At 43.1% G+C, this 140,584-nt stretch overlaps 2 protein-coding genes across 2 annotated transcripts; both read left to right on the forward strand.

Moving 5' to 3' along the window:
• Positions 1-8,876: 8,876 nt before the first annotated feature.
• On the forward strand, positions 8,877-90,970 carry POGLUT2 (protein O-glucosyltransferase 2). Its single transcript, XM_040336184.1, has 10 exons — positions 8,877-9,296; positions 17,090-17,295; positions 26,154-26,359; positions 28,919-28,996; positions 40,252-40,421; positions 44,642-44,879; positions 66,574-66,783; positions 69,982-70,071; positions 84,047-84,151; positions 90,802-90,970. The coding sequence occupies exons 1-10, from the start codon at positions 9,124-9,126 to the stop codon at positions 90,817-90,819; spliced, it is 1,494 nt and encodes a 497-aa protein (XP_040192118.1). The 5' UTR covers positions 8,877-9,123; the 3' UTR covers positions 90,820-90,970.
• A 16,323-nt stretch (positions 90,971-107,293) lies between these two features.
• Positions 107,294-122,792, forward strand: TEX30 (testis expressed 30). Its single transcript, XM_040336185.1, has 5 exons — positions 107,294-107,379; positions 111,268-111,504; positions 115,841-115,892; positions 119,287-119,489; positions 122,109-122,792. Exons 1-5 carry the CDS (start codon positions 107,350-107,352, stop codon positions 122,271-122,273), a joined length of 687 nt encoding a protein of 228 aa, XP_040192119.1. The 5' UTR covers positions 107,294-107,349; the 3' UTR covers positions 122,274-122,792.
• The last annotated feature ends 17,792 nt before the right edge of the window (positions 122,793-140,584 follow it).

Raw genomic sequence — 140,584 nt, forward strand, 5'->3', positions numbered from 1 at the left:
TGATCTAACTTACCCTGACATGCCCTTAAGATTGGCCAATTGTCTGCGCGACATTTACCACTGGATGACCATCAACAAACTGTGCCTCAATGGTAACAAAACGGAGGTCATGATAGTCGGAAAAGGCAAGACTGACTTTCTTCAAAATTGGCCCACTGAGTTGGGCTTGACACCTAATCCGAAAGATAAGGTGACGGTCCTGGGGGTTATCCTGGACGAAAAACTAAGTATGATTCCCCAGGTTAGACAATCGGTTTCGAGAGCCTCCCATTTTCTACGACTTATCCGCAAGGCAAAACATCTCCTGACCCAAGACCAGAGGAAAGACTTAGTCCAGGCACTAATTATTTCTCGCCTTGACTTTTCAAATGGAGTCCTACTAGGCATTCCAATGAAATGGTCTAAGAAACTGCAGCTGGTGCAGAATCAAGCAGCCAGGCTTATCTACAATCTCCAAAAGCAAGACCATATCAGCCCTGTGCTCAAAGAACTTCACTGGCTCCCTGTTACAAAACGGGTCAATTTTAAAATCCTCTGTCTGATCTACAGGGGCTACCACCAGCTGGGCCCACAGTTCCTATCAGATCTGACTCCACACTATATACCTAGACGCTGTCTTCGCTCAGCCGACAAAGCTCTACTCATTGGCAATACTGACAGGCTAATTTCTATAGGAGGTAAACGGATTGGCTCCGCGGGGGCGACTCTCTGGAACCAAATCCCGCTTAACATTCGCATCTCCCGAAGCCTATATGCGTTCAGGAAGAAGCTGAAGACCTGGCTATTCTGCCAAGCATTTCAATCCTAGGCCAATTTTTCTTCGCTGATTTCTTTTTTTTTTTCTTCTCCCTTCTCTTTTAATTATGCTCCCCACGCCAGAACATCCGGGCTATTTCGTCACAAAGCGCTTTGGCACCACCGACCGGTGGTATATGCACGCTTCCCAAATAAATAGTAATAAATAAATAAATACTAAGCAAGTAGGAGAAGTAATGCAGTTATATGGGTAACCAAGTACCAGTGCAAGTTACAGTGCAGCCAGTTGCTAGGCATGGTACCTAGTGCAGGTGGTGGGTGCTCCAGTATCATGGGGGTCAGAGTCCTATCTCCCTCCCCAGGGATCGGTCTCCTGTAGCAACTGGGACTGAACCCATGTTACGGAGGCCCTTGGCCTGAACATATGTTACAACATGGAAGGAGTTAAAAAAAGTGCTTGCATTAGGTCCACGCTAAGTGCCTAGTGGGACCCATGTCTGTTACTGGGAGTGAAGTAACAGAGGTACACTGGACTAGTGGAGAGGGCACAGGCTCAGAAGTGTCCCTCCTAATTGCAACATACTTCAGGCAACAGTGTGTAGTGACATGGCTCATTTCTAAGACGGGGAACCGCAATAGTTTTTGATTCTCACATGACCACCCCTGCGTTGCCTTGGGCATTAAGGAGCGTGTGCCTGGCAAAAGGTATCCCCACATGCATCGCGAATGGCCCTGCCCAAAAACTCAGCTGTCAATGTTATAGGAAAAAAAATGTAAAGTTCCTCTTTAATGTTGGTCTTAAATTCGTTTGTAAAGGCACCTTATGTCTTCAGCTCTGAAGACCGAGAACTGAGTAATCATTGGTGTTTTATCGCTCAGTTTTCAGTCTAATGCCGCGTACACACGACCGTTTTTCGGGTTGTAAAAAATTTCGTTTTTTTTTAATGTCATTAAAAACGATTGTGTGTGGGCTCCAGAGCATTTTTCTCAACGTAAAAAATGGGCATTAAAAATTTAGAACATGCTCTAATTTTTCACGTTGTTTTTAACGTTGTCGTTTTTAACATCGTAAAAAATGTTTGTGTATGGGCTTTAACGACGTGAAAAAAACGTGCATGCTCAGAAGCAAGTTATGAGACGGGAGCGCTCGTTCTGGTAAAACTAGCGTTCGTAATGGAGATAGCACATTCATCACGCTGTAATAGACTGAAAAGCGTTAATTGTCTTTTACTAACACAAAATCAGCAAAAGCAGCCCTAAGGCCCCTTTCACAATATAAAAATAGCGGCACTATACCGTCAGAATTGCCACGAGATTTGGCCGCTAGCGGTGCGGCATTAACCCCCCGATAAAGGGTTAATACCGGCCGCAAAGCGCCTCTTTCAAATAGGAAGGAGCGGTGAAGGAGCGGTATACATACCGCTCCTCTCACCACTCCAAATATGCTGCTAGCAGGAGATTTTTTTCTCTCCTGCCAGCGCTTCGCCTCAGTGTGAAAGCCCTCAGGCTTTCACATTGAGAAGGCTGGGGCAGGAGTTTTTCAGGCGGTATAGCAGCGCTATTTTTAGCACTGTAACACCTGAAAAACATTTTTTTTTCACGATTGTGTGTAGGCAAGGCCGGTTTAACAATAATCGGGTTGAAAAAAACTTTGTTTTCTTCTAGACCATTAAAAATCCCGAAAAACGTCCGTGTGTACACGGCATTAGAGTAAGTGAGTATGGATGTTTTTTTTTTTTTAATGCCACACTTCTCTTTTGTGACCTTCCGTTCCTTATCTACCAACTGGCAGTAATTCTATTGTCAATTCAATGCACCATAGCAAACACATTGTGAAAGTGGTGCAAATATGAACTACCAGAAAGTGACGCACATGCCAAAACTGATCTGTCACAAGTCTTTCCAATGTAACAATACTGCCTGAAAAGGGTCTCAAATGTTTTATTGGCTTGCCCAATGGTATGGTTGTAGGTGGGGGTTTTGTGAACTTTCATCTCTATAACTGTATGTAAAAAAAATGGAAAAGCTGACACAGCAGAGAAAGAGTTGTCTCCAAAAACATGCTGGTGGGTTACAGTATATTGCTACTGTCTAAATGTATGTAGTATGTGTATGTATGTATGTGAGATTCGAGACCTTAGCCCACAATCACATTGGGCCGATTGGGCATGCGATTTGACATTTCAAATCCAAGCCTATTGCCGGCAATGACAGCATCCGAATCAGTGCGAAGATGACTTTAGGGCGCCACACTGATTGCCAAAAGTAGTTTCTGCACTACTTTTGGCGACTTCGGGGGCGATTTTAATAGACATCTGTGCATGATAAGATGTCTGTCAAATCGTCCCCGAAGTCAAACTGAAATGCCGGTTTGAAATTGCGCAAGTTCAGCTAAACTTGCACAATTTCAAACCCGCCCCTCAGTGTGAACGTGGGCTTAGATTGTAAGCTCCTTGAAGGGAGGGACTGAGGTGAATGTACAATATGTAAAGAGCTGTGTAAATTGTCAACACTATATAAATACCTGTAATACATAAAAAAATAAGTAAAACCGACAAATTATAACATGAAGACAGTTTCTATGAGATTGGATTTACTTTGGATTCTGTTTTTACAAGCATCTTGTTTTAGTTCTCTCACTACAAGGGCTGGTTACAAACACTGCCATAAAATGTACCATAAAACATGGAATGCAGCATGTTGTAACTTTGCCCAAATGTCTAAACCCCGATTACAATAGTGCTTTTGCATAATCTGTAGCACATTTTTGATGTGCATTAATGCGTTTTTCATGCTGATTTGGCCAATGACAAGCAATATTTGTGGTGACATCAAGCATTGTTTTCCTTTAATCTGCTTCCTCAGTGTTAGGATATCAGACCAGTCATCTTCATTATGCCATTTTTTGGCAGCATCACAGTTGTAGTGAGTCTGGGTAGGCATCCCAATGGACATAAACGGTGTGGGAAATATCATTCCTCCTTTGTAATCTATGTAATCATTCTTCTTGGGATCAGCAATGTCCTTTCAGACACCAGCTGTGTGGCCTTGTTTACACGGGTGATGATGCCCCTATAATGTGAACAGGCCATTTTTTTCTGCAGCGTCCTGGCTTCCAGGTGTTGTGTGCAGACAGCCTATTGAAGGCTATTAGAACACAGCGCCTGCTGGCCTTAACATGGCAGGCAGGTGGGCATGGGTGAGAGCCCCCTGAATGTAGACAGCATGGGATGGCCTGTGTGAATGAGGCCTATCTCTCCATTTTGTCTGCAGCCTGGTTAGAGTAGTTGTTGCCGAGAAAAGGAAACTGTTAGGTAGATTCAGGTAGGGGCGCGCAAAACTAAGGCGGCGTAGCCTAGCGTGTTTACACTACGCCGCCTTAAGTAAGAGAGGCAAGTAATGTATTCTCAAAGTACTTGCCTCCTTACTTAGGGCGGCGTAGCGTAAATGCGGCGGGCGTAAGGGCGCCTAATTCAAATGTGTTGGAGGGGGGCGTGTTTGATGGTAATGAGGCTTGACCTCACGTTTTTTACGTTTTTTTGTAATGCGCATGCGCCAGGTGCCTTCATTTCCCAGTGTGCATTGCGGCTACGTACGCCGCACGGGCCTATTGATTTCGACGTGGACGTAAACAACGTAAATCCCGATTCACGGACGACTTACGCAAACAACGTAAAAAATTTGAATCTCCCGGCGGGAACGGCGGCCATACTTTAACATTGTTATTCCACCTAATAGGTGGAATAACTTTAGGCCTGCTAATGCCTTACAGAAACGGTGTAAATCGACTGCGGCGGCCGGGCGTACGTTCGTGAATCGGCGTATCAACTAATTTACATATTCTACGCCGACCGCAATGGAAGCGCCACCTAGCGGCCATCCGAAAAATTGCAATCTAAGATAGGACGGCACAAGCCGTCGTATCTTAGATATGTTTAAGCGTATCTCTGTTTGAGCATACACTTAGGCCGGAATCACACTAGTGCGTTGCTTTTTTGAGCTGCGTTGTCGTTGCAGATTTCTCTAGAGGGTGTTCTGCAGATCAACTGCGGTTTAGCTGCAGATCAGGTGCGAATTTGGAGACCTGGGAGAACTTCCGGGTGAGAGGAGAGTGGGGGAGAATTATATTGAGCTGAATGAGAGAAACTCCTGCAGAGAACTGAACACATGTGCGAATTAGATGCGTACCCATAGAAGATAATGGGACTGAATTCGCACCTGAGCCGCACCGCAAGACATAAAAACCGCATGCGGTTTGGAGGCAATACGCAGTGCGAATGCATCGCACATATGTGAACCAGCCTCATTGAAAACAATGTATTTTGAAATGTCCTGCGAATTAGATGCGGTTTAAACCGCACTCAATTCGCATAGGTGTGAACCTAGCCTTAAACATTAGGTCGACTTATCTACTGATAAGTCGGCCTAACTCTTACTGAATCTACCTATGTTTGTTTTACTTTTTTTTTTATAAGAGTCCATGCACGTTGCCTTAACCATTTGACCTCTGGAAGATTTACCCCCTTCATGACCAGGCCATTTTTTGTGATACCACTGCATTACTTTAACTGACAATTATACAGCCATGTGACGCTGTACTTTTCAGTCATTTTTTTTTTTGTTTAGCAAAAAAATAAAAAACCCAGCGCTGATTAAATACAACCAAAGGAAAGCTCTATTTGTGTGAAAAAAACAATGCTAAAGGTTTCATTTGGTTACAGTGTTGCATGACCGCGTAATTGTTGTTCAAAGTGGTACAAAATTGGTCTGGGCAGGAAGGGGTAAAAGTGCCCAGTAGGCAAGTGGTTAAGCTCAGCGTTAAGGCCTGGTTCACACCTATGCATTTTTTGTGCATTTTCAGTTTTGCAGAAACACACTACAGTCCATGAAACATGGTTTCCTATGGATGTAGTTCACATCTGTGCATTTAATGGAAAGGACCAGGACTTTTTTTTGGTTTTGGTTCCATAGACTTCAATGGATCAAAAATGTGTATTGAAAAATGCAAAATGCACCTGGGATATGAAAACTGCAACCTGCATAGGTGTGAACCAGGCCTAAGACCCCTTTCACACTGGGGCGATTTTCAGGCATTGTGCCTGTAAAGTGCCTGAGAACCGCCTCCCTTTCATTTCAGAGTGACTTTTCACACTGGGGCGGTTTTCTTGTGGGACGTTAGGAAAAGTCCTGCAAGCAGCATCTTTGGGACGGTTTGGGAGCGCTGTATTTAGCGCTCCCAAAACACCCTGGCCATTGAAATTATTGGGCAGCACTTCCAAAGCGCCTGAAAAGCAATTTGAAAGCGCACCAACATGGGTGCTTTTAACCCCTTCATTTGGGTTAAAAGTGCCTCGCTAGCGGCCGAAAATCGCAGCTTAAACAGCACTAAAGCACCGCTAAAACGATCAGCACTTCAGGCTTGGTTCACCCTAGTGCGCTGTGCAACACTGCATGTGATTCGCACCTCACGGCAGCGCAAATCACATGCGATGTCCGTGCAATTCGATTTCAGCCATACAGATAGTACGGCTGATATCGCACCGCATTCGGATCAAACACGCACGGGACCCATTTTTTGGTCCGCACCAGAATCGGATCGCATGGGTGTTCACACCTATGCGATCCGATTGATGTCCGAACTGTCAGTTTGCAGTGCGATATGCGAGCTGGAATGGGGGTGTCGTTAATGTTGTATGACACTCCCCAGCAGTTTGCATATGGCAGTGTGAATTGCTGTGCGAATCAGGTGCGATGTGGGGAACTCGCAGTGGATTCGCAGGGTTCCCAAATCGCACTAGTGTGAACCGAGCCTTAGTGCTAACGTGGTCGTGGCCCCAGTGTGAAAGGGGTCTTAGAGCCAGGAAAAAAAAAACACGTTTGGTTTGTGTTCCTGATTGAACTCTCCTAAACTGTGTACAAAATGCTCTACAGGTATATATGAGCGTTTTTTTTTTTCCTGCCAAGGGAACTGCCATTTGCCCAGTGTTCATTCCGTTTCCCACTTGTGCGATGCGAACCGATGTGACTGCAATGCAAATTTTTGCTGTTTGTGTGTGTGAGCTTGCATTGCATTTTTGGCAGTGGCGGTGCGTCCATAGTGGGCGCGGGAGCGCTGCCCCCACTCTCCTGCACCATCACTCAACAATACATAGATTCATGCATTGCATGAATCTATGTATTGTTGCCGCTGCCATCCACTATTCAGGTGGCCGGCCCCCTGTTGAGCGCTGGCTACCTGAATAACAGTGGTGGGTTTGTTTTGGAAGTGTCTATCAGAGCCTGTGGCTTCCCGATTACAGCCTGTGGGCTCTAATCGGCTTCCAAATGGTTAACCAGAGGGCGCACAGGGTGTGCGTTCCCTGGTTAACACTGGTTAACACGCATCTCAGCCAATCAGGTTCACCGGGTCTGGTTACCGGTCACCTGATTGGCTGAAACGACATCGAAGAAGGGAGAAGACATCGAGGGATCGTGGAGGAGGATGGCTGACCCGAGAAAGGGCCGGGTGGGGGGTTAATCTGGCGACATTTTATGGGGCAAACTGGCGGCATTTTAACAATGCCGCCAGAAAATTGATGGCACTGTGGTGACAATTAATGGCACAGTGGCGACAATTGATGGCACAGTGGCGACAGTGGCTGCGTGTCATTGCACGGTGGCTGCGTGTGATGGCACAGTGGCTGCGTGTGATGGCTCAGTGGCTGCGTTTGATGGCACAGTGGCAACAATTAATGGCACAGTGGCGACAATTGATGGCACAGTGGCGACAATTGATGGCACAGTGGCTGCGTGTGATGACACAGCAGCTGCGTGTGATGGCACAGTGGCTGCATTTGATGGGCACAGTGGTGACAATTGATTGCACAGTGGCTGCGTTTGATGGCACAGTGGCGACAATTGATGGCACAGTGGCTGCGTTTGATGGCACAGTGGCGACAATTAATGGCACAGTGGCGACAATTGATGGCACAGTGGCTGCGTTTGATGGCACAGTGGTCACAATTAATGGCACAGTGGCTGCGTGTGATGGCACAGTGGCTGCGTGTGATGACACAGTGGCTGCGTGTGATGGCAGAGTGGCTGTGTGTGATGGCACAGTAGCTGCATTTGATGGGCACAGTGGCGACAATTGATTGCACAGTGGCTGCGTTTGATGGCACAGTGGTGGCAATTAATGGCACAGTGGCGACAATTGATGGCACAGTGGCTGCGTTTGATGGCACAGTGGCGACAATTAATGGCACAGTGGCTGCGTGTGGTGGCACAGTGGCTGTGTGTGATGGCACAGTGGCTGCATTTGATGGGCACAGTGGCGACAATTGATTGCACAGTGGCTGCGTTTGATGGCACAGTGGCGACAATTGATGGCACAGTGGCTGCGTTTGATGGCACAGTGGCGACAATTAATGGCACAGTGGCAACAATTGATGGCACAGTGGCTGCGTTTGATGGCACAGTGGCGACAATTAATGGCACAGTGGCTGCGTGTGATGGCACAGTGGCTGCGTTTGATGGGCACAGTGGCACCAATTGATGGCACAGTGGCTGCGTGTAATGGCACAGTGGCTGTGTTTGATGGCACAGTGGCTGCGTTTGATGGCACAGTGGCGCCAATTGGTGGCACTGTGGCTGCGTGTGATGGCACAGTGGCTGTGTTTGATGGCTCAGTGGCTGTGTTTGGTGGCGACAATTGATGGCATAGTGGTGACAATTGATGGCACAGTGGCGACAATTGATGGCATAGTGGTGACAATTGATGGCATAGTGGTGACAATTGATGGCACAGTGGCGACAATTGATGGCACAGTGGTTGCGTTTGATGGCACTAATTAGTGTGAATGGGAGAGTCCATAGTAGAAGTTGTCTCCATTTATTGTATTTATTTATCAATTTATGTGTTTATTGTTACATTTCCCCGGATATTCTGTTACATATCATTCACGACGTACATGTTTGTTACAAAGTATTTATAATAGATGCTTTCCCTACGCCAAGCTGACTAGAGTTAGAGCAAGCTGAGGGAATGTCCAATCATACCGCGTCTAACAAAAGCATCCAAGGGGGCGGGCCAGACGTCTGCCATTCAGGTTCGCGGACACAAAATAGAAGGCGTGCCTGTGTTGTCCCACATTCCTCGCAGTGCCTGTGAGCGGATTGTAGGTAGCGCCGCTGTGGTGATGTAGTGCCCGCTGCCAGGCAAGGGATGTCATTCTGTAACACATGAGACTGCTGCCCATTGCTGTGTCCCTCCCATATCCTCCGCACACTCGCAGTCATCACACAGCTTTCCTATAGGCACTCCATGACGGCCGTACAATAGAGCGGTGCCCCGGCTGTGTGTTCTATTGGTGGGGTTCCCTCCTGTGAATGTTGTCAATGATCTGGCAGCTGTTATTAGTCACAGCTACAGTGTACTGCACTGCCAGCCCCCCCACACTGAGTGCCAGGCTGAGCAGGGTATGGGGGCCAGGGCTCCGGGCACAAGTGCGACTTCCTGCCCGCTACTTCTACATCCAGGCTGTGGACACACAAGGGGACAAGTAAGTGATCATTAGAGGGATCGTGCTGGGGGAGGGGAGGGATCAGCGAGTGCTAGGGAAGAAGGGATCACATTAACCATAGATAAGTCCTTTCCTGGACAGGAGCGCTTGGATCACACATGCCCAGACTATTACTCATGCTGTAAGCCCAACACCACACACAACTTTCCTATCGTGTATGATGGAAGGATTTCCGCTCCTCCCAGGTCCCTGTACTGGGCTGCCCTCCTCTGCAAAGGTTATCATAGACCTACAACGCAGTCTTATGTGCTGGCTGCATTCCTTTTCTTTTTTTACCCATTTTTCCCCTCATTTCTATATGTTTTCCTTTATGTCACCTGGTGATCCAACCAGTAACACACTCATAACTGTCCCTGATTTGGAAAAAAGTGCCTCATTCCTGCTCATTTGTCCCTCATTTTGGTCTGATCTATATAGATGTATATAAAATGCACTTATCTTTCACATGGTGTTTCCAAGTGCTAAACCTTTCATCCAATTTCTAAATGGCTGCATTTGTACATTCCAAAAGCCAATATAAAGAGATAGTAGTGGTAAAAAAAATAACTTGTGCCTTTAAAACCTTCATGCCCACCCTATAGTGGATTGAAGGCCAGGCGGTGGCTTTACCCTTCTGACTGGACATCATATGACACCCTTCAGAAGGGGCCGCTCGTGCATGCTCAGCGCGGCAATCGGTGGTGCAGGGTGTCCCTCATGTTATAGAGCCTGTGATGTAGGCTGTTTACTATGTGATCAGCTGTGTCCAACCATAGCTGATCACAGTGTAAATAGGAAATGCCAATTATCAGCATTCCTCTCCTCACACTGACAGCGTGGGTGGGGAGGAGAGACGGTAAGCGCCTTTTCACAGTGCCTATAATTGCCACCTATGAGTGCCCAAAAGTGCTGCCTATCAGTGCTGCCTCTCAGTGTCCATCAGTGCTGCCTCTCAGTGCTCATTAGTGCTGCCCATCAGTGCTCATCAGCGCAGCCTATCAGTGCCCATCAGCGCGGCCTATGAGTGCTCATCGGTGCCCATCAATGCTGCCTATCAGTGCTCATCAGTGCTGCCTATCAGTGCTCACCAGTGTTGCCTATTGGTGCCCATCAGTGGTGCCTATCAGTGTTCATTAGTGTTGCCTATCAGTGCTCATTAATGGTGCCCATCAGCGCTGCCTATCAGTGCTCATCAGCGATGTGTATCAGTGCCCATCTGTGCTGTCTATCAGTGCTGCCTATCAGTGCCCATCGGTTCTGCCTATTAGTTTTGCCTATAAGTGCTCACCAGTGCTGCCTATCAGTGCTGCCTATAAGTTCCGCCTATCAGTGCTGCATATCGGTGCTGCCTATTAGTTCCACCTATCAGTGCTGCATATCAGTGCTGCCTATAAGTTCCACCTATCAGTGCTGCATATCAGTGCTGCCTATTAGTTCCGCCTATCAGTGCTGCCTCTTAGTTCCGCCTATCAGTGCTGCCTTTCAGTTCCGCATATCAGTGCTGCCTATTAGTTCCGCATATCAGTTCTGCCTATCAGTACTGCATATCAGTTCCGCCTATCAGTACTGCCTATCAGTGCTGCCTATAAGTTCCGCCTATCAGTGCTGCATATCAGTGCTGCCTATTAGTTCCGCCTATCAGTGCTGCCTATTAGTTCCGCCTATCAGTGCTGCATATCAGTGCTGCCTATTAGTTCCGCCTATCAGTGCTGCCTATTAGTTCCGCCTATCAGTGCTGCATATCAGTGCTGCCTATTAGTTCCGCCTATCAGTGCTGCATATAAGTGCTGCCTATAAGTTCCACCTATCAGTGCTGCATATCAGTGCTGCCTATAAGTTCCACCTATCAGTGCTGCATATCAGTGCTGCCTATTAGTTCCGCCTATCAGTGCTGCATATCAGTGCTGCCTATTAATTCCGCCTATCAGTGCTGCATATCAGTGCTGCCTATTAGTTCCGCCTATCAGTGCTGCATATCAGTGCCTGTCAGTGCAGCCACATGCGCACATATCAGTGAAGGAAAAAAATTACTTTTTTTTTTACAAAATGACAAAATAACAGAAACTTTTCTTTTCAAAATTTTTGCTTCTTTTCGTTTGTTTAGCAAAAAATAAAAAATCCAGTAACAATTAAATACCACAAAAAGAAAGCTCTATCTCTCTCAAAAAAAATGATAAAAATGTTGTTTTGGTAAAGTGTTGCATTAACCGTGCAATTGTCATTCAAAGTGCGACAGCACTGAAAATTGCAAAAAGATACTTGGTGGGCACACCCTAAAAATGCTGTACATCTAAGCTGGTGCTGCTATAAGACCAAAGACAGTACAAAACAGATTATAGCGCACACATGCAAAAATGACATTTATCCTGCAAGGCTAGTTAAAAACACCTGAACACATTCAAAACTACGGGGGTTTGGTCACACCCAGGTTCTTTCATTCTATTACTAGGGTAGGACCCACTAATTCGGGGTACTTTGTTGCAGTAAGTGGGCTTAGCACTATATGACCATATAGTGTGACCAAACCCCCGTATTTTTGAATATGTTCAGGTGTTTTTAAAGCGGGAGTTCAACCAATTTGTTTTTTTTTTCTCTTTTCCCCTTAGATGGATGCTCGTTTTGTCTAGGGGAATCGGCTAGTTGTTTTAAAATATGAGCCGTACTTACCCGTTTTCCAGATGCATCTTCTCCGTCGCTTCCGGGTATGGGTCTTCGGGAGCGGGCGTTCCTTCTTGATTGACAGTCTTCCGAGAGGCTTCCGACGGTCGCATCCATCGCGTCACTCGTAGCCGAAAGAAGCCGAACGTCGGTGCGGCTCTATACTGCGCCTGCGCACCGACGTTCGGCTTCTTTCGGAAAATCGTGACGCGATGGATGCGACCGTCGGAAGCCTCTCGGAAGACTGTCAATCAAAATAGGAACGCCCGTTCCCGCAGCCCATACCCGGAAGTGACGGAGAAGATGCAGCTCGTAAACGGTAAGTACGGCTCATATTTTAAAACAACTAGCCGATTCCCCTAGACAAAACGAGCATTAATCTAAGGGGAAAATGTGTCATGTACGGGTGAACCTCCGCTTTAAAGCGGTGGTTCCCCCTTAAAAACAACTTTTTTTTATTCCACTGGCCCCCCACATTACAATCGAATTAAGGCTATTATTTTTTTTTGTCTGCTGTACATACCTTGATACAGCATCTTCACCCGTGCATCCGGGTTGCGAGTCCCGCGGGAGTGGGCGTTCCTCACATGTGTTTGATTGACGTTTTTCGGAAAAACGAGCTCCCCCCTGTCGCGTAACCCGCGTCTTGATTGGCGAAAGGAGCCGAACGGCGATGCGCATGCGCAGTATAGCGCCGACTCGCCGTTCGGCTCCTTTCGCCAACCGTGACGCGGCTTACGCGACAGGGGGGAGCTCGTTTTTCCAATAAAACGTCAATCAAACACATGTGAGGAACGCCCACTCCCGCGGGACTCACAACCCGGATGCACGGGTGAAGATGCTGTATCAAGGTATGTACAGCAGACAAAAAAAAATAATAGCCTTAATTCGATTGTAATGTGGGGGGCCAGTGGAATAAAAAAAAGTTGTTTTTAAGGGGGAACCACCGCTTTAACTAGCCTTGCAGGATAAATGTCATTTTTGCATGTGTGCGCTATAATCTGTTTTGTACTGTATTTGGTCTTATAGCAGCACCATCTTAGATGTATAGCATTTTTAGGGTGTGCCCCCCAAGTATCTTTTTGTATGTTGTATAGACCCTGACCAGGTCTCTTGGCTGGAGCACCCCTCCCCCTCTTCATTACCTCACATTAGTGGTCACCAGTGTATAGGAAGAATCCCTTCAGTTCTTCCACATAGAGGAGTTTATCTCCCATGGTTGAGACCCAGGTTCTTTCATTCTATTACTAGGGTAGGACCCACTAATTTGGGGTATTTTGTAGCAGTAAGTGGGCTTAGCACTATATGACTATATAGTGTGACCAAACCCCCGTATTTTTGAATATGTTCAGGTGTTTTTAACTAGCCTTGCAGGACAAATGTCATTTTTGTATGTCTGCGCTATAATCTGTTTAGCACTGAAAATTGGCCTGGGCAGGAAGGGGGTAAAAGTTCATAAGTGGTTAAAGAGGAAGTAGAGTGCCTTTTTTTTTTACCTGCAAAAGTAAAGGCATAATGTGCTAGTATGCATCGCATACTAGCACATTGTGTTAAACTTGCCTGTAAACAAAGCCCTCGTCATTCTGCTGGAGGCAGCCATCCATCTTCTTCCTTCCGGGTCCGCAGGCTCCGGCTATGTGACTGGCTGGAGATTGTGACATTACTCCCGCGCATGCGAGCCGCCGGTCACAGCACAGGGTTCTGAAGAAGCTATCTACAAAATTTAGACTGAGAACTGAGTGATCAAAGACCGCTAAACACGCGGTTCTCAGTGCTCTGTGGTGTCAGTTCAGGGTTGTGGGAGCAGATCCTGACATATTGTCGCAATCTTGTCCCAATCTTGGCCCACCCCAGGCCAGCTTTGTGATGTCATTTGACAGCAGGCTTCAAAACGCGTCAGCTGGTGGTGACCCCCTTCACTTTCTCCACGACTGATTAGAGTATTGTTCAAAGTCATCTCTTTGCAGCTTATGTCGATTAAGCTTTACTGCATTTCTTTCTGCTACACTTGTGAGTAGGCCCTGTATATATTTTAAAATTCTATTAAATCTTTTAACGGTAAGACACTAGGCTGGTGCACCTTTGTTTTCTTCTTTCAGCCCGCTGTCTGCTGAAAACGAGTCAAAGGAGTGCAGCACAAACTACACTCCTGTGATCCACAGGAGAAATACAGCCAAGTGAACTTTGGCTGTATTTCTCCTTTAACCACTACAGATCCGCGCTATAGCTTAAAGACAGCTACAGCGCGGACCCGAATTGCCAGGAGGGTGTCCATGGACATCCTCCCCGTGCTCGAGCGGCCTGCACGCCCTGTGATCAGCGAGTCTAAGAGACTTGGCTGATCACAAATCGGAGTAAGGGGTCGAACGCGACCCCTTACCACGTGATCAGTTGTCAGCCAATGACAGCTGATCGTGATGTAAACAGAGCTGGTAATCGGCTATTTTTTCTCCTCACGCTGATAGCGTGAGGATAAAAAGAATGTCCGATCACCGGCAGCTGTCAGAGGGACATCGGTCCCGATAAAGGAGAGCCACCTGCCAGTGACCACCAGCGCCACCTATCAGTGCCCACAGTGCCACCCATCAGAGCCCACAGTGCCACCTATCAGTGTCACCTACCAGTGGCCATCAGTGCCGCCTTATCTGTGCCTATCAGTGACCACCAGGGCAGCCTATCGGTACCCACCAGTGCCGCCTCATCAGCACATATCAATGAAGGAGAAAAATTACCTGTTTGTAAAAGTTTATAACAAACTATGGAACGTGATTTTTTATTTTTTTTAAAAATGTTCCATTTTCTTTGTTTGTTTAGAAAAAAGTAAAATCCCCAGCGATGATTAAATACCAGCGTAAGTGTAGCATGACCGCGCAATTGTCATTCAAAGTGCGTCAGCGCTGAAAATTGGTCTGGGAAGGAGGGGGGTTTAAGTGCCCAGTAAGGAAGTGGTTAAAGTACAACTATAGACAAAACATTTATTTTTTGTTTTGAGTGGAGATGGATTAGAACACCTGTCATTTTTCATTGCTGTCTGTGACTCTGTAAGGGGATTCAGCCTTTCTATTGTCTTGTTATAAATTAAAGTGAAAGTAAAAGAAGATTCATAAAAGTAATAGAGGGGAAATCTTCTAGTGGGGACACTAGTTCTGGTGACCTATTGATCCCCATGGAATTTGCTGGGATTTCCTTACACTTTCTGTTTTGGCTATTGGACAGAGGCTCTAACCCTCCCCTACTCTATACAAAATAGAAACAGAAAGGTATAAGATTAACATGTTTTATTCACTCTTTTTGTATGGTACTTAAAATTGATGGATTATTTATTTACTATATGTGGTTGTAATTATTTGATTATATATTTGAAATCTATACAATAGGATTGGGGTTGATTTGATATACATACTGTATATACTGTATAGATTAATTATTTTGTTCCTATATAGATTTATTTATTTATTATTAGTGCTGTGAGCCAGGTTCTGAATTACACAACAGGACAGGCCACTCTAGAAGTCCTAGAGAACAAACTATTTCAGGGGTTCTACTCCCAAGTTTATCAGGTCAAGAAAAGGAAGTTTAGAATGATTATAAATCTGAAGAAACAAAACCTTCTGCATGGAAATAATCCTCTCAGTAAAAAACCTTCGACTTCGACTTGCAGTATGCTTACCTACATGTTCTTATTCATCTAGTTCAGTGGTCTCCAACTAGCAGCCCGGGTGCCCTTTGCTTGCCTTTATCTGGTCCTTGGGCACTATTCCATCAAATGACACCATCAATGGTGCACTATTATTCTCACTGATATCAATGGGGCACTATTCCTCCCGATAAAACCAATGATGGGGCACTGATGCCGGGGCAAAATTCGCGGCAAAAACAGGCGTTTTAAACGCCGGTTTTTGCCTTTGAAAACTTGAGTTTACATGTGTTTGCTATTGCTTCTCGTGTGCATGGGGCCTTAGTCAAAAATATCTAAGGTTTGCTATTCTTATCTAGAAGTGCCTGCAATATTGGCCGATCCGTGCTTTCTTTTGGCCTCTCAGAGCCACTGAGTATTTTCACTAAGATGTTTGTGTTGATGGCCTTTCTCCAATTCCAGAAAATATTTATCATTCCTTATCTGGACAACCATTTTGTTTTTTTTTCTCCAAGAACAGGGAGAGATTATGCCTTAAAGCGGGAGTTCACCCAATTAAGTATTTTTTTCTGTTTTCCCCTTAGCTTCCTGCTCGTTTTGTCTAGGGGAATCGGCTAGTTGTTTTAAAATATGAGCCGTACTTACCGTTTTCGAGATGCATCTTCTCCGTCGCTTCCGGGTATGGGTCTTCGGGAGCGGGCGTTCCTTCTTGATTGACAGTCTTCCGAGAGGCTTCCGACGGTCGCATCCATCGCGTCACTAGTAGCCGAAAGAAGCCGAACGTCGGTGCGGCTCTATACTGCGCATGCGCACCGACGTTCGGCTTCTTTCGGAAAATCGTGACGCGATGGATGCGACCGTCGGAAGCCTCTCGGAAGACTGTTAATCAAAATAGGAACACCCAGTCCCGCAGCCCATACCCGGAAGCGACGGAGAGGATGCATCTCGTAAACGGTAAGTACAGGTCATATTTTAAAACAACTAGCCGATTCCCCTAGACAAAACGAGCAGGAAGCTAAGGGGAAAATGTGTCATGTACGGGTGAACCTCCGCTTTAATCATCTCCATTTAGGGCCAACCATCTCTCAAGTAGCTGTCCTGGAAGACACGTGTAAATACTGACTGTTATACTGTAAGACGAAAGCTACCTTCACACTGGCGATTAAGGGCAGCAAGAATCTTCTGATTCTTGCTGCGGTTCTCAGCGGCTCTTGGGCTAGGTGTGGCCACCAGTCTCGTTCACTATAATGACAGGTTGCCAGCAGCCACATCTCTTTGCAACTCCTTGCACAGCCAGCGATTACTAGTAGTGATTGCTTGTGGATGCACCGGCCTCAATTACCAGTGTGAATGTATCGGAACTGTCTAATAATGTATGCAAAACTAGGGATAGTGGCATTTAAATGGCATGAAGACATGCTTGTATTTATTTGCTTACTGTTTGCTTAGTGTAACATGTATTTTTGCTAATAATACTTTCTTTTCTTTTCATGTGTAGCTTTACTTTTTCACCAACAAAGGATGTTTTTCAAATCCGTATAACTGCTCCTGGAGAGCAGTATACCAGAGTGGGAGTGCAATTACTTGACCGGAGAGATGGCTCCTTCCTGGTGCGGTACAGAATGTATGCCAGCTACAAAAGCCTACAAATCGAGGTTACATTCAGCAGCAAACATGTTGCAGACTCTCCATACTTTTTAGAAGGTATATTTTTTTTCAGCATTTCTGTGTTTATATTAAATCTAGTCAAACCAGATAAACTGCAGAACAGGCTGCGATGTGATGGTTAGGGCTGGCTGGGCTTACACAAAGGGAGTTATTTACGAAAGGCAAATCCACCATGCACTGCAAGTGCACGTGAAAGTGCACTTTCAAGTGAAGTCACTGTAGATCTGAGGGGGACATGCAAGGAAAATAAAAAACAGCATTTTTGCTTACACATGTGTAGTGCCTGGCTACTTTCATAGCAGGTGCTGCTGTAAATTTAGAGGGGGTCAGAGAGTAAGTTGCCTCTGACCATGTTTATTTGGTTACATTTAAGGCCTCTGTTCCAGCTCTGGCTGTGCTGTGTGCCCATGCTTACTGTCTGGGGACTTTCAGGCACCCCCAGACAGCAGGTGGCAGCAGTGGAGTTAGGGTAGTGTGGTTACTTCTCCACTGCGACAAATCAGGAGGGTTGATTGCCTTGCTGTGCATGCTGGGGAGAGGTATTTAGGGGGCAGATGCTATTGGCTAGGGGTCGTTGCCTTGCCGCTATCCACCTCGGCAGTTGCCCCACCACCCCCGTGTGTGGCCCTCCTGGCCGGGGTGTGTGTGTGTTGCGGTGTTCCTGGCTCCAGGACCACATTGGTCCGGAGCATTGATCTACCTCGTAGACTCAGTAGGTAGACTGGGTCTGCAATTTGCAAGTGGTACTGGGCTGTCCGTCCCGTGGGAGGAGGCCGATTGATGGAGAACCTGTCTGGGGGATACCGAGCACGAGGCTGGTGTCTCATGAGAGGCCTACTTGCTCATCGAAGGACACTGTGTTTCTAAGAGGCTGGACGATGGTCGCCTATCAGTTCCTGACATAACTAAGTTGTTTGAAGGAGATCTGGGTGCTGAATCCAGTTGAGAAGGATCTTGGACAGAAACTATCTCCACCTTTAGGAGGGTCTGTGGCAGAGACTTAACCCTAAAGTTTCCGAGTGGCACTCTGGCTGCTAGGCTGGTGAGAGAGGCCTATCCAGGTGCACTATCCCACTCTGGCTAGAGTGGCGAAGAAAAGTTGTCGTTGGAAGCAGGATTGTTTCCAGGATCCAGTTACACCTGAATCTGTCACTTTTTATACCTTCTATCTCTTCACCTTCTCTACTATTTACCATTTTACCCTGTTGGGTAATAAAAGCACAGAAAAGACACTGACACTGTGGACATTGACTATATTACAACTCTCATCCAGTACCCTAGATGGCGGGAATATAGAGGTAACGTGCCACCCAAATCAAACCAGCAACTCCTTTGGGGGTACACATGATTGGATGATAAAATCAGCAGAGCTTCCCCCAATTTCAGAGCTTTCCCTCAGATCTACAGCGACTGCACTTACAAGTGCACTTTCAAGTGCAATTGCAGTGCACTTGTAGTGCAAAGTGGATTTGCCTTTCGTAAATAACCCCCAAAGTGTCTGAAAGAAGAACTGTTCTTATGACCCATAGCATCTAGTTAGTTTGTCTTTCATGTTTCATGCAGTATATGAAACAGTGAAAGGGAGAAACTGGCGAGCTGCTATGTGATACAAGAACTGTTATTTCTGTACATGTTTTATTCATGAAGATCAGGTTGGCCAGAATAGGGCTGTTGTTTTTAACTGACCTATTTGTTTTAGGGCTCATGCACACAGGGCATTAGAAAAAGCGAGCTGCAAAGCCACTACCAATGCCAGGAAAAAGCAGCTGTAAAAACGTGCTACTAGTAGCTTTTTGTATTGGCGCTAATGCACGTTTAGCTGCGCTAGCTTTTAGCGATGTTTCTCTACCTCTATTTAAAATCAATGGTTCCCTATGAGAGCCCATTGAAAAAAAAGATCCTATAGTGTCACTGAGAGGGGTGTTACCCCTTCCCCAATCTGTTCAAAAGTTGTAAAAATCATGTTTGGCTAAGTATACATTTTAAAATATAATTTATAAAAATAAACAGCCTTGGATATGAGGATAATACCACATTGAAGGCTACAAGTGTGGGGCCTGTAAACAAATGCTGCTGCTTGGCTGTCCTATTGATTTTTACACTTGAAAACCTTTGTTTGCTGAACACTTGTTTTCTCATGACAGTGACAGATCTTATTTTCCTGAGATCTCTCCATGTGATAACTGCATTTACAAAATAAAAATACATTTGCTTCTCAAGAGGTAAGCTATGGCAAATCAGGGTAGGATATTCTAATGTCAACAAAGTTTGTTTAACACACCTATTTCGACTTTTCTAAACACAGAGCTCATTAATAATATTATGTGACTAGAGTGAGCTACCATATATATATATATATATATATATATATATATATATATATATATATATATATATATATATATAGTACTATGCTATAGTTTTGTCAGGTGTGAAGAAATGCTGTAAAGTAAGAATTCTTTCCACAATATATATTTTCATTGTTTATTTTTATCAATTTACAAAATACAAAGTGAGTTTTTTTCTTCTGTTCACTAAGCGCTCTTTCACAACAGATGCAGTTCCCGACACTTTTTTCTGCACTAAAAATGCATGCAGTGTTCCAATGGCTGTAGTTCACACCATTGCAGTCAGTTTCAGTCAGTTTCCAGCGCAGAAAAAAAACTACAGCATGCTGCATTTTTTTCTGCATAGAACTGTACTATTGTATCAAAAATGCAACTGCTATGGAACTGCGTGTGGTGTGAACTGTAAACAAAAACTGATCTGGAACATATCCAGAGTGCATTTTTGTGGTGTAAACTGGCCGTAAAAATGCATGCACAGTGTTTTCCATCTATTCCAATGGCTCTAGTTCACACCAGTGCAGTCAGTTTACGGTCAGTTTCTGCACAGGAAACTGACCTGGAACTGACTGCATTGGTGTGAACTAGAGCCAATGGAATATATGGAAAAACACTGTGCATGCATTTTTACGGCCAGTTCACACCACAAAAAAATGCACCTTTGTTGCTTACAATTAACACCACACACACACACACACACACAGTTCCAGTGCGTTTTTGATACAATTTGCTAGGTTCCAGTGCAGTTCTGTGCAGAAAAAATGCAGCAAGCTCTACTTTTTTTTTCTTCACTGGAAACTGACTGCAGCGATGCAAACTAGAGCCATTGGAATACATGGAAAACACTGCATGCATTTTTAGTGCACAGAAAACACAGAACTGCATTTGGTGTAAACTAGAACTAAGGGCCAGTTCCCCCCAGGTTCGACCAAAGAAGTTGAGTGCACATGCTCAGCGTCATATCCAAAGGTTGTCTTTGGGAAATAGACATATGAGTGCTGCCATAATTGCTGCAGAGGTTGAAGGGGTGGGGGTTCAGCCTGTCAGTGCTCAGACCATATGCCGAACACTGAATCAAATTGGTCTGCATGGCTGTGCTCCCAGAAGGAAGACTTTTCTAAAGGTGATGCATAAGAAAGCCCACAAACAGTTTGCTGAAGACAAGCCGACTAAGGACATGGATTACTGGAACCATGTCCTATGGTCTGATGAGATAAACTTATTTAGTTCAGATGATGTCAAGCGTGTGTGGAGGCAACCAGGTCAGGAGTACAAAGACAAGTGTGTCTTGCCTACAGTCAAGCATGGTGGTGGGAGTGTCATGGTCTGGGACTGCATGAGTGCTGCGGATACTGGGGAGCTACAGTTCATTCAGGGAACAATGAATGTCAACATGTACTGTGACATACTGAAGCAGAGCATGATCCCCTCCCTTCGGAGATTGGACTGTAGGAATATTCCAACATAAGGACCCCAAACACACCTCCAAGATGACCACTGCCTTGCCAAAGAAACTGAGGGTAAAAGTGAGGGACTGGCCAAGCATGTCTCCAGAACTAAACCCTATTAAGCATCTGTGGGGCATCCTCATAGGGATGGTGGAGGAGCACAAGGTCTCTAACATCCACCAGCTCTGTGGTGTCGTCGTGGATGAGTGGAAGGGGACTCCAGTGGCAACCTGTGAAGCTCTGGTGAACTTCATGTCCAAGAGGGTAAGAGCAATGCTGGAAAATAATGGTGGGAATGGTGTGTTCAGGGTGATGTGCAGTGTTAGTTTTTCTGCCACACAAAGCGGTTTACTTTTAGGCCCAAAAATTCCCATTTTGCTCTCATCTGACCAGTAGGGATGAGCCGAACACCCCCCAGTTCGGTTTGCATCAGAACATGCAAACAAGCAATAGATTAGTTGGAACATCCGAAGTCTATGGGACTCGAACATGAAAAATATAAAGTGCTAATTTTAAAGGCTTATATGCAAGTTATTGTCATAAAAAGTGTTTGGGGACCCCAGGGGACATGTATCAATGCAAAAAAAGTTTTAAAAACTGCTGTTTTTTCGGGAGCAGTGATTTTAATGATGCTTAAAGTGAAACAATAAAAGTCAAATATTCCTTTAAATTTGGTACCTAGGGGGTGTGTATAGTATGCCTGTAAAGTAGCGCTTGTTTCCCGTGCTTAGAACTGTCCCTGAACAAAGTGTCATTTCTGAAGGGGAAAAAGTCATTTAAAGCCACTCGTGGCTATAATGAATTGTCTGCTCCTGGCAATACAGAGAAAAGGCATTGATAAAAAAAAATGCGTGGGGGTCCCCCCAAATTCAATTACCAGGCCCTTCAGGTCTGGTATGGATATTAACCACTTCCATACCAGGTACTTACGCAGCTTCCCGCCCAAGCCAATTTTCAGCTTTCAGCACTGTCGCACTTTGAATGGCAATTGCGCGGTCATGCTACACTGTACCCAAACAAAATTGGCGTCCTTTTTTCCCCACAAATAGAGCTTTCTTTTGGTGGTATTCGATCACCTCTGCGATTTTTTTTTTTTTTTTGCGCAACAACTAAAAAAAGGCTGAAAATTTGGAAAAAAAATTACGTTTTTATTTTTTTCTGTTAATTTTTTTGTAAATAAGTTTTCTCTTTCAATTACGGGCACTGATATGGCGGCACTAATGGGCACCGATGAGATGGCACTGATGGACATCGATGAGGTAGTACTGACGGGCACAGATGAGGTGGCACTGATTGGCGGCGCTGGTATGCGACACTGATGGGCACACATAGGCGGCACTGATGGGCACACATAGGCGGCACTGATGGGCACACATAGGCGGCACTGATGGGCACACATAGGCGGCACTGATGGGCACACATAGGCGGCACTGATGGGCACACATAGGCGGCACTGATGGGCACTCATGGGCGGCACAGATGGGCACTCATAAGCGGCACAGATGGGCGGCACTGATGGATACTTATGGGTGGCACAGATGGGCACTGATAGGTGGGCACTGGGCATGGATGGGCACTGTGGGGTGGCACTGATGGACACTGGGGTGGCGCTGATGGACACTGGGGTGGCGCTGATGGACACTGGGGTGGCAGCACTTATTTTTGCCAGGTTGCCAGTCAGTGCCCATTTGTGGGCACTGACTGGCATCTTTTTTCTTTATGCTTTTTTTTTTTAGACTTTTTTTTTAGACTTTTTTTTTTTTTTTTTTTTTTTTTTTTGCCATTTTTTTTTTTTTTGCCCACCCTGGTGCTCCAGGGTGGGCATCCCTGGTGCTCCAGGGTGGCGATCCGAGGGGGGGCTGCGCTGATAAACAATCAGCGCTAACCCCCCCTGTCAGGAGAGCCGCCGATCGGCTATCCTCTACTCGCGTCTGTCAGACGCGAGTGAGGAAGAGCCATCGACGGCTCTTCCTGTTTACATCGTGATCAGCCGTGGTTGGACACGGCTGATCACGTGGTAAAGAGTCTCCGCCGGAGGCTCTTTACCGAGATCGGAGATGCAGGGTGTCAGACTGACACCCCGCATCACCGATCGCCACGATGCGCGCCCCCACGGGCGCGCGCGGCATGAAATCCTGCAGGACGTTCTAGAACGTCCTGTCAGGATTTCATAACCACTTCCCGGACGTAAATCGGCCATAGGCCGGGCGGGAAGTGGTTAAGGGTGTAAAAGGGTGAGGAAGAAAGAAAAAGAGAAGGATGGGTGAACAAAATAAGAAATTGGGATAGAGGGAGATACAAGGGAAAGAAAAGAGAACAAAGGGCCAGATTCACATACCTTTGCGGCGGCGTAACGTATCGTCTTTACGTTACACCGCCGCAAGTTTTCAGCGCAAGTGCCTGATTCACCAAGCACTTGCGTGTAAAGTTCCGGCGGTGTAACGTAAAGCCGCCCGGCGCAAGCCCGCCTAATTCAAATGGGGCGTGTACCATTTAAATTAGGCGCGTTCCCGCGCCGAACGTTCTCCGTTAGGAAATTTCCCAACGTGCTTTGCGCGAAATTACGGCACCCCGACGTATTTTTTGAACGGCGACGTGCGTTACGTCGTTTCGTATTCCCGGACGTCTTACGCAAAAAGAAAATTGAAATTCGACGCGGGAACGACGGCCATACTTTAACATGGCTGTTCTAAATGTAAGCCATGAAAAAGCAGGCCTAAGTTTGCGACGGGAAAAACTGACTAGCGACGATGTAAGAGATTGCGACGAACGCGCGTATCTTCGTGGATCGCCGTAATCAGCTAATTTGCATACCCAACGCTGGAAAACGACGCACACTCCACCCAGCGGCCGCCGGAAAATTACACCTAGGATCCGAAGGCGTACGAAGCCGTACGCCTGTCGGATCTTAGCCAAAAGCCGTTGTATCTTTTTTGTGAATTACAAATAAAGATACGACGCGGCAAATTTGAAAATACGCTGGAGTATCAGTAAATACTCCGGCGTATTTCCTCTGTGAATCTGGCCCAAAGAGAGTGGTACATCCTAAAATTTACCATATAAGGTTTTAATACTGTACGAGTGGAGCGCCACGCTACGAAAATAATTTTACTGTTAGGGGTCCCCACAACTTGGGAAATGTTATCAATGGGTCACAGCACTAGTAATGTTGAGAACCACGGCTTTAAAGGAACAGAATCATTATTTTTTTTTTTATTTTTTTTTTAGGGTTACAAACACTTTAATCCAGCATAATAAAACCAGTTAGGACTGTTCACCCAGGTTAATATAATGTACAACATAGTATATAAAGTGCAGGGGGGTCAAGTGTATAACATACAACATAGCATATGCGGTGCAGGGGTCAGGAATATAACATACAACACAGTGTATGAAGTGGGAAGGTCAAGAGTATAATGTATTTTATAGCATACAATGCATATATTATATATATTAGTACCGATCCTCTATATTTTCCTCCTGTGGTAGCTGAATGTTGACAAAAGGGAGAGGAGGAGGAGAAGCCTACTTTCAGCTGCTGCAGGAGAAAAAAAAAAGGAAATTCTACCCCAGCCACCTCTCCTGTCCGGGTTCTGAGGGTCGGCGAAGAAGAATTGCGGTTTACCTGTTACCTGCCCACCATTGACAGGTTGCCAACCCCAGGATTAGGGTGTGCCCAGGCACACCCCTTGCACACGCCTATGCATAACGTATAGGTGCATGGGTTAGAAGTATAATATACAACATGGCATACACAGTGCCAAGGTCAGGAGTATTATGTATAACATAGGGAATGCAGGGTTTTCAGGGGTGAGGACTATGTATGATACAGCACTGTGTACAGAGCGCAATGGTCAATATTATTGTGCTCCTTTCTGGTCTGTAGGACAGAATATACCCCAAAGTTGGTATATGACAGTGTAGTAATAGACCCCCCCCCCAACCACCTCTATCCTAAAATGGCTTGCCCCTCTGTGGCATCCCCCACAGTGGAGCTGGAGCATAGGAAGATCGCAAGATGGAAGAGAAACACACGATGGAAGAAAACCACTAGCAGCCCATGTTTCCCAGACACAAGGGATAACAGACAAAAAGTAAAAGCAGTACACCTAATGGAAACGTGGCGTGGTAATAACGTGACTCAGCAAACGGTGCTAGTGGGTCACAAAAAATGATTTTTAAAATGTAAAAGACATTTGTGGGCCAAAGTCTAATGTCAAAAAGACAAATCAGTGTGGTAATGGGTAAATGAATCAACAAATCCAGGAGACAGTCCCTGCTTGCAGCAACACACCAACAGCCAGCATTAACTGTGACGTTTTCATGAAGGTGTACTGCCTTTACCTTTGTCTGTTATCCCTTGTATTTGGGAAACATAGGCTGCTAGTGTTTTTCTTCCATCTTGCGTTTCTATTTCATCTTGCGATCTTCCTATGCTCCACCTCCACTCTGTATGATCTCCGGCATCACCAATCAATTTGTGTAAATTTTATCAGCTATAGAATCCTCCATTGTGCTATCCAAGGGCAAATCCCAGAAGAAGACCACACTGGTCAAAATGTGTCGGGCCACTAGGCAAGACGCATAATAGAGTATCTATTTGGATTCACTGTATTGTATTACCTTGTACATGTTTAATACTATTGTTTATGTTCAGTGATGCCCTCTACTCTGATAAAGGTGACATTTTTAGCTTTTTTAATAAACAATATTTATATTTACATTACTGTGTATGACTTTTAAAAAAATATCTGGGTGTCCACACCATTTCCCCTTCCCTTTGTGGACCATATTGTAATGAAACCTGTATAATACACCTGGGATTCCATTCAAATTTTAGATCTGAACCAAATTTTAAGGTCTTTTGAACAAAACCAATTGACTTGATGGTGGCAAGAAAGATCGTTTTGACGAGAATTTTCGTAAGAACACTTATACGAAATTCTACTAATATATGGCCAGCTTAACAATGTGAATATTCGTGTACATCCTTCTGAGCTCAATGACCTTCATCACCAGAAAGATTGAGTCTCTTTGTAGGATAGCTATAGTTTTTATCTGAACCAGCAAAGTAACTGTATATAATTCTACCTTTCTCCAGGTCCAGTATATAGTGAAGAATGTTATTGCCCTGAACCAGACAGCAACCTATGGTTAAAACACATGGCTTGTAATGAATCCATCCCACAAATTGAGCATGATCTCAAACCATTTCCTACTGTGGATCCTGACAAGATTGCTGTGGAAATTCCTGAAAGGTTTGGTCATCGACAGAGTTTATGTCACTACACCATCAAAGACAACAAAGTAAGTTATGTTTCCTACAGATATTGATAGATTACAAAAAGTTTGTCCGTGAAACGTAGCTTTCACCAAGAAGCAGAATCCGTATCATTTGCTTTAAAGCAACCCTGTCATTAACCAAACTCCAAACAGGCATACCTACTGAGAGAAGCTTACCACTTTTTAGGAGGTTATTGCTTTTAGGGACTCTTCTTTTAGAAGCCCCTGTGGCTTTTTTTTTTGCAGCTTCTGGATTTGATAAACCTTGGAGGACTGTACATGGACCCTATCTGGAGAAGATGTGGGGCCAGCCGTCAATGTTACTTCAGGAACTGGATCATGCACACCTTGGTACATCACAATGAGTTAGCCGCAGGGTGATGTACAGGTCTAGGGCCGTGGTCTGCCAGCAGTGGAGACCTGTCTCTAAAGACCTCTTTGGGGGGTATGCTCATCTTAGAAGGTAAACCCAGTATGGGGCTTGCTCCCTTAAATCCTTCCCAGAGTGTAAGGACATCTTCTTTGGTAGGCGCAGGGCTTGTGCCCTTAAAATCTGTCCCAGGATGCTTTTGCTCTTATGCCTAGATAAGGAATCTCCAAACTTTCTAAACAAAGAGTATACTGTTCAGCCATAAGGTGGGCCTGACTGTGGCCTTTGGGATTTGAAAAGGTCCTGACATGAGAATAAACAATGCCCCATCTTTGGTGTCAGTGGGAGGAATAGCATCCCATTGTTCGTGTCAGTGGGAGGAATCATGACCTAATGTTGGTGTCATTGGGAAGAAAATTGTGCCCCATCTTTGGTGTCATTGAAAGGAATTGTCTACCTATAGTCAGTAGCAGGAGGAATAGTACCTTATCATTGGTGTCAGTGGGGAATAGTGTCCCATTGTTGGTATCAGTGGGAGGAATGGCATCCTATCATTGGTATTGGTGGGAGGAACAGTCCCCCATCGTTTGTTTCAGGGAATAGTGTTTAATCAATTACGCATATCAGTGGGAGGAATTATTCCGCATGGTTGGTGTCAGTGGAAGGAATAGTAACCCATCATTGGTGTCATTGGGAGCAACGATACCTCATCATTGGTGTCAGTGGGAAGAATAGTACCTATGGGAATACATATTCTAAATTGCACCACTTGAGTGCATACCCAAGGCCTAAGCTGGCATGCAGACAATATGGCAACATATAGAACCTCAAGGCATGGATATGAAATATGTCTGACTTGCAGCAGAGATATGTTTTCCCTTATAGACTTTCAAGCTGAAAAACTCAAACCCTAATAGTATTATAAGCTGAAATAAGCCACAGATTATAAAATCAGTGGGGTACACCAGCACTTTAAGACATTATATGGGCTTTAAGGTCATGTAATCCCTGACCGGGAACCCGTCCTATTGGCTTACGATTGCTTCTTTGTGACTGGGAGCTGACGGAGATAGGGCAGTTGCAGGGCTGCTGTTAGAAATCACAAGAGTACAACCTACCTTACAGGCCCCCCACCCCCAAAATAATAAAAGTGGTTAAATGTATATTATATATTTCTAAAATGTAAACACAGTGCTGCTAGTAACTTATCTTTATTGGTTACTTTTAGTTTTTTCATCTTGACCTCTTTGTTCAGTTTGAGTTTCCTAAGGGATCAAAGGCTTTAAAAATACCTTCATTAAGCAATAACCCTTCTATTGGTGAACAAGGACTTGTGCTTTGGGCACAAGGTACTACAGGCTGTGATTTTAAGTGGACAAGGGTGTATTCACTTTAAACATTAGAATGTTTAAGGGTTCATTCAAAAATGTATGTATTCCAGTGAGCATAAGTTAGACCACTGCAGTTCTTTCATTTGTGCTTAAGTACAGCATTATGCACTTTTCAGCATCAGAATGCAACAAAAACAGGCATTAACATGTGCAAATGCATGTAAATGCAAATTAGTGAAATAAAATTAAGAAAATTGAAATAAATGAAAAAAATATTCCTGAAAATGCACTGCAAATACACAGAAAACGCTTGCAAATGTACATGCAGAAACGCATAGTGAACGCAGAGATTGTGGTGTAAATGAGCCCTTAGGGTCTGTTCACACCAGAACTGTACTCAAAATGTATGGGGTGTGTGATCTACTGCATGTGTCAGCGTATTCCTAATGACACCCCAAACACAGATTGCAAACTCAGTGTGTTTGCTTGCACCAGATTGTATGGTACTGCAGTACTATGTGATCCGGTTGCAGTGTATTTTTAAAAGAAGTGCATGCAGTACTTTTGGTGCGATCCAGGGAGATTTCAGTCCATTTAAATGAATAGGTTAAAAATTGAACCACACTGATTATTGTTCTTGTTGGGGGCTTATTTTCAACTTTTTTTTTTTTTCATTAATTACCTATGCATACTGCATTCTCTTTATGTTTACTACTGGTCGTTATCAAGAGTCGTTGAAAAACTACATAACCCATGCAATACCGTTGTCAGCAATTATACCTGAGTACCCATCTGTCTTTTTATAACATAGTTGAAGTGCTTTGATATAAATGCATAATTATAGACATGTCTAATATTATTCAGTTTTTTTTATTTTATTAGGTCTATATAAAGACGTACGGAGAGCATGTGGGATTCAGAATATTCATGGATTCCTTTCTTCTGTCTTTAACAAGTAAAGTAAGTTCTTATATTCCTAACAAGTAAAGTAAGTTCTTATATTCCTAACAAGTAAAGTAAAACCTTATTAAACAATGCTACATTACTGTGTATTGTAATGGCATAACATCAAATATCTATAATTTTGCCTAGTGCTAATGTGAAAAGTTACTAAGGATCCACTAAGCAATATCAAAGTTAGCTATATGTGGCTCCTGAGATTCTAATTAGGAACCACTGCTCTTAAAGCAGGGCTCAAGTCCTGCGGGAACGCGTGGGAACAGAGTTCCTGCACTTTTTTCACAGCAGGAACTCAGTTCCCTTTGCAGGACTAGAGCAGCCGAGCTGCCCGAGCCAATCCTTCACTAAGCGGCCAGGAGACATTGCGGAGGTCTGCTGCGAGTTATCGCGGGATTTAAAAAGAACTTGCTTCTTTCTAAATCCCGCGATAACTCGCGAAAGACCTCCGCAATGTCTCCTGGGAACAATGACAAAAGCTCCCAGGAGACATTGCGTCATCGAGGAAGTGACGGAATACCCGCACACTACCCGATGAATCCATATACAGGAAGCGCCCAGTAACATAAAGGATTACTAAGGTACAGTGGATCGAAAAAAAAAAAAAACATGCGGTTTAGTAATTATGCATATGAGCATATCATTTTTTTTTTTTGGTGGGGGGAGTGGATCTTGGGTAGGAGTTCCCACACTTTTTTCCCCAGGACTTGACCCCTGTCTTAAAGTAAAAAAATAAATTCAAAAGCTGCCATTGCTGGCATAATTCTGGCAATGATAGTTTTCTTGCTTTGAACGGTTTGAGTACTTTTCAGTCACAGACCTGGAACAAGCATGCTGTAAATTAGTGCGAGAGTTCCTTATAGCAGGTCTGTGGCTCAAAGTAATTGAGTAAAAACATCAGCACGACAGCCAGATAACTAATAGGAGTGATCAGCAAGCAGTACTTTCTTACATAATTCACTGATGACAGGGTCCCTTTAAAAAATAGGTACACTTTACAAAAATGCCTTTAGAACAACCTTTTGTCTTGCTCATCAAACGCTTTATATATTTACCGACTTCACATTAAGATGCAGAGAGATCTCAGTGCTTCATCCAACAGGGTGATCAAGGAGGAATAGCTCATAATCCAAATACCCAAAACAGCATTTAGAGACAGTATTGTTCTCAAATGGAATTGCTCAAAGGAGTTCTTACATATGTAAAAACAGAATCCATTTTATTAAAGTAAGAAAAGCAAAGTCTTATAAAAAACAGCAACCAGCTTCATTGTATACCACATAGGGTCATTCCAGCGAATGCATGCTACATATGACACCGATATAATCCTAATGGTTAGCACTTGCATAGTCCCCAGGGGCCAGTATCGCCGCAGGTAGCAATGATGAAATGTGATGAAAGGGCAGTAAGCCCAAGGCGTAATAGACCACATTAATATGAAGCTCTGCTATAGCCTTTGGCTGGATCCTTCTCATCGGGGCAGCATTGCACCATATATTCCTGCTGCTTGAAGCAATTTCTCCTCAATCTATAAAACTGGGAATGTTATTATGCCAAGATAAATGGTGACAACTGGAATAATGTAAGTGGGAGTTGCCTCCCGTGGGTTTGCAATAACTTTTAGTAACAATGACACCGTCCTCGTGGGACTGCTCCAAATCCAAAAATACAAGTGAACAGGGGTACAACACGTGGGTGAAATGTAGACCTAAACCATTATAATTGCAGTGGGACACAAAAGAGGAGAACATATCCACACTCGTATTCCAGATGAACAGGGCATCTTCGATATACCTGCCATAAAAGACAATTGTTGTTCCAGATGAATAACTCCTCCCAGTTCCCCGTCGCAATATTAGCATAACAGGGGGCAAAGGGGACAAGGAGGCAAAAGATTGTCTATGGTAAAAAGTTTAAGAAAGACTGCTCTATTGTATTTTCCATAGGAATACTGTATGTTTGGGGTTCATTATCATGTTGCAATACTGACCTGTTATCATGTTGGAATACTGCCCTGGGGCCCAGTCTCCAAAGGTAGGGGATCATGCTCTGCTTTAGTATGTCACAATACATGTTGACATTCATGGTCCCCTCAATGAACTGTAGCTCCCCAGTGCCGACAGCACACATGCAGCCCCAGACCATGACACTCCCACCACCATGCTTGACTGTAGGCCAGACACACTCCTCACCTGGTTGCCACACATGCTTGACACCATTCAAATACATTTATCTTGGTCTCATCAGACCACAGGACATGGTTCCAATAATCCACATCCTTAGTCTTCTTTTTTCCGGCAAACTGTGTGAGTCTTTTGTGGATAATCTTTAGAAGAGGCTTCCTTCTGAGACAACAGCCATGCAGACCAATTTAATGCAGTGTATGGTCTGAGCACTGACAGGCTGCCCCCAACCCCTTCATCCACTGCAGCAATGCTGGCAGCACTCATATGTCTATTTCCCAACGACAACCTCTGGATATGACGCTGAGCATGTGCACTCAACTTCTTTGGTCGACCATGGCGACCACTGTATGGTCTTGGCCACCGGGCTGCAGCTCAGTTTCAGGGTCTTAGCAATCTTCTTATAGCCTAGGCCATCTTTATGTAGAGCAACAATTCATTTTTTCAGATCCTCAGAGAGTTCTTTGCCATGAGGTGCCATGTTGAACTTCCAGTGACCAGTATGAGAGAGTGAGAGCGATAACACCAGATTTAACACACCTGCTCCTCATTGACACCTGAAACCTTGTAACACTAATGAGTCACATGACACAGGGCAGGGAAAATTGATAATTTTCCCAATTTGGACATTTTCACTTAGGGGTGTACTCACTTCCACTGCCAGCGGTTTAGACATTAATGGCTGAGTGTTGAGGTCTTTTGAGGGGACAACAAATTTACACTGTTATACAATCTGTACACTCTACTACTTTACATTGTAGCAAAGTGTAATTTCTTCAGTGTTGTCATATATAATAATTTATTTTATTTTTATCTGTTTGGAGGTTATAAGGACTTGATTTTAGAATTTACAATAGTTCGGACGCTTGATTTTTTTCACGATACATACAATATATAACATACTCTCTTATGGTTATATAGGTATAATCTATAAGATTTTCATTTATAACCCTAATACAGATGTACACACAATACTTTTGTCTTGCATACAGGTGAAACTCGAACATTTTTGAATATCGTGCAAAAGTTAATCTATTTCACTAATGAAATTTAAAATGTGAAACTAATATGAGATAGGTTAATTGCATGCAAAGCAAGATAGTTCAAGCTTATGAAAACCCCAAATCCACAATCTCAGAAATTTAGAATATTACATGCAATCAATAAAACAAGGATTGTACATAGAACAATATCAGACCTCTGAAAAGTATAAGCATGCATATGTACTCAGTACTTGGTTTGGGCCCCTTTTGCAGCAATTACTGCCTCAATGCAGCGTGGCATGGAAGCTATCAGCCTGTGGCACTGCTGAGGTGTTATGAAAGACCAAAATGCTTCAATAGCGGCCTTCAGCTCTTCTGCATTGTTCGGTCTCATGTCTCTCATCTTTCTCTTGGCAATGTCCCATAGATTCTCTATGGGGTTCAGGTCAGGCGAGTTTGCTGGCCAATCAAGCACAGTAATCCCACGGTCATTGAACCAGGTTTTGGTGCTTTTGGCAGTGTGGGCAGGTGGCAAGACCTGCTGGAAAATGAAGTCGGCATCCCCATGGAGCTCGTCTGTGGAAGGAAGCATGAAGCGCTCCAAAATCTCCTGGTAGATGGTTGCGTTGACCCTGGACTTAATGAAGCACAGTGAGCCAACACCAGCAGATGACATGGCTCCCCAAATCAACACAGACTGTGGAAACTTCACACTGGACTTCAAGCATCTTGCAGTGTGTGCCTCTCCATTCTTCCTCCATATTCTGGCTCCTTGGTTTCCAAATGAGATGCAAAATTTTCTCTCATCAGAAAAGAGGACTTTGGACCACTAAGCAACAGACCAGGTCTGTTTTTCTTTAGCCCAGGTAAGACGCTTCTGACGTTGTTTGTTCAGGAGTGGCTTGACAAGAGGAATATGACATTTGAAGCCCATTTGAAGCCCATGTCCAGGACCTGTCTTTGTGTGTGTTTTTCTTCCACACTTTTCACATTTTCAGCAGTCTTTCCCATGATTGTGATTCCTACTGAACCAGACTGAGAGACCATTTAAAGAGGAAGTAAACTCAGCCCCTTAAATGCTCCTTCTTAATAAATCCAGTCTAATAAAGCTTCTCATAACATTCTGCATTATTCTTTCCCCCCTAAGGATGTTTCTTACTTTGTTTCCCCAGATGATTTGTAATTCCTACTTCCTGGTTGCAGCCAGCGCCATCTTAGCTCCTGTCTTCTGAGTCTGAAGAACAATTTACCTCTGCCCTACCTGTGTTTCTGTTTGTCCCTGCTGTAACCACGCACATACTCAGTAATGTTGTAGCCAATCCTTTTTTTTCATTCCCGATTAGTATAGCAATAATATCCCACATATTGAAGCATAGAGAAGTGATCAAGCTTTGCAAAACATATTTATATTTATTATTTAATATGTTTTTGACACAATCTACATGATAAAGCTGATCTCCTTGCTCCTGTGTCCCATGCAAAGTGCTGATGTTTACACCCCCTGTGACGTAGGAAGTCACAGGGGGTGTTTCAGGATTTTGTGAATAGCACTGTAATCTCGTGGGATCTCGGAGCCGTGCTGCACAAAGGAGATGCATACAGTATGAATGAATGGACTGTCAGTTTATATACCCACAATTAGCATGCCATAAATCGGGCGAAATATGTGGATTTGGGGTTTTCATGAGCTGTAAGCCATAATCATCACAATTATGACAAATCACGGCTTGAACTATCTCATATATTAGTTTCACCTTTTTAAGTTGCATTAGTGAAATAAATGAACTTTTGCACGATATTCTAATTTTTCAAGTATCACCTGTACATAAAAAGGCTGGAACACTGCTTGAGCCTAGGTTCACACTGCTGCGAATTCAAAATCGCGGTAAAATGCGCGATTTTACCGCGATTTCGCGCCCGCGATTTCGGCCGCAATTTAATGTAAATCGCGGCCCGAAATCGCAAAAAGTAGTACAGGAACTACTTTTTGAAATCGCAGATGCGGCGTCGCACTGATTAGGACAGTGCCATTGCCGACAATTGCCGCCGATTTGAGATGCGATTTGACATGTCAAATCGCATCTTAAATCGTTCCAAATCGTACCCAGTGTGAACCAGGGCTTAAAGAGAAAGTAAACCCACTTTTTTTTTTTTTTAAAACGCCACCTGCAAGACAAAGGCATAATGAGCTAGTATGCATAGCGCAGCCGTCCTCATACACCGCTCGGGCGGCCGACATCTCTCCCGGGGGATTCTTCCGGGTATCGCGGCTCCGGTGCTGTGATTGACCGGAGCCGCAATGATGTCACTCCTGCATGAGCGCGGGAGTCGGCAGTCACAGCACGGCTCCTTTAGGAACCACACGATCGCTGTTGCTAAACTGTGTCTGTGCCGTTGTCTATGGCGCATGCGCCGTAGACATCGGCACCCGTAATTTCTGTAAATATCTCCTATATTATATAGATATTTTGAGCACCTACAGGTAAGCCTTAATCTAGGCTTAATTGTAGGTAAAAGTGGTTGTACGTCCCTTTACATTTCCCTTTACATTTGCCGACGGGTGCTCGCTGCGTGACTCGTGAGTGCACCCGGGGGTCCCGGGAACTCGATGTTCCCGGGTGGCCTGCGATTGTGGTCGGCAAAGGCAAAACAGGGGGATGCCTTTGTAAACAAGCCATTCCCCTGTTCTGCCTAGTGACATGTCAAGGATCTACTGTTCCCTGTGATCGGGAACAATGATCAGTGACATGTCACTGGTAGTTCCTCCTCCTAACAGTAATGCCGCGTACACACGATCATTTTTCGGCTTGTAAAAAACAACGTTTTTCAGCCTCTAGAAAAAACAATTTTTTTTCCAACTTCATCATTAAAACGGCCTTGCCCACACACGATTGTTAAAAAAAAATGCACTAGCAAAGCGCGGTGACGTACAACACGTACGATGGCACTATAAAGGGGAAGTTCCATTCGGATGGCGCCACCCTTTGGGCTGCTTTAGCTGATTTTGTGTTAGTAAAAGACGAATCACGCTTTTCTGTCTGTTACAGTGCGATGAATGTGCTTACTCCATTACGAATGGTAGTTTTACCAGAACAAGCGCTCCCGTCTCATAACTTGCTTCTGAGCATGCGCGGGTTTTTCACGTTGTTTAAGCCCACACAAGATCATTATTTACAACCTGAAAAACATCATTGTTTAAAACGTTGTTAAAAAATGCAGCATGTTCGATTTTTTTTTTTGTCGTTTTTCAGAACCCGAAAAATAATGTGAAGCCCACACACTATCATTTTAAATGACATTGTTTAAAAACGTAGTTTTTTACATGCCGAAAAATTATCATGTGTACTCGGCATTAAAATCACTACCTAGGACACACTTAACCCCTTCAGCGCTCCCCTTTCACTGCCAGTGAAATTTTTACAGTAATCAGTGCATTTTTATAGCACTGATCGCTGTATAAATGACAATGGTCCCAAAAATGTGTCAAAAGTGTCCGATGTGTCCGCCATAAAGTCGCAGTCACGATAAAAATCACAGATCGCTGCCATTACTAGTAAAAAATGTATTAATAATAAAAATTCCATAAAACTATCCCCTATTTTGTAGACGCTATAACTTTTTCGAAAACTAATCCATATAAGCTTATTGCGTTTTTTTTTTTTTTAAATATGTAGAAGAATACATATCAGCCTAAACTGAGAAAAAAATACCTTTTTTAAAAGAAAAAAAATTGGGGATATTTATTATAGCAAAAAGTACAAAATATTAAATTTTTTTCAAAATTGTCGCTTTAATTTTGTTTATACCGTACAAACTAAAAACCGCAGAGGTGATCAAATACCACCAAAAGAAAGCTCTATTTGTGGGGAAAAAAGGATGTCAATTTTGTTTGGGAGTCACGTGGCACGACCACGCAATTGTCAGTTAAAGCGACAGTGCCGAATCGCAAAAAGTGGCCCGGTCATTTGCCAGCCAAATGGTCTGGGGCTGAAGTGGTTAACCACTTGAGGACCACCTAATGCCCATATACGTCGGCAGAATGGCACGGCTGGGCACAATCACGTACCTGTACGTGATTGTTAAATGCCCAGCCATGGGTCGCGGGCGCGAACCTCTGTGACCGCGGGACCCGATCGGCGCCGGAGTCCCGCGATCGGTCACAGGAGCTGAAGAATGGGGAGAGGTGTGTGTGTAAACACACCTTCCCCGTTCTTCACAGTGGCGCTGTCATTGATCGTCTGTTCCCTGATATAGGGAAAGGCGATCAATGATGTCACATGTCCAGCCCCGCCCCCCTAGAAACACATATGAGGTCACACTTAACCCCTTCAGCGCCCCCTAGTGGTTAACTCCCAAACTGCAATTGTCATTTTCACAGTAAACAATGCATTTTTATAGCATTTTTTGCTGTGGAAACGACAATGGTCCCAAAAATGTGTCAAAATTGTCCGATGTGTCCGCCATAATGTCGCAGTCACGAAAAAAATCGCTGATCGCCGCCATTAGTAGTAAAAAAAAATATTCATAAAAATGCAATAAAACTATCCCCTATTTTGTAAACGCTATAAATTTTGCGCAAACCAATCGATAAACGCTTATTGCGATTTTTTTTTTTTACCAAAAATATGTAGAAGAATACATATCGGCCTAAACTGAGGAAAAAATGTATATATTTTTGGGGGATATTTATTATAGCAAAAAGTAAAAAATATTTTTTTTTTTCAAAATTGTCGCTCTATTTTTGTTTATAGCGCAAAAAATAAAAACCACAGAGGTGATCAAATACCACAAAAAGAAAGCTCTACTTGTAGGAAAAAAAGGACGCCAAATTTGTTTGGGAGCCATGTCGCACGACCGTGCAATTCTCAGTTAAAGCGACGCAGTGCCGAATCGCAAAAAGGGGCCTGGTCCTTTACCTGCATATCGGTCCGGGTCTTAAGTGGTTAAAGAGGTTTTTTGCAATCAGTATATTTGAATTTTGCTATTATCCTGGCCTCCCATAAAAGTGGTGCAGTAGACTCCAGTGCAATAGAAATAAAATGAACAGGGGTTTACATAAATTGCTTAGGGGACTTTGGGGTTTGACACATGTTTTCTACCTGAGATTTCAGTAAGAACTTTTGTAATGTATTGTTGTATTCACAGTTATTCCTCCCAGATAAAAATGATGTATTATTTGAAGGACTTCTGGTAACTGAAAAAAAAAACAAAAAACTTGTGACTTAATTATTCTTATTTCAGGGAAATTTATAGCCAGACATGGCATTTTGAGAAGAAAACCGTGGTCAGGTCAAAGGGCCATGTCTGCTGCTGTTATGTTTCCAGCGTTTTCTGGATCTTTTCCTATAAACCAAATATTTCATTACATTACCCTCAATTGTCAAGTGGCTGTTGAGCTCCAAGTTTGTTCTATATTTGTAAGTTATTCATACATAGTACAAAGAATACAAAATAATTTTACTGACAGGTCAGGAGAATGGTGTACACATTGTGGGGCCAATTTACAAAGATTTAAAATAAGAGATTTTATAAAAATAATTGTAAATAATAAAATCTGCAAAAAGCCCAATGTCACTTTGTGGATTTCTAATGCAGGATGCAATGTTCAAAATAATTAATATCAGATGAATTTTATCTTCTAGTGAGTGTTTTCAGCACTTATGGGGACCGATGTGAATGTACAATTTATCACACATTACATATTCTTAACATTATACTGAAAGAATTAGGTAGTTAAAAATTGCATCCTTTTTTTATTATTTATTTACATTTTTTGTGAAAAAAATAACTAGCATGTTGTTCAGCTTTTGTTATATCTAGGAATATTAACAAAATGGCGCTTTGCTTATCGTGTGTTTTTGAGGAGATTTTTTTTTAAATAAATCGGAACATATTTTGCAGGTATAATAAAAAGTTGTGAAAATTCAGTATTGTACCTAGACTACTCAACAAAAAACTCTCTAATGACCAAAAATTTAGAAAAGCAACTAGATTTCTAAATATTAGTTGGGCATTACCTAGAAAAATAAAACTGATAAAAGAAATAATATATGAGCAACTGTACCATTGGTAGCCTCCATATAAAAATGCTGCTGATCCCATATATTATTTCTAAGCCGCTGGCCCAGGACTTATTAAAGCCATAGGATCGGCCTTACCGACAAGAAACCAATGGCACTTATATCATGTTTTTCTTTAAACAGTTTTTTTTTTCAGTTATCTTATTTAATTCTGGATTTCAGTCTTATGCAAAAGATCCAGTAGATGTCAGTATATACCATTCCAAGCAAAATATGTATGTAGCTTAATTTCTGTTTCTTAGACTAGAAAATTAAGCAATACTGCCAGAGAGACTCTAGTTTGGCCACAGACGAGCTAGAAGTTTAGAAACCTTTTTGTTAGTATCTGACTCGCATTTCCGTGTACTTAACTGCGATTTCTGTGGCTATCCACTGCATGTGTAATTGCTCCTTTTTGGAAAATGCCAAGATGTACAAACTCCTAGATGCTATGCCTGTCTCTTGGACTGTGTGTTTGCTGGAAAAACAAAAATGTGCAAAAAAAAATCTGTTTGTGGCAAATTATTACATAAGCATTTGTAGCAGTTTGCAAATAATACATAAATGCACACTTTGTACTCGTAAAATGTACCCAGGTTCTACTGTAAACTCCTCTCTCTCTCTCTCTCTCTCTCTCTCTCTCTCTCTCTCTCTCTCTCTATAATATCACACACACACTATGTTACCAAAATTATGGGCCCCCCCTTTGCAGGTATAACAACCTCAACTCTTCTGGGAAGGCTGTCCACAAGGTTTAGGAGTATGTCTATGGAAATGTTTGACAATTCTTCCAGAAGCACATTTGTGAGGTCAAGCACTGATGTGGACCAGAAAGCCTAGCTCACAGTCTCTGCTCTAATTTCCAAATTTCCAATTCCCCCTTAACGCCATACACGCTGTCTTTCATCTGCCCTGTACAGTGAAAACCGGAATTCATCCGTAAAGTGAATACTTCTCCAAAGTGCCAGACGCCATTGAATGTGAGCATTTGCCCACTCAAGTTGGTTATGACGACGAACTGCAGTCAGGCCAAGACCTCGATGAGGACAATGAGCATGCAGATGAGCTTCCCTGAGATGGTTTCTGACAGTCTGTGCAGAAATTCGTTGGTTAAGCAAACTGATTGTTGCAGCAACTGTACGGGTGAAGATGCTGGATGTGGAGGTCCTGGGCTGGTGTGGTTACACATGGTTTGCGTTTGTGAGGCCGTTGGATGTGCTGGCAAATTCTCTGAAATGCCTTTGGAGACGGCTTATGGTAGGGAAGTGAACATTCAATACAAAAGAAAAAGCTCTGGTGTACATTCCTGCAGTCAGCATGCCAATTGCACTCTCCCTCAAGGGTTGCGACATCTGTGGCACTGTGCTATGTGATAAAACTGCACATTTTAGAGTGGCCTTTTATTGTGGTCAGCCTAAGACACACCTGTGCAATAATCATGCTGTCTAATCAGCATCTTGATATGCCACACCTGAGAGATGGATGGAATATCTCGGCAAAGGAGAAGTGCTCACTAACACAGATTAAGGCTAGGTTCACACTGCTGCGAATTCAAAATTCAGCTGCGGTTTTGCCGCGATTTCGGCCACGATTTAAGAGACATCTGTGCAGGGTTCAATGTAAATCGCGGCCCGAAATCGCAGAAAGTAGTACAGGAACTACTTTTTGAAATCGCTGCAGCCCTGCATCTGCGGCGTCGCACCGATTAGGACGGTGCCATTGCCGACAATTGCCGGCAAATGCCGCCGATTTGAGATGCAATTTGACATGTGAAATCGCATCTCAAATCGTACCAAATCGTACCCAGTGTCAACCTGGGCTTAGACAGATTTGTGAACAATATTTGAGAGAAAAAAGTATTTTGTGTACATAGAAAAAGTCGTAGCTCATGATAAATAGGGGCAAACACAAAAGTGTTGCGTTTATAATTTTTCTCAGTGTATATACATGTAAGATTTTATTTATTTTTTGTTATTAAAAAGAACAAACGTAATAAAGTAATACAATTCTACTAATTCTATATTATTCTACAGGTGAAAGTTCCAGATGTGGAATTCTTTGTAAATTTAGGGGATTGGCCACTGGAGAAAAGGAAGGTTCAGCCCATTCACCCCATCTTTTCTTGGTGTGGATCCACAGAAACAAAGGACATTGTAATGCCCACTTATGACCTGACCGATTCTATACTGGAGACTATGGGGCGGTAATCTGAAGTTTTTTTTTTTCCTATGTGTTGGATCTGTAAACTATCTTTATTGATGAATTGTTTTTATGACCTCTACCAATTTTAATTCAATTAGTGAGAGAATGAATACCCAGAATAAACCAAAATTGGACATTCTGTAAATTTTATCTCAATTCTATTTTTAAAGTTTAACTTTGTGGGGTGTATGTAGGAATTTTTCACACCAAATTTAACCACTTAACCCCCAGACCATATTGCTGCCCAAAGACCAGAGCACTTTTTGCGATTCGGCACTGCGTCGCTTTAACTGACAATTGCGCGGTCGTGCGACATGGCTCCCAAATAAAATTGGCGTCCTTTTTCCCCCACAAATAAAGCTTACTTTTGGGGGTATTTGATCACCTCTGCGGTTTTTAGTTTTTGCGCTATAAACAAAAATAGAGCAACAATTTTGAAAAAAATGAATATTTTTAACTTTTTGCTAAAATAAATAAATATCCCCCAAAAATATATAAAAAAAAACATATTTTTTCCTCAGTTTAGGTCGATACGTATTCTTCTACATATTTTTCATTAAAAAAAATCGCCTAGTGGCCTGCGCGAGAACCGACGTTATATTACGTGCTCTCCCGCAGGGGAGCCGACTTGCCGACGTAAAACGGCGGTGGGCGGTCGGCAAGCAGTTAAAGAAGTTTAAACTCATAAAAAAAAAAACTGTAAGACAAAGGCATAATGAGCTCATTATGAAATACTTACCTTGAAATGAAGCCTTCGGGCGGCGCCGGCACACTGCTGAGGCAGCTGACATTTTCCCCAGAGTTTCTTCTGGGTTCGCGGGCTCTGGCGCTGTGAGTGGCTGGAGCAACAAGGACGTCACTCCCACGCATGGTACAGGGCTCGGACATTCCTCCAGAGCGCATGCACCAGTGATGTCACTGGCTGCATGTAATATAAACATCTCCTAAACGGTACACGTTTTAGGCAATATTTACACTACCTATAGGTAAGCCTTATTCTAGGCTTACCTATAGGTAAATGTCTGCAAAGAAAGTTTACTTCCTCTTTAAAGCACGGGCAAAATTTGCTATTATTATTGCTATTACTTTTATTATTAAAATGTACTATTATTAACATTAGGCCTTTACCTAGAGGCAGCAGAATCAGCAGAATCAGAATGATGACAAAAAGAACACATTTTTTTTTTACCATCGTCAGTAGAAATACAATCATATTCTGTAATCTCATTTACACATTGTCCCAATGTTCTAAGCTCAGCCAGAAACAATAATAACAAATGTTTTGCGTAAATTAAGTTATCCTGGCAGAGAGGTGTTACTTCGAGCTATAAAGGCTGGGTGCCTAGGCTCTAGTGAAGACAATCTGGCCCTAAGTAGATTGTGTTTAACAGCTGGATACAAATGCACAAATTATAACTGGATATTAACATTTAGGTAAAAACACCAGAGATTGTTGATCCAGGAAATATCTGACTGCCATAGTCATATATTATTTTTGATTGTTTGAGTTAGATAATTATGAAATTTGTCTCATGAACATTTTGTAATTCCCTGTTCTAGACAGCAGGTGGAGATCTAGGCTTCTTTTCATGTGTTCTTCTAACTAATCTCAAAACCAAATTCCAGGCAGATTTAAAAAAATGCACTTTAGTATTAAAAAAAAATTACATAAATGTAATTTTAAATGCAACTTGTGTATTTGTTTTATAGTTGGTATCAGCGTGTGGCAATTTTCTTTACAGTAGAACAGACATGGAAAGGAGGGGGGCAACACAAGGTGTCAGTCATGTGTTGTTCATGCAAAGAGAGTGAAAAGAAATATGGTGACTGGGAAAAAGAGCAACTGGATGATCTCATTAATCTGCTGTTGCTTCTTCACTGTCCAATTATGGGTTTTGGGCGGGGGGGGGGGGGGTGACTTAGCTACATGACATCGTAGCAGCAGACCACAGTTCTCGCTAAAGACTTGTATGTTGAAACAGATTTCATGCAACTGGAAGTCCCAGCAGGCAACTGCAGCAAAGCGGTAACATGTATTCCTGTACCTAGTACATGTGGGTCAATGATGTAGCCCTTAACCACCATTACAGCCTCACTGCTGTCTTTCTCTATGGGGGCATTCTCTAGTATGACTTGAAAATAGTGAACTATGGTTGCTGTGGGTTACTGCACTTAACATAAATGTACTCTACATGGCCTGGAAGGGAGTATTTGTCTTTTAGACACATGCCCCTTCTATGATACTGCAGTGAGAGGCGTGCCTCCACTGCAGCATTTTTATTGGACAGCTGGGTCCAATGGTACTTTACTATTGGTCCAAGACACCAAGCTGTTCATTGAGCTCAGTGCCTCTGACAAGAAGTGAGAGGCACTGTGAGCTCATCCTCTCAGTCTGCTGCAAACAGAGTGTGCCAGCTTGTATTTAACCTGGCCACTCTGTATGTAGCTTCTGATAGGCTGCACAAGGAGCCCTGTATCTCTAAAACCATAGGTCCTAGGAGCCCCAAAAACTTTTTTCTGTGACTCCAGGTTGCGGAGCTATGACCCTAAAAGCTCTTTGTTTTAATGTTCATGGCAGTTAATGCCCTGCCGCACCTCCCTCTCCTGACTGCATGTCCCTGGTGGTAGGGTGATGACCCAAAAGAACAATTGGAAGACAGGGACAGAGTATCATTAATCTGTAACAGAAAGTGCTTGAGCAAGGACCTTCATTGTAAGATTAGCAGGTAATAATATAATGAAAGCTGCACATAAAAAAATATTGAAAGTCCATGAACATGTAGCTTGATATTTTACTGATTAAGTTTATGTACACTTACTTTGTCTGCTTTGAGGCTTAGTTCACCCTTTTAAAACTTTAGATTTTAAGTTATTTACTTCTGTGTGTAAATATCAGCTTTTGCTGTTGATCTCAGTAGGCAAATGGCTTTCTTTTTTTGTCAATAAAAGGCAAAGTGATCAAAGGAAACACGTAAAAGTGAAAAGTTGTTGTCATTTTCATGCATACTGGTTTCTTGTAAATATTGTTTATCCTGACAGGAGAAAATCAGCGTTTTAAAAATGTTGGCCTCATGCACACTGCTGCTGTTAAACTCACATTTTTGTGAGTTTGGCCATTTTTATTCTGCCCTTAAACTACCCTCTATGTTATCCTATGTATCCATGCACACATGGACGTTTCTAGCATTTTATCAGCAGGGGAGTTTATATGCTGTTTTCTAAACACCCTAAAATCGTGTTCAGGAGAGGGAATTCTGACCACAAAATACACTGAAATGATGAACGCTCATAAACGCGCATAAGCAGTAGGCACACTTAGGCCTTCAGCATTTATTTATTTCAATGGCCAGATTAAATTAACATTCTGGCCAATGAAATAAACAAACTCCAAACTCTCTTAAACTCACCTAAAGGCCCCATGCACACAGCTACTGTTAAACTCCAATTTTTGTGAGTTTAGTCGTTTTTTTTCTGCCCGAGAACTCCCCTACACATGTACACATGGACATTTTTAACAGTTTAGTAGCAGGGGAGTTTGGAGGATGTTTTCTTAATGCCCTAAAATCATGTATTCTGATAGCTAGGAGACTAAGGCCCCATACAGACGAGCGGACTGTCCGCTGAAATCGGTCCACTGGACCGTTTTCAGCGGACATGTCCGCCCGGAGATTTCTGTCTGATGGTTGTACACACCATCAGACAGAAATCCGCGCGGACAGACAGCGCGGTGACGTGGTCGCGCCGTCGCCGCGACGCTGACGCGGCGACATGCGCGACCCTGGAAGGTCAATGCTTCCACGCATGCGTCGAATCACTTCGACGCATGCGAGGGACGGCGGCCGATCGGACATGTCCGGTGCGTCTGTACAGACGACCGAACATGTCCGACGGACATGGTTCCAGCGGACATGTTTCTTAGCATGCTAGTGGTGGGCTCATTCACCTAAGTTATTGGTGCATCTGAAATTTCATCACAGGGAATATACTATCATTCAAGGACATATTCCTATTGCGCTTTGGACTGTTTTAAAAATAATATGCTGATACTGTCGTATGTATTTTTTTGTTTTTGTTTTATAGTATTGCCTTGTGGGGCTTTGTGAAATTACCCTTGGTGTTCAGCTTGCAAATTTTAATTGTTTGTCACTTCTGGGCTGCACTGACTCAATTCTTTGTTGTGTTGTTGGACATTTCATTCATGAATGGTTTTATTTTGCACAGGGTGAGCCTAGACATGACTTCTGTCCAGGGAAACACTGGCCCAAAATGGGAGGAGAAAAACAATACAGCTTTTTGGAGAGGTCGAGACAGTTGTAAAGAGAGGCTGGAGCTGGTGAAGATGAGCAGAAAACATCCGGACCTAATAGATGCTGCTTTCACACACTTTTTTTTCTTCAAACATGACGAGAGCCTCTATGGCCCTATTGTACAACCTATATCTTTTTTTGACTTCTTTAAGGTAGGTGACTATTGCTGCTTATATCTAACTGTAAAGCTTGGAATTATTTTTGAAAAGTGTTTTTATTACAAAATACACCGTTTTAAGGCTTATAGCTGGGTTCACAGTATTGCAGCGTTGCAGGACACGTATGCACAGGCAAGGCAGCCCATTAATTTGAGTAGATGCATTTTAGGCAGGAACAGCCAAAATTAAACCTAACCCTGCAGCATCTTGAAACCACAGTCGCATGATTTCCCTCCGGTTCCCACACCTGCAAATGCACTGTCCCTGTGCGTTTTTAAAGAGCAGCACATTTTGGCTGCAGGTGCTCGTGGGTGCGGGAGCCGGTGAAATTCCTGCACCCGCAACAACCTGGAATAGTGTGAACCTAGCCTCAGGTAGGTTGTTAAACATAGAACTGGAACTGGAATATTGTCAATGTTGACACTTGCAATACACAACATAAGAACTAGGAATCTCTTTTCTTTCCATCATTTTTTTTTTCCCCATAAAGATATTTATTTATTTAAATTGAAAAAGAAGAGCAATAAGATCATCTCCGTGAATAGTACAAAACAGAGAGAACATAATCACATAAATCAACCATATACAGGGCAAGGCAAACCCACATCAGCAGCTGCCGACATAACTCTTTTCCATAGCTACAAACTCAGTAATCACACAAAATAATGGTCATAGGGAACAAATGCTCTATATTTGTTGTTTATCTTTTGTTAAAATGAGCATGTATATATAATTATAAATATATATATATATATATATATATATATATATATATATATATATATATATATTAATACCCATTCTCAGCGCTGTAAACCTCAGTTCTTTTTATTTAAACACATACTTCACATAATATAAATGTTGCTTCATTGTTTTGTGTAATTTTCCTTTGGTGTGACTGTTTTCCCAATAACCAGTCAGCTGATTTTTTATTGAAAAGCACAGCTTATTATGTATAGTATATGTACCAAATAACCTTACCTGTGCAGTCAGAGTGTTACACGGACATACTTTCAGCCTTATTTATCAACTATGTAAAAAGTGATTCGTGATTACAGTCTAAAACTGAAAGCTCTTACAAGGCTAAAGTGCAGTTATTATGCATTTATTATGTTATTATATATTTTATTAGTTATTATTAATTTATTATGTGAAAACATCCTCCCATTTATTCCAATACATAAGTTGTACTCTACTGGACTGGTGGAGGCCAGAATGGGTCCTGCTTTCCCATAGCAAAAAATTGGACTGCAGCATGCAAGTAGAGGAGGAGTGGGTGGGGATGATTGTGTGGGAAAACCTGTGATACTGGGCAGGGTCTCACACGAAAATCCAGAATGAAGCATTTTTGAAGGTGGAGCATAGTAAGTAAAGTACAACTGTACCAACGATATAGTTGTCCATTAAATCAAATAAAAGTCAGAACCCCTTGTCCTTGGTCAGTGAGGTAAACATTATAGCAAGGCAACCATCATTTTTATAAGAAGGGATCTACAGTGGCAGGCTACATAGTCCCTTAGAACATGTTTTTCTAAGGCTGGGTTCACACTATTGCGAATTGGATGACAGGAGAGTGTGATCGGCTCTCAATAGAGCCGGTTCACACATCTCCGGGGCAGCCTCAGAGCGCACAGCAGAAGAGTCCTGTGTGTCTGGCTTAGTTTCAGGTTTAAATTCAGCCTAAAATTCAGACCTGAAACAGTGAACAGGGATGCACCGATCCCCTGCTTTGCCCTGAGGCCACACACAGTGTGAACCCAGCCTTAAACTTTGATTTGAGTTAATTCACCTCCAGGACTATATCTTTCAATGAGAAATCTCGAAATATTATTTGTGTTAAATGTGGTGTTTAAATTTGCTAATTGCTAAATAAAGGATATACCAGGCCTGATAAAATGGCCTTCCTGACAATAGAAAAGGAGAAGATTATGGAGTTTCACAGATGTCAGTGATAGCTACTCATTCTGCCCATATTTTTTTCCACATTTAGCAAGGCAGCCTTTGGCGTCATTAATCAGTCTGTAGAGTGGTAGGACTTGATCCTCTTCCAATCGGAAAGTTATATAACATTTGTATTTGTCCAATGACTACATTTTTTTGGCATAAAGTAAACAGATAAATTGCTTTTTTGACAGAGCTCATACTAATTTTTCCCAGAAAACCCAACAAACATTGTTTGGAGTTGCAGACGTTAGGGATGCAGAGGTGCAGAGGTTATAAAACATGATCTCCATTACAAACAGGTCTAATTTCACGACAGCTTCATATCATATGCAACAAATCACACTCCATTCCTTGACATTTGTGACAAATAGGCATGGATCATTTACCCATTTTGAATAGTCTCATTGGTGAGAAGTACATTATATGAAAGTACCTAAGTTGTAAATGTCTATCTCCCTAAGACAGTAAAAAAAAATAGGATTTTTTAAAACTTCCTCCAGCTGTGTTCATCAAGGTCAGCAATGTCTCCGTACTGCTGTTCCACAACTTTTGGAAGTCTAGAATCTTGCGTCTGCATAAGTATAGAGTAGTAATAGTTGACAAGTTTTGTATGATTAGGCAAAAATAGATTACGGTACCTTCTAATGGAAAATTTGAAGGGTGGTAGTGAGGAGTCAAATTGGCCTACAGCAGCATACCTATCGCACATATACTTGAAAATATTTTTTTTCCTGGGTGGGAGGGCATAGTCCAAATGTTTGATATTTATCTCTGTCATATACCCCCCAATTTGAAAAAAGTTGGGGAAATGTGTAAAATCTACATAAAAACAATATGGAATGATTTGCAAATTTCATAAACCCACATTTAATTCACAATGGAAAATAGAAACATCAAAAAGTTTAAAAGTCCAAATTAAAAGGAGTACACCGCTCAGGCCATTGAGGTGCAATATCTCACTAGGTGCTCGTCCCCGCTCACCACCATTGCTAGAATGTGAAGAAAAGTAAGAAAATGTCTGCACGCTGGAAAGAGATGTTTGCTTGAAAGAAGTCTCTATTGTTGCATGCCAGACAGGCAAAACAGGACCAGTGTGCAGCTAGTTTCTTCCTTTTCTACACATCTAAATGTTTAAACTGAGAAAATGTAAAATTTTTAGAAAAAAATAACATAATTTTGTAAACTGATGTTTACTATGGTGTAGAATCCCCTCTTCCAGGCCCTGACTGGGACAAATAATAGGCCTGGGCATTTTAGAATGAGCAACCCATTAAAAAACAAAAACTAATTACAAATAATGACAACTATCGGTTTTTACAATGACTTTTAGTTATATTTAGCCTGCTGCAGTCACTGTAATTCATCAATAATTTGGAATTATGTAAATAAATCCATATACGGGAATGATGGGCAGACAGTTCCTGAAGAGCAAGAAGCTCAATGAACTACAAGAGCGCCCACCAGCACCCTTTAGAGTTCATTGAGGATTTAAAGCCTACTGCTGTGACTGAATGACACGGCGGTGTGGGCTGAGCCCTGCATAGCTACACTTTTTTTAAATTGTGACAGCGGGTGCAAGAAGAACCCCTACCCGCTGTCACAGGGGAGGAACAGGAAGGAAGGGAGAGGGGGGGGTTGGAAGATTGTTGGAGCATGTTACACCTTAAATATGTGTATAAGGTCAGGTGTAACATGCTCCCAAAGGTGAACTTATACTTTAAATGCAGCAGGAAATCCAGGCATTTCCTATCAGATTCTATTGGTCTTAATAGTTGCATTTCAAGTTTACTTTGTAAATTCTGTCAAAGTTTGCCAGTTAAACAAAAAGGTTAGTGGTAAGTTGGCATTGTGAAAAAAGGGGAAAACACTGCACTAAACCAAACATATATGTGAAACAAAGCAGCTAGCACACAAACAAACAAAGTGGAGAAAATAGTAGAACAATAGTGCAGCGCTAAATAATGTGCACAATGGTTAGAAAGGCAGAAAAGTGAATATAAACAAAATATATACAAAGTCTGTGTAAGGACCCTATATCACAATAAATGTGACACTGGGTTGGTGAATGGATCACACAGTTCAGTGTACAATTAAAATTCCATAGGAAAGGTGATGAATGAAAACATTGACATGATTGTTGAGTATATAGTTGTCTGAAGGGATCATCAAGGCATCACATAGAAGAGGTAAATATGGTAGGGTACTCTTACCAGAGGGTGTGGACTTAGCTGTTTTTTTAGGACAGTAAGTCTCGTGATCGTGGTAGTCTCAGCGGACCTGAATCTCTACGTAGAAGAACTCCTAAGACGGCGATGGCTGGACACGTCAGATGAGATAAGTATCACCGATCACAGGAACTGGGCGGACGTAACTTCAATAGCAGGACATAAATGAAAAGCCCCAGTGGGCTCGTAGGGCAAAAATGAAAAAAATGGAAAAGAAAAAAGATGCTCCGGATGGTGCAGGTCAAAACAAACCGTAACAGGTTTTATTTTAAATAGTATACAAAAAGTATATAAAAGTAGGATCACGTGAACAGTACAAATAAAAGCAGTATGGGGTGCTATAACGCAAACCCAAAATGGTAAGTTGGCATTATTACTATTTGACAATCAAAGCGTGCTTGAACTTTCTGTGTGCATGGCCAGCATCGGACACGGTCACTAAACCCAAAAAAAGGAGCTCTAGAAAGAAAGTTAAGCCATCTCGGTTATTAAGCTCAAACTAACTTCTTCCTATACAGTTAGGGAAGGGCAGATTCACAAAAAGGTTTTTATTAAACACAAAAATGCCACTTGGTGTCAAAAGTGCCAATAGCTGATGTGTCAATTCAGTTGCTTATCTGAAGAGAAAATACCCACATCAGCACATTTTATACGAGAAGCCATTATGTATAAAGGGCATGTTGCTCTGACACTTGGGGTGATCCTCACCATGCTTCCCTAGCACCACCTCAACAAATGGCCCGTTGGCCTAGTTCTCACAGATTGTTGGTCTCCTCCTGGTCCAGGGTAGCCCTCTCTCTGGCTGATATCTCCCCGACTGTGTTTCTGCACATGCCTGCGTCCACTGCCTCCACCTCTGTGCGAGTGCCCTTGGCCGGCCTCGGTGCTGTCCCCGAACATACACATGCCAATGAGGGATACAAACAGTCCGCCGGCCCCTACTCCCATCACCTTCAGCGGCTGCTCGATGGTCTGTGGCTTGGCGAAGCACTGAATGGCCTCCACTAAGCCCAGACTCACCCTCACCCTCTAGAGCTCTCTTGTAAGGACATGTGGCCCAATGGCCCCGGGCCATCGGGTAAAAGCCCAGTGTGCCCTATGGCCAGTCTGGGCATGCCCTCTTCTTTTAATCACTTCAAAACCGGGCAAATTTTGATGCTCCCGGGTTCTGATGTCACAGAAGTGGAAAAAGTACTTCCATTCTTTCCACTTTGTATGGTGAATACGATCTGACCAGTTGCATCGGTACCGGGCTCCCTGATCGGATTGAAGAGCCCAGTAACAGTGGCAGGAGGAGGGTCTGCTGCCTATAAAAGTGATTGAATGGCTGCATAACCACTCCGATCACCTTTACAAGCTAAAAAAATTGTGCCAGGATCATGGCTGTAGCTGCAAAGAGTTTACAGAAAGATTGCTCACCCATGATATCGCTTAACAATTTTTTTAAAAATAACCCAGTATTCCTCTCCTCTGCACACCCTGAAAATTCCAGTAGACAAATCTTATCTTCACTATTACCAGTCTCTAAAATCACTTCATGTATCAACATAGGCTGTAATGTCTTGTTTGGAAGTAATGAGGTCTGCAGTCAAGAGCTGAACAGAGTCCTCCAGAGTGCTAATTCTTTGTTCTGCCTCCTGAACTCTCCTCCTGACTTTGTGTAAATTGCATTTCCACCCATACTTTTTCAATCTGCTGTGTCAGCGATGACTGACAATGTTTTATGGCCCCAATAATTTGTTAAAAGGAGGGCTCAACAGCCGTGTCTGTGGGTGCATGTCAGATACAATTACCTTCAGTCTCCCCTAAATCCAGAATCTGTTGTGTCCCAGGTGAGGATGGGGTTGAAAACTGCTATTAAGCTTTTTTCCCTGATAAATTTAGCCAGTCTCTCAGCCAAATCTTCACCATAATGATGGTAGGGGAGGATAGCACAATGCAGGGAGGCACAGCAGCAGTCGATTCCCTGGATCACTGGATGGATGTGGCGAGCAGCTATGGAGCTTTCTCAGAACTCTGCTTCCAACTTGATGGTCGGTCACAAACCCCAATTGGCATTTGATGCATATATTTATATACAGTAGGGATGTCCCGATACCGATACTAGTATCGGTATTGGTACCGATACCTGGGCAGTCAGGGTGATCGGTGCGGTAGAGGAGTTGCAAGCACTGATCTGCCCCCTTTTTAGCTGTTTTGGTTAAAGTTATACAGCAGTGATCGGTGCTTGTAACTCCCCCCAAAGTCGCACCGATCACCGCTGACTGTCCCCCACCATGCTGTCTTCGCCCCTCCGTCCTCCGTGCTGTTTTCCCCCCTCCATCCTTCATGCTGCCTTCCCCCCTCCGTGCTGTCTTTCCCCCTTTGTGCTGTCTTTCCCCCTCCGTGCTCCGTGCTGTCTTTCCCCCTCCGTGCTCCGTGCTGTCTTCCCCCCTCCATGCTCTGTGCTGTCTTCTCCCCTCTGTGCTGTCTTCTCCCCTCCGTGCTGTCTTCCCCTCTCCGTGCTGCTCTCCCCCTCAATTCAGGATGGAGAGCGAAGTTAGGACCCGCTAAACCTGGCTCCTACCTTTTCTGAATGAACAGTCAGTGATCACTGACTCTGTCCATTCACATAACTGAGCATCGTAACCTGTGTTTACGATGCTTCAGTTTATGAATGGAGAGGAGCTTCTCTCCATTCATTTTAGATGAGGCTGCAGCGAAAGGGACTGGGGAATCTGTATCCCTAATCCCTTTCTCTATCTTAAAGGGCAGATTAAAAATAATAAAAATGTAAATAAAAAAAACACACTGACAATCCACTCCCCCCCCCCCCTAAAAAAAAAAAAAAAAAAAAGAAGGAAATCACTGTAAAAATAAATAAATTGTAAACAAATAAATACAAATACTGCCACTGTCCCATGACATTAAAAAAAAGTATCGGAAATTGGTATTCGCGAGTAATTGAAAAAAGTATTGGTACTCTCAAAAAAGTGGTATCGGGACAACCCTAATATACAGTATGTGTCTGCTTCCAATAACCTTAGATGTTAGTGCTCATTCTCAAGCCTGCTAGAAGAAGAATGCTATTGCACTTTTACCTTTCCCTGTTTTCATAAATACAGTCTATTAATCTTTTTTCATTGGCAAACTATGAATGCTTATGAGAAGTATTGATGTCCAGCCTTAAAGATTGGTTTTCATTCTCAAAAGATGATTGCATAAGCACACAGAGAGTTAACAGGTAGGGAAAACAAATTTGTGGCATTATAGCCATATGTTCATTAAGGTTCCGGTTTAAAAGTTCCTTTTTAGTTGGGGTGATTTGCAAAAGGTGTAGAGGCTGTTCAATTTGCAAAGGGAATTTTAGTATATACAGTGGGGAAAATAATTATTTGATCCCCTGCATATTTTATAAGTTTGCACACTTACAAAGAAATGAAGGGTCTTTAATTTTTATCATCTGTGTATTTTAATTGATAGAGACAGAATATCAATCATAAATCCAGAAAAAAAACATGATACAAATGTTAAAAGATTGAGTTGCAGTTCAGTGAGTAAAATAAGTATTTGATCCCCTACTAAGCAACAATAATTCTGGCTCCCACAGGCTGGCTACAGTATGTGCTCATGTGGTACACAAATTAGTCCTGTAAATTTAAAGAAGGTGCACCTAATGACAACTCGTTATGTGTATAATAGACACCTGTCCACAGAATCTTTCTTCTATTCAAACCCACCATCATGGGCAATACCAAAGAGCTGTCAAATGACATCAGGGACTAGATTGTAGACCTGCACAAGGCTGGAATGGGCTACAAGGCCATCAGAAAAAAGCTTGGTGAGAAGGAGACAGCGATTATTTGCAAATGGAAGAAATACTAAATAACCATCAATCACCCTTGGTCTGAAGCTCCATGCAATATATTGCCTCATGGGGTAAGGATGTTCATAAGAAAAGTGAGTGATCAGCCCAGAACTACACAGAAAGAGCTTGTGAATGATCTCAAGGTAGTTGGGACCACAGTCACCAAACAAACCATTGGTAACACAATACCCTGGCATAGATTGAAATCCTGCAGAGCCCTCAAGGTCCCCCTCCTCAAGAAGGCACATGTGCAAGCCCATCTGAAGTCTGTCAATGAACATCTAAATGATTCAGAGAAGTATTGGGAGAAAGTACTATGGTCACATGAGATTAAGATTAAGCTCTTTGGCATTACCTGGACTTGCTGTGTTTGGAGGAAGAAAAATGCTGACTATGACGCTAAGAGCACCATCCCTACAGTCAAACACGGAGGTGAAAACATTATGCGATTTCCCTGCTAAAGGTACAGGCCAACTTTGCCACATTGAGGGACCAATGGACATGTATTGTAAAATCTTGGATGAGAATCTTCTTCCCTCATTTAGAACACTGAAGATGGGTCGTGGATGGGTCTTTCAGCATGACAATGACCCAAAACATAATCGCCAAGGCAACAAAGGAATGGCTCAAGAAGAAGCACATTAATGTCATGGAGTGGCCCTTAGTCCTATTGAAAATTTATGAAGGGAGCTGAAACTTCGAGTTTCCAAGCGACAGCCAATAAACCTTAAGGATTTAGAGAAGATCTGTAAAGATGAGTGGACCAAAATCCCTCCTAAGGTGTATGCAAACCTGGTCACTAACTACAAGAAACGTCTTACCTGTGTGCTTGCCAACAAGGGCTTCTCCACCAAGTAAGTCGTGTTGTGCTTGAGAATCAAATACTTATTTTACTCACTGAACTGAAACTCAATTTATAACATTTGTATCAAGCGTTTTTTTGTGGTTTGTTGGTTTATTTTCTGTCTCTATCATTTAAAATACACCTCTGATAAAACGGGCAAACTTACAAACTCTGCAGAGGATCCAATAATTATTTCCCCCATTGTATGGTGAATCTGTAAACACCCAACCATGTTCTGTCTTGAGCTCAGTGTTTATAGAGCGTTTTTGCACCCTTTCTTTGACAAGTCTCAAATAATATCTAGACACTTATCTCAAGGTATAGCTGAGTTTTTTATTATCTGAGGTGAGTCTAGTATCTTTACATGACTAATAATAAAACATTGCTGCGTAATCTGATAGTGCAAAATTTGCATATTGTAAAAAGATTGTTATCTTAATAACAGATGCAGTATAATAATCATCAGACTTGCAACTCATGATAAGCAAAAGGACACGTGAACTGTGTAGGGTGTGACTTTGTGTTTCACTTGCACAATGGAGACTTTGGTCAGCAGTGAACGAACAGTTTTAGAAAAAGAATGCATTAAAATACATAAGGAGTGATGAGAACCAGGTTTAACATGAATACTTTACAAATATTCACTCAATATTTTTTTTTATTGTTGTAAACCATACAATTATCTGGTTTGATATTTAAATTAATAGCAAACCATTAGAACCATTGTCTATTTTTATTGTATTGTGCACCTATCTCTGCTGTTAAATAAGAATAAATGCAGATATTCCGTTATCATTTTTTGCAGGGAAATCTGAAATAATAACTTACAGTGTGTGTGTGTGTGTATATATGTATGTATGTATGTGTGTGTATATATAGTGACAGGAAGTCAGGTAAATCTGTGGGTGTTGTCACAGACGGGAGATACATTTCTGCCTTGTTTAGACAATACACCAATTATTATCGGGTGTCGGCAGCCAGAAAGGTTTAAGGGCGTTGGAAAACTTGAGCTGTTCAAAAGGAGGCAATTAAGGCCTCTATAAGTAATCCAGAGGATTACTACTGATTGCTGCATCCTGAGGCTTTTTGAGTGAAGGAGAGCAGTGATCAGAAATACTTCTGAAGAGGTGAGGTGCTGTTGATTTTTCTGTGTGATAAAAATCAAAAAGACTATTTGTTTTTCGGCTGTATGACCAGCAGTGTCTGCTCAGCAATAGGCTGTGCCAGACTCCATAGATAGGTTCCTGTGTGGTGAAGGTAGACGCCCCAAGTGGCCAGGGTTTATTTTATGTTTGATTTTGTTTATGCTGTTTGGATGCTTGCACTTGTTTCCAGCAAGATGGAAGAATAAACCAAATTCTTTGTTTTCAACCGTCTTCTGCTGTTTCTCTGTATCGTGTAGTGAACCCATCCAGGGGGTCACACACCCCCGCTACCGAGCTAACTCCTTTCTCTATATATATATATATATATATATATATATATATATATAGAGAGAGAGAGAGAGAGAGAGAGAGAGAGAGAGAGAGAGAGAGAGAGAGAGAGAGAGAGAGAGAGAGAGAGAGAGAGAGAGAGAGAGAGAGAGAGAGAGAGAGAGAGAGAGAGAGAGAGAGACTGACTTTATTGTGTAGTGTATCTTAAGCCATAATGTATTAATAAAACATTCTCTTCCTTCCTCTTTCTCAGTCAGACATACAGTGAAAGGAAATTCATGAACACAATGGGAACACTTATTGCAGTGACAACTGTCTAAAGCTCAGTACACACAGAAAGTTGTTTTTGTATAACACAGGAGGCTGAACGGAAAAAAAACCCGGAGGAGCTTGTTGTACTAACTTTGCAATGCTGGTGCAGTGATCTCCTTGTTGAGTTATTGTGTTCTGACAGGGGGACTGCCCCCACCAGAACACACTAGTCAGAGCTTGCAGCCACTGGCTCGCTGCTGTTTTTCCAGCATGCCTGTTTTTCCAGCATGCCTGTTTTTCCAGCATGCCTGTTCAACAGAAGCCAGACAGGCTACTGTACACACGGGCTGAATTCTAGCTAATTTCTGTTGAACCCACCTATATTGGGCGATATGCGGCTTTTGTGTACCAGGCTTAAGAAGGAAATTTTCTTCACTTACTGTTGTGTCTCCAGGACAGCAAGTGAAGGGAAACCCCCACTAATAGGACAAATACATAAAATAATAAAAAAAACAATGTTCTTGCTCTATTCAAAGCTAAATAAAAAAACATGTTTTAGATTTACTTTAAGGTACTCATCAAAAGAAAAAGGTCTGCCACAAAATTAAAGCGCAGCTCCATAATATAATTAAACGTAGGATATTATTTAAATTATGGAGCTGTTGAAATCAATAAATAGAATTAGTTAACACATTTTCTTGCAGTTGCAGCTAATATGAAGTCCAGTGTCTAGTGGAAACTCATGTTGAGAAAAATATATAGGATTTCATTGCTGATTATTCCTTTTGAAAATATGTGTTCCCTGCTGTCAGTTGTTTTAATACTTTCTTTAAATGGTTTGAATCAACTATGGTGATCAGAAGTTCTGCCTTCACTCTTACTAGCCTTTGCAAGAAATAATTCACATGAGCATTCCTAGCCATACACCTGTGCAAAGGGCTGTCTTTGCCTGCACGGGATGTACAGTTTTTTGATGCACCTGCGTGCAGGCAGAGCCATTCATGTCTGTTGTTGTTCAGTGGCTGCACATACACAGTTACTAGTCCTAATATGACAGCCACGCAGGTGCGCATCTCCCAAACGCTGACAGTTTGCGTTCAGGAAAAAACAAACTCGCATGGATGCCATATTGGGATCAGCCACTGTGTCTGTGCAACTGATGCATCCCAATAGATATGAATGGGACTGCCTGCATGTGAAAGCACAGAATACCTGTGTGCGCAAAGGCGGCCCTTGTATGAATAGGTAAACCTGTCTGAACGAGGCCTAATGGCAGACTTTTAATAATAACTGGAATTACACAAAGCACATAAACCCTTCCAGTGCATAGAGTTCAGACTTAGGCCGGGTACACACGGACAAACATGTATGGTGAAAGCGGTCCGTCGGACCGTTTTCACCATACATGTCTGCCAGAGGGCTTCTGTACGATGGTTGTACACACCATCGTACAGAAGTCCGCGCGTAAACAATACGCGGGGCGTGTCCGCGGTGTCGCCGCGTCGATGACGCGGTGTCGCCGCGACAATGACGCGGCGACGTGGGCGGCCCGCCTTTAAAATGCTTCCACGCATGCGTCGAAGTCATTCGACGCATGCGAGGGACGGCGGGCGCCTGGACATGTACGGTAGGTCTGTACTGACGACCGTACATGTCCGAGCGGGCTGAATTCCAGCGGGCTGTTTTAAAACAAGTCCAGGAATATTTGCCCGCTGGGAAAAGGCCCGGCGGGCAAATGTTTGCTGGAATTCGGCCCGCTCGCGCCCACACACGAGCAAACATGTCTGCTGAAACTGGCCTGCGGGCCAGTTTCAGCAGACATGTTTGCTCGTGAGTATGGGGCCTTAGAGTGTACTTGTGCAGTGGATCATCAAAAGCAATGGAATAACGCCCTTCAAGTATGCATCGTCGATGCAGCCCTCCTCATATTGGGGAATCTACTAGACATCTGTGAAAGAGCACACAGGAGGGCGCACATGCCTAGTGCTTTACCAAAGGTTTATTGTAAAAACAAAACATACAGCCAAATAGATGCTCACAAAAAAATGCATACAGGTGTTGTATGACACAAAATCTCAATCCAGTGTGGGAATAGCATGGCCAAACACACCATAATGCCGTGCTGGCCATTATTATTGTGGTTCATCTTTGACCTTGTCTGAGGCTGTGTGGGTGTCATCAACTGTAAATGGCATATATATGGCATTTGTTGTGCTGATGGGTTTAGCCCTGAAGAAGGGGGTGTGTTGCCCAAACGTGTTAGCTTTTCAGCACAGCATAATAATGTGCTTGGCTATGCTATTTCCACACTGGTTTCACACTAAGGGTGGGTTTGAAATTGTGCTAGTTCAGCTGAACTCACACGATTTCAACTGGCATTTCAATCCGACTTCGGGGGGCATTTGACAGATATCTGTGCAGGTTCATGCAAAGATGTCTATTGAAATCGCACCTGAAGTTGGCAAAATGAATGCAGAAACTACTTTTGGGAATCGGTGCGGCGCCGATTAGTCAGCATCGCACCGATTTGGAAGGTGCTATTGCCTGCAATGGGCTCTGATTTGGAATGCGATTTGACATGTCAAATCGCATTCCAAATCAGCCCAATGTGAATGTGGACTGAGTGTCATACGACTCATGTATACATTTATTTTGTGAGTATCCATTTGGCTGTATATTTTTTGTTTTATACAATAAACCTTCAGTAATGCACTAGGCATGTGTGCCCCCCTGTGTGCTTTTACAAGAACTGGAATGACCCTGGTAGACTTTAGAACTTGGCACACAACCTTGTGAACAAATGGCAAGTCTATTGGCTAAATATGACTGTGCCGGCTGACAAAGTATTTTTTCTCCAGGATTGGTGCAGCATCTCTAATATGAATGTACAGGGAACTTTAAAAAACAAAACGGAGGTCAAATGCCTTGGGCAAGCTTTGGTGATCTCAATGTCCAGAGTCAAAAAGTATAAATCTCTAAAGATGTGATTTGATACATTTTTTTTTAAACAAGCCTTTTCCACATCTTCTTAGCGGTCATAAGCTGAAATAGATGATAATAGCAGTTCAGTCTTGTTTAATTATGAGCAAAGCATGGAGCGCAGTTATAGAGGGAAAATGGTTTGATGTAGATGCGGTTGCCGAAGCTTGTTTGACATTTCGTGCTGACTTCTCCTTGAGAACATCCTTTCACCACAGCTACCCGATGCTGAAAAGTTCTGAGGTCATCGACCTTTTTATAAGCATTTGAACGCAAACTCCAGAATCACTAAACAAAACTTGTCTCCTTTTCCCCAAGCCATAAATCTAAATTGTTTCTAGGAAACTAAAAGAAACGTTTACCCTCCCTTGAAGCAACACATAATTCCATTTTATGTTGTCAAAGCAGAGTTTGCTGACGTTTATAGATCAATATAGTTTTCTTCAGTGAAAATGCTTTAAGCTGTGTCATAATAGAAAAGATTGGTATGGGGAATATGTGCCTAGTCTGTGCTCGTACATCATTTCATCTGTCTGTGAATCTGCCGCAGCTCAAGTGACTGTTGATGATGTTCAGGCTAAATGGCTTTTTATGGGCAGCAGACTCTGAGCATCTTTTGTGACATTGAATGGGATTATTATTACCACTGCCATGTCTGGAGTGCTAGTTCATCAGTGTTGCAATCAGCTGTGCTAGAAAATTAACTATATAAAATCCAATTCATTTGCAATTAAGCAGAACTCATTTCTATGTTGATTAAATTACCATCTGAACATTGTTGTCCTTAGGATGCATACTGTTTAGTCATGATGCTATCAAGAGTTACAGGTACTTCAAGCTGTGATGCCAATGCTTTGGTGGCAGTTAAGAGCTCTGCTTATGCTGGTGTCATTTAGGCTGAGCTATAAAAAGTATCGCCCAAATTTTAGCTCTAATTTGCGTGCTGAGATATTGCACAACAATCCCACCAAGTCTATAGAAAAGAAGAACTTTTCAAACTATCAAGCTTATTCAGAAAGTCAGTACAGCGACAAGTGAAGATGTGCAATGTGTAATACAGGGCTTGAGAAATTTGCTTTGAATCTAGGAGCCAGCTAAAAAAGTTAGGAGCCAGTTTGTGCGCTGGTATATGTAACATGTGTATCGCAATTAATGGCTTCATGCATAGGCACCCCAAATGTGCGTTTACATTTGTATGGGTGGGGTTGGAGAGGCCTTAGCGTTTTTTTTTTGGAGGGTGGGGTGGGGATTTTGTGCTTGAGTATATTTTTTACAGTAAAAAAACAAACTGTATTTAACTTTTTTCTTATCACAATGTGATGGTTTTTGGTGACAGGATCTCTTTAATGAGACATTAAGGGTCTTTTAGACTCCCCTGTGCGCCACTGAATGTAATGCAGTGCAGATCGTCATACCCACTAGTGTGGAAGCAATTGGGCAGCAGCAAAACCACTGGAATGTTTCCACCTGACAAGTGAATGTAGAAAAAAAGACCTACCTGAAACTGCATGTCCCGGGCATAGGGCAATACAAATTGTGCATCCCCACAACAGTAAATGGGCTGACAAAATCCCAGGCACTAGGACAATTTCTAGTTGCCATGGCGACCTGGCGCCTGGGATTTGTCAAGCCTTGGTGTAATAGACCGTCATGAGTTTGCAATCGGCTCAAAACATTGTTTGAAAAAGTCTAATCTTTGCCATATAACTGTAATACGCTTTAAAATTACATATCTTAATGATTCGATAACAGATATAATAATACATTGCTTTTTAACCAATTTCATGTTAAATCAGAGAAGTCCCAGGGTGAGCTTTCTGAATCGGAGATGTTTTCATTTATTTTGAAATAGGGGCATAAACAATGACCAGATTGAAGTCAGATCTGGAAGTGTTTCGCACCAAAAGGTGCTTACTGTGGCACTCGTAGTCCCCCTCGATCAAGCGCCTTCAGAAAAAAAGGCTTCAGATTCCTCCCAGATGCCTTTTACCAACTCTTTCTGTTCAGATTCTGATTTTACATACTGACAACTCCAGGTGACCAGACAAGGCCTCACAAAAAATTATTTGGTGCTGACAATTATATAACATAAATATGGCACTGGCTTTTTTTGATATCATAGTGTGATTAAAGGACACTATAGGGTTGATTTACTAAAGGCAAATCCACTTTGCACTACAATTTCACTGCAAGTGCACTTGGAAGTGCAGTCGCTGTAGATCTGAGGGGGACATGCATGAAAATAAACAGCCATTTTGCTTGTACATGATTGGATGATAAAATCAGCAGAGCTTCCCCTCATTTCAGATCTTCCCCTCAGATCTAAAGTGACTGCACTTCCAAGTGCACTTGTAGTGCAAAGTGAATTTGCCTTTAGTAAATCAACCCCCATGTATCTGTAATTGAGATCAAATTGGGAAAGATTACTTGTACGCTACTCTAATGCCATGTACACACGATCGGTTCGTCTGATGAAAACGGACCGATCGACCGTTTTCATCGGACGAACCGATCATGTGTGGGCCCCATCAGTTTTTTTCACATCGGTGAAAGAAAATAGAACCTGTTTTAAATTTTTCTTATGGTTAAAAAACCGATAGAAAAAAATGATCTTCTGCGGGGAAATCCATTGGTCAAAAATCCACGCATGCTCAGAATCAAGTCGACGCATGCTCGGAAGAATTGAACTTCAGCACGTCATTGTGTTTTACGTCACCGCATTGGACACAATCAGATTTTTAACCGATGGTGTGTAGCCTACGCAAGACTGATGAAAGTCAGTTTCATCGGATATTTGATGAAAAAATCCATTGGTTCGTTTTCATCAGACGAACCGATCGTGTGTACAGGGCATAAGTGTGATAAATAAAGCAATATACAAATAATAAAAATGTATGTAGCTGCTGAACTCCTAAAGTGTCACCAACACCAGTGTAAATATTACTGTAATCAAAATGAAGCAGCGCTAAATGCATATGCTATTATAACTGAAATAAAGTGCAATCTCCTCAAAACAATTCATAAAGTGCATAAAAATCATTAGTGCAAATACAAAAATAAATCTATATAGAAAACGGTAGTCCAATTGATTCAGTGCAAAAAAACATAGTATGATGAAGATAAACAAAAAATTGTCTCTACAAGTTAGAATGTAAACATCATCAGAATAGTGGACCCCTTTGGTAACCCATAACCAGTGTGCTCTAGCCTCTCACCTAAATTAAAGACCACAATAGGGCTAGTCACACATCCTCATACTCCTTAATGGCAATCTCCAATCAACTGCTTCTCCTTTTGGAGGTGACACAGTAGAACAGGAGGGCAGCAGTTGTTATGGAAGAAAAAAGCTATTTTCCTATGTAATCCACATCTTTCAATACCTCTCTCCAAATCCCCTCCCAGTGGTAAGCATTATGTGGGAATAAAGGAAACCTCCATTTTGTAGTAATTAAATAACAAGTAGATTTATTGAAAGTAGCAACTCACGTTTAAAATTACACAGATCCGCAGCGTGTAAATTAGATACTTCTGGTCTAAGCCGTGACCACAAGTGACTTCACCCGTCTCCTCCTGATGTGTTGCGTCACTAAACACGTGACTTTTTCAAGAACACACCGGTTATGGATTACTAAAGGCGTCCACTATTCTGATGACGTTTACATTCTAACTTCTTTGCACTTGGACACTTTTTTCCTCACCCCCCTTATTTGCTTATTTTTTTGCACATCTTGGAGAGACTTTTTTTTGTTTATCTTCATCATACTATGTTTTTTTGCATTGAATCAATTGAACTACTGTTTTATATATGAATTCAATTTATTGCATTTTCACTTTTCTCATCATCATCATCATAATGGTTTTGGCACTGAATTAATTTAACTACTGTTTTATATATGAATTTATTTTTGTATTTGCACTTTAATGATTTTTATGCACTTTATGTATTGTTTTGAGGAGATTGCACTTTATTTCAGTTATAATAGCATATGCATTTAGCACTGCTCCATTTTGATTACAATATGTATCTGTAATACATCAGATTTCCCCTTTAACGGTAACTAAACCCCAAAACAGAAATGTAATCCATTGCAGCTTACAGGCCTTAAATGTAGTGGCTTCCCTAGGTTTCTTTTTTTTCCAAGCTAGAAACATTTTCAGCCAATACAGAAAATTCCTGTTTCTTTTTGCTAGAAGTGGTGTCCTTGTCACTTCCTGAGCTGCAAAGAAATATATCTTCCTCCCTTCTGTAAATTACCAATTGCCCTTCCTCCCCATGTAATGGCAATGAAGCAATATGAACATGTTTGTAGTCCTTCTCACAAGAGCAGCTTAGAGTGACAACCATGGTTCTCTACATAGATACAATGAAGGAATGATGTAGCCACCCAGGGACTGGAAGTGTGTTATCTGAAGGATTACCAGGTGAAAATAAAGCAAAAGAAGCCTGAAAAAAATGAAAACAAATACAACCATCACACCATGGACTAGTAAGCTGCAATACATTAACATTTTGGTTTTGGGTTTAGATACATTTTAAGAAGCATGTCTAGGTGATTGGGTCCCCTCTCTGTTGCTACACAGACAGGTCTTTAGCAGGGGCCACTTATAGTTTATTCTTAACCACTTGCCGACCACTCAAAGTAAATATACTGCGAGTGGGTGGCAGGTACAGGCACAGTCATGTTCATGTAAAGTACGTAATCTGCCTTCTTCTGGATGTTTGGCAGCAGATTTCAACAAGTGATTTTTTTTTTTCTATGAAACCTGCTGATTGTCAAATCACACAGAGTTCTGTGTTTACAAACACAATGAACTCTGTGTATATAGGAATAGCAATCTGTCTGTTTTTTCCTCCTAAAAAAGAAGAAACAGCTACATCAGAAAATAAAAGCAGCACACATTACACATTGTTTGCTCCTAGATGTTAACTCTTTTACAGCCAGTGTCATTAGTACAGTGTCAATGTACAGTATTATCACTGATCACTGTAATAATATCACTAGCGACATCAGTTAATGACCCTCCCAGGTAGTGTCTGCTAGCACCAGATTTCCTGCCACCGTATTACAGTCCCACTATAAGTCGCTGATCACTGCCATTACAATATAGCATTTTGTTGCATAAATCCCGGTATATGTACCATAGTTTGTAGGAGCTATAACTTCCACACAAACCAATTAATATACACCTTTGGGCCTTTTTTTTATCAAAGACAAGTAGCAGAACACAATTTGGCCTAAATTTTATATAAACATTTTTTTTTCTTTATTGGATATGTTTTATAAAAAGTCAAAAATATATATGTTTTTTTCTCAATTTTTGGTCTTTTTTTCATTTATATGATAAAAAAAATGAAAACCCAGCGGTGATCAAATACCACACAAAGAAGGCTCTTGGCTTTGTGTAAAAAATTGCCCTGGTCTTGAAGGTGGTCATACCTTCTAGCATGTGCTTTCAAATGAAATCCAGAAATGTGCAATGCAAGATGTAAAATATTAATATTGTTTTCAATGCTCTGTCTTTGCCAATGAAGCATTGACTGTTTCATGTTTTTTTTTTTTTTTTTTTTATATCCTGGAGAAGTGATACAGTTTAAAGCTAACTTATGGCAGACACAGCTATTTCTAAGAATATCTTGTGGTATTTTTACACAAGCCCTACCCTTTAAAAGACATTTTGAACCTGCAATAAAGTGTTAGTGAAACACACCGCGGGCTTATAACCTTCTCCTTTGTACTGCACAAGGACAGGCTTTGCATAGTGCAAGTTCATATAAATTATTACTGTGTTAAACTTGCCTTCTACAATATGCACACTAACTATATTTATTCAAACTCCGGAATATTTATTCCAAAAATAAGCATAATTAAAGTTTCTCCTTTATATGGAACTGCAATTACTGAAGTACAGTTGACTGCAAGGGTCTATTAAATAAGCACCGGTCTATTATCTTTTTCCAAACTCCAGTTTTCAAAGCTATTTTGTTTTTCAGACCCTTTTCCAACTATCCATATTTCCTTGATTACATGGGGGGTTAATATATGGCTTCTAAAAAAGAAATTATTGTATTTAACATAAATCGGGAGCTTATGTTTAATAACATTTAAAAAAAGTAAAAATGGTGTCATAGAATACTATGCTGACATAAAAAGATACTATTGACTACAGTAGTGCCTCAGAGTGTCACAGGAATAGGTGGTCTCTATCTGGAGAATATAGCAAGCTAAGTCATCAAGGCTTTTAAGATATTAAGATGTATTTATTAACCAAATGTCTATGTGGGAACAGCTACCTGACACTAACAAAGCAAGTTGGGGGATTGTATTGTTTCTCACTGTGAAGGTTCATTTTCAGGGTTTCAGGGTGGGAGATGAACAGACTTACTTATAAAGTAATGGGTCCTGATGTTATTCTTCGTAGAAATTTAGGAGAAGGGCCATTGGCTCATATTTTTTTTTACCCTTGGTTAACACTTACACACTACAGTCCATTTAACATGGTTTCCTATTGATCTAGTTCACATCTGTGTGTTTTGAGCCAATGTGGTTTTTGGAAAGGGTCAGAGACTTTTTTCCCCTGCAGCAGAATGTGTTTTGTGTGTAATAAACTTCAATGGACCTGCATCAAAAGTCTTGCCTTTTTATGTTTTTTTTTCTTTTCTTGGCTAATAGGAAAGTATGACTTTGCGACTTTGATGTAGCTTTACACTCTCTGGCATTTAAGTAGCATTAAAGTAGTGCAGAAACCTTTATGTGTCCAAAGTCACATGTTAAGGTTAAGGGCTAGGGTTAAATTTTAGGATTATCGGTAATGGTTAGGGTTAGTGGTAATTGTTAGGGTTGGGATGCTAACCCAAACTCAAACCTTAACCCTAATTATTACATTTAACCCTAAATCTAACCCTAAAATGTAATCCTAACCCTAGTCCTTAATCCTAACCCTAACGTGACTTTGGACACATAAAGGTTCCTGCACTATTTTAATGTGATTTTGATGTGGCTTAAGCGCTAGAGAGTGTGTCTTTTTTTCAAAGTCGCACTACATGAACAGAACTGTCATACTTTAGCTAAAAAAAGAAGCAAAACGCGTAAAAAACTAGGGTTATGGTTAAACGTTAGGATTGAGGACTAGAGTTATATGTAATTGTTAGGGTTAGACTGCTAACCCTAACAATTACCCCTAACTCTAACTCAAACCGTAACCCTAATGATTACTGCCAACTATTACCCCAGCCCTTAACCTCTTACATTTGACCCTAACCCTTAACCCTAACATTTAACCCTTGCCAATAATCCTAACATTTAACCCTAGCCCTTAACCCTAACATTTAACCCTAGCCCTTAACCCTAACATGTAAATTTGGACACATAAAGGTTCCTGCGCTACTTTGATGCCACTTTGATGCTACTTGAATGCCAGAGAATGTAAAGTTGCATCAACGTCGCACTACATGAGCAGAACTGTTATACTTTCCTATTAGCCCCCAAAAAAAAACCGCAAACGCATCACAAATGTGTGTTCAAAAACGCACTGCAAAACATACCTGCATATATGTGAACCTAGCCTTAATCAAACATTTTTTTTTACATGAGACATTTTACCTAATATTGTACCCAACCACAAGAAGGAGGGTAAGGGAAAACCTGGAAATTACAGGCCAGTGAGTTGTAATAAAATGAATTGAATCACTCCTGAAAAGATACTTGCTGGACCCAAAGCAGCATGGCTTTACTGAGGGCAAATCATGTCAGACTAATGCAATGATATTCTTTGATTATATAACAAATGTTTTGAACCATGGTGGTGCTTTGGATCTTGATTTCAGCAAATCATTTAATATGATTCCACATAATTATCTCATAAGAGTGTTATACAAGCTAGGACTTATCCCTTGGGTGGTTCCGTGGATATGAAGATGGCTAAAGGATAGATATCATATGGTGGTTGTAAATTGGCTTCATTTGGAGCAAAGACCACTCATAATTATTTATACTGTATTTATAAAAGATCAGTGCAATCACCTTGTACAGGAAGTGTGTTGGGAGTACAAAAAGGTTTTACATGTTGGATTCATTAGTTAAAACTCCCAAGTTAGTTGAAGAAACGTAAATGGAAAAAAAATCACTATAGTTTAATTGCTTTATTTCCTCTCTTTTTTTTTTAGTACAAATATCAAATCCTTGTTGATGGAACCGTGGCAGCATACAGAATGCCATACCTGCTTTCTGGGAATAGTGTGATCCTTAAGCAGGATTCCATATACTATGAACACTTCTACAGTGATCTCCAACCATGGAAACATTATGTGCCTTTTAGGAAAGACCTTAGTGATTTACTTGAGAAGATCCAGTGGGTCAAAGATCATGACATTGAGGTAAGCATACATGCATCACCAAAAAGTTATCCTTATTTATGTCCACTAATGCTTATACAGATATTTCTGTTTATTGGTAACTGCTGTGCACATACTGTACATGGAGGAGGCCATATTTCTCAGTACATATGTAGGCTACTACTACTGTTACTACTGTTGCACAGGGGCTGTGTATCAATGTCCCTTTCTTAGTGTAACACAGAATGACAATACATACAGTAGATGGCATAGCCTATCATTTTGCTATTTGTTCACATGCAGATAGCCACTAGAAGAGGATCTTTCATTCTGAATGTAAAAATATGCTTGGTAAAATATGGAACGCACGCTGGTTCAACACAGCGCAAATGGGATGGCTGCTTCTCATCTCGAGTTTGGTAACAGATGCAATGTTCCTTTCGTGCTAAGGCAAGGCACATTTTAAAGTAAGCGGCCATTTAGCATATGTTTGAATTATTTTTTTAATAAAACGGAATTACGCTATGGCCCTGCTTTTTTATTTTATTTCTGAATGATACTGTGAGGGAGTAACAACCAGATCCCAGGCTTTTTCTCTTGGTGTGTACCAGTACACAGAAGCAGATCCATAACCATACAAAACTCCACCTGACCTTCCTTTTTAGTTAAAGGGGTCATGGTGGTCTGGTGAGTAGGAATTTCTACCTTATTCACTGGGTGTTGTTTCATAAAGCAGTTGACAGTGGTGATGGTGTAAGATCTGATTTGCTGCGCAGCAAGATTTATGGACTTTTTCAAACATATAAAACTTGTTCCTGATTTTATATAATTTTTCTATTGACTTTTTGATGTCCTCCCCTTTGCATGCTCCCTGCACGCCCCCTGCAGAGTGCACGTGGCTCACGCTGTAATCACTGAGCCACTGAGACTCGGGCGATCACAGATCCGAGTCAGGGGCAGATCCCGACCCCTTACCACGTGATCAGCTGTCAGGCAATGACAGCTGATCACGTGATGTAAACAAAAGCTCGATAATCGTTTTTCTTTTCTCCTCACACTAACAGTGTGAGGAGAAAAAAAAGCCAATCACCGGCCTATTTGCAAGGGACACCGGTCCCGAAGAGAAAGAGGCACATCTGCCTCATCTGTGCCCACCATTACCGCCTGCCAGTGCCACCTGCCAGTGCCCACGAGTGCCACCTATCAATGCCCACCAGTGCCACCTATCAATGCCCACCAGTGGTGCCTCATCAGTGCCACCTAGCAGTGCTGCCTATCAGTGTTACCTACCAGTGCTGATCAGTGCCCATTATTGTGGCCCATCACTGCCACCTATCAGTTCCCATCACTGCCACCTATCAGTGCCACCCATCGGTGCCACCTAATAATACCAAAATATAAAAAAAATTAATCAGTCTTTTTTATAACAAAAAATAAAAACCGCAGAGGTGATCAAATGCCACCAAAAGAAAGCTCTATTTGTGGGGGGGAAAATGATACATTTGGGTACAGTGTTGTATGATCGTGCAATTGTCATTCAAAGTGCATCAGCACTGAAAGTTGAAAATTGGTCTGTGCAGGAGGGCATGTTCACGTTAGATTATTATTATTTACTGAGCACCTATGCACTTTACTTGTCTATGTATGCAAATCAATGGATTGTATGTGTAGCACTACCCCCGAAAGAGCTACTTGGGTGGCATGTTACCTCTGTATCTCCGCCGTCTAGGGTACTTGATGAGAGTTGTAGTGAAAGGGAATGTCCACCATGTCCATGTCTTTTCTGTGCTTTTATTACCCAGCCGGGTAAAAAACGAATAAACAGTAGAAAGGTGAAGGGATAGCAAATAGGAGACAGCAGATTCAGGTGTAACTGCATACGGGAAACAGTCCTGCTTCCAACAAAACTTACTTTGCCACTCTAGCCGGAGTGGGTATAGCGCACCTGGACAGGCCTCTTTCACAAGCCTGGCAGCCAGAGTGTCACTCGAACTTAGGATCAAGTCTCTGCCACAGACCCTCCTTAAAGAATGGAGACAATTATGGTCCGGAATCCTCTCTCAGTAGATTCAGCACCCGGATCTCCTTCAGGTAGTTTTGCAAAATTAGCGACTGACAGGCGACCAACATCCAGCCTGTCAGATCCCAGGTTGTCCCCCGATGAATGAACAGGCCCCTCCTGGAACACCAGCCTTGTGCTTGGTATCCTTCGGACAGACTCCTCATTGGTCAGCTTCCTCCAATTGGACGAACAGCTCGGGACCCCGTCCAGATTGGGGACCCAGTCGATCACTGGGCCCACACAGTAGATCAATTCCTTCGTGCCAACGTGGTCCCGGAACCAGGAACACTGCTACCCACGCACACCCCGGCCCGGAGGGCCATATGCGGGGGGGGGGGGGGCGTGGAATGGCTACCCCAATGGTGGGCGCCACACGAGGAAGAAGAACCTCGAGGCAATGGTGTCTGCCCCCTTTATACCCCTCCCCAGCATGCACAGCGAGGCAGCCAACCCCTGAATGGCTGCTAAGGAGTGATACTCAGACTCACTTGACCCCACTGCTGCCACCTGCCGTCCTGGGGTGATGGGAGTCCCCGGACAAAAGGTTAGCCCACAGTACAGCCAAGCTAGATCAGAGACCCAAATTTAAACAGTCAAACTAATTCAGAGCTAACTATTTCTCCCCTAAATTTAACATAGCACTGGCTCAGAAAGTAGCCAGGCGATACATATGCAATTTAGTTTATCGATTTTAGTGCCCCCAACCACTACACACCCCACAATCTAATGATTGGCTTCTCTCGAGCGATAAGGTTGGAAAACATTCATTTCTGGTGGCTGCAGCGCTAATCAGTGTATTCTGATGATGTAGCCGTCCAATAACACAGTGTCAGGATTCCTCTATTTACCTCCCTTGTATGGATGGGGGGGATCTATTTGTTTTTTTCACTGACTGATCAAAAAATGCGATCCATGTATGGCCAGCTTAACTGCAGTGTAGTCTGTTGAAAGGTCCAGAATATGGTTGTCTGGCAGGGTGTCTGGATTACAAGGCTGGTTGGGAAGAAAATGTAAAATTATTTGGCAGGTAGCACAAATTAAAGTTGAACACCATGACATAAGATTCTTGTAATGGCAAATACAGTATGATTTTGATCCAATAATTAAGTAAAATACCACGTAGTTGTATTTGGCTTATGACCATATACTGTAACAGATCATACATTTTTTTTTTCCAGGCCAAAAGAATTGCACAAGCAGGGCAGGAATTTGCAAGGAATAACCTAATGGGAGAGCATATTTTCTGCTATTATTTTAAACTTTTTCAGGTATGTACATCCATTATAAGAAACTACAGTATGTACAATAAAATCTACCTTTGAAATGGGAAAAATTCTATGATCACTAAATACTGAACAGAGTCAAAATAAGCTATTTACTTTTTTGTTGCTTTCTTATTTTTTTTGTGCTTGAGGTATGACTGAAGAAAGTTTTCCAACAAACCTGCTCCTCATATATTCAATTTCTCCTAAAATATGGTATTTGGCCATTCAAAGTTTATTTGTACCAATTGCCACTCTGTGCTGCATTTATTACATTTAAAAAATATATTATTACATTTTAAATTTATATTTGCTGTATTAACCACAGCAGGCAGTTGTATTGCTCCTTTTGTGCTTTCTAGATTGTATTAAAAAAAAAAACAGTTGATTTATTGCTTATGATAAAACAGACACTGGGGCAGATTCACGTAGAGCCGCGTAAAATTGTGCGGGCGTAACGTATCTGATTTACGTTACGCCTCCGCAACTTACACAGGCAAGTGCTGTATTCTCAAAGCACTTGCTCCGTAAGTTGCTGCGGCGTAGCGTAAATTGGCCTGCGTAAGCCCGCCTAATTCAAATTTGGATCAGGGGGGCGTGTTTTATGCAAAACTACTGTGACCCGACGTGATTGACGTTTTTCAGAACGGCGCATGCTCCGTCCGTGGAATTTCATTGAATTGCATTGCTCCAAAGTACGCCGCAAGGACGTCATTGGTTTCGACGTGAACGGAAATGACGTCCAGCCCCATTCACGGACGACTTGCGCAAACAACGTAACTTTTTCAAATTTCGACGCGGGAACGACGGCCATACTTAACATTGGCTGCGCCTCATATAGCAGGGGCAACTTTATGCCGGGAAAAGCCTAACGTAAATGTTGTAACTTTACTGCGTCGGCCGCGCGTACGTTCGGGAATTCGCGTATCTAGCTAATTTGCATACTCGACGCGGAACTCGACGGAAGCGCCACCTAGCGGTCAAAAAAAAATGCAGTTTAGATCCGACGGCGTAAGAGACTTACGCCTGTCGGATCTAATGGATATCTATGCGTAACTGATTCTAAGAATCAGTCGCATAGATACGACGGGTCAGATTAGGACTTACGACGGCTTACATGGCGCTGCGCCGTCGTAAGTCCTTTGAGAATCTGGGCCACTGTCTTTAGACACTGTACAGGGGTAGATTTAGTAAAACTGGTGCACTCTGGTATACATCGGGTGCAGCTGTGCATGGTAGCCAATCATCTGCTAACTGCAGCTTGTTCAACTTTGTTTTGGCAATAAAACATGGAAGCTGATTGGAGTTGCACCAGATTTTGAACTTTTCAGTTTTAGTAAATCAATCTCTGTGGGGGATTTACTAAAACTGGCACACACAGATTCTGGTGCAGATGCGCATAGTAACCAATCAGCTTGTTGGTTTATTGTCAAAGCCTAATTGAGCAAGCTGAAGTTAGAAGCTGATTTGTTACTATGCACAGCTACACCAGATTCTGTGTGCACCAGTTTTAATAATAATCCCCCTGTGATAAAAAAAGCTTCCTACTATGACCTAGTTGTAACTATACACCCCAGAACAAACATCGTTTTTATTGAAAGATATTCCCTGTGATACAAAATGCCTACTGTAACCTAGTTGTAACTATATACCCCAGAACAAACATCAATTTTATTGAAAGATATTCTATGAGACAGAGACAGAGACAATGTGCAATATGCAGCAGCCCATAAGAGTATTGTACTGTATATGTGATGATTTCTGATTGGTTACTATGGATAAATGTAGTTTGCTATCCATTATTGCAGCTCGGGCAACCTTACTAAGTATGTCCAACTGCAATATATATGTAAAATCATTTTTGTTTCTTGAATTTACTTGATGTTGCTATCACGAAAACAATAGTATTCAAGAATTGTAATCACTGTAGTACAAATCTTTGCTTTGTAGCTCTGGCCTTCATTAAAAGGTCATCTTTTTCAAGCTTCTGCAAAGGAGAACAGTTGTATTTTTTAATCTTTTGTAATATTGGCTGAGAAACCGTAGAAAGAGAAATATAGTTATGCCAAAGCCCCCCTTCGGAAAATACTGTTGTGAAAAAGTTGTTAAGGTGTCTCTGGTGTCAATATTTCTTAAAATATAACTAAAGGCAAATATTTGTTTAGTTTTGGATAGAGGGTAGAGGGATTAGAATGCTTGTCAGTTTGTATTGCTGTCTGTGCCCAATTAGGGAAATTCACCCTCTCTATTTGTCCTGTTTACACTTATCTTTGAATGTTAAAGTAAAAAAAAAAAAATCCAAATTGTGGGTTTTCCCCAGAAAAGTAAGCAGGGAAAATCAGAATGCTTGACCTGAATACTTTTACTAGGTCAGTGTCTCGGTCTGAAAGTATCTGGATTAGAAAGGCAAGCAGCCTTTTCAAAAGGAAAGTTTAGCAATGACAGCCTACATATTCTCTATCTCTTTCTTTAAAAGATCAGCACAAATTATTTTACCAACTTTGGAAACCCTGGGGAAAAGGAGTCTTTATGCCATGTTCTCGGTTATTCTGCACCATTCTTGTGTTTCTCTAGAACAGCTGTTACTGTAATTGCTTTGGAACAGCCTTTTCATAATTGTGCAATAGCCTGTCACATTATCTTCTCCTTTAATCAAGGTTTCATCTATATGATTTTTTACACACCAGCCTGCGTTGTGCATTACGGTAGTTTTATTTTGGTTTATCTCCAGTCCTATCAAGATAACTTGACCTTTGTTCTTCATTTAGCTAAAAAAGGCTAGATTAATATCACAATTTTAAGATTAGTTTAACATACTCACTTATGGGTTATCTGTGCACAGTAGTCTAGATAAGATTAATGTGATATGCTGGGTCTTCTGCAATTATCTAGATCCTATAGATATTCAACATAAATACAATAAACTACATGTTCTCAAGGAGAGAACTGTTAAACAGGGTGACACAATAATGATTTTTGTCTTTGAAATTAATTTGTCAAGATAAATCTTTTAAAGAAGACTGCAACAAAAAGTTGTCTGGTTGCTAAGGGTTACTGAACAATGATCTGGTAAATCAAAGGTCACAGGTGCTTCTGTGAGTTAATAACAAGAAGTTGGAGATTATTTAGTGTGCTTGCAGTTGATATGATGTGATTAACCTGTAGCATAGCAGTAATAAGGGTGATGGTAGGCAATTTCCTGCATGTAGGATGCTAATGAACTGCTATTAAGATGGCCATCTGAAAGATCTTTCCATTGTTACATACACATGCATGTGTTTACCCCCTGCTTCAGCAAGCTCTTTCTTTTCAAAAACAATATAACAATACAGTGTTGGTCAAAAAAAAAATCAACCCAGCCAATTCTGGTGTGTCATAGATCTCCTGAAGTTGACCTGGAGTTTGATTGTAATATAGACCTAGTAAAATATCTTTAAATGCAGCTAACATCCGTGGGTACTGTATGCCTTTGAAATGTCATTGCTAAGACTGGCCCTTACCACCAATTAAACTTCCAGAATTGTCAAATAAACAAGTTGGAGGCATTAAAAAAAATTAAATGTGAGCCTACAGTCCACAATAATAAGGATCATATGTTATATTTACTTTAGTGCAGAATGGAGGAATCCCAACTATGTCTTCATAATATATATCACCACATAAGACCTTTAAATCTTAAAAGGTACTTTCTGGCAACCGTTCATTATTCCATGCATTGCATTTTAGGCAGAGCTACACAATCCATCAGTCTGTATGTAGAATGTGAAAACAGATTTTATAGTTGCGTCGTCTTTTTTTTTTTTTGTTATGCCTTTAAACTACTTTGTGTTCAAGGCCATCTCATCTATCTGCCATTCTTCTTTACCAAATGTATTAACTTTGTGATCTTCAGAAATGTTGCGTGAGAGGATTTTCCCTCACTGTTTGTTCTTAAAGAGCTTGTCCTATGAGTCAATGACCCATACTACACTGTTCCTTTATTGGCTATTCAACTTTTTCCCCCAAGTTTACACTTCCTAGTGATCATAATACTGCAAATGCTTTAGTTACCTTCATAAAGAGTGAAGTAGTTTTTCCTTTAGGCAAATATCTTTTTCAGAGGTACAAAAATGGATGTCATAGCCAGTCTTCTTATGTGTAGTAAGTGTCTGTCTCTAGTTTTTATCTGTCATTCTTGCCACCGCCCACTTAGTACAGAAATCACACCAAAAGCTTTTAAGCTTTTCTGCTCCTCCCTAAAGTTAAGACCCTCATTAACCTCACATGGAAGTTCACTTTCCTCTCAAAATGTAATATTGCAATAAAATGTCATGCATTTCCTGCGTTACCTCTGGACTAATGTTTTGCGTTATTGGTTTAGGTCAGACATTAAATTTGATTATATTTTTGCTTACTAAGGCTTCTCTGGTACCTGGCAATGACACGTTGAAACTTCTCAGTTCTTTATGACATCCAAGTAAAATCTATTACCTTGAAACATTTTAATATTTAACACCCTATGTTTATTGCTTTAACCTTCACATTTATAGTACTAAGTCATGAGATATGAATGCACTGGTTGTTTTGCTGGAAATCAGAACTAAGTAGCAGTAATTACAACTGTATAATGTACTTTTTACTGTTTTGGTAATAACATAATATAATAGGATTTTTGCCTTACCAGTAAAGTTTGTTTCTGTGACTACAGTACAGGACACAGGATATTTAGTCTTTTACGATGGGTAATATATCTTCAGGTGACTGGACACTGGCAAAAAATAAAACTGCAGGGATATCTCCTATTTAACCCCTTCCCCTCCAAGCTAGTCTTAGTTTTGTAGCAAGCAATAGGGAAATAATAAAGAAAACAAGGGAGAGATCCATGTCCTGTACTGTACTCCAAAAATCTTCTTATTTATATAGCACAGAATACATGAATTCTAGACTTTAACCATTGGACATCCAAAGGCTGTCCAAATAAGGGGTGGGCAATACAGCAAACAAGCACCAACAGGCCCAAATAAAAAAGGGCAAAAAAAGGCTCAACAGGCTGAGAGAAATTTCTAGAACCTTATGCCCCTAACGGACACCAGAGGAGGATTGAACATACTGTTAGAACTTAACGAATGTGTGAACAGAAGACCAGATGGCAGCCTTGCAAATCCAAGAAGCAGATGCTTGTTGCTTACAGGCCTATAAAGAAGGAGAGGATTCCTATCCTAGACCAGGGATGGGCAAACACTGGACCTTGAAACATTGCAAGACTGATGGCCACAAACACAATTCCCAGAGGCATGAGGAGACTTGTGGTTCCTCTACACAGAGCTGATACCAATGAGAATGGCCACCTTGGGAATATGTTTACACAAGAAAATATCCTTAATGGGTACAAAGAGCTGCCTCTGAAGGGTTGAAAGAACCAGGTTGGGACTCATGAGGTCACAGGGGAATGCACAGGGGAAGAAATGTGTAGGACACCCTGCACAAATGCCTTAACTAGGGAATGAAAGATCAACTGTGCCTAAAATAGAAAAAGATTTGCCCATTGATGGTATTTAAGGCCTGATGCTAATTATGACCAGACATGGAGCAAGGACAGGATGCTTCCCACCTAGTACTTCCTAGAATTAAAGTTCCTGGTCCCACAGCATGCAAAATAGGCTTTCCAGGTGCGATGGTAGACTTTTCAAGAAGCCCACTTCCTTATCTTCGAGAGTGTAGGAATAACTAAATCCAATATGCCCCTGTCCATTAGGATCTTGGCTTCAACAGCCTAACTTTTAAAGCCAGTGATTGAAAAGTAGAATGGTGGATTGACCTTTAGTTCAGACCACCAGAAATGGCCCACAGAAAGTCTACCAGAAGTTTTGAGTATGTATGCAAGTACCACATCCTTCAGGGCCAGTTGATGCAGTGGCCTCCATTTTGAGCTTGTAAAGCAGACAAGGGAGAGGATAGTTGAAACTTATTCCACAGGGTCACCAGAACATCCACTGCAAAGGCCTGAGAGTCTTTGAATCTAGCAACAAACCTTTCAAGATGTCTGGTGTCCCCCCATTTGCGGTAAAGGGTTTGGAACATATTCAGATGGAGAGCCCATTCCCCTGGTTCCAGGTGCTGACTGAGAGTCCTCTAGCCAATTTTCCATGCCATATGGATATGGATGGCAGACAGGGTGGGAACGTATAGTTTTTACCAAGAGAGCACAGAGGCGGCTTTTCTGTGCTCAGTGCGACTTCTGGTGCCTCCCTGATGGTTTATGCGAGCCACAGTCGTGGCATTGTCTGACTGGATTTTTTTTCAAGTGAAATAACTCAACTGAGGGGTCCAGTGGATGGATGGTCTACCGACTCGCAAAACACCCAGCACAATGTGAATAAACACAGAGTGTGGCAAGTCACTGCATGTAGCTATATTCTGGTCAGTGCAAGGGTTTGGAAATACACAGACTCACAGTAACAGATGCAGGACATTCCGGCATATGCCTGTTTACATTTGAGATTCTTGGAGGACCACTTGTCTACACCTCGTCGATGTATAGTGCTCAAGTAGCTACCTGGGCACGCTACATCAATGACGTGCTAGTAATATGGACAGAGACCAGTGAGGAACTGCAAGAATTCATGAGAGATCTTAACCACAATATAGGAACTTCCGCCTCACTTATAGTTTTTATCCATTGTTGCTATATACCTCTAATGCTCCTCTAAGCTTATGACATGAGTGATACTTAATTTTGAAAGGTGATTGGTAATGTATCTTGATAAAATGTGGTATCTCACTTGAGACTGGGCCCTGTGTGGTTGTTGCAATTTTAAATAACGTTGTTATTATGGTTGCAATTAGGGCGGCCAAGATAGAACACGAAAGACACATAGCAGAGGAGAGCAAAAAAATATCCCAAGGAATTATTTAAGTATGTAAACAGTAAAAACGGGAGGACAGACCATATTGGCCCCATAAAGAATGAGGAAGGACATCTGGTTACAAAGGATGGGGAGATGGTGAAGGTATTGAATTTATTCTTCTTTTCAGTCTTCACAAGGGAATTGGGGGGCTTCAATAACCAAAACTGCAGTGTTTATCCTCATGACACATCACAGGAAGCACCCACATGGCTAACAGAGGACAGAATTAGAACTAAACTTAGGAAAATTAAAATTAAAATGAATAAATCACCAGGACTGGATGGCTTACACCCGAGGGTGTTAAACCCTGAGTAGCCTCCGCAGCTGAGATCCAAATCTATAAACCTCCAAATCCAGACTGATTTCATAAGTCATAACATAATATCCGAACCCCAAAAAAAAAATATGGATCCAGCGGAGCTTGCAAATCATGTAGTTGCACTTTCCCAAAGGGTGGATAATCTTACAGCCAATATGAATGAGTTGCGTATGGAGAATGATGCCTTACGCAATCAAAATTTTGTACAAGCCAGAGAAAGACCCGAACCCAAGGTCTGTGCTCCAGAACCTTTCTCTGGTGAAAGAAAAAATTACAGACAATTTATTAGTTCATGCCGCTTGATGTTTGAACTACGTCCGCGTACCTATTATTCTGATAGGATTAAGATCCTCACGTTAATCACTTATCTCAAAGGTGAACCCAGAGTATGGGCCGACACCTACGTGGAGGAACATGGAGACCTCCTAGGAGCGTTTGGCACCTTTCTTGATGAGATGTCTTTATTATATGAAGACCCCAACAAACAGCTAACAGCTGAAAATTCAATCAGGAATCTTAAACAGGGGAAGAGGCCGGTGGAAGACTTCATTTCTGAATTCAAATGCTGGAGCAGAGAGACTCAATGGTCCGATATTGCTCTTAGAAATCAGTTCCGTTTGGGCCTGTCGGAGGCCATGAAGGATGAGCTTGCCCGTGTGGAACTCCCCAATTCCCTGGAAGATCTTATGCACCTTTCAGTAACTATAGATCGGCGTCTTCGTGAGAGAAAAGCTGAACGTGCCAATACCTACCCAGTCATTTCCTATAGGAGGTCCAGATCACCTCCCAAAGATTCTCCTATGGAGCTCGGAGCTATTAAAGGACCCTTGACGTCAGCAGAGAAACAACGCCGCAGAGCCAACAATCTCTGTCTTTACTGCTCAGCCCCAGACCACATCGTTTCCACCTGTCCTCTTCTTAAAAAGAACTCAGAAGGTAATTTTTTCCACACTAGTAAGTTAAACTCAGTTGGAACTACATCTAACCGTTATATCTTTATTCCTCTTACTCTACAGTGGGATCAAGAAAAGATCACTATTGAGGCAATGGTCGACAGCGGAGCCTGCGGCAACTTCATAGATTCAAGTGTTGTAGAATCTAATAAAATTCCCTGTGTGTTCAAGCATACTCCTGTGTCACTCACTTTTATTGACGGTTCTAGTTCTTCTTTTGGTCCGATCTCAACTCAAACATCTCCTTTGGGGGTTACCTGTGCAAATGGTCATACTGAGACCCTCATTTTTGATATTATTTCATCTCCGGTATTTCCTATAGTTTTAGGTCTTCCATGGTTACTCCTCCATCAACCTACTTTTCTATGGCCTACCAACTCTCTTTCTCTACAGTCTACTTACTGTAAAGAATCCTGTTATCCTTCTTGCATTATCTCATTCTCAGAGGTTCACCAGGTTACTCTTCCAGATCATTTACATGAATTTGCTGATGTTTTCAGTAAGACCAACGCAGATGTACTTCCGCCACATAGGATTTATGACTGTCCCATAGATCTTATTCCTGATCGGCCTATCCCTACAGCTCGGATTTATCCCTTATCACAACCAGAACTAGTACATTTGAAAGAATACCTGGATGAGAATCTCAAAGGATTTATTAGGCCCTCCACTTCTTCAGCAAGTGCAGCATTGTTTTTTATCAAGAAAAAAGATGGTTCACTTCGGCCAGTAATTGACTATCGATCTCTCAACAATATCACTATAAAGAATAGATATCCATTACCACTTATTCCAGAACTCATTGAACGTCTCCAGACCTCCAAGATCTACACGAAACTAGATCTTAGGGGGGCCTACAACTTGATAAGAATCCGTCCGGGGGATGAATGGAAGACTGCCTTTAAGACACAATATGGCCTTTTTGAGAATGTGGTTATGCCATTTGGGCTATGTAATGCCCCAGCAACATTTCAGAGATTCATCAATGATATTTTCCACGACCTGCTAGACATTTGTGTAGTAGTTTACCTGGATGACATTTTAATTTATTCAGACACTCCGGAGGAACACAACAAACACGTGCGTTGGGTTCTTGCTAGACTCAGAACGCATTCTTTATATGCTAAACTGGAAAAGTGTGTTTTCAGTCAAACCAGGATCTCCTTTCTCGGTTACCAGATTACTCCTAATGGAATTCAGATGGATCGCTCCAAAGTGGATTGCATCCTGGCCTGGCCGATTCCCCAAACTAGGAAGGCCCTCCAGCGATTCCTGGGATTTTCAAATTACTATAGAAAATTCATCAAGAATTTTTCAACGATTGTAAAACCATTAACTAGTTTAACTAGTTCGAAAACACCTTTTTCTTGGTCCAAGGAAGCACAAAGGTCCTTTGATACACTCAAAGTCAGCTATACTTCCGCTCCCATCCTTCAGTTGCCTAATCCACTATACCACTTCACATTGGAGGTCGATGCCTCACATTTTGCTTTGGGTGCTGTACTCTCCCAACAATCCACATTATCGGAACCATTACACCCAGTCGCCTTTTACTCCAGAACACTATCACCAGCGGAAAAGAACTATCCCATTGGGGAAAAAGAACTTTTGGCAATAAAAGATGCCTTGGCCAACTGGAGACATCTACTGGAGGGTTCCTCACACCCTATTACCATCCTCACAGATCATCGCAATCTGCAACATCTAAAGGCATGTAAGACCCTTTCTGCTCGTCAAGTTAGATGGAGTTTATTCTTTGATAGATGGAGTTAGATAGATGGAGTTTATTCTTTGATAGATTCGATTTCAACATTTCCTACCTCCCAGGAACACAAAATATTAAAGCTGACTCCTTGTCTCGTATGTATGAAGACCAGTCAATGGAGATTCCTCCTCACTCCATCATTCCATCTAATCGATTTATTGGTACAACCACGTCCTTTAGAGAGTTGCTTATTCAAACCCTGTCCAAAGAGGGTTCTCAATTGCCTGAGGGACTACTACAACAAGCTAATGGAATATTTACCTTCAATAATAAGATTTACATCCCACCAAAGTTACAACTCGTACTACTCAAACAACTTCATGATTCCCCTCTCGCAGGCCATCCTGGAGTCAGTAAGACCGTGCATCTCGTTAAGAGAAACTACTGGTGGCCCCATTTGACAAAGACAGTTCAGGACTATGTTGGTTCCTGTCATATCTGTGCCACCAACAAACATTCAAGAAAGCCTCCCTATGGACTGTTATCTTCCATCCCAATACCTAATAGACCTTGGGAAGTCATTTCCATGGATTTCATAGTGGATCTCCCTAAATCACACGGAACTAACACCATCATGGTCGCTGTTGACGTATTAACGAAGATGGCTCACTTTGTTCCTTTAAAAAAGTTACCAACCTCTCAGGAGACAGCAAAAGCTTTCATCTCCAATATTCTTAAGCTGCATGGTTTGCCTTCTCAGATCATTTCAGATCGTGGATCACAGTTTATTTCCAAATTTTGGAAGGCTCTTTGTCATACACTACAGATAGATCACCGCAAGTCCACTGCCTACCACCCTCAGACCAATGGACAAACAGAGCGTGTCAACCAGACACTTGAACAGTATTTACGCTGCTATTGCACACATCTTCAAGATGACTGGTTCCATTTGCTTCCCCACGCAGAATTCGCATATAACAACGCCATCAGTTCGTCTTCCCAGTTCTCTCCATTTTTCGCGAACTACGGATTCCATCCCAACAGTTTGCCATCTACATTCCTGCCAAACAATGTTCCCGCTGTTGAACACTATCTTTCTACTGTAAAGAACACGTTGAATATACTTCGTTCTAACTTGGAAATTGCTCAACAAAGGCAAAAAACATATTACGACTCCCGCAGAACAGTGCCTCCTTCATACCAGGTTGGCGATTTAGTGTGGTTATCCACTCGGAATCTACGCCTTAAGATTCCTTCAAAGAAGTTGGGCCGTCAATTCACGGGGCCCTTCTCAATTACTCACGTCATCAACCCTAACGCGGTCAAGTTACTTCTACCTCCGGATTGGAAGATTCATCCATCCTTTCACGTCTCACTTATCAAACCGTACAAACCTAACCCTTTCCCTAACAGACACCCTCAACCCCCTCCTCCAGTAGAAGTCCTCGGTGAGACTGAATATCAGGTAGAGAAAATTCTTGATTCTAGGAAAAGAGGTTCTTCCCTTCAGTATTTGATACGATGGAAAGGATATTCATCTATTGATGATTCTTGGGAATGTTCCTCTGACATCCATGCTCCTCGACTCATTAAGCAGTTTCATCGCAGGTATCCGGATAGACCATCCTTTACTAGGTGCACCGGAGGTGCCCCCTTGAGGAGGGGAGTATGTAACGCTATTGGCGTTAGTTCAACGAGCGCAGCTGTATTTCTATCTAACAGCTGCGCTCCATTCAGTAATACGCCCGCGTCACTTCCGGTGCGTGGGCGTATGCGATTCAAGCTGGAACGCGGAAGTGCGTTCCAGCGTGCGGCGCCCGGCGCTTCTCACAGCCGGGCTATTTAAACCTCCCAGGTTCGGCGGCAGGGTGTTCGGATATTGTAGTTGGACGCCTGCCGCCACCTGGGAATCCTGAACCGCTTTGGGGAAGACTCTATTTCCGGGACCCTGGATGCCAATCCACCTACCTTCTCTCCTGCACCCGGACTTCAGCTCCACAGCACTCTCTCTCTCTCTCTGCTCCAGCCAAGGCAGCATCTGAATCAGCAGCTCATCCCTCTCTTCTGCTATATGGACACCATTTGACATCAGCCATTAGGATATCCCCTTGCAGCAACAGCCTAACCGCAAGTATTCTGTCTCTCATTGCCAGAGTCATTTTATGTAGTCATCAGTATGTTTAAAGGGACTGTGTTCTAAGGCTACAATATACTGCATATCATCATCCGTGCATTTAAAGGGACTGTGTTCTAAGGCTACAATATACTGCATATCATCATCCGTGCATTTAAAGGGACTGTGTTCTAAGGCTACATTATACTGCTTATCACTAGTTACTGCTGGGCTACTGTCTGTCTGCTGTAGACTTCACTAGGTTCAAGAGCGGCCTTTTAGTATTGCTCATCACCCACTGTCTCATTGCTGCACTTAAACTATGATTAACCCGTTATTACAATAGAGACTGTTTTTCTTATTACTGGCTTATCAAGCTTATGAGGCAATAGGCTTGTTGACTATAGTTTTTGTTTCTCACTGGAGGTTGTGATGAGTAACCCCAAACTCTCTGTGCATTGAGAGTGAACCAGTGGTTAAACCCTGAGTAGCCTCCGCAGCTGAGATCCAAATCTATAAACCTCCAAATCCAGACTGATTTCATAAGTCATAACAGACCCAGATTATTGAAGCATCCTTGTCTTCCATAATACCTCAGCAGTGCCACAAGCTGATAGCTTCCATGCCACGCCTCATTGAGGTAGTAATTGCTGCAAAAGGGGCCCAAACCAAGTACTGAGTACATATACATGCTTATACTTTTCAGAGGTCTGATATTGTTCTATGTACAATCCTTGTTTTATTGATTGCATGTAATATTCTAATTTTCTGAGATTGTGGATTTGGGGTTTTCATGAGCTGTAAGCCATAATCATCACAATTATGACAAATCGCGGCTTGAACTATCTTGCTTTGCATGTAATGAGTATATTTCATATATTAGTTTCACCTTTTAAGTTGCATTAGTGAAATAAAATAACTTTTGCACAATATTCTAATTTTTCGAGTTTCATCTGTATATGGCAAATGAGGTTTAATGCAGAAAAATGTAAAATAATGCATTTGGGTGGCAAAAATATGAATGCAATCTATACACTAGGGGGAGAACCTCTGGGGGAATCTAAGATGGAAAGGGACCTGTGGGTCCTAGTAGATGATAGGCTCAGCAATGGCATGCAATGCCAAGCTGCTGCTAACAAAGCAAACAGAATATTGGCATGCATTAAAAAAGGGATTAACTCAAGAGATAAAGTGATAATTCTCCCGCTCTACAAGACTCTGGTCTGGCCGCACCTGGAGTATGCTGTCCAGTTGCGGGCACCAGTCCTCAGGAAGGATGTACTGGAAATGGAGCGAGTACAAAGAAGGGCAACAAAGCTAATAAAGAGTCTGGAGGATATTATGATATTGGTTATGAAGAAAGGTTGCAAGCACTGAACTTATTCACCCTGGAAAAGTCTTTTTTCAACCTCAGGTAACTATGTTATTGTTACCTGTTTTGCTACTCATTCACACAATGACATCTAAAATTGCATAGGGTAAAGCGCAGTAAGGTTTGATTACCATAATCACTTGCTGTTCTGCCAATCAAAAAAATTCTTAGAGAAGATAATAAAATGTATTGAAGAGCCAACCTCATATGTCTGTATCTAATTGTGTGTGTGCAGTACATGAGACTATAGATATTTATTGCTTCATGTAGTTGTATACAGAACTGTTTTGGCAAATGTATGTAAAGTGTGGTTTGGTTTAGGTGCAGTGCATTTTTGGCATGATGTAGGCAGATTTCACATGCATTACCAATGATGCCTATACAAGTGTAATTTTGATAGAAAATGCACCAAAGTTACACCTTGTTAGTTTTTTTTAGCTTCCTGCTGCAAAACAGATGTAAATGCATGCTAAGACAACTACAGGATGCCATTGCTTCACTTAATCTTCAACCAGCATTTTTTAAATGGACTACCTGCACTGCTGGGTAGGGTGCATAGGAAACTGTATTCAAAACCATGTCTGCAATATTTTCTTTGTTTTATTGTTGGCTTTATTTTTTTTATTTTTTAGACCTATGCAAAGCTGCAGGTGAGCGAACCGAAAATAAGAGAAGGGATGGAAATTGTTGAACACCCTACAGATAACCTCTTTCCATGCCAATGCCACAGAAATTTGGTGAGCAACACACTTGCATTCATGAATATGATGTTGGCAACGTAAAAAGTTCCAATGACACAGGTTGAACCACTCTACAGCACAATGTGTATTAACCAGATATGGACATTGGACATGCTACACATGCCCCAAAGAACTTTTTTTTAAATACACAAGGCATGTGTAGAACACTCTCTGCTGCTCCCCCTTGCATTTTCTGGCAATTCAAGCCTGGAGTTGCTGTGTAAATACACCTGCTACTACAGCTGCTGCTGTCAAAAACAGGCTTTCTGGTACAGTGTTTATAAACACTGTTAAGATGCAGGATAATGAGATACAAAGTAACATTGTTACCTTTGTATCTATTCATTCATCTGCAGATCAAAGCAATTGGCTTTGATCTGCTTATTGTGTCAGTTAAAGCACCCTAGCAAGGAAAACATTTTTTTTTTAGATTACATTTATTTATATTTATCCCTTACTAACCCTTATTTTATTCTAATCAGCCCCAATTAACTCCTTCTTTCTCTTCTACCCTAAAGCCAGCCATACATTGATCGAAATTCGCCAAGTTCAGCAGAGACAAGATGAATTTCAATCTGTGTATTGGCAGGCTAATTGTACACAAGTCAGTCTATTGATCGACTTGTGTTCAACCAGCATGTTGAGTTTTTCCTAAACAATCAGTGACGCTGGCTATAGCCAGCAACACTGATCATGTATTCGGACAGGTGAGGAGGCTCATCACTGTCAGAATACAATACCAAAGTGGAGATGGATGGGGGACTTGAGGCATTTTATTTTGTTCTAACCACAGGTTGTACAAAAAAAGTGCATAATGTATGGGCTGCCCAAGCTATTCGTTTCCTGCTGATATTTATTGGTGTATTTATATTTTAATAACCACCAACATATAAACTTTTTTACTTTTTATTTAATTTGTTTTTTGTTTAGTTTTGCTACTTTTTTTGGTCTATAGAATACATAAAAAAAATTGTGAGACAATATTACCATAAGAAATGATTTTGTTTATTCTAAAAAAACTATATATACAGTACAGACCAAAAGTTTGGACACACCATCTCATTCAAAGAGTTTTCTTTATTTTCATGACTATGAAAATTGTAGATTCACACTGAAGGCATCAAAACTATGAATTGACACATGTGGAATTATACATAACAAAAAAGTGTAAAACAACTGAAAATATATTTCATATTCTAGGTTCTTCAGTAGCCACCTTTTGCAGCAGACACATCTCTAGAACTGTTAAGAGTAGACTGTGTGAATCAGGCCTTCATGGTAGAATATCTGCTAGGAAACCACTGCTAAAGAAAGGCAACAAGCAGAAGAGACTTGTTTGGGCTAAAGAACACAAGGAATGGACATTAGACCAGTGGAAATCTGTGCTATGGTCTGATGAGTCCAAACTTGAGATCTTTGGTTCCAACCCCCGTGTCTTTGTGCGACGCATAAAAGGTGAATGGATGGACTCTACATGCCTGGTTCCCACCGTGAAGCATGGAGGAGGAGGTGTGATGGTGTGGGGGTGCTTTGCTGGTGACACTGTTGGGGATTTATTCAAAATTGAAGGCATTCTGAACCAGCATGGCTACCACAGCATCTTGCAGCGGCATGCTATTCCATCCGGTTTGCGTTTAGTTGGACCATCATTTATTTTTCAACAGGACAATGACCCCAAACACACCTCCAGGCTGTGTAAGGGCTATTTGACCAAGAAGGAGAGTGATGGGGTGCTGCGCCAGGTGACTACCTCTTGAAGCTCATCAAGAGAATGCCAATAGTGTGCCAAGCAGTAATCAAAGCAAAAGGTGGCTACTTTGAAGAACCTAGAATATGAAATATATTTTCAGTTGTTTCACACTTTTTTGTTATGTATAATTCCACAAGTGTTAATTCATAGTTTTGATGCCTTCAGTGTGAATCTACAATTTTCATAGTCATGAAAATAAAGAAAACTCTTTGAATGAGAAGGTGTGTCCAAACTTTTGGTCTGTACTGTATGTGTGATATATAAAATATATACACTGTATATACTACTTCATTGTTTTAAGTAAGAACAAAGTTATTGCCAAATAAACATGCCCATAGCAGAAGTATAAATGTTGCTTTGGCCCATGGCTGATGTACAAGCGTGAGAGCTGAAGTGGTAACTTATATCACAAAGGGTACAAAGAGATACAAAACCTTAAAGGGATAGGTAACTTTTACCAGAAAACTGCTTATGCAGATAATGGGCATCTGTAGATACAGGGCCTTAAAAAAATATTCATACCCCTTGACATTTTCCAAATTTTGTCATGTTACAACCAAAAACCTAAATATATTTTATTGGGATTTTATGTGATAGATCAACACAAAGTGGCACATAATTGTGAAGTGGAAGGAAAATGATAAATGGTTTTCAACATTTTTTTACAAATAGATATGTGAAAAGTGTGGCATGCATTTGTATTCAGCCCCCCTAAATCAATACTTTGTAAAACCACCTTTCACTGCAATTACAGCTGCAAGTCTTTTTGGGGATGTCTTTACCAGCTTTGCAAATCTAGAGTGGAATTTTTGCCCATTCTTCTTTGCAAAATAGCTTAAGCTCTGTCAGATTGGATGGAGAGCGTCTGTGAACAGCAATTTTCAAGTCTTGCCACAGATTCTCAATTGGATTTAGGTCTGAATTTTGACTGGGCCATTCTAACACATGAATACGCTTTGATCTAAACCACTTCATTGTAGCTCTGGCTGTATTTTTAGGGTTGTTGTCCTGTTGGAAAGTAAACCTCCGCCCTAGTCTCAAGTCTTTTGCAGACTCTAAGGCCTCGTACACACGATAGGTTAACCAGAGGAAAATGGTCTGAAGGACCGTTTTCATCGATCAAGACCGATCGTGTGTGGGCCCCATAGGTTATTTAACCATAGGTTAAAAAAAAGACAACTTGCTTTAAAATTAACCTATGGATTGGTAACCGATAGGTCAAAACCGATCGTTAGTAGGCACAACCATCGGTTAAAAATCCATGCATGCTCAGAATCAAGTCGACGTATGCTTGGAAGCATTGAACTTCGTTTTTTTCAGCACGTCATTGTGTTTTACGTCACCGCGTTCTGACACGATCGGTTATTTAACCTATGGTGTGACGGACCATCAGTCAGCTTCATCGGTTAACCTAGGACAACGGTCCTTCAGACCGTTGTCCTCTGGTTAACCTATCGTGTGTACGAGGCTTAACAGGTTTTCTTCTAAGATTGTCCTGTATTTGGCTCCATCCATCTTCCCATGAACTCTGACCAACTTCCCTGTCCCTGCCAAAGAAAAGCATCCCCACAACATAATGCTGCCACCACCAAGTTTCACGATGGAGATGGTGTTTTCAGGTTGATCTGCAGTGTGTTCATTTTCTGCCACGCATAGATTTTAGGCCAAAAAGTTATATTTTGGTCTCATCTGAGCAGAGCACCTTCTTCCACATGTTTGCTGTGTCCTCCACATAGCTTCTTGCAAACTGCAAATGGGACTTCTTATAGCTTTCTTTCAACAATGGCTTTCTTCTTGTCATTCTTCCAGAAAGGCCAGATTTGAGGAGTGCATGACTAATAGTTGTCCTGTGGACAGTTTCTCCCACCTGAGCTGTAGATCTCTGCAGCTCCTCCAGAGTTACCATGGGCCACTTGGCTGCTTCTCTGATTAATGCTCTCCTTGCCCGGGCTGTCAGTTTAGGTGGATGGCCATGTCTTGGTAGGTTTGATGTTGTGCCATACTCTTTCCATTTTCGGATGATGGATTGAACAGTGCTTCATGAAATGTTTAAAGCTTGGGATATTTTTTATAACCTAACCCTGCTTTAAACTTCTCCACAACTGTATCCCTGACCTGTCTGATGTGTTTCTTGGCCTTCACGATGCTGTTTGTTCACTAAAGTTCTCTAAGAAACAGCTGTATTTATACTGAGATTAAATTACACACATTTGGACTCTATTTACTAATTAGGTGACTTCTGAAGGCAATTGGTTCCACTAGATTTTAGTTGGGGGTATCAGAGTAAAAGGGGGCTGAATACAAATGCACACCATGCTTTTCAGTACAAAAGTTGGAAAATCATTTATCATTTATCCTTCCACTTCACAATTATGTGCCACTTTGTGTTGGTCTATCACATACAATTCCAATAAAATACATGTACCTTTTGGTTCTTACATGACAAAATGTGGAAAATGTCAAGGGGTGTGAATACTTTTTCAAGGAGCTGTGAAAACAAACTGTGCAGCTCTGACTAAAGTTGAATAAAGCCCTTGTTATAGGTGTAGAACATTTACATACCTTATGAAACATGACTGGAATACTCCCAGGATGTTCCGAAGTAATCCCAGGACATTGCTAAGTGAGGCCTAGTAATCACTGCTCACCTCCACAATCACAGGAGGGAGCTGCTCTCAAATGTTGAGCTCAGAGCTACAGCATCAGGGGAGAGAAAGAGTATGTGAGGAGGTTTGAATCAGAGAAAGGGTTCACTCCTGTGATGGTGGAGGTGAGCAGTGATGACTAGGCCTCACTTAACAAAGTTCCGGGAGTACTTAGCAATGTGCTGGGAATATTCCAGTCAGGTTTATAAGGTATGTAAATGGCCTACACCTATAGCAAGATATTCATCTTTAGTCAGAGCTGCACAGTTTGGTTTAATCTACAAACATCCCTTACCTGCATAGACAGTTATTTTGAAATGGTAAACTATCCTTTTAACCTCTAAAACTGTCATGACTTGCTCATCCGCTCCCACGAGTTGCAGAGGACTGACCAAGGCTAGTTGAGGTAACAATACAGATGGTGGTGAAGGCCAGATTTGAAACTAATTGTTTAGCATGCCTGCTTGCTTAGTGATAATGAGAGCCCTAAGAAAGTATCGAGGCGCGGAATCTAAGGAATTGTCTGGTTTTTACTAGAGCTCCTAGAGGTGGAGCCGTTGCATTGCAGGTGATAATCATAATCTGACTCATCCAAGCAGACTCAAGATCTGGACTTACAAGGCAGCAGCTAACACAGGAGAAGCAGTCTGGGAAATGTTGGGAACACAAGGCTGGAAGCAGGCTGGGACACACTGGGAATACAAGTCTAGCAGGGCTGGGACACACTGGGAACACAAGGCTGAAAGCAGACTGGGAATACAAGTCTAGCAGGGCTGGGACACACTGGGAACACAAGGCTGAAAGCAGGCTGGGACACACTGGGAATACAAGTCTGGAAGCAGGCTGGGACACACGGAAGACGCTAAGGAATGCTGGGCATCACTGGATCAAGCACATGAAGGGAAGAGAACACAGAGGGTTCGGCTGCTAGCATGTGGAAATTTTGCTCGAACCCCAAGCAATCCACACTCTAGCCCTTTAAAGCGGAGTTCTAGCCTGGCGGAGAAAAAGTGTAAAGTCAGCAGCTACAAATACCGTCCATCGGCTCTGGATGCAGACGCCAACATCCTTACTTTTGGGAAACAGGAAGTGACACATGCTAGCTTCCCGTCAGGAAAACAGCTGGGAATCGCAAAGGGGAAAATAGAGAACAGGCCCTCTCTTTTCTCGTCGGGATTCCCGGCAGAGTGTTTCCTGTCGAGAAAACTGGTCGTCTGTATGCTTACCTGTCCCTGGTAAACCTGCACATGCTCGATGTGACTTTGACGCATTCGCGGTAGCTTACAACGATAGTGTGGGGTGTAGCAAGATGGCGGCGACAGCATTGAATGTGACGAGCACTGGCTTGTCGTAGTCGATGACGTCACTGCGTTCTTGCCATTCAAAAGAACGGTGGTTCTTTTGAATGGCCGTCTGCATGCACAGCTTGGCAAGCCAAGCTTGCCAGGAATCCCGTTAGGAAAACCAAAGTTTTTTCCTGACGGGATTCTCGGCCGCATGTACAGGGCTTCACACTGCAGACATACAGCTATGAGGCTGTATACACAGGAGTGCCTAGGCACACTCACATACTAGGAAGTGTTTTGATCTGAATAGGTAAATCTTTCAGGGTACTGCTTAGATTAAAATGTATATTTCTAGATGTTCCATGAAACCTATTAAACCTTCACGTTTTGAGTTTACTTCCACTTTAAGTTGATGTAATAATAAATATGTTTTTACAGGCTTCACTGAAAATGTATTAAAGTATATGTAAGCCCTAACAATTAACATCCCATTTGGTCTCTTTTGGTCTGTTAAATATACTGTTTAATGAGTTTTGTTATCTGTTTAATAAAAAAAAAAACTGTTGATCCTGTCAGAAATTCAGCACTGGCCTGTGGACTCTGCAGTCTTATCCCAAGCAATGATATCAGGAAGTGTTTTACAGAACACCTCACCCCTATGTTACGGAGAAAAGGAGAAGGGGAGGTATTCTGTAGTTGTAACACACCTCTGTTCTGCTCCATAGATACAGAACAGTGAGTGAGTGTTGTCACCCTATGACAGGAAGTGTGTTACTACAGGATCACCAGGTGAAAATAAGGAAAACAAAAAAGGAAAACAAATGCAGCCACCACAACAGTGGACTGGTAAGCTGCAATACATTACATATTGGTTTTGGGTTGAAATACACTTTAATATATTATAGCAATATGTTACCATTTTGTATTTTGTAATTTGTAATTCTGACCCATTTTTATCTCTTGCAGGTGAAGGATGAGCTTTGACTAGATATTGGTCTTGTGCTTTTACAGAGTTGGACTTCCTTTATTACACAGTATTATGTCAATTACCTGAGATTTTTTTTAATAAACTTTAAAATGATTTGCTACTTTTTAATGATAAAATGTTTAATAATAAAAACAGAGCTATAATACATTTGTGGTTTATTTTCTATACCCTGTTTTGAACTGTAATTTCTCAGTGGGTGATTTGTCTTTTTAGAATTAAAATGGCAAGCATGAGTTGAATCACCCATAGAAAGTTTAGTTTTCTGCAAGTTGTGATGAAGTGTAGTGGTCAGTTTACTTGAAAGTGATATTTTAGTTAATAGATGGAGCCTACTGATCTAAGTCACCTGCTAGCTTCCTTTTTCTGTTGGGGACTCCATTGGCAAGACAATTATGATTTTTATTCTTCTAGAAAATCAAATAATCATTGAGAAACAATGCCACCAAAAGAAAGACGTGATGCCCCAAACCAAATTGTGTATCACTTTGATATTATAAGTAATGAGTAAAATATTGCTCAGTCAATAGGTCCATAGTTCAAATGTGGAAAAAGTAGTTGGTGGTTGCAAAGGCTCAGCTTTTTGAAAATAACAAGCATGTTATACTTACCTGCTCTGCAACAGATTTGTAATGAGCAGCCCTGAACCCTTTCTTTTGGATTCGCCCACCGGCGCTGTCTGCTGCTGCTCTTTGGGGTCCTCTTCCGATTGCGAGCGCTTGCTATGGGAGCAAATGTGCGTGCTTGATCCCAAGCTGGGCCTTGTGTGTCCTGTAACGATGCGGGCTGATTATGCTCTAGTAGTATATGCGTTTTAAGGAACACCGGTCAGTCCAGACTGTATTTTTAACCACTTCAGCCCCGGACCATATTGCTGGTCAAAGACCAGGCCACTTTTTGCGATTCGGCACTGCGTCGCTTTAACTGACAATTGCGCGGTCGTGCGACGTGGCTCCCAAACAAAATTGGGGTCCTTTTTTCCCCACAAACAGAGTTTTATTTTGGTGGTATTAGATCACCTCTGCGGTTTTTAGTTTTTGCGCTAATAACAAAAATAGAGCGACAATTTTGAAAAAAACTAATTTTTTACTTTTTGCTGTAATAAATATCCCCCAAAAATATATAAAAAAAATAAATTTCCTCAGTTTAGGCCGATATGTATTCTACATATTTTTCGTAAAAAAAAAATCTCAAGAAGCGTTTATTGATTGATTTGCGCAAAAATTATAGCGTTTACAAAATAGGGGAAAGTTTTATGGCATTTTTATGAATATATTTTTTTTACTAGCAATGGCGGCGATCAGCGATTTTTATCGGTACTGCGACATTATGGCGGACACTTTTGACACATTTTTGGGACCATTGGCATTTTTATAGCGATCAGTGCTATAAAAATGCATTGATTACTATAAAAATGCCACTGGCAGGGAAGGGGTTAACACTAGGGGGCGAGGAAGGGGTTAAGTATGTTCCCTGGGTGTGTTATAACTGAAGGGGGGGGTGGGACTGACTTGGGGAAATGACTGATCGCTGTTCATACATTGTGTGAACAGACAATCAGGCATTTCTGCCTCTGACAGGACCGGGAGCTACACAAAGCTCCCGGTTCTCGCTCTGTAGAGAGCGATCTCGGGTGCCCGGCGGTGATCGCGTCCGCCAGGCACGTGTGTCGCCGTCAGGCTGATCGGCGAGATGACGTAGATATACGTGATCTCGCCCAGCAGAGCCGACCTGCCGCTGTAAAACTGCGGCGGCTGGTCGGCAAGCGGTTAAGGGTGTAACAGCCCAGTTTTATTTAAATGAAACAAACTTCACCGAAAATCTTCCCTTGCAGGGGGGGGTTCCACCATTGTGATGGAAGTACTAAAATGAATATTTTTGTGTTATGATTAGAACCACTGAAGTGTTGCCTTTCTTTCATTATATTGTTTATTTGTTTTATTTCCTTTCTATATAAGATATATATATATATAACCTGAAAGCCCTCCTGACTCCTACACCTTCCTGTAGAGTGGAGCTGTTCCCAAGTGTGAGCTCTGAGCTCTCTTCCTGTGAAGAATATAAACCCAACCCACATGTGTGCAATCATCATGCCGGTCCTTTCAAAAAACAGGCTGAAGGTGCTAATACACACCGTGACCTGGGGTTGCCTCTCCACAGTACATAGACACACAGTGCTACTCAGCCCTGCTCCCATTCCCTCCTTACAGGATTTGATTGACAGCAGTAGGAGCCAATGGTTTCCGATGCTGACTCTGTCCCTGTGAGGAGAGAGCAGTGATGCTGCTCTCGGACGCAGTGCTGGATCGAAACAGAAGCCAGATAAGTATTTAGGGGGAGCTGAAATTGGATGTTTTTTTTACCTTAATGTTTAGAATGCATTAAGGTATAAAAAAAACGTAAAGAGGAAGTAAACCCTCTTTTTTTTTTTTTCTGAAAAAAAAAAAACCTGGAAGAGAAATGCATAATGAGCTAGTATGCATAGCATACTAGCTCATTATGAATGACTTACCTGAGATCGAAGCCCCCTGAAGCGCTTCTCGTTCCCCTCCTCCGCCGCCGCCATGTCCCCTCCGATCGCCTTCCGGGTATCGTCGCTCCGGCACTGTGACTGGCCAGAGCGGTGATGACGTCACTCATGCACCTGCACGCGGGACCGGCATAATCCCGGTATGATCCCATTCATAAAAGCGGGATGCTCAGTGCGTCTGCGCCGTTGGTGCAGTGTTTTCTGCAAATATCTCCTTAACCGTGTAGGTTAAGGAGATATTTCTTGCACCTACAGGCAAGCCTTAATCTAGGCTTACCTGTAGGTGCAAGTTGTCAGAGTGGGGTTACAACCACTTTAAACCTTTATAACTATTTTAAAGTAGAAGGAAAGGCCAAAGTATACAGTACACCTACTTTAAAATGCGTCTGTTCCATTACCCAATACACATTTTAGCATACAGTATATTGCTAATGCGTAAGGCCGACAACGGGGCTGAATAATTACCTAGAGAAATTATGTCACCTGTCCTTTGGTGTTTACTGTTCTAGGTGTGGTTGTAGGGGTAGAGAGTTTCTGCCTACAAGCTTCAGCAGCTTGGAGCATTGGGGTCAGGCGACATTTTAAAGCAGGTTTATTCATTAGCCTTTAATTTTACTTTAAATTATAGATGCAATGTGTGTTTATTTAGTATCCTATAGTGTGTGTTCTCCAAGACTAGCATATCTCCTGTGTAAATGCTCTGTGGCCCTTTTTCCTTCTTTAACAAGCTGATCACTTAATACAAATTATTCTCCTTTGTTTCTCCATGTGTCAGCATCTAGGCAAAATCAGCAAAATATACAGAAATTTACAAACCAAATCTAAATTTGTTGTTTTGTCTGAAATGTTTAATCTGCAAAAAAGTTAATGGATTTGTATGTGCAGTGCTCTGCAGATGTACAGCCAAAATAAGATGGGATGATGCATTGCATTTCAGAGTGTTTTCACGCTTATAAAAGGTTGAACAACTAAGCAAAATTAAAATGTATGAAGAGCTAGTGAAAGAGTTACTGGAGAGAAAGAGGTACTGTATTTTTGTACCCTTCTGTGCTGAAGAATGCTAGAATTAAATTTCAGACATTGTATTTGATGACCAACTATAGCCAAAACCTTTTCCTAGTTTAGCGTAAACTTATCTTAGCTTTTAATAGCTTATTATGTTCCCACCGGGCCAAATAGAGAACATGTTCTCTATTTCCTCGTTAGTTCCTCGTTAGTGAGGAAACTTGGCTCGCAGAGATCCTCGGCGGCTTCACAAGGAACTCGACGAGCAAAACGATGTATTTTGCTCGTGGAGTTTCTCGGACGTGTGTACGGGGCCTCACAGCTTATGTCTGGAAGTAAATGCACAGCTCAATTTACAAAGCTTACCTTACTTTGCATTCAGGGGTGAATACTGAATTGGCTTTTATATAGAAAAAAGAATGCTTGGGCCCTAGCTATTGTGTCTGTTATCAAATCACATGTTTGAGATTGAATCTCTGGAGATTTTAAAGTTAGCATAAATCCTGTACTTAAAGACTGACAAGCATCTTTTACCTTTGATTGAGGGCATTTTTGCCTCTTGTGAAGAGATGAATTAAAAAAAAATAATTGTATCTCTTACAAGTGTATAAAGGAATTAGAGGAAAATGTCATTCTGTCTTAGAATTGATGCAATAAAGAGTTTAAATCAATAAAATGCATTAGTGTTTGGCGTGGCCTTGACAACTGCATAATGGCAAAGAGTAACGGATCAAGTTCTACAAACATTCACATGCCCAGTGTTATCCAGATATTATTGCTAGAAATGTCATAAAGGCAGATGACAACATATGCTGTTTCAATTGAGTGGACAGTATGGCCCAGATTCTCAAAGGGTTTATGACGGCGCAACGCCAAGTACGCCGTCGTAAGTCCTAATCTGGGCCGTGGTATCTATGCGACTGATTCTTAGGCCCCATACACACGATAGAATTTATCCGCGGATACGTTTCCGCGGATAAATCCTCTCGAGGATTTTAGCAGATTTTAATGCGATGGAGTGTACTCACCATCGCATTGAAATCCGCGCCGAAATCCTCTGGCGATGACGTGTCGCGCCGTCGCCGCGATTATGACGCGGCGACGTGCGCGACACTGTCATATAAGGAATTCCACGCATGCGTCTAATCATTACGACGCATGCGGGGGATCCCTTCGGACGGATGGATTCGGTGAGTCTGTACAGACCAGCGGATCCATCCGTTGGGATGGACTCCAGCAGATGGATATGTTCTGCATGTCAGCAAATATTCGATCTGCTGGAATCCATCCCAGGGGAGATATATCCGCGGAAAAAGATCCGCTGGCGTGTACACACCATAGGATCTATCCGCTGAAACCCATTTGCTGGGATTTATCTGCGGATGGATTCTATGGTGTGTACGGGGCCTTAGAATCAGTTACGCATAGATATCCATTAGATCCGACAGGCGTCGGATCTTAAATGCAATTTTTTTTTGTCCGCTAGGTGTCTCCTCCGTCGTTTTCCCCGTCGAGTATGCAAATGTGCTAGATACGCTATTTCCCGAACGTACGCGCGGCAGACGCAGTAAAGTTACGATGTTTACGTTAAGCTTTTCCCGGCGTAAAGTTGCCCCTGGGTATATGAGGCGCAACCAATGTTAAGTATGGCCGTCGTTCCCGCGTCAAAATTTATAAATTTACGTTGTTTGCGTAAGTCGTCCGTGAATGGGGCTGGACGCCATTTACGTTCATGTCGAAACCAATGACGTCCTTGCGACGTCATTTGGAGCAATGCACCCTGGGATATTTTACGGACGGCGCATGCGCAGTACGTTCGGCGCGGGAACACGCTTAATTTAAATGCTACACGCCCCCCTACCCGCCTAATTTGAATTAGGCGGGCTTGCGCCAAGTGATTTACGCTACGCCGCCGCAACTTTACAGGCAAGTTCTTTGTGAATAAAGCACTTGCCTGAAAAACTTGCGGCGGCGTAACGTAAATGAGATACGTTACGCCCGCCCTAAGTTACGCCATTCTACGAGAATCTGCCCCTATATCTTTAGAAGACTTTTCAAACCTTTATTACAGTACAGAACATCAGTCTCCTTCATAAGTGGGAAAACAGCGTTTTCAGGCTCTGCCAAAACAATGAGCAAACACTACCTAATAGAGTTAAAGCGCACATCTAGTACAGCCTAGATACGGTTTTCCAAGAAAGTAGTATGATACCTTACCTATACAGTCAATTTACTTTTGGCAGGGCCGGTTTACATCTCAGCAGCCTATAGACATTAAAAATCTGGTCAAAATATTCAATTTCTCACTTCCTCTTCGAACGCTAAACTATTTTGGGACTTGGAAATAGTGAACTACTATTTGAAGTTGTATAATCTGCCCCCTCTGGGTAGGCCCATGCCTCATCTCATTCTGAGAAGTCTTTGCTAGATTACATCTGTGAAACGGACTTACCTACGATCTCCACTTAGGAGCCAGAAGACTCACAGAGGTAGAATTCCTTTAGGCCATTAAAGGATTGAAAAATGACAAGTGTCTGGGACCAGGTGGCTTTATATCCCGCTATTATAAATCGTTCACCCTGAGTTTGGCGTTGACCATGCGTCAGGCCTTTAATTTGGTAGCTGACTATCATCTGCTCCCACCTCTTCTCCTCACAGCATAGGTTGTGGTCCTCCCTAAACCCAGTGAGGACTTGTCCAGTTGTGGCGGTTACAGACCCATTTTGTTACTGAACATAGACTTAAAGTGGTTGTAAACCCATACAGACCACTTTAACCTACAGGTAAGCCTAGATTAAGGCTTACCTGTAGGTGTGAGTGTATAAATAATAATGCGCAAACCAAATGATAACGTGTATTTAGGCTGCCAGCATAGCAAAGTGGATGCTTTGTGAAAAATATGTGAAAAAAAAAATGTAGCGCCCAAAAAAAAGAGGAGGAAAGAAAAACCTTAAAGGGAATTTCTATATAGAGCAATCTAGTGATAGTGGATCTAACACTATCTAATGCATTAGTGTAAAGTGTGCAACCGTGTAGGGTGAAATATTGAACACATAAATAATATTAAGCTATACCCATGATAGGTCCACCTATGTGGTTAACAACCTAAGTGTAACAATGCATTCAAACTTATGGAACTATGGCACAACTGTACTCGATAGGACAGTAAGCAAACTATGTCCCAGAAAGAAATACACACTTAAAAATGTGATAAATGGTGATGGATGGGCCGTATGTCAATGCAAAACCACCATACCCATCAACAGTGACTGATGTATCAAAAACACAATAAAAAACAATCATGTGTTGAATGTGTGACACATTTGCGTTGAAGTCCTTTTTGCGACGAAACCGGTAGGGTGATTGTTCCATCGCACCTCCGCTGCATTGCACACTTTTGGAACACTCCTCATACCTATCCAAGGTGGGAGTTTTTGCTGCTATATTATAATCTTCCAGCTTGCTGTTTTTTGACTGATTTCTCCAGTTGCTGATCTTTTATCACGTGTGGCTTTGAAAGCTTTTTTATATTTTTGTATATTTTTATTTTGTATTCCTGTCACATGTGTGGATTTTGGAATTTTTACTATTAAATAGTTTTACACCATGAGGAGCACCTCTATATTTTTTCTTTCCACATGATTTTTGGGGTTTGGAGCAACCACTGACAGGGTGATTCCTGTTTGAATACAATCCCTGGACAACCAAGTACACCTGGGACCATCCCTGCTTTGAACCATCCTGAGTGAGGACTCCTGGATCCAGTCGGTCTATAAAAGCCCTGACGACCCTCCCACCGTATGGTGAGTTTGAGGGTCCACCTGCTCTGGTAAGAGTACCCACTCATTTATCAATTTATATGTCCAATCTGAAGGTTGTCTGGTTGAGGATATTTGCTGCACCCCAATATTGGAAGAAAGCATATATGCATTTATTTCACATTCTATACAAGGACTAAATTGGGTGCATGTTACCTCACAAAGGCACCCCTGACTTGTCAGCACAAGGTTTACCTTGAAGGACTGTGTATAGAAGTGTTTTCACACTGTCATTGCTCTTGTTGTCGGACCAGTAATTGCAATGTTTTGATGTTTAGATGCAAATGTGTCACACATTCAACACATGATTGTTTTTTATTGTGTTTTTGATACATCACAGTCACTGTTGATGGGTATGGTGGTTTTTCATTGACATACGGCCCATCCATCACCATTTATCACATTTTTAAGTGTGTATTTCTTTCTGGGACATAGTTTGCTTACTGTCCTATCGAGTACAGTTGTGCCATAGTTCCATAAGTTTGAATGCATTGTTACACTTAGGTTGTTAACCACATAGGTGGACCTATCATGGGTATAGCCTAATATTACCTGTAGGTGTACCAAATATCTTCTAAACCTACACGGTTTAGGAGATATTTGCAGAAAAGACTGCCCCAATGTCTATGGCGCAGGCTCACTGAGCGTGCCGTTAGTGAGGGCGATCGTGCTGTCACTGACGGCTCCCGTGCGCATGCACGGGAGTGACATCATCGCGGCTCCAGCCAATCATAGAGCCAGAGCTGCGATACCCGGAAGTAACTCGGGTATCAATGGCGGCGGCGGAGGTGAGTAACGAGAGTCACTTCGGGGGCTTCTATCTCAGGTAAGTAATTTATAATGAGCTAGTATGGTATGCATACTAGCTCATTATGCCTTTCTCTTGCAGGGGTTTGTTTTTAAAGAAATGCTTTAGAGGGTTTACTTCCTCTTTTAAACTCGAAGGGGCATGACCAAAAAATATCTGCCAAAGGCTGAGAGCACTGACGAGAGTGTGTGTGTGTGTGTGGGGGGGGGCTTTCCCCCTGTCAGAACACAATAGTAGAGCAGGGGAGATCGCTGTACTAACATCAGATAGTTAGTGCAGTGGCTCCTTCTGAGCTTTCAGTTTTTTTTCATTCAGCCCTGCTTGGTTGAACGGGAAAAAAAACTACTAGTGTGTACCAGGCTTTAGTTCTATTAAAGGGATCCACACCCCATCCTCACAATATAAACTCTCTTTATATGCAGACGATCTCCTAGTATACACCTATCAACCTCACATCTGTATCCCCTCCCTCCTTGCTCAATTTCATTGCTTTGGTAGTTATAGCAATTTTAAGCTTTAACATGAGCAAAACCAAGGCCCTCAATATCTTTCTGCCTTCTCATACACTCTTGCTTCTGGGATCATTTTCCTGTACAGTGGAAACCTACCTGTATGTGCATATCTTACTTAGGGACACCCATACCAGCACAATTATAAGGTTTGTATGCTCTTACTTATGCCCCTTTGCTGTCCAAGATTCGTAGGTACCTGAAGCATTGGCATACTAAACGGATACCTTGGTTTGGTAGAATAAATACCTTGAAGATGGACACATTGGGGGTTATTTACGAAAGAAAATCCACTTTGCACTACAAGTACAGAGTGCACTTAAAATCGCACTGAAAGTGCACTTGGAAGTGCAGTCGCTGTAAATCTGAGGGGTAGATCTAAAATGAGGGGAAGCTCTGCTGATTTTATCATCCAATCATGTGCTAGCTAAAATGCTGTTTTTTATTTTCCTTGCATGTCTCCCTCGGATCTACATCGACTGCACTTCCAAGTGCACTTTGCACTTGTAGTTTGCACTTATAGTGCAAAGTGGATTTGCCTTTAGTAAATGCCCCCCATTGTCTAAATGTTATATAACTTTTAGCCTGAACCAATTATTCCCTCTGCAGGTTTTTTATTTACGGACACTACAATCTCTCTGTCTATTTTCTCTGGCATAAACAGTTCTCCAGGTTATAGTATAATACCCTTTGTGCTATAAAAAAAATCTTGTCCTGCATGTTAGACTGGGTCCCCAGGCCTATCCTCAAAGCTTCCATCCAGGTTGAGTAGGACATGTCATCTATCGACTTCAGAGCTTTGCCCCAGGGGGTATGGGGAGGTTCGTGGCTCGTTCCTGACACTTTCAATGGTATCAAGAAGACAGGAAAGCTGTTTGACCGGCAAGGCAGGAACGCTGTGGGACAGGAAGGCAGGAACGCTGTGGGACAGGAAGGCAGGAACGCTGTGGGGCAGGAAGGCAGGAACGCTGTGGGACAGGAAGGCAGGAACGCTGTGGGGCAGGAAGGCAGGAACGCTGTGGGACAGGAAGGCAGGAACGCTGTGGGACAGGAAGGCAGGAACGCTGTGGGACCAGGAAGGCAGGAATGCTGTGGAACCAGGAAGGCAGGAATGCTGTGGGACCAGGAAGGCAGGAATGCTGTGGGACCAGGAAGGCAGGAACGCTGTGGGACAGGAAGGTAGGAACGCTGTGGGACCAGGAAGGCAGGAATGCTGTGGGACAGGAAGGTAGGAACGCTGTGGGACCAGGAAGGCAGGAACGCTGTGGGACAGGAAGGTAGGAACGCTGTGGGACCAGGAAGGCAGGAACGCTGTGGGACAGGAAGGTAGGAACGCTGTGGGACCAGGAAGGCAGGAACGCTGTGGGACCAGGAAGGCAGGAACGCTGTGGGACAGGAAGGTAGGAACGCTGTGGGACCAGGAAGGCAGGAACGCTGTGGGACCAGGAAGGCAGAAACGCTGTGGGACCAGGAATGCAGGAACACTGTGGGACAGGAAGGCAGGAATGCTGTGGGACCAGGAAGGCAGGAATGATGTGGGACCAGGAAGGCAGGAACGCTGTGGGACCAGGAAGGGAAGGACGCTGTGGGACCAGGAAGGCAGGAACGCTGTGGGACCAGGAAGGCAGGAACGCTGTGGGACCAAGAATGCAGGAACACTGTGGGAGCAGGAAGGCAGGAAGTGCCTAGCTAAAATGCTGTTTTTTATTTTCCTTGCATGTCTCCCTCGGATCTACATCGACTGCACTTCCAAGTGCACTTTGCACTTGTAGTTTGCACTTATAGTGCAAAGTGGATTTGCCTTTAGTAAATGCCCCCCATTGTCTAAATGTTATATAACTTTTAGCCTGAACCAATTATTCCCTCTGCAGGTTTTTTATTTACGGACACTACGATCTCTCTGTCTATTTTCTCTGGCATAAACAGTTCTCCAGGTTATAGTATAATACCCTTTGTGCTATAAAAAACCCATGGCAGGACTGGCCAACTTAATTTTAAATTGTATCATTCTGAAGCGATCTTGTCCTGCATGTTAGACTGGGTCCCCAGGCCTATCCTCAAAGCTTCCATCCAGGTTGAGTAGGACATGTCATCTATCGACTTCAGAGCTTTGCCCCAGGGGGTATGGGGAGGTTCGTGGCTCGTTCCTGACACTTTCAATGGTATCAAGAAGACAGGAAAGCTGTTTGACCGGCAAGGCAGGAACGCTGTGGGACAGGAAGGCAGGAACGCTGTGGGACAGGAAGGCAGGAACGCTGTGGGGCAGGAAGGCAGGAACGCTGTGGGACAGGAAGGCAGGAACGCTGTGGGGCAGGAAGGCAGGAACGCTGTGGGACAGGAAGGCAGGAACGCTGTGGGACAGGAAGGCAGGAACGCTGTGGGACCAGGAAGGCAGGAATGCTGTGGAACCAGGAAGGCAGGAATGCTGTGGGACCAGGAAGGCAGGAATGCTGTGGGACCAGGAAGGCAGGAACGCTGTGGGACAGGAAGGTAGGAACGCTGTGGGACCAGGAAGGCAGGAATGCTGTGGAACCAGGAAGGCAGGAATGCTGTGGGACCAGGAAGGCAGGAATGCTGTGGGACCAGGAAGGCAGGAACGCTGTGGGACAGGAAGGTAGGAACGCTGTGGGACCAGGAAGGCAGGAATGCTGTGGGACCAGGAAGGCAGGAACGCTGTGGGACCAGGAAGGGAAGGACGCTGTGGGACCAGGAAGGCAGGAACGCTGTGGGACAGGAAGGTAGGAACGCTGTGGGACCAGGAAGGCAGGAACGCTGTGGGACCAGGAAGGCAGGAACGCTGTGGGACCAGGAATGCAGGAATGCTGTGGAACCAGGAAGGCAGGAATGCTGTGGGACCAGGAAGGCAGGAATGCTGTGGGACCAGGAAGGCAGGAACGCTGTGGGACAGGAAGGTAGGAACGCTGTGGGACCAGGAAGGCAGGAATGCTGTGGGACCAGGAAGGCAGGAACGCTGTGGGACCAGGAAGGGAAGGACGCTGTGGGACCAGGAAGGCAGGAACGCTGTGGGACAGGAAGGTAGGAACGCTGTGGGACCAGGAAGGCAGGAACGCTGTGGGACCAGGAAGGCAGGAACGCTGTGGGACCAGGAATGCAGGAACACTGTGGGACAGGAAGGCAGGAATGCTGTGGGACCAGGAAGGCAGGAATGCTGTGGGACCAGGAAGGCAGGAACGCTGTGGGACCAGGAATGGAAGGACGCTGTGGGACCAGGAAGGCAGGAACGCTGTGGGACAGGAAGGTAGGAACGCTGTGGGACCAGGAAGGCAGGAACGCTGTGGGACAGGAAGGTATGAACGCTGTGGGACCAGGAAGGCAGGAACGCTGTGGGACCAGGAAGGCAGGAACGCTGTGGGACCAGGAATGCAGGAACACTGTGGGACAGGAAGGCAGGAATGCTGTGGGACCAGGAAGGCAGGAATGCTGTGGGACCAGGAAGGCAGGAACGCTGTAGGACCAGGAAGGGAAGGACGCTGTGGGACCAGGAAGGCAGGAACGCTGTGGGACCAGGAAGGTAGGAACGCTGTGGGACCAGGAAGGCAGGAACGCTGTGGGACCAGGAAGGCAGGAACGCTGTGGGACCAAGAATGCAGGAACACTGTGGGAGCAGGAAGGCAGGAACGCTGTGAGACAGGAAGGAGAATGGAGGGGAGAGTTCACTCACCAAAAAGCTCTTTCAGACATCCTGTGAACTGCTTTGAAGTTCCCGCCCACAAAACCCCTTCCTAGGCACAGCATTGGCTGCACGATATTGTGGCGGACACATCGGACACTTTTGACACTATTTTGGAACCATTCACATTTACACAGCGAACAGTGCTATAGTAATGCACTGTTACTGTATAAATGTGACTGACAGGGAAGGGGTTAACACTAGGGGGCGAGGAAGGGGTTAAATGTATTCCTTGGGAGTGATTCTTACTGTGGGGGGAGGAGACTGACTGGGTGAGGTTACCGATCTGCATCCCTATGTACAAGGGACACAGCATCGGTGTCCTCTCTCCCTGACAGAACGTGGAGCTCTGTGTTTACACGTCCTTGCTCTGTCACTGCCGATCGCGGGTACCTGGCGGACATCGCTGCCGCCAGGCACACGAATCGGCATCTCAGCGATGCGCCGGGCACAGTTTTTCCCCGTGTGCACCGCAAATAAAAGGACGTCCAGGGACGTCCACCCGGCAGTTGAGAGCCGCGTGTGGACGTCTTTCGTCTACAGCGCGGGTCCCAAGTGGTTAAGGTCCGTACACATAATCAGACAATCCGAAGAAAAATTTTAGTCTGACGAACGATCTTCTGATGACAAAAAATGGATGTGCAGGCTCTAAATTTTATGTTGTATGTGAACACAACATTTTCACGTGCCCCCTGCTCGTCCCTGGTGCCGACGTGCGCGCGTCACCGCCGGGCACCCGCGTTTGCTCGTTACAGAGCGAGAACCAGGAGCTGTGTGTGTAAACGCACAGCTCCCGGTCCTGTCAGGGGGAGAAATTACTGATCGCATGTTCATACAATGTATGAACAGCGATCTGTCATTTCCCCTAGTCAGTCCACCCCCCCTTCAGTTAGAACACACCTAGGGAACATAATTAACCCCTTCCTCGCCCCCTAGTGTTAACCCCTTCCCTGCCAGTGAAATGTTTACAGTAATTAATGCATTGTTTTAGCACTGATTGCTATAAAAATGCCAAGGGTCCCAAAAATGTGTCAAAAGTGTCCAAAGTGTTCGCCATAAGGTCGCAGTACCGCTGATTGCCGCCATTACTAGTAAAAAAAAAAAAAATGCCATAAAACTATCCCCTATTTTGTAGACGCTATAACTTTTGCGCAAACCAATCAATTAACGCTTATTGCGATTTTTGGACGAAAAATATGTAGAAGAATACGTATCAGCCTAAACTGAGGAAAAAAATAGTTTTTTTATATATTTTTGGGGGATATTTATTACAGCAAAAAGTAAAAAATATTCATTTTTTTCAAAATGTCTCTCTATTTTTGTTTATAGCGCAAAAAATAAAAAACGCAGAGGTAATAAAATACCACCAAAAGAAAGCTCTATTTGTGGGGAAAAAAAAACGCTAATTTTGTTTGGGAGCCACGTCGCATGACCACGCAATTGTCAGTTAAAACGACGCAAAAAGTGGCACGGTCATTGACCAGCAAAATGGTCCGGGGCTGAAGTAGTTAAAGCTAGGTTAACACTTACGTTTGGGGTCAGTAAAAACATGCAGCTGAGCCCTGTTTTTACTGCCCCCAACTGCTCCATTTTAAAATGTAACTTCATTGTTTGCAACATGATACAAGTTACACCTGTATTTAGGGAGTAACATGCTGCTAAGCACCCCCCTTGCCCCCAGAATACCCCCCTCCCCACATGACAGTGTGCAGGAGTTCTTCTCCCCTGCAACAGCTGTCACTTTTGAAAAATCTGCATGGCTGTGCAAGGCTCAGCCAGCACAGCCGAATCATTCCTTTATAGAGATCTGTGAATGAATGAACTACAAGTCTCATATGACACTATGGCAGATAGACTTGACACTTCCTCCATCTCTCCAACCTAAAGCTGAGTCTGCAGGAACCTGTCACTGGCTGTGATCCACTGTTAGCGGGTGCAATGCTTTTCATGCTCCTGTGAAAAAATAAAATACATTTTTTTGCCTGCAAAAACATGCACATTTATTTTAGGTGAACTTTTTAACCACTTGCCGATCAGCCGCCGTCATTATACAGCGGCGAGTCGGCTCATTCCTGCGAATCGCCGTAGCTGTACGTCGACCCGTTTTACAGCTATAGCAGTCGCGTGCCCGCTGCACAGCGGGGGAGATGATGCCTGTAGCCGACGCCCACGATGTCCACCGGCCACCCGCGAGCGCTTCACAGAGAGCCAGAACGGGGAATCTGTTAATTTAAACAAACACAAGTTATTTCCTTCATTTTTTAATGTAAACAAACAGAAACAAACAGAAACCCATTCTGACAGGGAAGTACAGAGTGATCGTCTGTTCCTAGTGTACAGCGATCTCTCTGTACTTCCAGTCAGTCCCCTCCCCCCACGGTTAGAAACACCTCCCAGGGAACACATTTAACCCTTGATCACCACTGGTGTTAACCCCTTCCCTGCCAGTGTCATTTATACAGTAATCGGTGCATTTTTATAGCACTAATCGCTGTATAAATGTCAGTGGCACCAAAAAGTATCAAAAGTGTCTGATCTGTCCGCCGCAATGTCGCAGTCTCGCTAAAAATCGCTGCTCATCGCCATTATTAGTAAATTTATAATAAAAAGTCAATACATCTATCCCCTCTTTTGTAAACCCTTTAACTTTTGCGCAAACCAATCAATATATGCTTATTACTAAAAAATAGTTAGAAGAATACGTATTGTCTTTTTTTTTTCTTGGGGGATATTTATTATAGCAAAAAGTAAAAAATATAGTTGTTTTTTTTAACAATCGTCGTTCTTTTGTTTATAGCGTAAAAAATGTAATCTCAGAGGTAATCAAATACCACCAAAAGAAAGCTCTATTTGTGGGAAAAAAAGGATGTCAATTTTGTTTAGGTATAGCGTTGCACGACCGCGCAATCGTCATCTAAAGCGACGCAGTGCCGTGTCGCAAAAAATGGCCCGGTCGTTAAGGGGGTAAAACCTTCCGGTCCTTAAGTGGTTAAGCTGCAAAGGCAACCCACAGGGATGTACAAATGCCGTGGCCATGATGGATTATAGTACCTTTCCCCGAATGTGACCCATTCAGCTGAATGGGCCTCGCAGCAACCACATGCAATACACAGAGCTGCGGCTTTTTTTAGGGGTTAAAACAGATGGCAAGGAGGAGACAAAGACTCCTCAAATGCCCTCTGAAAAGCTATCTGCCGCAGATTGCTCTTTAGAAAAGTAAGCTTGTGGAAAACGAGCCTTAAACAGACCAAAGAATAATAAAATGGTAGGGACTACATTTCACATGCAGGAAGTAAAGAGCTATTCTATCATGTCCAGGGACAAATCTTAAAAACCTCAAAGAGCAACGATCTGCATCTACACCCTGATGCCCCGTACACACCATCACTTTATGTGATGAAAAAAAACGACACTTTCTGTGAAGTAAAAAATGACGTTTTTGAAACTTCAATTTTCAAAGACGAAGTTGCATACACACCATCGTTTTCTCACAATGATCTTGCAAAGTCAGGTTACGTTCCACCACGTTTTACCATTGAAGCTAGCTTCTGGGCATGCGTGGATGAAAAAACGTCTTAGAAAACGACGTTTTTTGCTACACACGGTCAATTTCTGTGAAGTAAAAAGTGCACTTTTGAAAAACGACACATAAAATTGAAGCATGCTTCAATTTTTTTCTGTCGTTTTTTAGAAGACATAAAACGACGTTTTTGCCCACACACGGTCAATTAAATTGACGTTTTTGAAAATGACGTTTTTTTCCATCGCAGAAAACGATGGTGTGTACGCGGCATCAGGCTCTGGAGCAGGGGTCTTAAACTGCTTACCCTCCAGCTGTTGTAAAACTACAAGTCCCATGAGGCATTGCAGGGCTCACAGTTACAAGCATGACTCCCACAGACAGAGGCATGATGGAATTTGTAGTTTTGCAACAGCTTGAGGGACACCAGTTTGAGCCCCCGGCTCTAGAGACTGTCCAGATCAGTAATATTGTATGAAAATGAACGTGTGCACATTGTGTATACTTGTACTGCGTGTTGTAATCATTGGGAAAATACTTTTTATGTAGTAATGAACACTGCAGCCATTCATGTGACAGATCCTGCAGCCTGTTGTAATGAGGAAGTTCCTCCCTCACACCGTCCTCTTCCAGCAGTGAGCAGTGTGTATGAGTACAGCCATGGGGGACTTCACAGAGGTACAATACACAGACATGTGCTCAGCCTCTCCTCTCACACACTCTGTACAATACACAGACATGTGCTCAGCCTCTCCTCTCACACACTCTGTACAATACACAGACATGTGCTCAGCCTCTCCTCTCACACACTCTGTACAATACACATACATGTGCTGTGTGCTCAGCCTTTCCTCTCACACACTCTGTACAATACACAGACATGTGCTCAGCCTCTCCTCTCACACACTCTGTACAATACACAGACATGTGCTCAGCCTCTCCTCTCACACACTCTGTACAATACACATACATGTGCTGTGTGCTCAGCCTTTCCTCTCACACACTCTGTAGCCTACATTCACACTAACCTGCATTTACATTCATTGTGCAATTATCCTGGAAAATATAAACAAACGTGTTGCTTTCTGATGAAATGTTACTACATTTAAATGTACACTATGTGGGTTTTAGAGTGTTCAGAGGATCTAATCTGCCCCTGGATGCCCAGAATTCTATTTTCTCTAAATGCAAAGTAAACAAAATGCGCCTAAAACGCAGCTAAATGTACAGTGAGAATATAAAACCATTGCATGCGTTTTAGAAACCAATAGGGCTCATTCAGAAGTGTGATTAATTCCGTTCTCCATGCAGAGTCGCTGGCAGACGTGTGTGAATCCCATAGAAGTGGATGCACACACAATGGCTGCATGGATACAATCGCATATCAAAGTTTACCATGAGGGCAGGAGCGGGTGCGCGCAGATCTGAAACACACAGTCCCTGGAATTCATAAAGACTGGCGCGGACCAGTGTTGCCAACCGTCCGTATTTTTACGGACAGTTCGTAAAAACTGGCACTTTTTTCCCCCGTTCGTAAATGTCCGTGGTTGTGGGAATGTGCCAGTAAAAATAGCCGAGATTGGTTTGGCTTGGAACTGCGCATGGAGATTGGAGGCAGGGGGTGATGGTGGCTATGGTGCCACCGCAGAGGGGGATGGAGGCAGGGGGAGATTGTGGCACCGCAGAGGGGGGTGAAGGCAGGGGGTGTTGGTGGCAGAGGGGGATGGAGGCAGGAGGTGATGTGACTAAATAATTTGCCCTTATTATATCGAAAATAACAAAAATATGTTTTTTTACCTTAATATCTACCTTTAATCACATTGCTGTTTGCCTAGCGTACTTATTTGTAGCCTGAATACTGAAATTTGCACCTAAAAATGTAATTTAGTAACTTTTGTGAAATGCCAGTAAAAATGTGGCTGCGCCAGTAAATTTCGGGTATCGTGCCAGTAAATTCCAATCTAATAGGTTGGCAACACTGGCGCAGACAGATTTTGAAAAATTGTTTCTCGTGTTGTAAAAGTGGTGAAGACTGCGCCAAATTCATGGACCTGTCTAGAACTTGTACTTCAATTTGGTGCATGCTGCACCACTTTTAAAATGCAAGCAAGAAACTTTCACAAAATCTGTTTTCTATGTGCCTTTGTGGTGACTGTTGTTTATGCAGTATGAGAAAACGCCAGTCACTGCACACAGTGTGAACAAGCCCTTAGCCCAGGTTCACACTGGGCTGTGGGAATGAAGCCGTGCGAGTTCAGCTGAACTTGCAAGATTTCACGCCCGCTGGTCAGTCCCGATTTCGGCCGCCATTACAGAGACATCTGTGCAGGTTTCTGCACAGATGTCGATGTAAATCGCGGCTCGAAATCACAAAAAGTAGTACAGAAACTACTTTTTGAAATCGATGCAGCGCTGCAGATATGGTGTTGCACCGATTAGGACGGTGCCATTGCCGGCAAATGCTGCCGATTTGAGATGCGATCCGACATGTCAAATTGCATCTCAAATCGTACCAATGTGAACCAGGGCTAAGGCCCCTTTCACACGGATGCCCAATTGGGTCCACCTGTCCGTTTTTCAAACGGATTCGATCAGAACCTCCATTCTCCTCTATGGAGCGTTGGGTGTAAATAAACATGTGTCTGTTTACACCCGCCTACATCTAATTCGATCCCTTCCGTCGATCGGATCAGATTGGCGGTGTAAACGGACAGGCGGTCTGTTTACATCCAGCTGCCCATAGAGGAGAGTGGCCTGTGTCTACTCTGCCTAAGTGGACACGGACCTGTCATCCACCTGCTCGATGGGAATAGTGGACAGATCCCCTGCTAAGCAAGTGGAATGCAGCCGCAGTCCGCCCCCCCCCCCCTGTGAAAGGAGCCTAAAGCCTCATACACATGATTGGATTTTCCGCGGACAAAGCCTCAGACTTTTGTCCGAAGGGCATTGGCCAGGAACTTGTTTTGCATATAATTGTCGTTCAACAATTACAAACATAGTTACGGACTACGTGCTTTTTCAGCTCTTTAGCGCCACCCTTTGGGCACCTTCTGCTAATGTTGTGTTTGGTGAGTATCGATTCCGAGCATGCACATTTGTACTTTTTACTTTTGTGTACACACGATTGGAAAATCCAACAACAGACCATTGTCCACAGAAAATTTTAAAGCATGCTATCCAACATTTGTCTGCGGAAAATCCGTCAATTGTCTGATGAAGCGTACAAATGGTCGGATTTTCCGCCAACAGGCTGTCAACACACAATTCCCGTCGGAAAATCCGATCGTGTGTACGAGGCTTAACTCTTTCAAGCTCCTTGGACTCGGTGTATGAAATGATTTGCCTGTTTTATAAATTTGCTGCACATTTCCCCAGCAGCTGTGACACATTAAGTCCTTGTTCACATTGACACATTGTGACTGCGGCTTTAAAATTGTGCAACTTCACCTGAAACTGCGTGGTTTTAAAGCCGCATTTCAATGCGACAACCGTGTGGCTTCATGCACAGATATCTATGTAAGTCGCACCCGAAATTGCCAAAAGGAACTGCTTTTTCAAATCGATGCGGCGCCGCAAATTCGGAATCGCACCGAATTGAACAGTGCGATTGTCGGCTATAGGCTGCGGCCTGTCAAATCGCATGACAAGTCGCTCCAATGTAAACGAGGAATAGGGGCTTGTTAGGAAGTAGCTACTGGTGTGTGGTGAGCAGATTGTGTCACTCTGTGCTGCGCTGAAGAAAGTACCACTTGCCATATAAATCGGTACTCATTGTTAGCGCACACATGCAGTGCTTTGATCCAGGCATTACCTTTATCGCAACACACCGTGTTACATTGCATGCATGCGATTTAAAAAAAGGCAAATGAAGCACTGCGATGCTCTGTAAAAAGGCACTGCGGTGCACGTGCACAACACACACCCCTTATGCAGTGAATAACACATGTAACATGCATTGCCACAATTTTGTTTGCTTTAAGTCCAGGGTAGCACAGGTGGAGGTAAACAGCCGTGGCCAACTAGCATTATCAATGACAGACGGTACCGACTGTTGCATGTATTCGCACATTGAGCGGCCTGTGTCCTGATCATCTGTCCCTAATCACATGTAACAGCTCAATGTGGACACCCGCAGCCACCTGTCATTGGCTTTTCATTGTTATATATATATATATATATATATATATATATATATATACACACACACATACAGTATCTCACAAAAGTAAGTACACCTCTCACATTTTTGTAAATATTTTATTATATCTTTTCATGTGACAACACTGAAGAAATTACACTTTGCTACAATGTAAAGTAGTGAGTATACAGCCTGTATAACAGTGTACATTTGCTGTCCCCTCAAAATAACTCAACACACAGCCATTAATGTCTAAACTGCTAGCAAGTGTAATTTCTTCAGTGTAGTGACATGAAAAGATATAATAAAATATTTACAAAAATGTGAGGGGTGTACTCACTTTTGTGAGATTCTGTATATACGGTGCTGTAATGTCAGTCATTGATGTGTTGGCATGTTCTTTTATATGTATAATTTGTATTTTTCAGGAGAAGATTAAAATCCCATTTGCCAAGAAATCTCTGGATGCTGTATTATCCATTCCTAAAGCTCACAGTGGTGTATTATATGGAGTCATTCTCACACACGGCGCCGGGGGAGACATGAACTTTGCTCACTTGGTTTCTCTGGCGAGCCACTTGGCATCTCATGGTTTGCTCTGTCTACGATTTACATGCAAAGGACTCAATCTAGTTTACAGGACCAAAGCTTACAATGCTGTGGTGGTATGTAAATCATTAACATGAGTGGTAATTTCAGGTTTGTCGCAAAAATCCCCAGTAATTTAGCATAGTTATATAATTGCATTGTTTAGGAGACATTACACAAAAATCCAGTTCCATAGTCAATTCGTTAACCCATATGTTCCTTAGTCATTTAGTAGTGATCTGGGTGTTTTTGTCATTCCAAACGCCACATATGGCATATAGCAAATACATTGTAAACCAGCCATAAAAGGGAGCAATCCAAACTGAACTTATTATGAAAAACATATAGTTAGTTCATACCTTCAATGAAAGCCATTATCCAATGACATGCTGATAGCTTAATTGGCTTCTGTCTAAAATTGGCCCTAGTATATGAATGTGAGTTAGGGACTTTAGATTGTAAGCTCCTTGAGGGTAGAGACTGATGTGACTGTACAATGTATATGTAAAGCGCTGCGTAAATTGACAGCGCTATATAAGTACCTAAATAATAATAATACAATCAAACACATCTCCAAATATAGGCAGCTGATGTGTCATTCAAATTTCTACATTTCCTGTGAAAGGTGAGCTACGGCCGCCCACCATTTTCTTCCTTGTGAGAATCGCTATTGGTCATAAGGCAGAAAGGACCAGCAGGCAGGTTTAGGAGGTTTTAAGATCTGTTAATTTTTAATGTGGTTTTCGCTAAAGGTGAATTTTAGTTATTCATTTTTTATATTGTATTGATTGAATTGCCCTGGTGTGTGGCATGTTTACTTTCAGGCTTCATGCACATGGCCATGTAAGAGAGCCACAGGTGCAGTGTACAGCCTCCCATTGAAACAAATGGCTGTATGGTGCTATATGAGGGTTTATGGTGGCGTTTGCTTAGAATCATGCATGCGCACAGACGTATATCTGTGGACACAATCTGGATCCAAGGTTGTATGCCTGTGCGCAAATGCGTGTTTATGCAAGCACTGCTGTAAATCCTCATATAGTACTGTACAGCCATTTATTGCAGTGGGAGGCTGTATGCTGCACCCGTGGCTCCCTTACACAGGCTACTCCCTCTGCCATCGTATACGCTGTTCCAGCCATGTATATGAAACCTTAAAGCATGGGTCTTCAAACTACAGCCCTCCAGTTGTTCAGGAACTACAATTCCCATCATGCCTAGTCATGTCTGTGAATGTCAGTGTGTTACAATGCCTCATGGGATGTGTAGTTCTACAACAGCTGGAGGGTCGTAGTTTGAGGATCCCTGCCTTAACCTCTTGACCACTGGGCACTTAAACCCCCTTCCTGACCAGACCAATTTTCAGCTTTCGGTGCTCTCACAATTTGAATGACAATTACTCCGTCATACAACATTGTACCCATTTGAAATTTTTGTCCTTTTTTTCACACAAATAGAGCTTTCTTTTGGTGGTATTAGATCACCTCTGGATTTTTTATTTTTTGCGCTATAAAAGAAAAACGACCGAAAATTCTGTAAAAAAAAAAAACTTGTTTCTGTCATATTCACAGGTTATTTCTCACACACAGCATATGCATACCACGAATGACACCCCAAAACACATTCTGCTATTCCTCCCGAGTATGGCGATACCCCATGTGTGCAACTTTTACACGGCGTGGCCACATACAGAGGCCCAACATGCAGGGAGCGCCATCAGGCGTTCTGGAGCACCCAGGCCAATTCTGACATTTCTCTCCTACATGTAAAAATCATCATTTATTTGCTAGAAAATTACATAGAACCCCAAAACATTATATATGCGGAGTATTGGGGTATTGCGGAGTATTTGGGTATTGCAGAGTATTGGGGTATTGGGGGTATTGCAGAGTATTGGGGTATTGCGGAGTATTTGGGTATTGCAGAGTATGGGGGTATTGCAGAGTATGGGGGTATTGCGGAGTATTGGGGGTATTGCAGAGTATTTGGGTATTGCAGAGTATCGCGCAGGGTATTGGGGTATTGCAGAGTATTGCGCAGGGTATTGCAGAGTATCGGGGTATTGCAGAGTATCGGGGTATTGCAGAGTATCGGGGTATTGCAGAGTATCGGGGTATTGCAGAGTATGGGGTATGGCAGAGTATCGGGGTATGGCAGAGTATCGGGGTATGGCAGAGTATCGGGGTATGGCAGAGTATCGGGGTATGGCAGAGTATGGGGTATGGCAGAGTATGGGGTATGGCAGAGTATGGGGTATGGCAGAGTATGGGGTATGGCAGAGTATTGCGCAGGGATAGCTGAGCTGGGAGGGATGGCTGGATCTGTGACTGCAGTTGTCACAGATCCAGCCACAGCACTGCTGACACCCCGCGCTCCCCCCCCTCTCCTCTCCTCTCCTCTCCTCTCGCACTGTACCGAACGGTACAGAGAGGAGAGGGAGGAACCGGCGTCATCAAATGACGCCGGTTTGTTTACAAGTGATCGCTCCGTCATTTGACGGAGCAATCACGTGGTAAACAGCCGCGATTCGCGGCAATTTACCGTGATCCGTGATGCGCCGGGTCTTCTAGACCCGGCGAGTACGGACACTTCCGCGAGCGCGCCCCAGGGGACGCGCAAACGCCTAAGTGCACGAGGACGTCCCAGGGACGTCCTGTCACAGTAACTCGACCGCGCTGTAGCAGTATTTTTGCTATAGCGCGGTCGGCAAGTGGTTAAAGGATGAGTTCATCTTTAAAAAATAAAATAAAAAATGCACCATGTTTTTACAGGTAAAATATGTGCATTTAATATTTTTTTTTTTTAGGAGCCTAGAAAGCATTGCACCAGAGTTTAGCAGATCGCTGATGCCATGTAGATCTCCTGCAGACTGTCAGTGTAAGCTGTCTGCCCATACATCGTACAGGCAGGCAGTTTCACACTGACACGAAGAATCAATGAACTACCACAGCACTCAACAGCACCCTGGTCTTTACAGAGCACCTCCTGTTCATCCATTTAGTTCTACTGCAGAGGAAAAGGAGAATGAGTACTCTGTGTCCCTAATCAAACTGCAGTGAACCAACACACTAAAAGCTTTGTACACACGACCAGTTTTCCCGGCAAGAAATCTGCTGGGGGAGCTTTTTGCAGTGAAAACCGGGCGTGTGTATTCTCCCTCGCTGGGAAAACTGCCGGGAATCCCAGCGGGAAAAATAGAGAACCTGCTCTCTATTTTCCCACCGGGATTCCTGGCGTTTTTTTTTCCCGCCAGATTTACTACACTTGCCAATGGAAAACACTGCGAGGCAGTGCCGAGGGAGCATAAGCCCTGTACACACGGCCAGGATTCCCGGCCAAAGCTCTCCCAGCAGTTTTCCCGTCGGGATTCCCGGCGGACTTTATACCGCCGGAAATCCCGGCTGTGTGTACAGGGCTTAACGGTCCATTTGCATCAATCAGCATGCTTTATGGTGAGCAATACCACTGTGCACTGGTAACCATTGTCCAAAAGTGCTGCAGTGCATGGTTACCATGCATCACAGTGCTATTTTATTTTATTTTTTTAAATGACATTTATTAAATTCTGTGTGCAGCAGCACATTGCAACACATTATTGCATATCGTAACACACTGCGTCGCAATAAAATGTTTGTCTGCATTATTTTATCACAATGCACACCAAGGGGTTTGAGGGGCCTTTTTCAAACTCTGAAAGCTGTAAGTGAAAAATTACGAAAAAAGTAAAAAATTGCAAAAATGGTTTGGCCAGCTGAGATTAAGTACTCGTTCACATTGAAACGTGCAATTTGTCAACAAGTCGCAGCCTATTGTCGGTAATGGCACAGTTATAATCTAATTGGTGCAACGCCAACTTTGCGGCATCGCACCGATTTGCAAAAGTAGTTCCTGCACTACTTTTGCTGATTTCGGGTGCGACTTCATTAGACATCTGTGCATGAAGCCGCATAGATGTCTTTTAAGCAGCTGCACAGATGTCTTTGAAATCGCGCTGACCTGCTACTTTTGAAATCACGCTACTTTAAGTGAAGTAGCACGATTTAAAAGTAGCATCAATGTGAACCAGGGCTAAAAGTGGAGCTTGTGGCTTGGCAGGGAAAGGGTTTTATCAGGGGTACAGCCTGCACACAGGACTGTATTTTTTTTTATTAGGCATAACTGGCACCACTACTCCATTTTTCCTGTTGGTGAAAATTGCCACTCTCTGTGTCAATACTTATATACCATTAAAGTTACTAAGACTTTTTCTCATAGCCACCTCAGAGATACAGACCTACCTGTGAAGTTTGAATGTGATTGGTGATACAACAATCAGGGAGAGGGAACAATACACAGCATATCCCTCAGGAAGCACAGATGTATGAATATATGTAAACTTTGATTTTATTGTTATAACAATTTTTTTTCTTTTAGATGTATATAAAATCTCTGGATGATTATAACATTGGCGGGATTTTCCTTCTAGGTGAGCTGTCTTATCTGATGCAGTAATGAGATTGTATTATGTAATTTATAATTGTAATAGCTGGTCAATGTTATTATAAAGCACATTTTGCTTAAATGAAAATAGTGAATTTGTCTATTTTACATAGTTACATATTAGGTGAGGTTGAAAAAAGACACAAGTCCAACCTATGTGTGTGATTTTATGTCAGTATTACATTGTATATCCCTGTATGTTGTGGTCGTTCAGGTGCTTATCTAATAGCTTTTTGAAACTATTGATGCCCCCCGCTGATACCACCGCCTGTGGAAGGGAATTCCACATCCTTGCCGCTCTTACAGTAAAAAACCCTCTACGTAGTTTAAGGTTAAACATCTTTTCTTCAAATTTAAATGAGTGGCCACATTTCTTGCTAAACTCCACAAAAAAGTTTAATCCCTATTGTGGGGTCACCAGTACGGTATTTGTAAATTTAAATCATATCCCCTCTCAAGCATCTCTTCTCCAGAGAGAATAAGTTCAGTGCTTGCAACCTTTCCTCATAACTCCTCCAGACCCTTTATTAGCTTTGTTGCCCTTCTTTGTACTCGCTCCATTTCCAGTACATCCTTCCTGAGGGCTGGTGCCCAGAACTGGACCGCATACTCCAGGTGCGGCCGGACCAGAGTCTTGTAGAGCGGAAGAATTATCGTTTTATCTCTGGAGTTAATCCGCTTTTTAATGCATGCCAATATTCTGTTTTCTTTGTTAGCAGCAGCTTAGCATTGCATGCCATTGCTGAGCCCATCATCTACTAGGACCCTCAGGTCCTTTTCTATCCTAGATTCCCCCAGAGGTTCTCCCCCCAGTGTATAAATTGCATTCAAATTTTTGCCATCCAAATGCATTATTTTAAATTTTTCTACATTAAACCTCATTTGCCATGTAGTTGCTCACCCCCATTAAATTTGTTCAGATCTTTTTGCAAGGTTTCCACATTCTGTGGTGAAATTATTGCCCTTCTTAGCTTAGTATCGTCCGTAAATATTCAGTGCCCATCCACTGAGGCGCTCCTTTGGCCCCCTACTCCTCCAAATATGGTGTTGTTTATAAGTGAGTTTTGGCAATGCTTTGCCCACAATCATAATTGTCAGTGTGCTGCGTACATTTGTAACCTATATATATGCATATGTGTCATGCCAACATATTTTCATAAAACACAATACACTACAGCGCTAACTCTGTGCCAATAGGATAAAATTAAGCAACTGATTAAAATAAATGGTCAAAAAAAAAGGGGCTTCTTCCCAGAGGTATAGAAAATGTCAATAATAAAAGGACTGGCTAACACCATAGGTGCTGGTAAGGCTGCCTTTAGAAGTGGGCTGGGAATCTACAATCTGAAATGCAAGAGGGAAGGGGAAAAAAAGCACCAAGCAAGTATCATGTAGCACAATTTATTAAAAGATAAAAAAACAATATAAACAGCAATGGCACTCACAAGTGGGTGTGGTGGGGGATGATGACAGTTCGCAGTGGATAGGAAGTTCCGATTGTGAACCTGGAGCTATAGACTATATCCGGTATAGGAAAAAGGCATGTTGTATAGAGGGAGCAAGATCAGCCTGAGATCCGTACAGAGAGATTGAGCTGCTCTGTAAAGCTGGAATGGTATGTGCGGTGTTTGGATATCCGTCCAAAGTATGTATCTCCAGGGAGAGAGGAGCTGTCAGTCAATCCGCCGTGCGAGCCAATGGGAACACGTTTTGGAAGAAAGCTACACTTCCTTCATTAGCCTGATCTGGCTGATCTCGCTCCCCTTATGCAGCTTGCCTTCTTCCTATAATGGATAAGGACCATAGCTCCAGGTTCACACTTGGACTTTCCATCCCCTGCGAACTGTCATCAATCCCCCACGCTTTATCTTTTTTATCCCAGTGCCCCAAGTGAGTGACCAATCAAATGGTTATTTTGGGGACATGTTGTCATACGTTAACCCCTCCTTCACAATCCCAGTCTCATGGGGTTCCAAAACTGCCTAGGTACTTCAATATGTATCCACATACAGTATACTAATCATGCCAGTAAAATGGAAAGACAACCATATGCCAAGAACTATTTATTATCAGCTCAGTCCTCGTCAGCCTATCACTCAATTTTCTTCTACCTAAACAAGTTTGGACCTCTACACAATATTTTGGCTAAGGGTCACCACAGACCTAAAAGTGAGCTTTAAACCCAACTTCGGGCAAATAAAAAATGATTCTATGCAGTGGGACTGTGCCCGCACTGCAAGGGATAATTGCTTCTTTATGTTTATAAAAACAATAAACGGTGATATACTTACCTGATCCTCGGGAGCTACACTGGCTAAACTGGTCCCCACAGCTTTTAAAATCCCTGCATTGTAGTGGTCCAGGGTCCCAACGCCATCAAGCCCAGAGCAGGACCCATAGCCCTGCTCTGGGCATGAGGAATGCAGAGGGACAGTCCTCACTGGATCGTGTGGGAGAGCCTCTACCAGGGGAGCAGAGGATCAGGTAAGTAAACTGTTTCTCCTCTCCCCTGGACAAAATGAGCTACTAACCCTTGCAGTGCGAGCACAGTCCCTCTGCAAGGGATCATTTTTGTATCTGCCTGAAGTTGGGCTATAAATATTTGCAGTTACTTAAAGTGTTACTAAACCCAGGATCCTGCATTCACTATATCTGATCTCCCACCGTACACGGAAATGCAATTATTTTAGTAAATTTAACTGCTAAATACCTTTTCTCATCCGCAGTATATAGCAGTCTTGTGACTTCTATCAGTGTTTGGCTGAGCACTGGTTAAAGCTTTTAGGAGGAGCTTTTTAATTCTCCTCTGATTGTTCTGTGAGGCTGCATGACCCTTGACCCTCTGTCTGGAGAGTGCTGGTTAGCCCTGTGCTGATCACATACACCCTCCCAAGAAAAAGAAAACGCTCTAGCAATACACACCAAACTGAGCATGTGCAGATTGCCTCCAGGGCTTGGCGCTATCAGCAGATAGATTTGTAACTGTGGAAGAAGGGGCAGATCAGAGAAGACAGGATCAAACATCCTCTTTACACAATGCAGAGCATTAACCCCTTAGGTTCCACAGTGAGTATAACAAGCATGCTTTACTTTATATACAAACTGATTTTACTGTTGTGAGTTTAGTAACACTTTAACAGTGAATGTATACATTGATAAAAGTTTGTTTTAGTAAAGTCTGTATGAATGCATAGTGCAAGATATTCTACTAATTAATATATTACACATTTGCTTTTAAGCAGTGAGTTAAGAACAGTTTGCTGTTGCTAACATCAATATGACTTTGGCTAGTAACATACCTACAGAATGGATGATGATGCAACATCTGTTTATATTGAATGGTGGTGATGAAGATTTTGTTGTTCTCATCTTTTGCACAGGCCGGTCCATGGGATCCCGTGCTGCTGCTAGTGTGATGAGAGCAACTTGTGAAGATGATGATGATGCAGTCCAAGGCCTTATTTGCCTGTCATATCCCTTACACCCTCCTAATGCAAAAAGCAAGCTCCGGGATGAAGATATCTTGCAGATAACAAAGCCGATACTGTTCATCTCTGGTTCAACGGATGAAATGTGTGATAAGGTGAACAGACACTTAGTGTGCACAGTTTTTAGAATTAGCACTCACACCTTTGCAAGCTTTCCTGTTTTCTTGTCTTGGAATATTGAGTCACAGTAAATGTTACAGTATTTCGTTTTTTTACACTGATCAACAGATATAGACTTGCACGTGTTGAAGTGATAAAAAAAAGGGGCCGGATTCAAGTAAATTTGCGCATTTATTACGGAGGCGCAGGGCAACGATTTTGCCCTGCGCCCCCGCAATTTTTTTGCGCTGCCCTCAAATCACGGAGCAGAAGCTCCGTAAATTGCGCGGGCGCGCCGGCAAAATGCCCGGCGCAAGCGCGCGCAATTTAAATTATCCCGTAGGGGGCGGGAATCATTTAAATTAGGCGCGTTCCCGTGCCGATCGTAGAGCACATGCTCCGTCGGGAAACTTTCCCGACGTGCATTGCGGCAAATGACGTCGCAAGGACGTAATTTGCTTCAAAGTGAACGTGAATGACGTGAATGGTTACACAGGCGCAATTGCTTCTTGAATCCACCCCAAGATTTCTGCAAAGTGGTTTACTTAAATGCCAATAATATGCTGATCTGGAAACTTGTTTTGGGTCTGTTTCTCAGAATGTACTTTAACTGGTCAATTCATTTGATTTCCCTGAGTACTGTCTGTGATTATTCTTCCAAGGTCCAGTTCCCGAAAGCCTGTCCTGAAAGTTTAACTGTTACCGCAATAAAAAAAGTATCACAGACAGTACTCAACTGTGTTGTTGTAATAATGCACTAATACAGCTACAATCCCCTAAAGAAAGAAATCTCACTGGAAGTTTATTAGGCTTGTTAAATACCCCAGGTGACTTTGTGCACTTGTTCCTTTTAAAATAGGTACTGTGGTTCCTAAACAGTGCTATTGGATGGCTATCTACTCCCACCACCCGCCTCTATCAGACAACACTGGACAAAGGAGACGGACATCTAACTGACTGCACACACACAGAGCACAGAGTCTGCCTCCTCTAAATACCGCAGACAGATCATCTGCAGCTCTCCTTGCCATGCATTCCTGTGCTTCCTCTGCTCTATTTCTACAAATAAAAGGCTGACATAACCCCCTCTCCATTCTGCAGCCATGCCTCCTCTGTTCCGTCTGCTATTGATAAAGACTGAGCCTGCAACATGTAACTCTTCCAAATGTTGCAGCCACTGCCAGCTACCCCCCCCTTTTATAATAAATGTTTTAATAAACAAACAAAACACAACAAAACATCATACACATTGGTCCTAAAATATAATAATGCGATTTCAAAATCCAATATGGCAATTATTAATCCAAAGGGTAAGAAGAAAAAAAAAAAAAGGAGGGGGAAAAACGAGGAAAAAAATGTAATTGAGGCTGGGTTCACACCATTGCGAATTGGATGCGAGTTCACCACATCAAATTTGCAATAGCATTAGATTTTGACCCGCTCTCTATGGAGCTGGTTCAAACATCTCCATAGCGGGTCCGGTGCGCTTTGTCTTTTGGTCCATTTCAGGTCCGAATTCAGCCCAAAATTCAGGCTGAAATTGGACCTGAAACGGTGAACCAGGATGCATCGGACCCCTGCTGTGAGCCGGTTGCGGCTCATATGTGAACCCAGCCTCGGACACAGAGCCCGGCTCGGCCCCGCCACCTGCTCTCTTCTGACAGTTGTTGTTTTTAAACTCTATTTATAATAGAAATGGTATCAGCATTCTAGAAAACAAATGACAAATCACGTCCATTACAATTCAAACAATGCAATTTAAGATATTCATGGAGCCCGCATATCGTACCCTTCTAGTCTTTATTCTAGTCTATTCTTTAAGTACACTTCTATTCTTTAGTACTATCAGCATACAAAACTTTATGTTTCCACATTCAATGTTGACAGGTTTTGACTAACAGCAGCAGGAGCCAATGGCTCTCACTGACAGCTTAGGACGGAGCTGTTGCACTAACAATCTGATGTTAGTACAGCGATACCCCCTCCTGTGCAATTGTGACCTTTCTGACATGAGGATGCAAACATCCCCCCCCCTCCCCAAGAACATTACGGACAGCACTCTCAGCCATTGGCTAAGAGTGCTAATCGGGAGCCGGACTTCTGTCGGACCGGTTGCCATACACACATGGACCCGATGACGGCTGACATTCGGCTCGTGTGTACTAGGCTTTAGACTACATGTGAATTTGAATCTCATTGACTGGAATAACCCAGTTCATTTCACACCCTGTGTGAATCAGAACCAGCCTTGAAAATTCATTGTGCTTCAGTGTAGACCGAACTACTGTATGTAGACATTTGTCCAGCTTGAGACACCTACTGAAAAGCAATGGCTTTGTCATCCTGGGTTGTATTTAGCTGACCAATCCTTATGCAATGGTAGCATTTGCAGTGCAACTAAAACAGCTGATTGAGGAGATCTGCCAGCCAGAAGCCAGGGTCATGTGAAGGGATTTTCAATTTTTTGTTTTTTTTATCACTATTGAAGGACTGAGTCTAAAGCTTTGAGTGATATGCAGGAACAACATACTTTAAATATGAATTGAAGGTCTTGTGTGTCTCTAGTTATATCACACTTTGCGGAGTGTACTTTTAATTACCATCTCTTTCTATAGGCTTTGTTGATGAAGACCATTGGAAAAATGAAAGCTCCTGTACAGATCCACTGGGTTGAAAATGCCAATCATGGAATGTCTGCCAAAGGAAAGACAAAAGACGATGTTATGACAGAAATAAATGAACAGACTTTGTCCTGGATTCAAGACATATTAAAGCTGTAAAGACTGGTATTTCGTTTAAGCTGGGGTCACACTATTCGCAGGATACCCGCATCCAATTAGCAGGAGATTGTCACTGGCTCTCTATGGAGCCGGTTCAATTATCTCTGATGCGGCTGCAGTGAGAATTTGCACAAGAGCCCTGTGCGTCTTTTGGTCCATTTCAGGTCAGAATTCAGCCCAAAATTTGTGCTGAAATTGGACCTGAAGGGGTGAACCAGGACTCAACGGACCCCTGCTGGGAGCCGCATCGGCATGCAGTGTGAACCCAGCCTTACTCAGCAGAAAGCCAACCACAACTGTTTTGTTGGCTACGGTACTATTTGCTCTCTAGTAATTTATCAGCGTTTGTTGGAATTCTGAAACTGCAGTAGACATTAACAGTTGCTGAACATCTTCTATTTAGGGGGCATACTAAGATATCTGTGTAACTTCTAGTGTTATTCCTTGTAAGAAAAAAAGACATTCCAAATTCCTACTACATTATAAAAACCACCACAGGCATTAAACCTTTGCCTTGAACTATGTTCTTTAGTTAGAGAATTACTGAACCACACCTATGGTGACCTACCATAGTGTGATAAAATTATATAGTACATGTATTAACTGCAGTTACATGTTAAGGAAAGCCTGCCATAAGAAAATATTTGGGCTGTCATTGCTTACTTCCTTCTGATACTTCTACGTGCTTGGCTGTCATAGTGATTTTCTAGCTTTAACACTCCTGGAGGCACTGAGCCAGAACCTGTAGGGAGAAGTCCCTGCCCTGTAAACATGTTACATGTCAGTGGCTTGAACTTTTTATGCTAGAGAATTAACAAGACAGGATGGCTTCTAGCATTTTAAGAAGGAGGGCATCAGCAGCATACCAAATATTTCTTCCAGGTCTTTTATTAAGTAATTAGGATGACACATCCTTCCAGATTAGCATATGTTTTCAGCATTGAATTTTTCACTATTTTGGTCATGTTTAATGATTGCTTTTTCCTCTGCTAGTCTGGATTAGTTTAAAAAATGTTATGTTTTATTTTTTACTGCTTTTTTCACATTTTAAATATATTTCTATTACTAAAAAAATCAAATATGTAGGTATTCCATGTAAGATTTTTCCCAGGCACAAAGCGAACCATTGAGACCGTGACACTAAAACACCCCTATTAGCTGCCTATTGCAGCTTAAAGGAGAGCAGTAAGGAGGCAGTAAAAAGCAGCTCAACCATGCATTTTTATCGCCTTCCTCAACCTCACGTCTAAACTTAGCCCATAGGCTGTTAAATATCTAACCTTTAAAGAGGAGCTCCAGTCTCCCCCCCCCCCCCCCCCCATTTTTTTTAAGTCAGCAGCTACAAATTCTATAGCTGCTGACTTTTATAATAAGGACACGTCCAGGGATCTAGTGATGTCCTCACCCAAGCCGATTTTTTAATTGGCTTTGAGTCCAGGCACTAGCATTTTAAAGGAAACCGGCAGTAAAGCCTTCTGGCTTTTCAGCTGGTTTCCTACTCCTGTGCATAAGAGAGAACTTGGAACAAGTGCACAGAAAGGATCTTGGTGGTCTTAAGCGACATAAAACACCCCAGACTATGAAAAACACTGGTGGAAGCAGCAGGCTGATCTTCTAGCTTCAAAGTGGTATATACTGTCTCAAGAAATGGTCAATTTTTGTTTGGGAGTGATCGCAGGACCCCTCATAAACAAGTTTATTGGGTAGGAACTGGAGAGACTCAGAATCAGGGTCTCAGTGCCTGGTGGCCCGGAGGCTGGAGTCATATCTGATACAGAATCTGCAGAGGAAGGCATGATAGCATACTTGTTGCCTCTTTGTTCAGGGTCAGCAAACAACTGTGATTTGGGCCATAAAGTAATGCATGACTGTAAAGGTAAAAACCTCCTTGGACAGAACAGAGAAGGTGGACATGCCCGACAGCACTAGTGAAGATTGGGGGGTAGAGACAGTTCCCCAAACTGGTCTCCACTATGAGAGTAAGGACTATCTCAGTACCAATGGGACAATATACACGTTAAGTTGGAGTCAAAGTCAGAAGGAACTCACAGGACATGTGATCCTCTACATGTTATCTTGGTCTTATGCCCTGTACACATGATCAGTTTTTCCGACAGGAAAACCATGGGTTTTTTTCAGCAGGAAAACGTCTGAAACTTGTGTTGCATACACACGGTCACACAAATTTTGTCTGAAATTCCGAACGTCAAGAATGCAGTGACGTACAACAGGTATGATGAGCGGAGATCAATGAAGTTCCATAGGCAGTTTGGCTCTTCTGCTTGATTCTGAGCATGCACATTTTTTTTTATGCGTCATAATTGCATACAGACGACCGCGATTCCCGATAGGAATTTTTCCTGTCACGAAAATTGACACCCTGCTCTCAATCTTTTCTTGGCGGGAATTCTCACAGAAAAGGTGTGATGGAGCATGCACACGGTCGGAATTCCTGACAAAAAGCTCACATCACACTTTTCTTGTCGGGAAAACTGATCGTGTGTACGAGGCATAAGACCGCTTCAGCAGGAGGATATCTACAATAGAAGTAACAGATTATACAAAACAATTACAGTTCCAAAAAAGCATGAATGTATATAAATGTAGAGAAAAAAACACACACATATACAGTACATATTAGATAACAGTATTTTTGATAACATGGAGAAGGAGACAAAAGGGATGGATGCACAGCCGCTTACCTGAGCGTCCAACCACAGAATCACAGCCAACAACACCACAGTGTTCCCCTAGAGATGTATATTTATTTATCCTTCATATACATATCCCATTTAGCTATCATTTACCTTTATACATCTCCAATATCCACCGTAGGGGAACCCTGTGGTGTTGTTGGCTGCGCTTCTGCGATTGGACTCTTGGGTAAGCGGCTGTGCATCCATCCCTTTTGTTCCCTCCCCCATGTTATCAAAAATATTGTTATCTAATATGTATATATGTATGTTTTTTCTACTATATTTATTAACAATCATGTTTTTTTTGGAACTGTGATTGTTTTGTATAATATGTTACTTTTATTGTAGATCCTCCTGATGTCCCGTGAGGACCTTCCATACTTTTGACTCCAATCTTGGAGCACACTAAGTATCTACACAACTGCATAAACACCCTTTGATTTTATATGGTTCTTTCTTAATTATTGAAAATTATGTTTTGTCTCTTTTTATATATGTAAAATAATATACAATTTTTATTCAGATTGTGTACATTGTCCCATTGGTACCGAGATAGTCCTTTCTGTCATAGTGGAGACCAGTTTGGGGAACTACCCCCAATTGTCAATTCATTAGTATGATGATACCTCCTTTATAATCCTCCTTTTGAAATTTTAACCCCTCAAGGCTTACTCCCTCTATTTTGCCAGAACTAGTGAAGCCCTCTGCAACTAGAGTCTGTGCTATCTTCAGTCAAGTTGATCCAAGGTTTCAGAGGTGCATCAGTAGAAACAATGCAAGTAGCACTGGAGCCGATGTCCTGATTAAAGTAGAGCTAAAAAAAGAAAAAATACATCCATTCTCCCTAGGATACAAAAACAAAACAAAAACTGAGGCTAATAAAGTCTTCCTGTATCTGTCAAAGCATGAGCAATAAAGGTGTTTTATGTGTTTGCAAACAATATGGAACTATAATGTTAGATCTGAACAATGTTTCTAGATGCTTCAAGGTTGGAAAATGGTTGGACAAAGCTAAAATGCAATATCTTATGCAGGCCCAGGCACAAATAACGGAATTTAAATAAAATTGAAAATAAGACAGACAATCTGTGTGTTGTGTACAGACAGTAAATAATTTATGGCTTGCAGGGAACAAAGCTGTTGACACATGTTCCGAATCTAGTTCCTACAGAGACTCTGTCAGATGCATTTTCTAACATCTGTTCTCAAGAGTATGGCCTAACAATCTCTTCATTAACTGCAAATAGAAGATTGAAAACAAGTAGATTTTCTGATTTACAAGAAATCCGGCAGCGACTGATGAATGGACCATATGGATACAACTCTGCAAAGCAACTTTGGTTTAACTGTTACAAATAAACCTAAATCAGGATCAAGTTAGAAATGGAAGTTGTGAATTGCACTACTGGAAACAAATGCGCTGTGCTGAAAATATTTTTTTCTTTATCATTAATTGAGGGACAAAGGAATTTTGAGACAATCGGGTTAAACCCTGATGCCTACAGGAGGTTCAGACACTGGCAAACAGAAAAAAATGCTGAAAGCCACCCCCTGTAAACCCTACCATTAATCATTATAGCTTTGTTTTTTTTTGCTAGCTTTTTTTCTTCATTTTGATTTTATTTTGGATTCAATCAAGAAACTCTGTACACTGTAGATATTTTTTCTTTGGTTCAAGACTTAAAAAATGCTTCTTGAGCTGTCTCTACACAGCAACAGATTGGTATATCATCAGCAATAGCTTTTGAGGTTGCACCCAGACCCCACTTGACTGAAATACTGCAGGGCCAATCTGGAATGTGACCTTCAAACACTGGGCTCTGCATTGTAACACTTTTCAGACCTTTTATTATATTAGCCTCAAAACGCTTTACAATTTCAGAGCTATGGCACAGCCTCTGGTGTTATCCAGTCTCTGAGGACCCACAAAGGTCTTTGAATGTGGCAAGGCTAGCCTGAAATGTGACCTTTTGGCACTGGGCTCTGTGTTATATTCGTTTTAGATCTTCATGTGCTGTATTCGTTAGCCGTTAGTTTCTGGGTCCAGAGCTATGGTATAACCTCTGGTGTGACCCTGTCTATGAAGGTTTATTTAGTGAGTTAGGCCAGTTGGCTGAAGAATTAGGAGCTACTTCACAGTTAGGCATCATTTTTAATTACCTGGCATCCTACTGCAACAGTTGGTAAGGCATTGTGCATTGACGTCATCTGCTAGATGTGACTTCTCTTTTCCACCTTCTTGGTCCGAAACACAATGTAGATCTTTGGTTCCATTCCACTGCCCACTTACAGTGACTGAAACTCAAGTTTCATTACCTAGGCATCTGGTGTTATTGAAAGATTACAGGCACTAGCTGCCTGGGTTTTGGGTATGGCTGACCCCCACACGGTGCAACATGTCTTCTCAAAGGGACACAGATAATAGTCCCACTGCTATGAGTGATCTTGTGACGTGCCTTATGTGCCGGGGAAGTTTTTGTCATCACGTCAATCACTTAGCCTCTGCATAGGAACGCCCACTCCCACGGGAGCCACTACCCGGAAGCCGGGGGGAAAATAGCTATACGACGGTATGTACAGCAAAAAAAAATCAGCATACTGTCAATGTTGGAAGTGAGCACAATGTAATGTTAGAAAAATGTTTTTAGATGAGCCTCCGCTTTAAACTGTGTGTGTGGAATTGGCACCAATACGTTTTTTACTATTAGGAGCTTTGGGAATAAATTGGATAAATCTGCAAGTAATGCAGAAATAAACCCATTACAGACACCACCTGTGAGAGGGTGTAAAACAGGGGTGCCCAACCAGTGGCCCGGGGGCCACATGTGGCCCGTGGAGCCCTCTGATGTGGCCCGCGACCTCCTGCTCTGAGATGGAATAAAATATAATACTGTTATTAAAGGTAAGTTTATTACTAAAATCACAGGGCCAGATCCACAAAAGAGATACGCCGACTTAACTGGATTTTTCTAAATTTACACGGCGTGTATCTTTGCGCCCGATCCTCAAAACGAGAAGCGCCTCAAATTCCGGCTTTTCCGTCCTACCTAAAATAATTACACCGGCGCATTCTCGGGCGCAAACTACGCTAGGCACGCCGCTTTTTTTGATAGGCAAAGATGCAAATGAGGGAGATAGGGCGATCCACAGAATTAAGTGTGTGCGCCGTAGATTACGCCCTGTGCGCACCTGTTAGTTTCCCTGTGGGAATTTACACTTTATAAAAGTAGCCCTAATTTTACACATGCCGTCTGAATGTCTGCTGAAGCAACACCATTGAGGAAGAGCTCAGCACACACACACTTTCAGGACTACAATCTGTCTGCCAAAATGCCAGGACCATCAATGATCCTAGCTGCATTAGTGTCTATAGAGGCGCAAAGAAGGAGGAGGGCACAGAGGAGGAGGAGGAGGAGGGCACAGGAGAGGGTATACCGCCCACGCCAAGATGTGTTTGGCATGCCTGCTTCTGAAGTATTCCGCAACTTCAGATTTACCCGTGAGGCCATCCTGGAATTAACAACAATACTTCAGGATGATCTTACCAGCCCAACACAACGCTCCCATGCACTGCAGCCACTCCTCAAAGTACTGGCAACTCTGCATTTTCTTGCCACTGGCTCTTTCCAACGCACAAGTGGAGGCGTGGCTGGGATGGCACAATCCTCCATCAGCAGGTGTGTGCACCAAGTGGTCCCTGCAATCCTGCGGCGCATGGGAAATCAATTTCAAAAACCCACCCAGGAGGACCTGCGTTTGAAGACCATGACAGACTTCTATCACATTGCCAGATTCCCACGCACCATCGGGGCCATTGATTGTACCCATGTGGCACTACAACCCCCCCATGATACTGAGCATATGTTCCGGAATCGTAAAGGCTGGCATTCCATAAATGTGCAAGTGATCGTAGATGCCCATGGCCTCATCTGGCACGTCTGTGCTAAATTTCCGGGATCCTGCCATGACAGCTATATTTTCAGGCAAACACAGATCTCCAGAGATTTGGACCAGAACATGTATGGAGACAGCTGGCTGATTGGTGAGTGACATGTGTGTCAGGTATGTCCCCCCCATGATGCTGACATCACAAGGGGCACATGCATGACTAATATCCTCCTGTCTTTTCCCTTACAGGTGACTCTGGATATGCCTTGGGACCTCACATGATGACTCCATTCAGGAACCCCCAAACCCCAGGAGAGCAACGCTACAACCAGGCGCACATACGTACCCGGGGAGTGGTTGAACGTACATTTGGGCTTCTGAAGTCCCGCTTCAGATGCCTGGATAAGTCTGGGGGTACACTGCTGTATTCCCCAGACTTTGTGTGCCAAATAATTGGGGCATGCTGTATACTCCACAACTTTGCCCTGAGAAGGGGACTGCATATTGACTTATGTGATGACCTGACCCCCGACCCAGGCAATACCCCCCCAACCAACTCTACCCGGTCTGCTGAGGGCACAGCAGCCAGGAGACGCCTTGCAGAAGGCATTTTTTCCCAGTAAACGTACATGATTTATGTCACAATAACAATGTATCTTTTCCCTGTAAATGCACATCAATAAAGTCACAATGATAATGCATGAATGCACACCACTGTGGTTCCTAGCACAGACACATCACATGCACATCGAATTGGATTAGATCCAAGTCCCCCCCCCCCTTTGGGACTTGGGAGCAGTAACGCCACGCCACGACTCCAATTATGTCACTGTGCATTCATACACCATTCAGGAACCTGGGATTGCACTTCTCCCTGGTCCTGGGGATCCCTACTCCACCAAAACTGAGGGTGACACCCTTAATTTATCAGGAATGCCACCCCCCCACATTCACACATCATTCACACACATAAATCAAATCATAAGTACAGAAGACCAAATTAAATAATAAAAAAAAAAAAGGCATAAAAAAAAACCAAAAGTATCCCAGCTAATTAATTAGCGGCGGCGATTGCTACGCCTTGGCTGGGCAGGGGCACGGCCACGCCGTCGCGGAGGATGTCCATTGGGGGGGGTGAACTGGGGAAGGAGGAGCCTCCTGGAGGGGGTGAGCTGGGGAAGGAGGAGCCTCCTGGGGGGGGTGAGCTGGGGAAGGAGGAGCCTCCTGGGGGGGGTGAGCTGGGGAAGGAGGAGCCGCCCCTGCTGGCCTGCCCTCCATGGCCCCTGCAATTCGTGTGAGTAAGGCAGTGAGGGCAGCCGCATTGGCCTGGCCAGACCTAGTATTGTCCTGCACAGCCTGGGTCAGGGCACTCAGCTCATGGGCCACGCGTGTTGTGGCGGACTGTATGTCGTTCAAACATGTAATGACCGCCGTTGAGTTGGTGGCCACATCACCGAGTGCCTCCATCATTTCACCCTGGCTGTGCTCCATCTGTGTAATTTTTTCAAGTATTTTCCCAAGAGTGTGGGTCTGCCGGGCATTGTCCTTCACCACACTGGCCGACAGACGCTCGCCCACAGCCACGGTCTCCTGGGTTGGCTCCCTGGCTGCCGCTGAGTCTTGCGGGCCTGGAGGAGGGGAGAGAGTGACCCTTGTGACTGGAGGCCTGTTGGGGGAGAAGTGGGAGGGGCTACCCCTGATGGTGGCCTGACTGGTGCCAGCCTCAGGGGTAGCCTCAGGGGAAGACTCAAAGGTCATCATATCAGTGGCCAGGAGGACTTCCCGGCCAATCTGCATATTTTCGTCCTCCTCCCCCTCATCATCCTCCTCCCACTCATCCTCCTCCCCCTCAACCTCCTCCCCCTCATGAGTGGAGGTTTGGCCAATCCCCTCCCCTGGGGAATCCTGCCCTTCTTGGGACTCATCATCAGCCTGTCTTGGGGGTGGTGCAGCAGCCTGGCCCGATGGGCCTGCAACCTCCTGGCCTGCAACCTCCTGGCCATCTGTGGAGGACACAAAACAATCACATGTTTGAGGAACCACACACTTGGCACATCTTCCCTTCCCCCACCCACACATGCTAATCAACAGAGATTCCAAAAAAAAAGGTACCTGTCCTCCTCGGAACATCTGACGTATAGCCAGGCAGGCCCACCACCTGCTGTGGGTGAAAACACTGGGCCACTGCCCATTCCTCCTCCGTCAGTCTGACTGGGCAGGGTCCCCCTCCTCCAGTGCCCCTGGTATGGGCGTCGATCCTTGCCATCTTATTCCGGACGACGCTCCTCAGATCATTTATTTTTTTCTGTATGCCAGCAGGGGTCCTGGTCTCCCCCCCCCCCCCCCGCCGCATTGATCTGGTCCGTGATTTTTTTAATAAGCTGCCTCCTCCTGGCCGGGGTGGTGTTCTGGCTCTCAGGGCCATGCAGAAATCGCCCATATTTCATAATGCCCCGAGCAAGAATTTGCTTCTCTCCCAGGGTGAAATTAAGCTTCCTGCGTTTGGGGGGCATCACATACACCACCCAGCAACAACAAACACACCCGACAAACAATCTAGAATACACTCCCAAAAACCAGACAAAAATATACACCACAAAAAAGTAAAACAAATATAAACACACAAGGACACAGCTAATATAAATTCAAAAACAAACAAACACGCACAAACCAAAAAAAAAAAAAAAAAACACCAAAAAAAAATCAGCAAAAACACTAACAAACAAATTAAATAAAGACACTTCGCAAAAACAAACAACAACTAGACTCTCCAACTCCTCAAACACTTTTCTCACAAACACAACTTACCAACACACAAACAAACAGAGCAGAAGCAAATTGCTCATGGAAGGGGAACAATGGGATATACTTTTGCAAGGGAAGTGTGTGTGTGTGTGGGCCTTTTTAGACACAGGGCGATCCTCAAACTAAGTACACTTGGCCTTTTACCTATCTCACTGATTGCGCCGAGACCAGTTCTGCACATGCCCAGTGAGGTCCCGATTCGTGCGCGCATGCGCAGTACGGCCGGCGCCTCATTTGCATGGGGTCACGGCTCATTACAATGAAGCACGCCCACTTCCTTCCCACTTGCGAAAACCCCGCCTTACGCCTCTGAATTTAAGTTACGCTGGCGCAAATTTAGACGCAAATGCGCTGTGGATACGGCACTTACGACACCAACTTAGGGCAACGTAACTTAAATGACATAAGTTAGGACAAACTAAATTTGCACCGCTGGCTGAGGATCTGGCCCACAGTGTATATTTGGGTATATCTGTTCTGCAGTGGTTACTGGGCTGCTTACAAACTGATCCACAAGTGCAGAGAAGAGCACCTGTGGGTTACCTGCACTGAGCCATAGACTTTTACTACCTGCGAGTTTGGTGTGCTCAGAGTAGAGTGGGCTCTATAGAGCAGAGTGGGCTGCCATCCACCCGCTCTGCTCATTGTGGCCCACGACCGGTTACCAAGTCGCTTAAGTGGCCCTTGCTCTTCAAAAGGTTGGGCACCCCTGGTGTAAAAGGTACCCAGTATCATTATTTTATTGTCAAATTACATGTGCTTTCTGAAGCATGTGCTTCCAGAGAAGTTGAAACAGTGGTTCTCCTCCAAAAAAAACTATTTGTGAACATCACAGGTCACCTGACCAAAAATAAGACTTCTATTGTGCAGGCCCACAGTGCCAGACATCAACATCTTTCCTTCTCTGAGTAACTTCTTGCATAATTTGAAAATTTGCTATGTGAACTGCAGGGGTGAAGTGTCAGTAAGCACTCTGCATTCTAGGCTCCCCTGAGCTGTAACTGTAGTCTCAGCACCACTGCGTAAAAGCTTTTTGACACTCCATGGTGTTTGCTAATCAGCAGTAATCTTAGTTTAAAATATTCTTCTATACGACTGGTTTACATGAGGTTGGACACACAGTCACTTTGAAACCAAAGGAAAAAACATCAAGACACTTGTCAAAGTACATCAAAGGTGCATGGAAGAAAGGAACATCCTGGACTGCTGCACTCTGTAGAAGCGAGTTTTATTTTAAAAAAGCCAAAGGATAAAATACAAAAATATATAATCCAAAAAATCATCCAAAAATAGTCACAAGCAAATAGTGGACATACAGGGAGAAATGGGCAAATGCGTTTCACATCATAGTTTGATGCTTACTCATAGCTGAAATGTGCAGGAAATAAGATATGTATAAGTAAACATGAGAGGCTTCTCAGCCAATCAAAAGCTGTTACCCACAGCAGTAGAATGTTGAACACATAATTAGATCCAGCACACTTCAAGTTCGGAAAAGCACCTATATAATGAGAAATATGGGCCAGATTCAGAAAGGAGATACGGCGGCGTATCTCCAGATACGCCGCCGTAATTTCAAATGTGCGCTGTCGTATCTTTACGCCGATTCACAAAGCTAGATACGCCTGAAAACATGGCTTCAGCCGTCTGGCGTAACTTGCCTACACCGGCGTATCGTGGGCGCATAGTTACGCTGGACGCATTCGGTGTTCCCATAAAAAAATATGCAAATGAGTAAGATACGCCTATTCACGAACGTAGTTGCGCCCGGCGTATCAATATACGTCATTTACGTAAGGCGTCTGACCGGCGTAAACTTACCCCTGCTATATGAGGCGGAGCCAATGTTAAGTATGGACGTCGGAACAGCGTCGAATTTTACACGTTTTATGTTGTTTGCGTAAGTCGTCCGTGAATGGGGCTGGGCGTAGGTTACGTTCACGTCGACTAAGCATTGAGCGGACGTAATTTATGGAGAAAATTCAACGTGATACTGATCATGCGCCGTTCGTTAAGCGCGTCATTTACGCGGGGTCACGATTCATTTACATACAACACGCCCACTACCAGCCTAGTTTGAATTAGGCGGGTTTACGCCGGCACATTTACACTACGCCGACGTAACTTAGAGCGCAAGTTCTTTCTGAATACGGGACATGCTCTAAGTTACGGCGGCGTAGTGTATCTGAGATACGCTACGCCCTCCTAAAGATAGGCGATTCTTTCTGAATCTGGCCCTATATGTGTACACATGTGAAAAAACAAAAGAGTTAAAGCGGTTCTCCACCCTAAAGTGGAGTCCCGCTGATCGGAACCCTCCCCCCCTCCGCTGTCACATTTGACACCTTTCAGGGGGAGGGGGGTGCAGATACCTGTCTAAAGACAGGTATTTGCACCCACTTCCGGCCACACGCTACGGGCAAAAGATGGGTTTTTCGGACTTCCCGTCTGTCGCCCGTTGTGTGCTGGGAACACTCGGCTCCCAGCACACAGCGTGTGAGCCAATCGGCGGGCGCAGCGCGACTCGCGCATGCGCCGTAGGGAACCGGGCAGTGAAGCCGCAGCGCTTCACTTCCTGGTTCCCTCAGCGTGGATGGCGGGGGGAGCAGCAGAGAGACGAGCGATCGCTCGTGCTCTGCTGCGATCAGCGCTGGACTCCAGGACAGGTAAGTGTCCTAATATTAAAAGTCAGCAGCTGCAGTATTTGTAGCTGCTGGCTTTTAATATTTTTTCCCCATGGCACATCCGCTTTAACTCGAACCACACCATATAGAATTAAGATAGAAATGCATAAAGCAATTAAGGTTATGATGCAAAAAGCATTAAAAAAATAAATAAGAACTTAAAGCATGAATGTACAAAAGAAAGCATATATATAGGAAAGCTTTATCACATTATCATATTAATTAAGCTTGTGGACCGAAACAATATGGAGTGTAGAGTTAACATAAACTCAGTGCTTATCCGTGCACAGATCAAAGATGCACATTAACATGCGTGAAAACGTGTTGACCTGTAGTATGACACATGTTGATGTACAATGCAAACTGCAGTGCAATGTGCATCAGTGCACATTTTCATGTGCAGAGGTGTGACTGGGACCTGCATTTGAAATGCTAGCTTTGTTGCTTTTGAAACCGTAAATACAGATATACTGTAGCAAGTCATGTCAGAACTCATGATCTGCCTACTTTTCTGGGTTACAGACTCAAAGTATTGTAAGTTGTAACCAAAAGATTAATGTGAATGCAAGGCAACTTGCATATTCAGGAGAGGTCACCATTGTCAGAGAACATACTTCCATCAGCACAGGTAAGCTAAAATCAAGGCTGATTCAGCAGCATCAGAGACCTCTGTTCAGCCAGAGAGAGAATAATTCATACACAAAAAGTCATGGTGAGACCAAACGTTTCGACACCTATCAGAATTGGTTTGTGCTAAGAATAGGATGAATAGTATATGAACGGAAATGACTTATACTCACAATGTCAGAAAATTGAAAGAATATAGACTGTAAGGTGTGGACCACTTCACCTCCTGCTTATGATTCCTGCTTATGAGAAAAAATCTCAGATTCTAATATACAGCCATGGCCAAAAGTTTGGAGAATGACACAAATACTAATGTTCACAAAGTCTGCTGCCTCAGTTTGTGAGATGGGAAATTGCATCACTCCAGAATGTTATGAAGAGTGATCAGACAAATTGCAATTAATTGCAAAGTTCCTCTTTGCAATGAAAATTAACTTAATCCCATAAAAAAAATGTCCACTGCATTTGTAAAGAAGGCTTCAGGGTGCCCTAGAAAGTCCAGCAAGCGCCAGGACCGTCTCCTAAAGAGGATTCAGCTGCGGGATCAGAGTGCCACCAGTGCAGAGCTTGCTCAGGAATGGCAGCAGGCAGGTGTGAGCGCATCTGCACGCACAGTGAGGCGAAGACTTTTGGAAGATGGTCTGGTGTCAAGAAGGGCAGCAAAGAAGCCACTTCTCTCCAAAAAACACATCAGGGACAGATTGATCTCCTGCAGAAAATATGGTGAATGGACTGCTGAGGACTGGGGCAAAGTCATATTCTCCGATGAAGCCTCTTTCAGATTGTCTGGGGTATCAGGAAAAAGGCTTGTCCGGAGAAGAAAAGGTGAGCGCTACCATCAGGCCTGTGTCATGCCAACAGTAAAGCATCCTGAGACCATTCATGTGTGAGGTTGCTTCTCATCCAAGGGAGTGGGCTCACTCACAATTTTGCCCAAAAGCACAGCCATGAATAAAGAATGGTACCAAAACACCCTCCAACAGCAACTTCTTCCAACAATCCAACAACAGTTTGGTGAAGAACAATGCATTTTCCAGCATGATGGAGCACCGTGCCATAAGGCAAAAGTGATAACTAAGTGGCTCGGGGACCAAAACGTTGACATTTTGGGTCCATGGCCTGGAAACTCCCCAGATCTTAATCCCATTGAGAACTAGTGGTCAATCCTCAAGAGGCGGGTGGACAAACACAAACCCACTAATTCTGACAAACTCCAAGAAGTGATTATGAAAGAATGGGTTGCTATCAGTCAGGAATTGGCCCAGATGTTGATTGAGAGCATGCCCAGTCGAATTGCAGAGGTCCTGAAAAAGAAGGGCTAACACTGCAAATACTGACTCTTTGCATAAATGTCATGTAATTGTCGATAAAAGCCTTTGAAACGTATGAAGTGCGTGTAATTATATTTCACTACATCACAGAAACAACTGAAACAAAGATCTAAAAGCAGTTTAGCAGCAGACTTTGTGAAAACTAATATTTGTGTCATTCTCAAAACTTTTGGCCACAACTGTATATGCTTCATTCAGCTGGGCACTGGCACCCATTCTGTGTGCATGAGCCTTTTTTTCCTGCATTTGCCTCAAGCAGCGTGTAGTCAGCCTAGGGAAGTGGTTGCAGTGGCTACACGGACACAGCACAGAGTGCATACATGAACCTGAACACACACTGTCTGCATTTGGGTCTGTGGACCTGCTCCTGTATGCCTGTCAAATTTTAGACATGCAGCTGTGTCCGTTCTGAGTTGCCCGCTGCACTATCGCAGTTCCACTATAGGTTACTGATCACTGCCATTACTAGTATAAAAAAAACCTTCAGGTATATACACCATAGTTTGTAGGCACTATACCTTTCACACAAACCAATCAATATACACTTATTGTGATTTTTTTTTTTACTAAAGACATGTAGCAGAATACATTTTTGGCATAAATTTAGGCAGAAATTCGATTTTTTATTTTATTGGTTATGTTTTTTAGAAAAAAATAGGATTTTTTGTACTTACCGTAAAATCCTTTTTTCTGTCGTCCATGGACGGGCACAGCTCCTTAAATCTTGACAAGTGGGTTATGTTCCTGTTCACAGGAGAGGACTAGGCAGAAACATGTTAGATAATTAAATTCATGTTACTTTAACAGAGATCAAGGAGATATGTTCCACTTGGACGGTATCTCCTTCTGCCAAACACAAGTGTGGAACTGGGCATACGGTACCGACTCGAAGGAGGCAACCACCAGGATCAGGACTCGCATGTAAAAACGGAGAGACAACCATTTACGAGATGCCAACATCTTCACTGCAGACTGAAGAGTCAGCAACTCCTCCAGGGGAAGAAAGACCTTTGCTTCCAAGGAGACCAGAAACAATCCTAGGTACTCCAAACGCTGAGTCGGCACCAGGACCGACTTCTGAATGTTTAACACCCACCCAAATTCTTGGAGGGTCTGGCTGGCTATAGACACATAATTCTGAGCCAGAAGCTGCTCTCAGAAGAAGGTCGTCTATGTAGCCCACAATGGCAATGCCTCGCTGTCTCTGCAAAGATAGGATCGGTGGGAGCACCATGGTGAAAACTCAGATAGTGGTCCGCCCCTATCACGAAGCGCAGAAACCTCTGGTGACTTGCGCATATTGGGACATGCAAGTATGCAACCTTGATGTCCAAGGATGCCAGAAAGTCTCCCGGATGGACCACAGCTACCACCGAACGAATGGATTCCATACAGAACTTCCTTACTCTCACAAAGGCATTTAGGGCATTGAGGACCAAAATTGGACGGACCCCATCCTTCTTCAGGACCACAAACAGATTTGTATAAAATCCCTGAAACCTCTCATCCTGCGGAACGGGTAAAATCACCCCGCAACTTAGTAAGTCCTGCACTGCCCCGAACAGGGCAGACCGAGGAGCCGGAAGGAGAGGGAAGCTTGAGGGAAAGAATCTGTTCAGTGGAGAGGAAAGAAACAATCTTGTACCCCAAAGAGATCACCTCGCATTTTACCCCCCTTACGCCCGCACGCCGACCCATGGGAACCGCAGGTGCAGGAGCTTGGGGGAAGAAGAACCAGACACTGACACCATAACCAGACAGCTCTCAGGGTAGGGTGACCAGACATCCCTGGTTTCCAGGGACAGTCCCCGGATTGAGGACACTGTCCCCGGACCATGTCTGTCCCCGGTTTTGTCCCCGGATTGGATTTGAACAGGGGCTGGGGTTACACACCCCCGTTTCGCCGCTCCTACTAGCTTAGGGGGGTGTATTTTTTTCCATTATCTGTGCCCCTTTCTGATGATCATGTGCTGGTCGGAGCGGAGGAAATATTTCTTCAGTTTTGGGTGCATGCCCATTCAGCTCCGCTCGCATGTTCTTCTGCCTTGGCTCAAGTCCCGGCCAGCCATCTGCCTGCTTATCTCCTTGCCTTCTCGGGCGGAGTGATGTTCCTCCACCCAGTAGTAGCCAGGGCCCGGAGAGTTATGCCGATCATTTTTCGGCATGAAAAAAACATTGTTTTTCAAAAACGTCATTTAAAATGATCGTGTGTGGGATACACATCATTTTCAGGTTCTGAAAAACGACAAAAAAAAAATTCGAACATGCTGCATTTTTTAACGTCGTTTTAAACTATGTCGTTTTTCGGGTTGTAAAAAATGATCGTGTTTGGGCTAAAACGATGTAAAAAACCTGCACATGCTCAGAAGCAAGTTATGAGACGGGAGCGCTCGTTCTGGTAAAACTACCGTTCATAATGGATTAAGCACATTCTTTACGCTGTAACAGACAAAAAAGCGCGAATCGTCTTTTACTAACACGGAATCATCTAAAGCAGCCCAAAGGCAAATGGAACTTCACCTTTATAGTGCCATCGTACGTGTTGTACGTCACCGCGCTTTGCTAGATTATTTTTTAAAAACGATGGTGTGTAGGCAACGTCGTTTTAATGATGAAGTTGGGAAAACTTTGTTTTTTGGACATGCTGAAAAATGATCGTGTGTACGTGGCATAAGACTTGACAGGCTGTGAGGCGGGCGGCGGCGGCGACGGGCATTGAGTCGCTGATTGCTGCCAAAAGTAAAAAAAAAAAAAATGTCCTGGATTTAATTAAAAAAATCTGGTCACCTTATCTCAGGGACCCATTCAAGACCTGTATAAAGCCCACCCTCTTTGCTGCACTGACCGGGGGGTTACCCAGGGGACTCACCAATCACAGGAGGAGACTGATCAGCGTCGCTGCCCACCCTCAGAACACAGCGTGTGTATGAGGAAAAAAGCTGTGAGGTAAAATCATGAGGAGATCTGTGAAGATCTCTCTAGAAGCCAGCACTAGAGGTCAAAACCACCTCCAAAATGGCCGCCGGACGCCTCAGATAGAGCAGGGCACGGCCACAGTAAAATGGTTGAAGCAATAGTAAACTGCGCCATAGCGCGACCACAACAAAATGGCCGCCAATGGGATTTTACAATGATAACAGCAGACTACAAAAAAATGGATGAGAAGGCCTAATGAGGCCTTTCTGAGTCAAACACCCCCCCACAGAAATACACAGGCCCAGACACCCCACAGTCCCCTGGTGGGAAAAGGAGACCCCCACAGGTCCACCCCAGCAGCGGCAGCAGAGCAATATAGGGAAACATGACAGAGAGCAGGGAAAGAAGGATAGGACGACCCCCTCACCCCAGGAATGCCCAGCCATACCGACCCGCCGAGGCGGGAAGGACTGTACTTACCCGTCCATGCGAGGACTCGCTGACGCATTCCTGACAGGCATACAACCACGTTGGAGTAGCTGTCGGCCCGGTTCACTGTGAGTGAGACAACACCACAGCCCAGTCATGTGTGCACCCTGGAGCAAAAGCTCACCGCCACCCCAGGAGCCATGGGGTATGTTGTGGCAGACCCAGCCTCTTCGCAATGGTGTGCTCACGCTTGCTGGCCGGACTGAGGAGACTACAAGGATCTTTATATCCAGCCTGTCTCTCAGCCGACAGTTGATAGAAGATTATCAATAAAATAAAGAAAATTACAATTTCCTCAGGGAGCTGGGCCCAAAGGGAGCCATACGTCCTTCTCCTTTGCTAGGCAGAAAAAAAACTGAGGCTGCATGCTGCAGGGAGGGGGGTTATGTCCGGAGCTGTTCAACTCTGTTAAAGTAACATGTATTTAATTATCTAACATGTTTCTGCCTAGTCCTCTCGTGTGAACAGGAACATAACCATGTGCCATGAAAAAAAATATTAAAAGCCAGCACCTACAAATACTGCAGCTGCTGACTTTTAATATTAGGACACTTACCTGTCCTGGAGTCCAGCGCCGTCCGCAACAGAGGACGACCGATCGCTCGTCACTCTGCTGCTCCCCCCGCCATCCTCAGTGAGGGAACCAGGAAGTGAAGCGCTCCGGCTTCACTACCCAGTTCCCTACGGCGCATGCGCGAATTGCGCTGCTGATTGGCTCCCGCTGTACTCTGAGAGCCGAGTGTTCCCAGAGCACAACGGGGAGAGGACGGGAGGTGACGTTCTGCCCGCAGTTTACCCGAAACTGTGTGGCCGGAAGTGGGTGCAAATACCTGTCTTTAGACCGGCATCTGCACCCCCCTCCCCTGAAAGGTGTC

Source organism: Rana temporaria, chromosome 2, assembly GCF_905171775.1.
Source record: "Rana temporaria chromosome 2, aRanTem1.1, whole genome shotgun sequence".
In the NCBI taxonomy this organism is placed as follows: domain Eukaryota; kingdom Metazoa; phylum Chordata; class Amphibia; order Anura; family Ranidae; genus Rana; species Rana temporaria.

Bases quoted from the DNA above. Each gene is read 5' to 3' on its own strand.
- TEX30 (XM_040336185.1), top strand. From the start codon at position 107,350: ATGAGTACAGCCATGGGGGACTTCACAGAG. The intron at 107,380-111,267 runs GTACAATACACA...TGTATTTTTCAG, and splicing joins CCATGGGGGACTTCACAGAG to GAGAAGATTAAAATCCCATT. The intron at 115,893-119,286 runs GTGAGCTGTCTT...TCTTTTGCACAG, and splicing joins TGGCGGGATTTTCCTTCTAG to GCCGGTCCATGGGATCCCGT.
- POGLUT2 (XM_040336184.1), top strand. From the start codon at position 9,124: ATGTTGTCAATGATCTGGCAGCTGTTATTAGTCACAGCTACAGTGTAC. The intron at 9,297-17,089 runs GTAAGTGATCAT...TTTCATGTGTAG, and splicing joins GTGGACACACAAGGGGACAA to CTTTACTTTTTCACCAACAA. The intron at 66,784-69,981 runs GTAAGCATACAT...TTTTTTTTCCAG, and splicing joins TCAAAGATCATGACATTGAG to GCCAAAAGAATTGCACAAGC.